This window comes from Schistocerca cancellata, chromosome 4 (genome assembly GCF_023864275.1).
Source record: "Schistocerca cancellata isolate TAMUIC-IGC-003103 chromosome 4, iqSchCanc2.1, whole genome shotgun sequence".
NCBI lineage: Eukaryota > Metazoa > Arthropoda > Insecta > Orthoptera > Acrididae > Schistocerca > Schistocerca cancellata.
Window position 1 is genome coordinate 126,860,815 of NC_064629.1, and position 144,179 is coordinate 127,004,993.

Sequence of the window (144,179 nt, forward strand, 5' to 3'; positions counted from 1 at the left end):
CAACAGCCACTAATGGATGGTGTAGGTGCAATCTCCATGGCGTTTATCAATCTGAAGGTGTCTCGTAATAAACAGTGAGTTACAGCAACTAAATACACATCCGCACTATCATCTATTCTTATAATCGACATCCAGTTACAGCATTTTCCAACCTTGTCATATTGTTCTTGCCACTTCCGCTGTGTTGTGAATGTGTTTCGCCATGGAAGAAGAAAATGTGCTAAATGCCGTGCTTCTGTGAAGATTAGACATAAAATTGCTCATGTTAAAGACGCAGAATATACTACAAATTCCAGGAAAACAATTCCACGAAAATCAGGAGTACCAAAAGTAGATATTGTTCTTTCGAGGCCAAAAATTTTTTACCTTGAAAACCATTAAACCATTTTGGATTGTCACTTTTTATTCAGTTTGATAGTTAGATTCGATCTGACATATCAAATGTATGCTGATCATGAAAACACATATTTTCGTGTTTGATAAAGTGGTTACAGTGATGGTTAAGGGTGATTACATTTCCTTTACTTTGCTGTTTTACAATGAACCTGTACATGCTGTTATAATGATTTCCTTGGGAGAACTTTCAAGATGTGATGTACTGGGGACAGGGCGTTCAGGGAGAAATGCAAGGGAGTGGAACCCTGCAACAAGGGACAAGATGTTCTGAGAACTGGCGAGAGGCTGCTCAGGTACAAGAAGAGGGCAGACATATACACTGTTCGCAGGAAAGCAGAGGGCTGGACATGGGGGCAGTGGCGTCCACAGGCCAATGTTTGTGACTGGATCAAAATGAGCCAAGGTGGAAAACCACAGTAAAATAGACAAATTCCAGCTAGGAAATGATGCTCTTTGTGGCTGATGTCCTGTTAGAGAAAGGTGTACAGCAAGGAATTTGACGAAACAGATGGTGGCAGTCGGGACTGTGTCAAAACAACAGTCTGTGGGATAAACACCTCTTGGCCTTCCTAAAATACATGAAAACAGGACTCTGGAGAAGTTTAGCTTGCATGCGGCTGGCAGGCAGTTGCAACAGGCTGACAAGCTGTTACCAGGAAATGAAGCTATTTTTTTCTTAATTCTTTTCCCACAAGGAGAGAAAACTGTGCGAATGGATAAGGAGACCATTCATTCATGGCTGTAGTGTGATGACAGTTTGAAATAACGTTTGAGTTGACTTTTTCGAGAATAGAGGATGGAAAACGAGTTAATTGGATCTGACGTTTTACCAGTGTTTGGGAGGAGATTTTTAACAACAAAACAATCATAACATTGTCAGAGAAAATTTCAACTTTTTAAGGAATGGGTGACCAAGCTCTCTTGGTGCAAATGCAGACAGGCTTCTCTATAACCTCTAAAAATGGACACTTAGCTTCTGGTTCTTGGAGACTTCACTCCTAGGTTTCAGTAACTTATCTTTAAGACTTCACTTCATGGATGCACAATGGCAGACGTTTAAGGCAGTCCTTCTCAGCAGTGGAGAGTGATGAAGTCCAATGTTTGAATTCACAGCAGTGCACTCCTAGAGGCACATTTCATGGCAGCTGGCCACGCCATCAGTATTCTCCTCGCATTACATCGATAAGTATGGTGAGAGTAACTTACACTTGGATAAACAGATCTTAGGGATCCAGTGTCATTTACGGTTCAGCTTTCCCATGTTTGAGAGCCCAGTTACAATTGCAGGTGCAGCTTTAGCTTCTCTTTCTAGCCACACAATCGTTATTGATGCATAAACAGGTTCCGATAACTTCATTAGGGGAAACAGCATATCCCCATTCCTCACACATTAACTTTGTCAACTGTTTGTTATATTTTCTCTCTTTCTTTTTATGAAGGTTTAATTGTGCATCAAGTAATTTCATATCATATCCTTTTCATCTTTTGTGCATATAAACCTTTGGACCACATTAAGTCACACAAGTCATAATTTTGATTAAAGTAGTTAGCAAACTCCTTATCATGATCAATGTTTTTGAATAAAAGAATTTTAAACACCACATCTTAAGTTTCACCGCGTGGACTGAAAACTTCTAAAGCATTAATTCAGTCCATTCTGCACATTTAATCCACCACTGATTCTTAATGGTGCATTTGTCTCTTAGTTAATTCCAACATATATTGTTCCACACACGAAGTTTCACCTAAATTGACGTTTCTACTGCCAGACTCGAATTAAAATGGGAAATTCTACAATACTGTCAGGAAATTTAATTATTCAGTGATAAATTTTCTTTAAATTTCTGAATATGTAGAGCCATGGTATATTTTAAGAACAATTCCTGGCATGAATAATTGACATATGTCCCTAGTGGATTCTGTTCTACATCTTGTTGATTATCAGTGTCATTATTAGCAGTGATGCAACTTTGGGAAGAGTTTCATATATCTAAGAGAAGCAGGAATAATGTGTGGAGAGTGTGACGTACAATAGGTTTGAGTTAACTGTTGTGTCTAGGTTAAATAGTTGTATGTGCAGACAGTATTAGAAAGGGATGGATTAACTAAGAAACTTCAATCATGGAAGAGCACTGATGTCTTGGCAATTAGGGCTCAGCGATGAGTTGACAAATCAGAATTCAGGCGATGTGTATAAAGAATTTCGAGAGCCTTGCAAGAAGACGGACGCAATTTACATCCAGCTAGATTTATGCAGTGAAAAAAGATGGGGCATTCTGCTTCTTGAGATCAATTTTTATGGCTAGTTTGCTCTACCTGCCGGAGGTATGGACACCTGGCGGTGGACTGCAGAAACTGCATCTGGTTGGCCAGATGCTATCAAAAACAGATGTAACAAAGGGAACTTGTGATGCAGGAAATACGTAAGGTAGGTGCAGGCTCCTAATGAGCAGACCAGTGTCTATAGTACAATCCCTGTAGATGCAGTTGCTGCCTACTTTGAAACAACAGCAGCTCAGCATCAACCTTTTATGGTGCAAAAACCAAGAACACTGATAGGAGGATGTTGTTCAAAACTAAACAGAAGTGAACTATTGCCTACAGAAGAAACAAAGCGCTGAAAGAGTGTGAAAAGACGTGCAGACCATGAATGGGTATGCACCACAAACTAGCGGTGTAAAACCTGGTTTTAGTGGCGCAGGTTTTGACGTTGACGACATCAGTGAGCTGGAAACAGACAAAGATTGCACGACTGGTCGGATAAATATGTCGTGTTGGAAGGACAAAATGGACCACAAGTTTTACATATAAGTGTGTAGATTCCAAGACTTCAGAGGAAATAGCAAACTGCAGCACCTGAAGGTCTGGCTTCAAAAAATCAACAATTGATTTCCACCCACATGCTCGACATGATGTTGACTAGATTTTGTGTGCAGTCAGCATGACACTGATACATTAGAAAAACTCCATCCTATTATTCAGCAATGTTCGTCGGTTGTGGCATTTAGAGATAAGTTTCTACCGCTATTTTGGTCAATCATGGAGAAGAATAAGAATAAATAGGAAATGATTGACTTCTGAGTTGTAAAAGAGACGGATTTCTGTAGAAAGGTCAAATTGTTGAACAAGCCAGAGAATAAGAACCTGTCTTCATGAACCATTCCCTCCAACTAATATCATCTGAGTGTGCTATAACAAGTTTCCAGCGAAATTTAGATGGGACGAAAGATAACATGAGAGAATTCAAAGAGTGATTGGAGGAGATGTAGAGTCTACAGCGTAAAGAGAGGAAAGAAAGAAGGAGAGAGAAACACCGTGCCTATCGGTATGATCTGTGTAAATGGGAAAATAAGCAGTTTGTTCATGAAAACAATGAACAGAGGGAGATCCGTGGGGTTGGGTGGGGAGGGGGGAGTGCCATGAAGAAAAAAGTTGGAGAACCACAAGTAGTAGGAATGAAAGTGCTCAGTTTCGAACAGTAAGATTTGACTGGGACACATTGAATAGGCAGAGTTTTACTAGGCATCTGGAATAAAATCTACATTGCTAACATATAAAATGTTGGAGAACCATAAGTAGTAGGAATGAAAGTGCTCAGTTTCGAACAGTAAGATTTGACTGGGACACATTGAATAGGCAGAGTTTTACTAGGCATCTGGAATAAAACCTACATTGCTAACAGGACGCAGCATGTCATTCTCAATGGAGAGAAGTCTTCCGAAGTAAGAGTGATTTCAGGTGTGCCGCAGGGGAGTGTCATAGGACCGTTGCTATTCACAATATACATAAATGACCTGGTGGATGACATCGGAAGTTCACTGAGGCTTTTTGCAGATGATGCTGTGGTGTATTGAGAGGTTGTGACAATGTAAAATTGTACTGAAATGCAGGAGGATCTGCAGCGAATTGACGCATGGTGCAGGGAATGGCAATTGAATCTCAATGTAGACAAGTGTAATGTGCTGTGAATACACAGAAAGATAGATCCTTTATCATTTAGCTACAAAATAGCAGGTCAGCAACTGGATGCAGTTAATACCATAAATTATCTGGGAGTACACATTAGGAGTGATTTAAAATGGAATGATCATATAATGTTGATCGTCGGTAAAGCAGGTGCCAGACTGAGATTCATTGGAAGAATCCTAAGGAAATGCAATCCGAAAACAAAGGAAGTAGGTTACAGTACGCTTGTTCGCCCACTGCTTGAATACTGCTCACAAGTGTGGGATCCGTACCAGATAGGGTTGATAGAAAATATAGAGAAGATCCAATGGAGAGCAGCGCGCTTCGTTACAGGATCATTTAGTAATCGCGAAAGCGTTACGGAGATGGTAGATAAACTCCAGTGGAAGACTCTGCAGGAGAGATGCTCAGTAGCTCGGTACGGGCTTTTGTTAAAGTTTCGAGAACATACCTTCACCGAAAAGTCAAGCAGTATATTGCTCCCTCCTACGTATATCTCGCGAAGAGACCATGAGGATAAAATCAGAGAGATTAGAGCCCACACAGAGGCATACCGACAATCCTTCTTTCCACGAACAATACGAGACTGGAATAGAAGGGAGAACAGATAGAGGTACTCCATGTAACCTCTGCCACACACCGTCAGGTGGCTTGCGGAGTACGGATGTAGATGTAGATGTAGATGCTAACATATAAAGTGGACTCAAGTTCTTTGTACCCACAATTTAATAACCTACTGATACCTGTTAATAGGAAACATGGCCGAGTTTATGCTTACCTGAACTAAAATTGAATGGCTCTGCAGATAGTGGTAAACTTCAGTATAAAAGAGGGAACTTCCAACTGCAAAATAAAAACGTCAACTTTAAGACTATAGCTTAACTTGACTTTCCAATTAATGAGTGTAAAAATATTATTTGCTTCAAAATCATAAATCTTTCGCTACAAATTTCAAATTTATTTGCACTTGATCAGATTCAAAATAGTAGATTCCTGAATCTTCACGAAATAAGTGATTGATGTGGCTGCAGAGTGCACCACCTAGCTGTGAAATACAGCCCTACCCTCAAATTAATAGCAACCCAGAATTTGGACGTTTTACCCTATCATGAACCAAAGATTTATATATAATTAACCAAACAAATACTTTTCTTTGAAATTAGAGAAAAAGAATGCACCTATCCAGTATGTGATCCTTATTGGACAGAATTGATGGAGGACATTGAGAAAGTCAAGAGAAGGGTATTTCGTTTTGAATTATCACGATATAGGCGAGAGAGAGCGTCACAGATAACGATTTGGTGCCATAATGTGACAGCTAGTGTGAACTGACCTTTGGATTTGACTTTTTCACTGAACATGTTATTTAACGAAAATTGTTTCAGTGACTTATGTTCTTATCTATAAGCAGTATGGGTATCGGATGTGTGCTGTTATCCTTAAACCTAAAAAGTTGTTCGCTTTCAGGTATCTGACCTCCCTTGTGGAAGAACACTCAGTGGAAAAAATATCCAAGTCTTAGTGGAACATTTGTAATTTGTCCTCAAAATAAAGAGCAAAGTAGTAAAATAAAGTAAATTCATAGCTAAAATAAAACGCAGAATAATAAAATACATAATATGAAGCTACAAAATAACAAAATCCAGTACTAGAATGAACGAGCGTCGTGAAACTTCATTAACTTTCGAATGGGAGATGTATCGTTCTGTTCCGCCAAGTGTGAATCAGCCTTCATATAGGCTATTTGAAATTCAACAAATAAGAAAGTGATTTTTCTGAATTTATGAGAACAGTTATTGCAATTTCACAGAATAACCCGTTGATACAACCAAAAAATTAAGATCTGAAAATAATTTACATATTTAATTTTCGCTGCGCACGTATCGATGCTGTGTGTTGCACCAGTGTAAAATTACCGACTCCATATTGAAAGGAATAACTTTGGTTGTTCCGTATCTAAACAATCTTTGGCAATTGATTGTACTATTTTTGTGATTGTATTTTTTTGAAAGTGAGATGGAAAACAGTAGCGTACAACCCTCGCGTTGTAGGAAATTCTCAGCCGTATGAGAATGACTGTGACTGTGCAGCAGGGAAGGAGCTTGTTTCACGATGTGTTGTGCTGTGCTTTAATTTCGTGTGGTTAGTTTTAAGCTATGGCTTCAGATGAAGCAGACAGTTATCCGTTACATGAATGTGTGTTCCGCGGAGATGTTAGGAAATTGTCGGCGCTCTTACGGACCCATGATCTGGCAAAAAAGGATAAACATGGTATGGTTTCCTGATGATATGTTTCTTAGTTTTTATGACTTGTTTCACGCTGTCTCTTCTCCGCAAACTTTGTGTGTGTTGTGTACAAGTATTTCCCACAATTATACAACAGTTTTGTATGGATGATTAACTTTGAGGTAAGTGAGTAATAATTAAGTGCTAATCGTAATTGGTCTGAACATTATATAGTGATATTTGGAGGCCGAAAAACACTTGAAGTCACCCCCGATAAAAATTGGATTGTAAGTACTTTGCGAGCAAGTCGTTTATCGTTTGCAGAACTACACAGTACACTTATGTTAGTAGCAAGTGAGCAGTTTGCTATTTAATTTGTGCATAACATAAGCTTGCATATCTTGCTTCAGGGTAACAGGTACAGGAGATGATTAAAAAAATTGCCCGAACTGCACTATGGAACACACCAACAAATTCTCACAAAGGCTTGTTACTTCTTTATGGAAAAGAATCGCAGACACTTACGAAATATGCTTAGTAAATTAGGTTTATTTTGTAATTTGGTCTTTGGCCGTGCTGCCGTGGCACTGCTGCCGTCTACATCAGTATCGAGAGCTTGTGCATCGTACATTAAAGTATGTTTTCCTGTTACATTTTAAAATCTTGTTGACATTATCACTTCACGTGTGGATCTTACCTTTTAGGACTACAGCATTCATGTCTATCTTTACTCTAATTGAGGATGGTTGATGGAATGGTGATTAAAGATGCTGGACTCTTGTTTTGAGAACTGAGTTGAGATTTCCATCCAACCATTCCAAATTAGATTTCCCAAGGCGCTCCCAAATCACTGCAGGTTAATGCCAGCGTTAAAAAACTTGTCGCCCAGTGCTTGGTCATGTGGAACTTGTGACCCCAACCCCTAATTATGTCGTTTTGGACAGGGTGTTAAACCACAATCTTAATCGCTTTTGATGTAGTTTGTAATAATTTGATCATTGTTTATGTTCTCTGAAAATATAACTCGCATAGAAACACGTAGGCCTGTTTTTTATTGTAAAAACATCAATAAAAATAGTCCAAAACAAATGTCAGGGGAAATATTTTAATTTTTTACTATATTCTGAAACAGTCTTTACATTTTCTGTGTTAAAAAGTTTACAGCAATAAACTAGGATGTAAAGATGAGGCTATAGTCTGTGACCAATTTGTTAACTAATGGGCCTAACTCCATGATAAAATCCAGGAACTGTGCAGCGCTTTTATTCAACCGCTACTTAATAATTTGAGTGTGGGATCATAAGGCGCCATTATTGGGATGAGATGGTGTTTAGCACAATGGCCCCAGCCATGATCAGTGCTGTGAAAAGCAGAGGCATCCACTGAAATATTTAAACAGTACATTTAATTTATTTGCAATGAGTGGGTAATATTAGCAGTTTTCTACAGCTCAAATGAAAAATATAAAAGAAATAAGAAACTCACAGACTGTACCATTGTGAAGATTGTTTAATGGAAAATCTTTATTGGCAGTGTGTTATTGGGCTACACATTTTAAATTTATTGGGTATAACACCATCTATATTACTATCAAATATATAAAAGATAATGTGCCAATATTCTTTAGAATGTGCAGTGCAAAGTGTATGACAGAAATTCTTAAAACAGTTGTTATTGGGCCTCCTGTTTAACTTGATATTGAGTAAAGTAAATATCTGAATAAGGACCTATCACATCCCTACAAGCAGCGAAGAACTGATTTAGAATATAGTCTATAAGTTGGAAGATCTTCGGAACAGGTACCTCTGTATGTGAAATTCATGGGCACTAAGAACTTTCTTTGTGGGTATCCAGGGCCCCTTTACTGTTTTTCTGCCCTTCATGTTTAATCGGGTTTTTATTAATTGGGTCTTCATTTATCACTACTTTGTTAATCTGCAGTTACTTGCAAGGTGTTTCAAACCTATAGGATCAAACATTTATAGTTAGTAGAGGATTATAAAATGTGTACTTGGAGATGAAAAACCAGTGGTTGAAAATGAATATTTCAAGAGAGACAAAGCTTTGAATGAGTAATGCATGTAAATCACGCATTTGCAAACTGCTAATGTTTTTGCATCGGCATTGAGATGACAAGTGAAAAAACAAAGAGCATTGTTGGTAATGGATTTTTGGCAGATTGTTTTTAAATAGCAGCCTACAATAAGCCGTTTCCAGAAAAGGTGGTGCGTGAAACAACAAAACTGTATAGAAACTAGTTTGTAATGTTGTAGCTATTAGTTTTATTGTACAGCAGATATAAGGGATATTTGAATGTTTGGGTCTGTTTTTGTATGTGTTACTGATGTTTTTACGGAGTTTGACAGTTTTTACTTGGCATACTGTTATAAAAGTGTAAGTTGTCTATACCAATAAAATAACTACTTATTCGTTTCTGACTGTTAGTTGCATATCTCATAATACTTAGTTCAGCATCATCTGCTAGCTGTATAATTTTGATCCTTAAGGTTTGAGTCGACGTGTATATGGTAGTAAATATGGATGTGCAGTATATTGGTAAAAGTTACATAGTGGACCATCTTTGCATTTTTTATAGTTTATGTGCAATTCATGTTCACTGGCTTTGCCAGTGCAACCAAATCATCTTTCACCCTAACCTAATGGCTCTGGTAAGAGACTGGCCTGTATTGTAGCCCAATATTTACATTTGTGCCACATTTAACGCATTTTTCATCATAAATTCAGAGAACATATATCAGACAATGGACAAGTCTCCTATGCGTATTCCGATACACTTCATGCAAATGACAGCGATCCAGAGTTAGTTTTTCCATGATTTCCCTAAATCTCATATGGCAAATGCTGCTTCTTTGAACGAATATAGCCAGTATCTCTCCTCCCCTCCTACCCTCCAAGTGTGGCTCTTTCTCTAATGATCTCGTCAATGAAATGTAAACCCCTACTCTTCTTTCATCCCGTTATCATAATTCTGTGATCTTACATTGCTGAAGTGTGAACCAGTGGTATGACATGTAGGAAATAATTCCACATTCTTTAATATGAAGTAAGTAATTATGTTACTGCATTGAAAGTCTACAAGAATTTAGTTTTACTTCTATGTAGGTGAAAAGTGACAACCTAAGATTTTATTACCCATATAAATTATTTTTAGCCTTTGCATTTGTTCTTAAAAGATTCATCATCTTTGGTGATTGCCATTTTTAACTGCCTTGCTTATATTTATACTGATCCATATCATATGTTGTATTCCTATAAGTATTAGGAAATAAAAGAACTTTCTTTTTTTTTTCAGGAAATACTCCACTCCATTTGGCAGTGATGCTGGGCAGAAAAGGTATGTACATTTTCCAGTAGGCTGCTTTGAACTATGTGTAATTTTAGTCACTAAAGTAACAAGCAACTACACTTTGTGTATGTGCATAAGTATCAGGCTATTGTGGGTACAAGCAGCTTAATTTGAAGTCCTCTCTCACTTTTTACTGACATTTTAACAGTTTTATAATGAAATGTTCATGAGAAACTGTTTGGGCACTTGACTTCAAAGTACTTAACATTTTCCTAAAATGTTAAAAAGAAATGGAAATGGTGTAAATGAAAAAGAAAATCAAAAATGTAGAAGTTCTTTACCATTTATTTTATATTTATATTGTGTTGGCAATTTTATATTAGTTTCTAGTGTCAGATTTAGGTTGCAATTATCTTTCAGAGCATTCTGGAAAATAAAGGAGATTGATTTGTTTATCTAATGAGTGTGAGTTTTTTTCCTACGACTTTTGACTAATGGTAACAGTGTTACATGGTATCTGTGTATTCCATTGCAGTATCTTGCTAATGACTCTTAAGGTGCATTTTAGAGTGCTCATGATCACTAAGTGTTAAAGCATATTCTTATCACGTAGTCAGTAGTAGAAAATTATAGAAGTATGTGATAGCTGTGAGAATCATTTTTCAACTAATCACTGACCATTTATGTAGCAGTATAATATCTCTTGCATTTTCAGACATATGAGCAGTATTGAAATTTAAATGTCAGTGAGAATAGCTCTCGCAGATCTGTGGCCTGACATGTTGTCCTTCAAATGTATTAACTGCATGCTTCCACATAGTGAAGGATATTGTATTGCTGTATAAGACTGAGATGCAAGTCACACATATTTGTGGAATGTGCATTACAACTAAAGTCTGTTGCTAAACATTTTCAGTTCATATCTGTAATGTTATTGATACATAGTAATTGTGCTAGCCACTCTCCTGTTACTGGGTAAAATTCACCATGTACTGCTCCTTCTGTGACAAAGTAGGTGGAGGAGGAGATGAATCTAGTTTTAAAATTTCAGAAATTTAGTATATTGCAAAATATGAGATGTGATATTGGTATCATAAAGGCTACGGGAATAATTTTGAGGAAATTAATGATAATTATGAGGCAGTAAATATGTGAACAAGCAAAAATAGAAAGCTCATGCTTTCCCCACACTAATTTCTTTTTAGTGCAATGTCTTTTGATTAACTGGCCTATGTGGGACCGGATCTCAGGCCGGATAAAGAAATGGCTGGTTAATCAAAAAATTTTACCTAACTCATAAAATAATTTATTTATTTAGCTGAAAGTTGAAGTTTTTTGTTTAATACTGCATTATTATTATTATTATTATTATTATTATTATTATTCCTATTTTCATATCAAGAACATCAGATTAAAAGATTGCACATTCACGTAATGACAAACCACAAACTATCCAGACTAAAGAATCAAATTTTCAGTAGAGGTCTGATTTCTGCAGTCTGAGTCGCTTTTTCATTAGCTTTGAATAAATCATTCTTAGTACAGGATTTGTAGAGCTTCGTGCAGACATGAAGCTGGTGGTTGCTTGCTGTTCCTCAACATTCATAATATGGGTTCGTGGTGACTTATCCATAATGCTTCGTGTTCTGTTCATACTGAATAACGCCACTCCTGCATCTCATGTATGCTACAAATTTCACATTAATATTGTTGGTTTGTCCTACAAGCATTTTACTTCATCTGAGTTGTATGTGGCAAGATTTAGCTTTCCACCCATTGGAAAGTTTCAGTCTTCCAATGTGTTCATCCAACTAAGGGTTTCGACTGTCATTTTCCTCTTGTTTTTCTTCTCAAGCTCTGCCAGTGTCTGATTTCTGGCAGTGTTATGTCCATGATACGCTACATAATTTTGATGAGTTGGTCGTGGATATTATGTTCAGGTAAGCTTTCTCAATCAGAGCTGTTTCAATCTGTCTGGCATGAGCTAATCCTTAAAGAATGGTGCTGCATTTGCTGGTGTGGAGAAACACAGAGCAAGGACTGGCGTGTAACTAACATGTGGGTGCACATTAGATAATAAATGTGAGGCATGAATTGGTTTGGTATTTGGTTTGACAGGAACTGAGAGAGTTGACGTAGTAGAAAATGCAGGAATTAATAACCAGGAGGAGCCCGGTTAAAATATTGGATTACCCCTCTTTATTGAAGGTTTCTATAGTTTGCCAAAATCACTTTGGAAGGATGTGTTCATTTACAGCATTGGTGGTAAATGTCTGGAATGTGTTGCATTGTTTAAATGTTTGTGTGGTAACCCTATGAAGCAAGTAGTATGATTTTGCTAGAACATGTGAGACCAGTATTAGGAAAAGCTAAAAGAATACTAAGAATTTTTGAGAGAACTGCAGAAAAGTGGAATACTTCTATTAGAGAAACTACTTGTAACACTAAATCAACCTGTTCTTGAGTATTGTTCCAATCTCTGGGGGGTCATTATGATATTAAATAAAGCCTTAGAAGCACAGTTAGGATCAGATGGTCTAAACTACAGATCCATAGGTAATCAGTTCAATCTCTGGTCAGAACTAGGACATTTTATCTGTCATTTATCACTTGTTTCACTTCTGGCAATGTTTGTTAATGTGAAAATATCTTGTTGGACCATGGTTCAGAGTCTACATTAAAGTGTAGGTCCCAGTATAACTGGCTGGTTAAGTAAGCCTAAAGGCCAAAGGAAGGCAAGGTCATACCGGCTCCAACATACCAATCTTTTTTGTAGCTCATATTTAAAGGTAAATGTTAGACAGATGCTATAGAAGTCTGTAAATGGGACTTGATGGAAGAAAGATTATATTGTTTTCTATCACATTTGATAAGAGAGGGAATATGAGGTGAAGATGACTAGTGTAAGAAAAAGCAGATTAGAAATACATATGGAGACATACACGTGGCAGGCAAATTTTAAAAATCATGCCAGTTCTGTTGTACATGTTTTTTTTTTTTGTTTTTTGTTTTTTTTTTTTTTTTGTTTTTTTTTTTTAAATCAGTGTTGGGAACACTAATTGTGAGGTGTGAAAGAAATGCAAAATGATATATCAACAGCTGGTTTTAACTAGCCAATAAAAGCACAGCAGGCATATGACATGTTTTGTTGAAATAAATATAATTTTACCTTTCATGTTCTTACCTGACTGCAACATGAGATGCTATTGCCTAATTTCTAGTAAACCAGGAGAATGTGAAGAGAGACTTCGATGGTCCAGAGCCCTGGAATACTGAGAAATAGAAACATGTAACTTGGTCTGACGAGTCTACTTTTACACAGTTTCCTTCTACAGGACTTGTTCCCAAAAGTAGAACATCAGGAAAAGTATATAACGCAGTCTATGTTCTTCCAACTGTGAAGCACTGTGGATATTTTGTAACAGTTTAGGTAAGTAATTCAGTAGTTTCCAGTGGATTTTATGGTCAGGATGAAAGAAAGTGTAACCTGATAGTCAATGAAACCGTTTTAGTTCATCATATTCATTTAGTTGTGCAGATATTCTTTACAGCAGAGGATTTGCATATCCATACTCACAGCCATTGATGATGTACATGCATCAATACACAAGATTATTTAGGCTTCATTATATCAGGTGAATTTTCATCTTATTTTACCCAACCCCAGTGGAAAGTCAGCTCATGAATGGAGACAGTGTATTAAAAATGCAATAATAATTGAATTCATGGTAATCATATGGACAATTTATTGTTAATACTTAAAATAATGGAACTATTAATTGGAAAGAAGTTTACCAGCTCATGTAGTGTAACACACATTGAACTAATCTGTGAGACGTGGAGGTGAGCCAGACCTAAACTGAATTCACGTGTCAGATTAATGACCATGAGTTGGTATGCTGGCCAGTCTGGGTGTGGTTTGTAGGCAGTTTCCCATGCATGTTTAGATGAATGCTGGGCTGTTCCACCCAGTCTGCCTCAGCAAATATGATAAACAAACAGTTGAAATATGAAAATTCAGAGACAGGTGGCACACACAGTTTCCATCCCTTAGGTTACCTTGATAGCTGTGGTACCAGGAGGGGTATAAAATTTATCATATTCTGTGGACCCCTTAGTAGACGGGATGCACGCTAGGAGAAGGAAGATGAGGAAGAAGTTAATAAATAAAGAAGTTTAGACACTGTAGTGGTGGTGAGGAGAAGAGGGACCTGGCATTAGTAGCATCACCCACTTTAATTAGCACAAATATAGCTGAGTATCATGGGACATGGTGGAGAGATCTGTGTGTGCACCATAGACTCCCAAGCTACAAAAATTGTGTAGAACATTAGAGTAAGCATATACAAAAGCAGGTGATGAAGCAATGTACAGTAGCAGGCAGAAGTGTACCACATGATGTGACAGTTAAGTGTCCTCCTACCAGTTCTGTTTGTTGTATGTATTTCTTAAAATTTAACAAAGTTTTCACATTAATGTATATTTGGTGTTGGCTATTGTGTTATCATAGTATTCATTGTGTATGATGGAAAATATACCTAGTGTTGTACATAAATCAATATTTTTGTTGCTCATTTCTGTATTAATATTTCAAGAGAACACAGAAACAGAGTCTCCATGTGGAGCATGAGCCAGCATTACCATTTTGCTAAGAGTGGAAAACCATCCCAGCATTTGGCTTCAGCGATTTAGGAAAACAACTGAAACCTTAAATCTGGTTGGCTGAATGGAGATTTGAGTATTTGAACAGCTTTCCTGTCCTCCCATGTACAAGTCCAGTGTCTTATTGTCTTGCTTACTATGTGTGCTGTGCTGCACAATGAAAGCAGCCTATGACACACTTTTGTGTTGTTACTAGATTCATATGTCTCTGTAGTTCATTAACACTGCTTTATGGAGGTCACTGGTAAACCTATTACTGCATGATATAATGTTGCATGTTCTTAATAGAGGGTATGCCAGAGCAGTAGGTTTTTGAATTCCAATCAATATTTGAAAGTTATTTCCTTGCTGTAATGAGGAGGAGGAACTGTATGATATTTTCCCTCAGTGACACTGTGTTTGTACGCATCAGTTACAAATATCAGCTTTTTATAAAAACCAAGAATAAAGTGATCTGCCATTAGTTTGGTTTATGTTCCAAAATGTATGCAAAATTTTTTCGTGTCTGAGCATTATCATAATCAAAACAGAAAATCAAACTTCCCACAGTGAAACTTGTCACCAGTCCACATATAATTTGCTGTATTTGTGCACCCATTGCAACTTTAAACATTAGCAGTTGAAAACTGTGTTCCCTCCAACATTTTTTGAGTCATAATATGTAGCTCCAGGTGTGGTATTAAGCACCACAGGTAATCGTTAACAGTCATTAATATTAAGAAATGAACAGTCACAACCTTGGAGCAGTTGTAGATGAGACAGTCATATTCCTTGTCCCAGCATGTGACTTTTATAGTTATTAGATACAAAACTGAAAAGGATGATTCCAGATATTTTTGTAGTGAAAAAATAGCCAGCATTTAGGCATTGCTTAGAGAAACTACCCTTGCCCTGATCTAAACTGGATCACTTGGAAAGCTGTAACTCATCTGTTCGGCATAATAGCCAGGAATAAATTTCATACATGCAAGTGAGATTTTTCCAAGGAGGGAGAAAGATCATGCCTATGTTATGAAGAGTAGATTGTACAGTATCCCACAAACTGCTTTGGATGTCCTAATGCACATATGGTGGTTGATCTCATGAGTGCAAGGACATGTGGCCAAATTTTGGTCTAATGTTTTATAACTCTACTTCTTATTTTTAGTGTATTGTTTCTCATTTTGTATGTATGTAAAATTGTTTCGAAATGTTCTGTACTTATTTTGTATGTAATTGCATGACATCATCTGTATGAATGAATACTGTTGCTAAATTCAGGCAAGGTACCTCGTCACATAGTGCCCAGGGTATTCTCATTATGCTCATACCAGAATAGGAAACATTTCTTTTTGACTTACTCACTTGTCAGCCAAGTAGCCAACAAGAAACTCATGCTCTCTCATCTCTAATCAGCGTTTCTATTTCACCGTGCTTTTAAAAAAAAAAAATTAGGGATATTGTTCAGTGCCTATGGCAAATGCTCTCTGATGTCATAAACGGTGTCAAAACAGTATCCTTGCAGCACAGATATTAATTTTGTAATAAGAAAGTCATATGGAGTGAGGTTTGGAGAGTTGTGTGGCTGAGGAGGACAGTTGTCTACATTTTAGCAGGCATCGTCATGATGAAATAATCACAAATAATCTTGCTACAAGTGTGTTCTCTATTTTTGAATTTTCTCTTGAAACCTGTTCAACAATTTGCATAGTAATAATGCTTGAGTGTTTAATGTTTGACGTGAACAATTCCATTGACGAGCATCACTTTGACATTGGTTTGATACACTCATTCATGGTTTGAACATGAAGATATTTACCACTCGACTCTGATTACTGGACTTTTATCTCAGAGTCATAACTGTATTCTCATTCAAAGTGTTCCTTCTGCTCTGTAGTCAACAAATGAGGAATGAAGGCTGTCGAAAATCTATACCTTTCTGAGCAAGGTTGGCTGTTGTAAAGACACTGCACTGGTGGTTTGGATCTCGGTCTTACCATCCCAATTTTTTTCTTAATTCTCACCACATGACACAGTTGGGGTCCATTGTCTTCTGGAAGTTTTCTGTCAGTTATTGGTGATTTGTGTACCAGATCTGTGATTTAATTAATGTGAGAGCTGATTGCTGTGGTCTGAACCGTACCCAATTGAAAATCGTTTTCAAAGGATTGATGACCACATTTTAATTGGGAGAACATTTTGGTCCTTGCACACCACCTTCATATTATTGCTTCTAAAGCTCAAATTTGTCCATAAACATTTTCCTTGCTTTCAGCCGAAAAAAAAAAAAATTGCGTTTGTAGAAATTTCTTTCCTTAGGGCAACTATTTCATGTTATCTTTTATTAGAGCATGGGCAGCTGAATTTGTAGAAATTTCCTTCTTTATGACAACTACTTTATTTACTTCATTCTTAGAGGATGGCTGGTTTCAAAATATATATAATGGCTTAGTTTCTTATTGCTGCTTGAATAATGCAGGCTCATTGTAGAATATGTGGAAATGCATTGCAACGATTACATTGGCAGCATTTATTTACCGTCTAGATATTATTATGAACGTAAATCTGAATTGCATCCTGATGTATGCAACGGGTGTAGGTGATTTGTACTCTTTCGGTGCAGTAAGCATAAAGTGATGTGCAGGTGAAATTAAGTTGTGTGTTTCAAAATCAGTCATGCTCTAAGAAACAAGTAAACAAAATATCTGTTGTAAACAAGATGATGTCAATATGAAACAATGTGGTTACTAGAGGAGCTGTGGTAGATACAGTGCTTTAAATGGCAGTTTTTGATAGATGTCATTTGTGGCATCAGTTGCATTTTCTGCTATAAACTGCTTCTTTTTCTGCCCAGCTATATACAGGGTGTATAAAAAAGGATGGCGTAAACGTACACGGCTGAAAGTACACAATAATAGAAGCACAAATGTCAAGTAAACGTGGGCTCTAAAACGCATACTTTAAGAGCTATGAGATATTGTGATTCTCAGTATTGTGAAACAAATCTCTTCTACTGAAAGCTCTTTGCTTTCCATATTTTGAGAAGTGGTAGTATGGCCCAAAACAAGAAAAAATGTCCAGTAAACATGTGCTCTACAATGCATACCTTGAAAGTTATGAGCACTTGTCCATTAGAAGAGTTGTGTTCCAAAGTACCCAAGATGAACTGGTGTCGTAGCTGTTAAGATATGCATTTTAGAGCACATGTCAATATTAAACAATGTGGTTACTTGAAGAGCTGTGGTAAATACAATACATTGCTTTCAATGGTATGTTAGTGCTTCACTACTATAAAAGAAAAAGAAGAAGAAGAGCAGTTTGTGATAGACTTCATTTGTGGTATCAGTTGCATTTTCTGTCATAAACTTCTTTTTTTCCTTCCCACCTATATACAGGGTGTATCAAAAAGGATGGAGTAAACTTTCATGGCTGAAAGTACACGATAATAGAAGCACAAATGTCAATTAAACATGGGCTCTAAAATGCATACCTGAAGAGCTATGAGATGTTCTTCTCTTCTTGTTTTGGTCCATACTACCAGTTCCCAAAATATGGAAAGCAAAGAGCTTGCAGTAGAAGAAATTTGTTTCACAATATTGAAAATCAAGAATATCTTGTAGCTCTTAAGGTACGTGTTTTAGAGCCCATGTTTGCTTGACATTTGTGCTTCTATTATCATGTACTTTCAGCCATTTAAGTTTGTGCCATCCCTTTTGATACACTCTTTGTATTAAGTGTTACAGACAGGATTTGCTCAAGCGGCATATGTTTAAATCAGTGTTTCCCAAAATGTTCTGTGGAACTCTGGTGTGCGACAAGTTCTGAGAAAAACTGTTAATAATGTGGTGGTCTTTTTTTCTAACATTTTGATGATACTATTTTTTGTTTTATTATAGTTGTGATTTAAAATTGAAATGAGCACTGAATAAAATAAGTTTCCCTCATTTTTAAGTATTAATAAAAATGAACAAGGTGTTCCATCAAAGTGCCTGAATTCTCAAAGTGTTCCACCAGAAGAAAAGTTGTCAAACCTGTGGTCTAAATGTCCATGTATGGGCTGTGGACAGCATGGCATCTGTGAAGAAAATGGAAGATCCGTGTTTAACTGCCCATTGACACCAAGGTCAATAGAGATGGAGTACCAGGTGTACCAGTATGAAATGAGCGTTAAGATACAAATGTGTCGATAGGGAACATTTGTTGTGAACGAACCTTAATTTTTTTTTTCGTTGGTATGATATCTGTCAAAGATATTTAGTATACATCAAGTCATGGAACAAACATCATCATATGTTTTCATCATGTTAACAATGTCGAATTTTGTACCATAAAGTGATGATTTGCGGAAAGCATTAATTTTTTGGTTTCGTTTGAAAAAAAGTGGTGCAGAGTCGCATCAAATGCTTGTCGATGCATATGGTGATCATGCTCTATCAGAAGAAACATGCAAAAGATGGTTTCAACGGTTCAGAAATAATGATTTTGATGTAAGAAATGAAGAATGTGGAAAACCACCAAAAAAGTTCGAAGACGCCGAATTGCAAGCAATATTGGATGAAGATGATACTTTGAGACAGAAGCAAATGGCAGCAATGCTAAATGTTGCACAACAAACAATTTCTGATCGTTTGAAAGCTATGGGAAAGATCCAAAAGTGTGGAAAATGGGTGCCACGTGAATTGAATGAAAGACAGATGAAATACTGGAAAACCATTTGTCAAATTTCTTTCAAAGACATGAAAGAAAATCAATTTTGCATCGAATTGTTACTGGCAATGAAAAATGGATTTATTTTAAGAATCCTAAATGGGAAAAATCATGGGTTAATCCGGGACAACCATCAACATCGACTGCAAAACTAGATCGATACGGCAAGAAGACAATGCTCTGTGTTTGGTGGGATCAGAAAGGTGTGGTGTAGCATGAGCTTCTAAAACCCAGTGAAACTGTGAATACTAATCGCTACAGACAACAAATTATCAATTTGAACCATGCATTGATTGAAAAAAGACCAGAATGGGCCAGAAGACATGGCAAAGTAATTTTTTTACACGACAATGCACCTGCACACAAAGCAAAATTGGTTCAGGATACAATCAAAACACTTGGCTGGGAGCTGCTACCCCATCCGTCGTATTCACCAGATTTGACCCCTTCCGACTACCATTTGTTTTCATCAATGGGACATGCATTGGCTGAGGAACACTTCGATTCCTACGAAGAAGTCGAAAATTGGGTGTCCGATTGGTTTGCGTCAGAGGCGAACATTTCTATTGGCGTGGTGTCCACAAAATTCCAGAAAGGTGGTCAAAATGTATAGAAAGCAATGGTCAGTACTTTGAATAAAATGTTTTTACTTTTCAATTCAAAATTAGTGTTTCATTTTCACAAAAAATGCTCATTTCATACCGGTACACCTGGTACATACTTGGATTTGGAGAAGGAATTCTGCCATTCCGTTTTCAAAGGAACCATCCTGGCATTTGTTTAAGTAATTTAGAGATACCAGGGAAAACGTAAATCTGAACTACCAAATGGGCATATGAACTGCCGTCAACCTAGAAAGAATCCACTGTCTTATCACTGCACCACACCCTGCTTGTTCCTGCCTGCTGCAAGCTCGCCCTGTAGCTGCTCAATAATTTCGACTGTAATGTCTAACTGAATCTTTAGTTTGTTGCTTTCTGTGACCTCAGCCCAATAGAACAACTGTTTCCAGTAATGGGAAAGAGGAAATTGATAAATGAGCAATGTGATGTTCATTGTGCACGATTCTCGATGATGAATCCTAAGCTGGATTATCCATAACTTTGAAAACAAGAGACTTGTTCATGACATGGCACAAATACCTGTCACAGAAAGATGGTACATTTTGGAATTTTAGTTGTACCGATGTGTGTGATAACTGGAAGTACAGCATCTTCTGTTTAGTGTTCTCTCATTTCTTAGGTGGTTGGTGATTTTTGTGTGGGAAGAAATTGAGGCAACACTTGAGAGGCCTTCATAAACTTAATACAATTTGGTTATAAAAGAAAAGAAAAAAACCTCAGAATTGTTGAAATGATTATCAGAAGAACTGGGAAAATTCTCAACACAATTCTAAACAGAATCAAATTGAATCTGTTTCAGTGTTTGATTCAGATGTAATGACTAAAATGGTGTTTCATATTTTATATTTAAATAAATACACCATAAACTGATAAGAAGGTGATCTTTGAAGATATGATCAAATAAATCCACAAGTATGTCCAGGAATAAAAATTTAGTTTTCTTTGAAACAAAGCGCTATCAATTGCAAGAACTTGGTTTCTTCTTGTTGTCTGTGTTTTGTTATCTCTTTCTGTTTGATTTATTTGTAAATGAGATGCTGGGAAGTGATTCTGGTTGGGTATCAACTTATTGTCTGTTGTGTAAAATGAAGGTAGTTTGAATATGCTTTGAGGTATGTGTGTCTTCCTCCTTCTCCCTTTTTTTCCCCCCATTTCCCCTCTCTTTACCATCCATACGCACATTTGCAGCTGTAAACACTGATATTTGTATTTGACAAACCATTTAATATACTGTATACCACACTTCATGTTACCCCATCGAAGATATGTGCAAATGGATGAGTGAAAGTGCCTATCAAGACAAAATCTTAGTGTTCAATTACCCATCTCTTACACAAGAGGACACACAAATTCAGTTTTCTTAATCAGTCAAACATGTAAATAGCTGGACAGTATTTTCCTACATGTTCATCTCAAACGGTGCGTGGGAAAAATGAGCACTTAAATTTTTCTGTGCAAGCCTTGATTTCTCCTATTTTATAGTGATGATCGTTTCTCCTTATGTAGTTGGGTGCCAACAGAATGTTTTTGCAATAGGAGGAGGAAACTGGTGATTGAAATTTCATGAAAAGATCCTGTCGCAATGAAAAACGCCTTTGTTTTAATGATTGCCACTCCAATTCACTGTCTCCCCCATTTCACAATAGTACAAAACAAACCACCTTCCTTTGAACTTTTTCAATGTCATCTGTCAGTCCCACCTGATGTGAATCCTACACCACGTAGCAATACTCTAGAATAGGGTGGACAAGCGTCGTGTAAGCAGTATCTTTAGTAGAGCTGTTGCACCTTCTAAGTGTTCTGCCAAAGAATCACAGTCTTTGGTTTGGTCTACCCAAAACATTATCTATGTGATCGTTCCAGTTTATTTTATTTGTAATTGTAATCCGTAAGTATTTAGTTGGATTTACGGCCTTAAGATTTGCATGACTTATTGCGTAATCGAAATATAGCGAATTGCTTTTAGTACTCATGTGAATAACTTCACACTTTTTATTATTCAGGGTCAATTGCCACTTTTCACACCATACAGATATCTTATCTAAATCATTTTCCAATTTGTTTTGGTCATCTGATGACTTTAAAAGACGGTAAATGACAGCTCACCTGCAAACAATCTAATAGGACTACTCAGATTGTCTCCTTTGTCGTTAATGTAGATCAAGAAAAATAGAGGGCCTATAACACTTCCTTGGGGATTACCAGATACTACTTCTATTTTACTCGATGACTTTCTGTCTATCACTATGAACTGTGCCCCCCTGCGGATCTGGGGTTAGAATAGGCCTGCGGAATTCCTGCCTGTCATAAGAGGCAACTAAAAGGAGTCTCTCACGTTTCAGCCTTTATGTGATAGTCCCCTGTAGGGTTTGACCTCCATTTTTCAAAATTTTTCCGAAGAGTGAGCCAATTGGAGAAGGGCGCCTTACATGGTGCATCATGTCCATCGTGCATTGACATCTTTAGCCTGTTTTCTCATTGTTGCATTGCAATCCTGCTCACTCTCCGTCTCTTGGGCGAGGATACATTCCTGGGTGCAGTTTTCACAATCCACTATGCTGTGTCGTTTTCTTCACCGACAACGACCATGGACTTCTTTGCACCTGATATCCAGCACGGTAGCCAGTCCATTGTGGTGGGGTCGCCATGTACCCTATTGGTTGTAGCCCCCGAAACAACACGGGAATCGTTCTGCTGATGCCTGCACTGTTAACTTCCCGCGTATGCCAAGGAGTAGATGCCTATCTCCCTGGGGCGTTGCTACTCCCGGCAATGGCCATCCTGCCAGGTGGCCGTGCTGTGGCTGGGTGGCACCCGTGGGGAGGGTCCTTGGTCGCAGTGGGTGGCATCAGGGCGAATGACATGCAGCTAAGCGTGGCACATCCTCTCTTGCTGGTGGCCAGCCGCCAGCAGTCTCTAAGTGTTCCAGGGCTCAATTTAATGCAAAGACGTATGACCCCAAATCGTTTCCCTCTCTAGCCACACCATGGCAGGAACGAAAGGCTAAGAATTTCAGTGAAGTTTATTTGCACCGCTACGTAGTATGTGCAAGAGCTGATGGGGAATCCTTTGTGTCCATGAAGCCTCAGTTCTTTGTACAGCATTTAGAGGACAAGTTTGGGGAGGTGGAGGACTTGTCCAAAATGCACTCTGGGTCACTTTTGATAAAAACAGCATCCTCTGCCCTGTTATGGGCATTACTCGCTTGTAACAAGTTGGAGGATGTTTCTGTCAGCGTAACACCCCATGAAAGCTTAAATATGGTCTAGGGTATTATATTCTACAGGGACCTTCTTTAGCAGTCTGATGACGAGCAGCATGCCAATTTAGAGCAGTGAGGTGTTCATTTCATCTGGCACATTCATTGGGGTCCGAGGGATAATCAGGTTGCCTTCATCGTGGCCTTCGAGGGTGATACATTGCCTGAGGAGGTCAAGGTGATGGTCTGCTGCTGTGATGTCAAGCCCTGTGTCCCTCCCCTGATGCGGTGCTTTAAGTGCTGGAAGTTCGGCCATATGTCTTCCTGCTGTACTTCCTGTCTCACATGTTGAGATTGTTTATGCCCATCACATCCCAATACTCCATGTGCCCCACCTCCCATCTTTGTCAACTGTGGAGAGCATCATTCATCTTGCTCGCCAGACTGCAGGATTTTAGAGAAACAGCGGAAAATCATGGAATGTAAGACCCTGGACCGACTGACCTACACTGAGGCTAAGACTCCATCCTATGCGAATGACTTCCTCTTATGCCACTAGAACAACAGTGATAGCGCCATAATTTCAGCGAATTCGAGTCTGTTCCCCAAGCCATAAGACTACACATGCCCCCTTGACCGTGGGTGGCACTACCATCCCTGTTGCTCCTGCACCGCCTACTTCGGGAGAAACACCCCCTGACCCATCGGGGATGTCCGTCCCCACTTCTAAGTCAGAGAAGCGTCCAACTTCTTCGGCTCCTCTTGCTCGGAAGGGGTCCCTTGGGTCCTTCCCCCCTCCCTTCCCAGGTTTCCACCAGTGAGAAAGATGACGCCAGCCAGTGGCGTAAGTGCCCACAAGCAGCTGGTCATAGGGCTCCATGATCCTCCTCAGTCCCGGAGACTGAATCAGTGAAGCCCTCCCAGCCAGTGAAACCCAAGGAGCAGCGAGAAAAGTCCAAGACGAAGACCTCAAAGACCAAGGAACTTGCGGTGCGCCCACCCCACCTCAACCTACAAGCTCTCTGTCTGAGGATGGGGTGATATTCTGGTGTCCACTGAGGACCTAGATCTCGCCGGACCCTCAGACACCATGGAAGTCGATAGCACAGGTACTCAGTTGGTGGCAGCAGCTGATCCAGTGGGGTAATCTGCCTCTTCAGTTCATGGCTTTTTCTGCCCCGAACAATGTCATCCTCCAGTGGAATTGCAGTGGTTTTCTCCACCACCTTGCTGAGCTCTGACAACTTCTCAGCCTTCACCCTTTCTTCTGCATTGCTCTCCAGGAAACTTGGTTTCCGGCAATGCGAACCCCTGCCCTCTGTGGCTATTTGGGTTAATATAAGAATTGGGCAGCTTATGAGAGGGTATGTGGTGGAGTCTGTGTCTTCGTCCTTAACTCTCTTTACAGTGAGTGTGTCCCTCTTCCAACACCTTTAGAGGCTGTCTCTGTTCGGCTCTGGACGCCACTGGCTGTTACTGTCTGCAGTATGTATCTTCCACCGGGTGGTGATGTCCTGCAGCATGTATTGGCTGTGCTGAGTGCCCAATTGCTGCTACCTTTTCTGTTATTGGGTGACTTTAATGCTCATAACCCTTTGTGGGGTGGATTGGTGGCAACAGGCCGAGGCACTGTCATTGAGCAAGTGTTGACACAGCTCGACCTTCCTCTTTTAAATAATGGTGCCTCCACACATATCAGTGTGGTGCATGGCACATACTCAGCCACCGACCTTAGGGTCTGCAGCCCTTGCCTTCTACCATTTGTCCAATGGAGTGTGCATGATTACTTGTGCGGTAGTGACCACTTTCCAATCTTTCTGTCACTGCCACTTGTCACTCACATGGGCACCTCCCAAGATGGGCTTTGAATAAGGCTGACTGGGACTCGTTCGCCTCTATTGCCACTCTTGAGTCTCTTTCTCATGGCGCCATTGATGTGGTGGTTCACACGATCACCACTGACATCATTTCTGCCATGGAATCTGCAATTCCCTGTTCTTCCGTGACCCCTTGGTGGAGGACTGTGCCTTGGTAGCCACTAGAGCTCGCTGAGGATCATTGGAGCACCTCATTACCTTTCAACTGCTCCGTGCCCGAGCCCAACGCCTTATTCGCCTATGGAAGCAGGAGTGCTGGGAATAGTATGTCTCCACCATTGACACCCGTACCTCTCCATCTCAGGTTTGGTGCAAGATTAGGCGACACTCTGGGTATCAGACATAGGTCAGTGTACCTGGACTTTCACTGACTGGAGCAGTCTGTACTTAATCAGAAACAATTGCAGAACTCTTAGCAGATCATTATGCTCAGAGCTCTACTTCTACGAATTACCCACTGGCTTTCTGCTCCCTGAAGAGCAGTTGGAAAGTCAAAGCCTTTCAGTCCATACCAGCAACATCTCCTCGACCCTTTCAACTGTATCTGGGTTGAGGGTGAGTTCCCCTCTCAATGACAGGAAAGCATTATCGTCCCAATGTTGAAGCCTGCAAGAACCCCCCAGAGGTGGACAGCTACCACCTCATTAGCCTCACCAACGTTATGTGCAAGTTTCTCGAACACATGGTGAGCTGGAGGTTGAATTGGCTACTTGAGTTTCGGGGCCTTCTGGCGGCTTGGTCCCAGGGTGTGTTCCGTAAGGGCTGTTCTGTCACCAGTAATCTGGTCTGCCTGGAGTCTGTCATCTGCACAGAATTTGCGTGCTCTCAGCCATCTGGTCGCCGTCTTTTTTGACATGCGGAAGGTGTATGATACGATGTGGCGTCATCACATCCTCACCACGTTTCATGGGTGGAGTCTTAGGGGCCCGCTCCTGCTTTTTATTCAAATTTTCTTTCACTTCATTCCTTCCACGTGTAAGTTGGTTCCTCCCATAGTTCCTCCGAAGTCCAGGAGAATGAGGTCCCGCAAGGCTCTGTCTTGAGTGTCTGCCTCTTTTTAGTTGCTATCAATGAGCTAGCTGCAGCTGTGGGAACGTCGGTATCGGCTTCTTTGTATGCTAATGACTTTTGCCTGTAGTATAGCTCCACTGGCATTGCAGTTGCTGAATGGCAACAACAGGGCGCTATACGCAGGACACAGTCTTGGGCCACCACGCACGGCTTCCAGGTCTCGGCTGCTATGGTCTGCGTCATGCATTTCTGCCAGCGTCGCACTGTTCACCCTGAGCCATGGCTTTATCTTGATGGCGAACCTCTTGCCATGGTGAAGACACATCGGTTTTTGGGATTGCTTTTTGATGCCCGGTTGACTTGGCTCCCTCATATACGGCAGCTTAAAGAAACATTGTGGCACCATCTTAACACTTTTCATTGCTTGAGTCACACCAGCTGGGGTGCCAATCTGTCTACCTTTCTACGACTGTATCAGGCATTGATTCAGTCCCGTCTCGATTATGGGAGCCTGGCTTTCCGTTCGGCATCGCCTTCCGCATTGCGATTGCTTGACCCCATACTTTACTGCAGGATCTGACTCGCAACTGAAGCATTCCGCACAAGCCCTGTAAACAGCCTACTTATGGAGTCTGGTGTCCCTCTATTGCGGATGTGGCACCAACAACTACTGTCCGCTTATACTGCACATGTATTTAGCTTTCCCGGGCATCCAAATTACCGTCTCCTTTTCACCAACTTGGTCGTCCATCTTCCAGAACGGCAGCCCCGGTCAGGGTGTACGATCGTGGTTCGCATCTGGGCTCCTCTCTGAGCTCAAGTTGTGCCCTCTCCCACCTCTTTTCCAGGCCCATATACATACAACCCCATGGTGTGCGCCCCGTCCATGCATTCGGCTGGATTTGGCACAGGGTCCAAAGGACTCAGTCCCTCCTGAGGCCCTCTGCCGCCGCTTTCTTTCCATACTTGCTGTGTTTCATGGCTCTGACGTAGTCTATACCGACAGTTTGATGGTTACTGGTCGAGTTGGTTATGGTCTTACTCTTGGGGATCATTCTAAGCAACGCTCATTGCCTGCTGGCTGCAGTGTTTTCACTACCGAGCTGGTCGCCATTTCTCACGCCCTAGAGTATACCCACTCCTGCTCAGGTGAGGCCTTAGTTATCTGTAGTGGCTCCCTGAGTGGTTTATGAGCTATCAATCAGTGTTTCCCTCGCTCTCGTGTGGTGATGGTTATCCAGGAGTCCATCCATACTCTTGCCAGTTGCGGCCACTCTGTGGTATTTATGTGGACCCCCGGGTCATGTCGGCATCCCGGGTAATGAACGTGTTGACACGCTGGCCAAACAGGCTGTCGGTGCACCAGCTTTGGAGATTGGTCTTTCGAAGTGTGATCTCCGTTCAGTTTTGCAGCAGAAGGCCCTTGGTACCTGGAGTTTTGAATGGCGCACCCTGCCTTCACCCAACAAACTTCGGATAGTCAAGGAGACTACTGCTGTGTTTCGCTTCTCCTTGCGGGCCTCTCGCAAGGACTCTGTTGTACTCTGCCAGATGCACATTGGCCACACCTGGATGACACATGGTTATTTACTGCACCGGAAGACCCACCTCTCTGTCACTGTGCTTCAGCATTGACAGTGATCCACATTTTGTTGGACCGTCCACTTTTAACTGCACTCAGGCAGACGTTTGCACTGCCTGATACGCTCCCTGCACTTTTAATGGATGATGCTGCCATGGCAGGCTTAGTTTTGAGGTTTATTCATGCAGGGGGCTTTTATCACTCAATCTGAGGGTTTGTCTCTTTCTTTTGTGTGGAGTCTGGCCTTTGTCCTATGGTTTTAGATTGGGTTTTTAGTGTGTCTCTTGGTGGTTGGCTTTTCCTTTTTTTGTTTCCATGGTTGACCATTCATTGTAACACTCTGTGTGTTTTTAATTCCTTTTTTCCGGTCTTTGTCTATGTCTTTCTTGTTCTGTGTCATCCCTTGACATCTCCGTTGCTTGTTTTTGTTCCTTGTGGATGTTTCATGATAGTGGAAAAAGGGACCGATGGCCTTTGTAGTCTGGTCCCTTCAACCCCCACAAACCAACCATCCAACCAATATGAACTGTGATCTTTATGACAGGAAAGCACGAATCCAATCGCACAACTGAGGCAATATTCCACAGGCACGCAGTTTGGTTAGAAGACACGTTTGAGGAACGGTGTCAAAATCCTTCTGGAAATCTAAAAATGTGGAATCATTTTTATATCCCCTGTCAATAGCTCTCATTACTTCATGAGTATAAGGAGCTAGTTGTGTTTTACGAGAACGATGTTTTCTGAATCCATGCTGACTATGTGTCAATAAATCATTTTCTTTGAGGTAATTCATAATGTTCAAACGCAGTATATGTTCCAAAACTCTATTGCAAATCAACATTAGTGATATGGGCCTATAATTCAGAGGATTACTCATATTTCCCTTTTTGGGTACTGGTGTGATTTGTGCAATTTTCCAGTCTTTAGGTACAGAACTTTCTGTGAGCGAGCGGTTCTATATAATTGCGATATTGTTGTGATATTGGTGTCACAATTACTGAGTTTGGTTGAATTATATCTGAAACTTGTTGAACAGTAATGTTGCAGTTAAAATAAGTATTCTGAATATTTTAGCTGAGAATATTCATACTCTTTCAAAACTAAAAGGAAAACTGTGTGACACATTAATGCCAGATCTGTGGGATAAATTACTGATAAAAACACAAACCATCTTGCAAGAACACATTTGCTTGTGATACTCTTGAGTTTCAGATGTAAAACGGTGGTGGTAGTGATGTGCACAAGTCTGTTGTGCTCTGACAGATAGCTGGAAACAAGATGTGTGTGTACATTTTTCATAGTAGAATCTGCAAGCAGCTACCGACCTAAGTAAGATGAAACTGAATTGACTGACACTACCAACCAGTATATGGCTGTTGTAAAGAAGGTGGTTTATACCTGTCTATTATGTATTAACAAGGGTCGGTGCAACATGAAACTGTCACCATGAAGGTAAAAAAAAGAAAACAGCCAAACATAATGCCATCCCTGTTTTGGGTTCACAGGTGGGAATTGCACCAAGGGAGACATAAGAAAAGGATGACAGTAATACGAAGTTTGAAATAGTAATCATCTGGAATGTGGTAATGAACAGCACATATGGGAAATGTGTAATATCAGTACAAAATGAATCAACAGGAGTGTGTTTGTTAGTCAGGTGAGAAACTGATGAGATACTTGCCCAGACTGCAAATAGTGCATTAGTTATCATATTAAAGTAAGAACAAGACAAAATGGATTTGTCTACTAGAGTGATTGAACATGTGAGGCAAAATTTTAATGGTGTGCTGAGACCAAATGTTGATGTTGCCCATCAGGAGAACAGTCATTTTTAAGTTAAATTGTCTAAATTTTGTTGTAATGGCCCAGTTTTAAATGTATCAGGATTTTATAACAACATAACAATAGCTCATATAACTTAGGATTAAAGGAAATCACCGATCAAAAAGCAGTAGCATTGAGTTGTCAATAGGCATACATAAAAGAAAGAAAACTTGCTATCTTTCAGAGTTGTCCTGTGACAAGCTAGAGTGAAATGCACACGACCCCCCACCCCTCCCGACACACACACACACACACACACACACACACACACACACACACACACACACACACCTCTATGTGGCGCCAGCTAGACAAACAGTGACAATGCTATTTTGCAGCAGGTGGACTGGTTGTGGTTGGGGTACTGTTGGTTGAGGTGGGTGGAGAGGGAGGCAGGAGGCAGCAAGAGGGACTGGAGGTGGGTGGCTAGTGGTTCAGAGGGAGGCGGCTGGTTTGCCAGCTAGAAATGTGCGAAGGAGGGCTAGCAGGTATATGGGCTTGCATGATTTTAGCAGATGGCGGGAGTGGTGTTTGCTGATGGCGACCTGGGTGGTGGGTACAGGGACAGTGAGTTACGAGAGATTAAGGCCAGGGTGATTGTGGGATTGGAGGATGTATTGTAAGGATAACTCCCATCTGTGTAGTTCAGAGAAGCTGGTGGTGCAGGGAAGGATCTAGATGGCTTGGATTGTGAAGCAGCTGTTGAAATTGACCATGTTGTGATCAGCTGCAACTTTGTTCTTGACAACGGCTTGGTGTTGGCCATTCATCCTGGTGGACAGCTGATTATCAAGAACAGAGTTGACTACCCAGTGGCATAACATGCAGTGGAACACAACATGCTCAATTTATATGGCTGCTTAACAACCCAAGTCATCTCTATCTTCCCCACCACCAACAGCTTCTCTTAACTACGCAGATAGACGTTATCCTTACAACACATCCTCTGGTCATGTAATCGTCTTGCCCTCAATCTCAAGTAACACTCTGTCCCTGCATTCTACACCCAACAATTTCCCCTTCATCTTCTACACCCAACAATTTCCCCTTCATCTGAACTGTCATCCCCTCCTAATTGACATCCCCCACATGCCAGCCAATATACCTCCAACCCCTTCTTCCTGCGTTCCTAGCTGGCAAATCGACCGCCTCCCTCTGAGCCACTAGCCACCCACTCCCAGTCCCTCTTCCTGCCTCCTGCCTCTCCTCTATCCCTCTACCCACCCCACTTGACGCTACCCCCACCACAACCAGTCCGCTTGCTACAAAATAGCATTGTCACTATTAGTCTAGCTGGCACCATATTGGTGCATAGGGGTGTGTGTGTGTGTGTGTGTGTGTGTGTGTGTGTGTGTGTGTGTGTGTGTGTGTGTGTCCCTCTAGCTTGTCAAAGCATAACTCCAAAAGCTAATAACTTTTCTTCCTTTTGTGTGCACCTGTTGAAATTCAGCACTTGTGCTTTTTGGTAAGTGGACTCCTTTCATCCTAAAGCATTTACATTCTGCAAGAACTTTCCTACAACTTTTATAACCTTAGCTCAGCTATTTGATATTATTTTGCTTATACTTTTTATGTGCAGAAAAATAAGGAACAGGACTTAAAAAAAACTATAGGAGCCCTGAGAAGTCCTTCATAAACTGATTCAGCTTATATTTTCATTTTTCTCTTGTCTCATTAACCAGAATTCACTAACAAGCATGAACAAGTACATTGCAAATGGCAGAGGGCTTTACCTTACAGTGTCTGTGCCAGCCCAGTGACACACCAAATCACCTGCATTGGTGTTGTCTAAAAGGATTGTGCTAAATGACAGTGTGACACCTCACTGTCCTCAGTCCATTAAACCATAATGGAATTAAAACAAAGAAAGAAATTGTACGGACGGGCTTTGTAATGTGTCAGAATGCAATCATGAGAGGATGCAACGGGTATCCCACTTATCATCTTTTGTAGTTTTTTTTATTCTCCTTAGTTTTGTTTTTGTTTCTGTTCTTCAGTTAATCTCTAACTTATGGTTTTCTCATTTTTCATTGCCCTCTGGGACTGTCGTGTTCCAATAATTTTCGTTGTTTGTGTTTGTATTCCACCTGTTGCCCATTTGTTTGTCATTTTTTTGCACTAAATCCATTCTCTCTGATGAATTTTGCCACTTGCAATGTAATATATGTGTGATTTGCCTATTTTGTCATTTTTCATAGGCATTTACTAATTGCTTAAACTTTTTTCTAACTTCCAGGTGAGGTATGTTTATTTTTGATTTTGATTTGTTTATTTGTGAATATAACCCATCTGGCAATTAAAGACAGTAACAACTCCTTAAATAAATGTTTTAATGCTGATTTCTTGTATTGCATTTCATTGAAAATAGTGTTGCACTACTGGCACTTGTTAAATTATTTGTTTTTCTTTTCTCTTGTTACTTTTTGCTCTTGTAGTAGTGTCTTCATCAGTGAATAATTTTACTATGTTAACAAACCCTTCACATGGTCATTTGTTATATTGGATGAATTTGACAGTTGCATTTTTGATCATTTTGTTCTATTATCCAGCAAATAACCAAAACCATATTTACAGGGTTATTACAAATGATTGAAGCGATTTCACTGCTCTACAATAACTTTATTATTTGAGATATTTTCACAATGCTTTGCACACACATACAAAAACTCAAAAAGTTCTTTTAGGCATTCACAAATGTTCGATATGTGCCCCTTTAGTGATTCAGCAGACATCAAGCCGATAATAAAGTTCCTCCCACACTCGGCGCAGCATGTCCCCATCAATGAGTTCGAAAGCATTGTTGATGCGAGCTCGCAGTTCTGGCACGTTTCTTGGTAGAGGAGGTTTAAACACTGAATCTTTCACATAACCCCACAAAAAGAAAGCGCATGGGGTTAAGTCGGGAGAGCGTGGAGGCCATGACATGAATTGCTGATCATGATCTCCACCATGACCGATCCATCGGTTTTCCAATCTCCTGTTTAAGAAATGTCAAACATTATGATGGAAGTGTGGTGGAGCACCATCCTGTTGAAAGATTAAGTCGGCGCTGTCGGTCTCCAGTTGTGGCATGAGCTAATTTTCCAGCATGTCCAGAGACACGTGTCCTGTAACGTTTTTTTCGCAGAAGAAAAAGGGGCCGTAAACTTTAAACCATGAAATTGCACAAAACACGTTAACTTTTGGTGAATTGCGAATTTGCTGCACGAATGCATGAGGATTCTCTACCACCCAGATTTGCACATTGTGTCTGTTCACTTCACCATTAAGAAAAAATGTTGCTTCATCACTGCAAACAAGTTTTGCACTGAACGCATCCTCTTCCATGAGCTGTTGCAACCGCGCCGAAAATTCAAAGCGTTTGACTTTGTCATCGGGGGTCAGGGCTTGTAGCAATTGTAAACGGTAAGGCTTCTGCTTTAGCCTTTTCCGTAAGATTTTCCAAACCGTCGGCTGTGGTACATTTAGCTCCCTGCTTGCTTTATTCGTCGACTTCCGCGGGCTTCACGTGAAACTTGCCCGCACGCATTCAACTGTTTCTTCGCTCACTGCAGGCCGACCCGTTGATTTCCCCTTACAGAGGCATCCAGAAGCTTTAAACTGCGCATACCATCGCCGAATGGAGTTAGCAGTTGGTGGATCTTTGTTGAACTTCGTCCTGAAGTGTCGTTGCACTGTTATGACTGACTGATGTGAGTGCATTTCAAGCACGACATACGCTTTCTCGGCTCCTGTCGCCATTTTGTCTCACTGCGCTCTTGAGCGCTCTGGCGGCAGAAACCTGAAGTGCGGCTTCAGCCGAATAAAACTTTATGAGTTTTTCTACGTATCTGTAGTGTGTCGTGACCATATGTCAATGAATGGAGCTACAGTGAATTTATGAAATCGCTTCAATCATTTGTAATAGCCCTGTATTATGAGTCACATTTTTACTGATAATTAATGAATCATTTAATTTTGTATTGTTTTTTTTTCCTTCCAGAATGTGTTCATTTGCTTCTTGCACATGGGGCGCCAGTTAAGGTGAAAAATATTGCAGGATGGAGCCCTTTGGCTGAAGCAATTAGCTATGGTGATAGACAGACAAGTACGTACAAGACTATAATGATAGAATTTTAAAATGCAGTAGAGTTTCATAATGATGATATAGTCTTTTTTCAGTCATAAGTAAAATTATTTTGTTTGTTTGTAAAGCTGTAAAGTTTCTAAGGTTCTATCAAAATTTTAAACTGGCTCGTAGTTTTCTTTTTGATGTCAGACTACATGTCCTATGCTGTAAAAGTTAAGGTATAACACACAGGACTCTTAGACATGGGTAATAATAATAATAATAATAATAATAATAATAATAGTCTTTCAGGTGTCATAGAGGGAATTTAGTAGATAAAACTGTGATAAGGCACCCATGCCCAGAAATGTACCATTTGGATGTAAAATAAGTTTGAAAATCAGATTACTTTCAAATCTCGTATTTAACAGTATGCACAATGAACTCTGGCGTGTGTGTTCTACAGGAGCCCATGGGAGGGCAATATTTTGAATACTCGTTGTTGGATTCTCTTCTCTATGACAAAGGAAGTCATGTTCAAAGTTTAGAGTGTAGCATGGCCAGTGAACCACAGTCAGCCCTCTTAGTTGCAAACTTACCAGTTTCTCTGTCATTCTAGTTGGATGGAAATGGTTGTTGTTGTTGTTGTTGTTGTTGTTGTGGTCTTCAGTCCTGAGACTGGTTTGATGCAGCTCTCCATGCTACTCTATCCTGTGCAAACTCCTTCATCTCCCAGTACCTACTGCAACCTACATCCTTCTGAATCTACTTAGTGTATTCATCTCTTGGTCTCCCTCTACGATTTTTACCCTCCACACTGCCCTCCAATACTAAATTGGTCATCCTTTGATGCCTCAGAACATTTCCTACCAACCGATCCGTTCTTCTAGTTGCGTTGTGCCACAAATTTCTCTTCTCCACAATTCTATTCAGTACCTCCTCATTAGTTACGTGATCTACCCATATAATCTTCAGCATTCTTCTGTAGTAACACATTTCGGAAGCTTCTGTCCTCTCCTTATCTAAACTATTTATAGTCCATGTTTCACTTCCATACATGGCTACACTCCAAACAAATACTTTCAGAAACAACTTTCTGACACTTAAATCTATACTCGATGTTAACAAATTTCTTTTCTTCAGAAATGCTTTCCTTGCCATTGGCAGTCTACATTTTATATCTCCTCTGCTTCGACCATCATCAATTATTTTGCTCCCCAAATAACAAAACTCCTTTACTACTTTAAGTGACTTATTTCGTAATCTAATTCCCTCAGCATCACCCGACTTAATTCGACCACATTGCATTATCCTCATTTTGCTTTTGTTGATGTTCATCTTATATCCTCCTTTCAAGACACTGTCAATTCTGTTCAGCTGCTCTTGCAGGTCCTTTGCTGTCTCTGACAGAATTACAATGTCATCGGCGAACCTCAGAGTTTTTATTTCTTCTCCGTGGATTTTAATTCCTACTCCGATTGTTTCTTTTGTTTCCTTTACTGCTTGCTCAATATACAGATTGAATAACATCGGGGATAGGCTACAACCCTGTCTCGCTCCGTTCCCAAACACTGCTCACCTTTGATGCCCCTCAACTCTTATAATTGCTATCTGGTTTCTGTACAAATTGTAAATAGCCTTTCGCTCCCTGTATTTTACCCCTGGCACCTTCAGAATTTGAAAGAGAGTATTCCAGTCAACATTGTCAAAAGCTTTCTCTAAGTTTACAAATGCTAGAAACGTAGGTTTGCCTTTCCTTAATCTTTCTTCTAAGATAAGTTGTAGGGTCAGTATTGCCTCACGTGTTTTAATATTTCTGCGGAAACCAAAATGATCTTTCCTGAGGTCGGCTTCTACCAGTTTTTCCATTCGTCTGTAAAGAATTCGCGTTAGTATTTTGCAGCTGTGACTTATTAAACTGATAGTTCGGTAATTTTCACATCTGTCAACACCTGCTTTCTTTGGGATTGGAATTATTATATTCTTCTTGAAGTCTGAGGGTATTTCGCCTGTCTCATACATCTTGCTCACCAGTTTGTAGAGTCTTGTCAGGACTGGCTCTCCCAAGGCTGTCAGTAGTTCTAATGGAATGTTGTCTACTCCCGGGCCCTTGTTTCGACTCAGGTATTTTGGTGCTCTGTCAAACTCTTCGCACAGTATCATATCACCCATCTCACCTTCATCTACATCCTCTGGTATGTGATGTCATAAGTACAACAGGGATTGTCGAGGGTACCATCTTCTCAGTTTATAGGCTTACCATAAACTGATAGATTTGAATGTGGTTCGATCTTCAATCTTATTTCACATCCAAACATTACATTTCTGGACATGGATTCGTTATCAAGACTCTATCTACTAACATCTACTAACAACGGAACCACACAGTTATCAGATTTTTTCTTTTTTTCTTTTTAGTTGTGGTACATGAAATTCAGAATTCAAATATCAGTCACCCAAAACACTTTAATGTGACTCTAAAAAATTCTTGAGAAAATCAGATTTGAAGTTTTATGAGTGACTTTAGTGAACTAAGGGAAGAACAATTTTCGACAGGCCACATGGCTCTATCAGTAATGCCTGGGACATAATTCATGATTCAAGTCTTGTTTTGCTCACTATTTGTTTTTTAATTTTTTCCATTCAGTTTGAATACCTATGTCATTTAAATCAAAGTGCATCATACATATGATAATTTACACATATTTAGTTATAATTTTGCATGGAAATTGCGTGTGAGTCGAAGGGTATGTGAGACTAGAGTGTGTCTTTATTTAGAGAGAGTTAACAGTTCTTGTTATCTGTGTGTGTTTACAAACTGTGTGGAACATGCATTACTATTAGTTGATGATGCTGTCAATGCTTGTCAGTACCAAGATCACTTGCCATTGGCCCAATGCTTGCCCTAGTGGTATTACCTGCAGTGTGGACCATAGCTTGAACCAAAGATTTCAGTGAATTCCGTAGTAATTGGTAGCGATACAACATATCTTGCAAGGGGCAACTGTAACTGTAGTAGCATTTCAGCATTTATTCTAGTAGTGGTAGATACTACTTTGTGATGATATGCGTGAAAATCTTCTAATAAGAGAAGAAAAAGAAAGTAATGTTGAATGTGGACAATTCAGTATAAGACAATGTTGTGCAGTGAAGTTTCAAGAGTAAGCATGAGAAAGCCATTTTATGTTACAAGCAAAGCCTCACAGAAAATAGTCTCATTGAACCAACACCATTGGGGGTAATTCCTAAAGGAGCAATGCTACTAGCAGAAGACTTGTTCATTTGTAGATTACAAACTTTTCACCAAAAAAGTTTGTAAAAAATAGAGTTGATTATGTTCCGTGAAGAGGACAAAGAAAATGTTTCTGGTGAACCTGTGTCTGATCTTGAAGATTCTGTGAAACATTATGAGCCAGAGGACAAAAGGGCAAAATCATACAAAGACAACATTACATAGGATTATGAAAGGAAAGTTTTCAATAGCGTTCGAACTCATCTGGAATGGCACCGAAAAGCTTGGGGGGTGGGGGGTCAAGGATTGTGCAGTTGCTTGACATGTTTTTTGGAGTAACTACCAAAATGGGAAAAACCTGTTAAGAGTGATAGAACCATTGTTGATAAATGCACAATTATCGATTCATGCACTTACGATCACTTTGAAGGAGGGCTACAGAATTACCAACAAGATATAACCCGTCAACTTGATCTGCTGTAAGCCAATTTGAAAATTTTGATTTCAAAATTTCCGATAGGTGGGTGCAGAAATTGAAACACAGCTATCATATTCACCAAAGGAAAATCATGTAGGTTTTAATCGATAGAGAAACAGCAACAGTGAATGAAATCCTGGCAGCTACAGAACATATTCGAATCCAACTGAACTTTGATCCTTACCTTATAATTAATACAGACAAAACAGTTACTGAAAACACTTTTTTAAAGGTCTTCATATGTAGTGTTTCTTAAGCTGTGTCAGTAATTGAGGTGGCCAGTAAAGGCAGTCAGACATCAACATAAAAGTAACACATTAATAAGTTTAGTTAAAATATGTAAACATAATATATCTAAAAACAAAGATGATGTGACTTACCAAATGAAAGTGCTGGCAGGTCGACAGACACACAAACGGTCGACCTGCCAGCACTTTCATTTGGTAAGTCACATCATCTTTGTTTTTAGATATATTTTTCCTTCGTGGAATGTTCCCTTCTATTATAACCATATGTAAACATAATAATAGAGATATACATAACTTTGAAGTGCTGTAGGTCCTGTGTGGTATTGAGTCATATATAGTGAGAGTAATGTTTCTGATAGAAACAAATAGTATTGAATTCTGATAGAAGCTGACAAGACAGGACACTGATAGTAATGCTTAGTAGTGTCATGCTACATTGTAATTTCCTCACTGCAGTCTTCCGTACTAAGACTGATAAATTTGGAGATTCACTGTGCCTTGGGGTGAAGCTCTGAGTGCAGCTGCTTCAACAGATGTGCCAGCCAATAAGTCACAGGCAGTGAGGTCATATGAATTTAGCATACCATGGTTGCTTGTATGCGTGGTGCCCCCATCGGAGACAGTGAGTGATGGAAAGCAAGCTCATTGACCGTGCAGTGCCATCTCCCACACAGCTGTGAGCAGCATTCTGGGAAAGGTCGACTAAGATGCTGTTGATACTGCATTTTGTTTGTTTATCTATCTTTCATTTGTTTTTCAGGGTGTCAGTACCAATCAACTTTTGTCAAGACTTTGATGACAAAATGATCAAAGGTGGTGCTTATGATGAGGCTGAATATGAATAAAGTTATATGCACTAAAAACTGCACGGTACTGTCAAGTCAGGAACATTGCTTCTCATGATCTTTGCATATCTGCCAGAAACAAGAAGTTCATTTGGACCTAGGGATCAAAAACTGATCGATGAGTATCTCAAAAAGTACTGAAAAATCACAGCCACGTCATCAAAATTGGGCATGTTGACACAAATCTGTATAAAGATGTTTTTTAATCAGTTTTTTAAACCAATACAGAAAAAATTAAAGTATCGCGCTAATTGATTCTTGGGGTGGACAAAACAATCCAGTGTTGTATATTGAAGGAAGCATCTCCCTACTTGCACAATGTAAGTAGTTCCAGCAAAATGCACACAATTAGTGCAGCCTTGTGACATGAAGTTTTACCGTCAAGTAAAAAAACTTCATTAAGCATCTGAAAAATTATGAATACCTGGTTGAACAAAGATGCTAAATTAGTTACAGATAAGAATGCATAAAAATTCATTCAGTTGTTAATCACCAGTTGTCCTCTTGAATCTTTGGTGAACTCATGAGGTGTGTGTTGTTCGCTTTGAAAATTTGTAATAAAAGAGAAATCTTTATGAATGTAAAGGAAGATTTCTTCCCAATCGATGTATTGAAAAGATAGTGAGTGTAAAAAATGTAGCATTTGTACATTATGCTTGATGCCATGTGTTTTTACAATGCTTATCACTCTGGCTTGTGTTAGACCACGTGTGTGGTATAAAGCAGTTCACACAGACCGTTTAAAGGGATTTAATTTCCAATCCAACATTTTTTTCATTTTTATTCTGAAAATTTAATTTGTATTTTTTTAAATTAAACAATCTTTATTAACAATCATTTCTAAAAGATCATTAATAAGAATGTATGTTTCCAATGAAACCTAGAACATTTGTAGGATATGTAATTAGAAATAAAGAAACATGCTGTATGAAATGCATACTATTGTAATAATAGTAATAATGCACCAGCTTGAAGATAAGCCATCACTCAAAACCGGCAATTAAAATATAAAAAAATGTAGCTGCTCTGCTGGATTATTACTACAATAGTATGCATTTCATACAGCATGTCTTCTTATTTCTAATTATAAGAGGAAGGCAAATGAAAATGAGACAGTTGGGGAAAGGATAAGTAAACTGTTTATTATTTGAAAAGTAATGTAGAAAAGTAATCACCATAACTGTTAATACATGTATCCCACTGTGAGACAAGATGGTAAGTGCCTTCATTGGAAAATGTATGCAATTGCCTACAGAAATGTGATTGTACCCAGGCATGTACCTCTTCATCCAAAGCAAATCGGCAGCTGTGAATATCTTTCTTCAGAGCTCCAAAAATATGGAAACTGCATGGGGTGAGAGTGGGACTACATGGAGGTTTTGTAAGGGCTTCCCAGTGAAACTTTTTCAGCATTGTCGAAACAACCTGCCCACAGATGTAGGGATATAGAAGCATATATAACTGGGGGAAAGATAGATACTGCTTATAGGAAAATTAAAGAGATGTTTGGAGAAAGACGGCCGGAGTGCCCGAGCGGTTGTAGGTGCTACAGTCTGGAACTGCGCAACCGCTACGGTCACAGGTCCGAATCCTGCCTCGGGCATGGATGTGTGTGATGTCCTTAGGTTAGTTAGTTTTAAGTAGTTCTAAGTTCTGTGGGACTAATGACCTCAGAAGTTAAGTCCCATAGTGCTCAGAGCCATTTGAACCATTTGTTTGGAGAAAAGAAAAATAGCTGTATGAATATCAAGAGCTCAGATGCAAAACTAGTACTGAGCAAAGAATGGAAATCTGAAACCTGGAATTAGCATATAGAAGGGTCTGCCCACATGCTGCCAAGATTGTTTCGGCTATGCTGCAGAAGCTTCGCTGGGAACCGCTAATGCATCCTCCATGCAGTTCCATCTTGTCTCACAGTGGGATGAATCTATTAACAGTTATCTAGATTACTTTGGAAATAATAAATGATTTATTTACATTCTTCAATCTTCTTGTTTCCATTTGACTGCACCTTACACATATCACACACAAAATTCCAGTTTACATTGCATGTTTTTAAAGTATGAGACCTTGAATGTTATATTTCAATCGTGATCTACTTTTGTTTTGTCATATTTGTAGATGACTGTTAAAATATTGATTTGTGTTTCGGAGGTATGGTGTATGAATTGCATCGAAGTTTTCAGTCTGTTATTTGGATCCTTTTCCAAATGCATGTAGATTTCCATTTCCTCTTAACTGTCATGAGGCTTCCTTTTCCAACTCTGTGAAGACTGGAAAGATAAATATTTTAGGGAGCACATTGTGCTCATGTGGGAGCGATCTTGTTTTACAAGGAAAGATAAATGTTTGTCTACTGTAGAGTATTGATTTTCATGAAGCTGCCTACTAAATGTAGAGAGGTTGTTTATGCTTTATTATTATCATTCTTTATTGTTTTCTATTTTTCTAGTACTTCTTCATCTTTTCCCCATATTGTATTTTCCTTTCTTCTGTCCATGTTGTTCCTAATTTCTTATTTCTTCTGCATTGAAAGCCCTCTAAATTTAATATTTTATTGTTGAAAATATTTATGTCTGTTATTTCCAATAATTTGATGTTGTTTCTTTCTAGATCTTTCCTTATTTCTGTAATCCATGCTACTGTTTACTGTTGATATCTTCTTCCAAAAATACAGAAATATTTGTTTTGTGAGCCTGTTATCCTTCATTTGGTAGAGGTGTCCAAAAAAGATTAATCTTCTTTCAGCCATTACATCTGATATGGTCGCTATATTTTTGTAGATCTCCTTGTTAATTCTTGGTTTCTAGCCATCTGTAGTTTGTATTGTACTTATTATTTTTCTAACTAGCCATCTTTCAGGTACCTGTACTCCGTCCAGCGTGCAGTTCATTGTTAGGTATTCACATGCATATAAACATTCTGGTTGTACTGCTGTGGTATAGTGTTTGAGTTTTATTTTTTTCTAGAGATGCATTTCTTGTTGTAAATATTCTTTGTCAAACCATATGCTCTTTCCACTGTTTTTTTAAACTCTTACATCTGCTGCAGATTTTTCTAGTTCATTCTGTTGTATAGTTTTTCCAAGATATTTGAATTTACTTACGTGCTCTATTTTATATATTTGTGTTTGTATGAATTTTTGGTGCATTTTTTTATATTTGTTATGTATTTGGTTTTGTTTAGTTGAAGTTTTGAGGCCAGTTCCATTTGCTATTTCTTACAGAAGATTTATTTGAATAACTGTGTCTGTCAGATTTTCTGAAAGTATTGCAATATTGCCACATCGTCTGCAAAAGCCAGGTAGTTTACCTTAATTCCATTTGTTTTCCTTCCTAGAACGTTTGGTTTAATTTTGTGATACCATAGCTCCAAATTTCAGATCCTTACAGTTTTTTTCTAGAATACAGTTAAACAATAAAGGTGATAAACCATCCCCTTGTCTAACACCAGTTTTTATCTCAAATGGCTGAGATAATTCTCCCATAAATTTAACTTTGGATACCGTCTTTGTTAGAGTTTCATGAATTGTGTTTGATAATTGTACTTTAACACCAAATTTTCTGATTTTTTTTATCTATTGTCTCTCTGTCTACTGAATGAAATGTTTTTTAAGTCAGTAAGTGGTACTATTTTAGGTTTGCTGGCTAATATTCTGTGGTGATTTAGTGATTTTAGGTTAAAAATCTATTCTGTGCAGGCTCTTCCCTTCCAAAATTCTCTCTGAAATGCTTGTCTAAACATTCTGTCACTCTGTCCAGGAGAATTTTTGATATTATTGTGTATTCACTGGGAGAAATGACACTACTCTGTAATTGTAAACATTTTGTTTGTCTTCCATTTTGTGTAGCAGGTAGATTAATGCGATTTTCCACTCCTCTGGAATCTCTTTAGTTTTCCAAATGTCTTAAAAAGCGGTTGTATATCATTTATAAACTTTGGTTCTGATAATTTCAATAATTCCACTGCATTAGAGGCTTCACCACTTGCTTTGCTGTTCTTAGGTGATTTGATGGCTTCCTGGATTTCTTGCTTTGTTGGTGGGAGATCTTCCTTCGGAGTTTGTGATATTGCTGGAAATTCCAATTTAACTGTTGAAATTGGACTATTTAAAAGCCTGCTAAAATTTTTTGCTAGTATTTAACAATTTTTTGGTTATTTGATCCTATTTTTCCATTTTCATCGTCGAAACAAATACTTGCTGCTTGATACTCTCAAAGTACGTGTTGAAAGGTGTGGTAAAAATGTCTAGTATAATTTTTGGTAAAATGATCTTGTATTTCCTTAAGCTGAGTTTTTTTTCAACTTCTTCACACTATACATTCCACCATGTCCTCTTTTTATTCTTGGCCACTCCTAAAGCTTTCTCTTCTGCTTTCCTAATTTATACCTGGGGTTCATAAGAAACATCTTGTTTTGTTGTCTCAGTTGCTTCTCTAAATTTTTCTATGTTTTCTGTTGTAATATCAGCTGTAGTGGAGTTGCATCTGATAACTTTCGTGGTTGTATTTTTTGTTTTAGATGGGAGAAATCATATTGTAACTCTAGGGAGATGATGATGTGAATCAAATTCCCCATTTCTGATTATTTTAACATTCTTAATTTCCGCTATATGCCTTTTAGATATCGCTTTGTTATCCAGCTGAAATTCTCCTAGGTTTAGGTTGGGAGATATCCAAGTTTTGGCTTTTCTCATAAGTTCTAAAAAATGTGTTGACATCAGTTTTAAATGGAACATTTTACATGTATTGATCAGTCTTTCACAATTTTTCTTTGTTCTTAAGTGTGCTAGATATTCACCTACAATTTTCCTGAATTTCTTTTTCTTCCCAACTCATGCAAGAAGTGTTTTAACATTGTTTTTGGGTCTGTACTTAAAATTGGGAGGCTTTTAGTTTAGTTTATCTTTTCATCACTGCAAATGTTGGGACTACCCAGAACTGTTGGTCCCAATGCAGTACAACATGTAATAGTGGATTCCTCTTCAGAGTTACCACCTGGGGTGATGCATCCATTGTGTGAACTTTTTATTTCGCCATTTGTAGTTGCAAATTGTAGAGAGTAGGAAAGCTAGGATCATCCTTGAATTCCCAAAATAAGACAAGCTTGTTAGCCTGGAATATTACTGATTCAGCCACCACTAAATACGGAACAGACACTGTCAGGGTACCACCGCTAACATGTGGAGTCAATGTGCCCTCTGTCCACTTTACCCTTGGACAGCAGGCTGCCTCTTTTACCAGCTGCACTGTATTGAAGTCCATCTTAAATCTGCATCTACATCTACATCCATACTCCGCAAGCCACCTGACGGTGTGTGGCAGAGGGTACATAGAGTACCTCTATCGGTTCTCCCTTCTATTCCAGTCTCGTATTGTTCGTGGAAAGAAAGATTGTCGTTGTGCCTCTGTGTGGGCTCTTATCTTTCCGATTTTATCCTCATGGTCTCTTCGTGAGATATACGTAGGAGGGAGCAAGATACTGCTTGACTCCTCGGTGAAGGTATGTTCTCAAAACTTCAACAAAAGCCTGTACCGAGCTACTGAGTGTATCTCTTGCAGAGTCTTCCACAGGAGTTTATCTATCATCTCTGTAACGCTTTCGCAATTACTAAATGATCCTGTAATGAAGCACACTGCTCTCTGTTGGATCTTCTCTATCTCTTCTATCAACTCTATCTGGGACGGATCCCACACCGGTGAGCAGTATTCAAGCAGTAGGCAAACAAGTGTACTGTAACCTACTTCCTTTGTTTTCGGACTGCATTTCCTTAGGATTCTTCCAATGAATCTCAGCCTGGCATCTGCTTTACTGATGATTAATTTTATATGGTCATTCCATTTTAAATCACTCCTAATGCCGACTCCCAGATAATTTGTGGAATTAATTGCTTTCCGTTGCTGACCTGCTATATTGTAGCTAAATGATAAAGGATCTTCCTTTCTATGTATTTGCAGCACATTACACTTGTCTACATTGAGATTCAATTGCCATTCCCTGTACTATGCATCAATTCGTTGCAGATCCTCTTGCATTTCAGTACAATTGTCCATTGTTACAACCTCTCGATATACTACAGCATCATCCGCAAAAAGCCTCAGTGAACTTCCGATGTTATCCACAAGGTCATTTTTATATATTGTGAATAGCAAGGGTCCTACGACACTCCCCTGCGGCACACCTAATCACTCTTACTTCGGAAGACTTCTCTCCATTGAGAATGACATGCTGCATTCTGTTATCTAGGAACTCTTCAATCCAATCACACGATTGGTCTGATAGTCCACATGCTCTTACTTTGTTCATTAAACGACTGTGGGGAACTGTATCAAACGCCTTGCAGAAGTCAAGAAACACGGCACCTACCTGGGAACCCATGTCTGACGAATAGTGCGAGCTGGGTTTCACACGATCGTCTCTTTTGAAACCCATGCTGATTCCTACCTAGTGGATTTCTAGTCTCCAGAAAAGTTATTATACTTGAACATAGAACATGTTCCAAAATTCTACAGCTGATCGACATTAGAAATATAGGTCTATAGTTCTGCACATCTGTTCGATGTCCTTTCTTGAAAACGGGGATGACCTGTGCCCTTTTCCAATCTTTTTGGAACGCTACGCTCTTCTAGATACCTAAGGTACACCACTACAAGAAGGGGGGCCAAGTTCCTTCACGTACTCTGTGTATAATCGAACTGGTATCCCATCAGGTCCAGCGGCCTTTCCTCTTTTGAGCGATTTTAATTGGTTTTCTATCCCTCTGTCATCTATTTCGATATCTACCATTTTGTCATGTGTGCGACAATCTAGGGAAGGAACTACTTCAATGCTGTTGAGCTCTTTGCCGTAACCCTGGCGAGGCCCCTTTCTTGGTACTATCGGCTGGGCCACCTGAACTGAGGCTTTTTAAAGAGGTGTTACTCCTCTATCACTCCTTTATTTTGGATTTTGACAGGCAACTTTATAACCTTTAGGACCCAAGTTGGCAGAGTTTGTTTGAGCTTTTGTTTGTATGTTCTTTGTATCCTGTTGTAAATTTCCATCGTGTTTGCTGATTTAGAACATGTTACGGTCACTATATCTAATTTTATATATTCCTGATTGATCATATTTTGAGCTTTGTCTGTTCTGTCTATTGTATTCATTCCTTGTTTACTCTCTGTGAAGAATCTGATTTTAACATTAGTATTACAAAATGTGTTACTTACTTTTGAGAAATACTTTCTATACATGGTAGTACCTCCTTACAGACCACTGTACAAGCTCCTGGACAGAACAGCATACTGTTAATAGTATTGGGTGTTGTTTCTTAGTAATTATTCTTATGGCACCCACTACAGATCCACCACTCAGCATGTGAATATGGATGCTTTCTCGCAGTTACCAGTGGATCCCACTGGACCAGAACCTTCTGAATACCCTAAGTGAATTTCTATCAACAGCACAAGAAGTCACGACAGCTGCAATTTGAGGATGTGCTTAGTGCAGAGTCATTACAGTGGTCCATCAGAGATGGTTGACGCATTTTCACGTGAAGTCAGCCCAACGCTCCGGTCATACTTCGAACCTTGTCATTGGCTAAACATTGTCAAGGATGTCCTACTGCCAGCTGCAGTAATTCAGAATTGCCGAATTATTATTCCATGACCATTGCAACAATGCATTTTGCAAATATTGCGTATCTCATTAGGGGATGTCTCAAATGAAAGCACTGACCTGGCATCACATCTGCTGACCGGCAGTTAATTGTGCCATTGAGCACATGGAGTAAGCCTTTTCAGCATGTACTTACAACCAGGTAGCCCGCCACAAAAATTTTTTATGTTGCCTATGCCAGTGCACCCATGGGACTGGGTGTATTGCGGATTTTATGTGACTAAAACGAGTCTCTCTTGTTTCGGCCTTTAGGTGTTGGTCCCCTGTAGGGTTTGACCCCCATTCTTAAAATTTTTTTCCAAAGAGCGAGCCAATTGCAGAAAGGTGCCATACATTGTGCATCGTATCCATAGTGCGTTGAGATCTGTAGCCCCCTTTCTCATCGTCGCATTGCAGTCCCGCTCATTCTCCATCTCTTGAGCAAAGATACATTTCTGGGTGCAGTTTCCATCATGCAGTATGCAGGTCGCTTTCTACACCGATGACAACCATGGACTACTTTGCACCTGATATCCAGCACGTAGCCAGTCCATTGTGGTGGGGCCACCATGTACCCTGTTGGTTGTAGCCCCCTGAAACGCAGCGATCGCTGTGCTGATGCCTGTGCCATTAACTCCTCACTTATGTCAAGGAGTACAAGCCTGTCACCCTGGGGCATTGGGATCCATGGCAATGGCCATCCTGCCAGGTGGCTCTTGCTGCGGCTGGGTGGCGACCGTGGGGAGGGCTCTTGGTTGGAGTGGGTGGCATCAGCACGGATGACACTCAATGAAGTGCGGCACATCTTCTCTTGCTGGTGGCCAACCAACAGCAGTCTCTAAGCATTCAACGGCTCAATTCAGTGCACAGAAGTATGACCCTAAATCGTTCTCCTCCCTGGCCACACCATGGGAGGAATGAAAGTCTAAGGGTGGCAGCCAAGCTCATTCAACCCGGTACCTAGTATGTACAAGAGCTGATTGGGAGTCTTTCATGACGATGGAGACTCAGTTCTTTGTAGGTCATTTAGAGGACAAGTTTGGGGAGGTGGAGGGCTTGTCCAAAATGCGCTCTGGGTCAGTTTTGATAAAAACAGCATCCTCTGCCCAGTCATGGGCATTACTCGCTTGTGACAAGTTGGGGGATGTTACTGTTACCGCCACACCCCATAAAAGCTTAAATATGGTTCAGGGTATTATATTCCACAGGGAGCTTCTTTTGCAGTCTGACGATGAGCTATGCGCCAATTTAGAGCAACAAGGTGTTTATTTCATCCAGCGCATTCATTGGGGTCCGAGGGATAATCAGGTTGCCACCAATGCCTTCTTCGTGGCCTTCGAGGGTGATACATTGCCCGAGAAGGTCAAGGTGATGGTCTACTGCTGTGATGTCAAGCCCTATGTCCCTCCCCCGACGCGGTGCTTTAAGTGCTGGAAGTTCGGCCATATGTCTTCCTGCTGTACTTCCAGCCTCACATGTTGAGATTGTTTATGCCCATCACATCCCAATACTCCATGTGCCCCACCTACCATCTGCGTCAACTGCGGAGAGCATCATTCACCTTGCTCGCCAGACTGCAGGATTTTCTAGAAAGAGACGAAAATCATGGAATGTAAGACCCTGGACCTACTGACCTACACTGAGGCTAAGCGGAAGTTTGAACGCCTCCATCCTGTTCATATTCCCTCCTCTTACACTGCCCCTACAACTGTTTCGGTCCCATCACCTCCACCTGCCCCAGTCACCTCTCAGAACTGAAAGACTACAACTGCCCCTTGATGGTGGGGGGCAATTCCCTCCCTGTTGCTCCTGCACCACCTACTTCGGAAGCAACACCCCCCCTCTCAACCATCAGGGACGTCTGTCCCCACTTGTAAGCCAGAGAAGCGTCCTACTTTCCGACTTCTTCAGCACTCTCACTCGGAAGGGGTCCCTTGGGTCCCACCCTTCCTGGGTCTCCACCAGTGGCAAAGATGACGTTGTCAGTGTTTGATGTGACAAAATGCAGCTGGTCACAGGGCTTCAAGATCCTCATCTGTCCCAGAGACTTAATCAGTGAAGCCTTCCCAGCCAGGGAAACCCAAGGAGCAGCGAGAGAAGTCCAAGGAGAAGACGACTAAGACCAAGAAACTTGCGGTGACACCCACCCCACCGCTACCTTCAAGCTCTGTGTCTGAGAATGGGGTGGAGATTCTGGCATCCACTGAGGACCTGGATCTCGCCGAACCCTCAGGCTCGATGGATATCGACTTCTCAGGAAATCAGTCGGTGCCAGCAGGTGACCCTGAGGCGTAACCCACCTCATTGAATGTTCAGTGCCTTCCCAGCCTCACGACTACATTATCCACTAGTGGAATTGTGGAGGTCTTTTCCACCACCTTGCTGAGCTCCAACAACTTCTCAGCTTTCACCCTTTCTTTTGCATTGCTCTCCAGGAAACTTGGTTTCCGGCGATGCGAATCCCGCCCTTTGTGGCTATTGGTGTTGTTATAAGAATCGGGCAGCTTATGTGAAGATATTTGGTTGAGTCTGTGTCTATGTCCTTAACTCTCTTTACAGCGAGTTTGGCCCTCTTCAAACACCTTTAGAGGCTGTTGCTGTTAGGAAGTAGACGTCTCAGGCTGTTACTGTCTGCAGTATCTATCTTACCCTGGGTGGTGATGTCCCACAGCATCTATTGGCTGTGCTGATAGCCCAACTGTCGCACATTTTCTGTTACTGGGCAACTTTAATACCCATAACCCTTTGTGGGGTGGATTGGTGGCAACAGGCCAAGGCACTGTCATTGAGAAAGTGTTGAGACAGCTCGACCTTTCTCTCTTCAATAATGGTGCCTCCACACATTTCGGTGTGGCGCATGGCACGTACTCAGCCATCGACCTTTCGGTCTGCAGCCCTGGCCTTCTACCATCTGTCCAATGGAGTGTGCATGACGACTTGTGTGGTAGTGACCACTTTCCGATCTTTCTGTCACTGCCCCAGTGTCACTCACCTGGGCGCCTCCCCAGATGGGCTTTCAATAAGGCTGAAGGGGGCTCGTTAGCCTCCATTGCCATTCTTGAGCCTCTTTCTCATAACGCCTTTGATGTGGTGGTTCACACGATAACCACCGGCATTGTTTCTGCCGTGGAATCTGCAATTCCCTCTTCTTCCGGGTCTCCTCGGCAGAGGACTATGCCTTGGTGGTCAACAGAGACCACTGAGGCGATTAGAGATCACAGGCGGGCCCTCCAGCTTCATAAGCGGCACCTATCATTCGAACACCTCATTACCTTTAAACGACTCTGTGCCTGAGCCCGACGCCTTAGTTGCCGACAAAAGCAAGAGTGCTGGGAACGAAATGTCTCCACCATTGGCACCCATACCTCTCCTTCGCAGGTTTGGTGCAAGATCAGGCAGCTCAATGGATATCAGACACCTGCCAGCTTACCTGGGCTTTCCCTGAATGGAGCAGTCTGTACTGAATCAGACACGATTTCAGAACTCTTAGCATAGCATTATGCTCCGAGCTCTGCTTCTACAAATTACCCGCTGGCCTTCTGCTCCCTGGAAAAGCAGTTGGAACGTTGGAGCCTTTCATTCCAGACGAACCACCCCAAATTGTGTAAATGTTCCATTCAGTGAGTGGGAATCCCAAATTGCCCTAGCTGCTTGCCCTGATACGGCTACCGGGCAGATCGCATCCACTATCAGACGCTCAAACATCTCGGTGGACTGCCAGTGGCACCTCCTAGACCTTTTTAACCATATCTGGATTGAGGGTGAGTTCCCATCACAATGGTGGGAAAGCATCGTCATACAGTGTTGAAACCTGGCAAGAACCCACTGGAGGTGGACAGCTACCACCTGATTAGCCTCATCTATGGTCTGTGCAAGTTTCTCTAATGAATGGTGAGCCGGAGGTTGAGTTGGCTACTTGAGTCCCAGGGCCTTCTGGCTCTGTCTCAGGGTGAGTTCTGTAAGGGCCGCTCTGCCACCAATAATCTGGTGTGCCTGGAGCCTGCAATCTGTATGGCGTTGACCCACTACCAGTATCTAGTGGCAGTCTTTTTTGACATGCAGAAGGCATACGATACACATGGCGACATCACATCCTCACCACGCTTCATGGATGGGGTCTTAGGGGCCCACTCCCAATAATTTTCTGTCTCTTCATTCCTTCCGCAAGCAAGTTGGTTCCTCCCATAGTTCCTCCCGAGTCCAGGAGAATCGGGTCCCACAAGGCTCTGTCTTGAGTGTCTGCCTCTTTTTAGTTGCTATCAATGGGCTAGCTTGAGCTGTGAGAACGTCCATATCAGCCCCCTGCGGGTTCGGGGGTTATAATAGGCCTGCGGTATTCCTGCCTGTCGTAAGAGGTGACTAACAGGAGTCTCAAACGTTTCGGCCTTTATGTGACCCCTCTCGGGTTTGACATCTGTAGTTCCAAATTCTTCCGAAGAGCGAGCCAATTGGGAAAGGGCGCCTTACATGGTGCATTTTGTCCATCATGCATTGAGACATCTAGCCAGATTTACCATCGTCGCATTGCCGTCCCGCTCGTTTTTCATCTCTTGGGCGAGGATACGTTCCTGGGTACGATTACCACTATGCATTGTGCAGTGTTGCTTTTTGCTGAGATGATGACCTTGGACATTTTTGCACCTAAGATCCAGCACGGTAGCCAGTCCTTTGTGGTGGGGCCACCATGTACCCTGTTGGTTGTAGCCCCCTGACAACACAGGGATCGCTCTGCTGATGCCTGCGTCGTTAACTCCCCATGTATTCCAAGGAGTAGATGCCTATCCTCCTGGGGCATCAGGACTCCCAGCAATGGCCACCTGCCAGGTGGCCCTTGCTGAGGCTAGGTGGCGCCCGTGGGGTGGGCCCTTGGTCGGAGTAGGTGGCATCAGGGTGGATGACATGCAATGAAGCGTGGCACATTATCTCTTGCTGGTGGCCAGCCACCAGCAGTCTCTAAGCTTTCGAGTGCTCATTTTAAAGCTAACGTGTATGACCCCAAATCGTTCCCCTCCCTGGCCACCCCTTGGGAAGAACAAAAAGCTATGAATGACAGTGAAACGTATTTGCCCAGGTATCTCATCTGTACCAGAGCTGATGGGGAATCCTTTGTATCCGTGGAGCCTCAGTTCTTTGTAGAGCATTTAGAGGACAAGTTCGGGGAGGTGGAGGGCTTGTCCAAATTGCGGTCCAGTTTAGTCGTGATAAAAACAACATCCTCTGCCCAGTCATGGGCCTTACTTGCTTGTAAGAAGCTGGGGGATGTTTCAGTTACTATCACACCTCATAAAAGCTTAAATATGGTCCAGGGCATTATTTTCCACAGGGATCTCCTTTTACAGTCCGATGACGAGCTGCGCGCCAACTTAGAGCGACGAGGTGTCCATTTCGTCTGGCGTGTTCACCGGGGTCCGAGGGATCATGTTGGCCTTCGAGGGTGACACATTACCTGAGAAGGTCAAGGTGATGGTTTACCGCTGTGATGTAAAGCCATTTATCTCCCCCCCCCCACCTCCCCCCCCCCCCCCCCTCCAATGTGGTGCTTCAAGTGTTGGAAGTTCGGCCATATGTCTTCCTGCTGTGCTTCCAGCCTCATGTGTCGCGATTGTGGTCATCCATCCCATCCTGATACTCCACGTGCCCGCCTCCAATCTGTGTCAACTGCGGAGGGCACCATCCCCCTTGGTCGCCGGACTGTCCGATTCTGCAGAAGAGAAGGTTAATAATGGAATACAAGACCCTAGACCGACTGACCTACACTGAGGCTAAGCGGAAATTTGAACGGCTTCATCCTGTGCGCATGACGTCTTCTTATGCCGCCACTGTCACTCCTGCTCCCATTCCATCAGCTTCAACACTTCCAGTCAGCTCTCGGAGTCAAAGGACCACACATGCCCCCTTGATGGTGGGGGGCACTTCACTCCCTGTTGCTCCTGCTCCATCTACTTCAGGAGCAATGCCCCCCCCCCCCCCCCCTCACCCAACCATCAGGGACATCAGTTCCCACTTCCCAGCCGGAGAAGCGTAAGACTTCTTTGGCGTCTCTTGCCAGGAAGGGCTCCCTTTGGGACCTCCCTTCGCAAGTTCCAACCAGTGGAAAAGCGGACACCCGCAAGTGGCTGAAACAACCACCGGTCGCTGGTCGTAGGGCCTCACGATCGTCGTCCGTCCCTGAGACTGACCCAGTGAAGCCCTCCCAGCCTGAATCACTGAAGGCACAGTGCGAGAAGCAGAAAAAGAAAAAGGTTCCGAAGACTCCTGACATTGTGGTGGCACCTGTCCCACCGCTTCCTACAAGCTCAGCATCTGAGGATGAGGTCGAGATTCTGGCGTCTGCTGAAGACCTGGATCTTGCCGGACCCTCGGATGCAATGGATGTCACTCGTGCGGCTACTGACTCGGTGGCAGCAAGTGACCCAGTGGCGTAATCTGCCTCACCAGTCCCTTCACGCCCTTCTCAGCCATGGACAATGTCATCCTGCAGTGGAACTGCAGCCGTTTCTTCCACCATCTTGCTGAGCTGCGACAACTTCTCAGCCTTCCCCCTTTCTTCTGCATTGCTCTACAAGAAGCTTGGTTTCCAGCAGTGCGAACCCCCACCCTCCGTGGCTATCGAGGTTATTATCGGAACCGGGCAGCTTATGAAAGGGTATCTGGTGGCGTGTGCCTCTATGTCCTTCACTCCCTTCACAGCGAGTCTGTCCCTCTACAAACACCTTTAGAGGCTGTCGCTGTTCGGGTGTGGACGCCACAGGCTGTTACTGTTTGCAGTCTTTATCTTCCACTGGATGGTGATGTCCCGCAGCATGTCCTGGCTGCGCTGATAGCCCACTTGCCGCCACCTTTCCTGTTACTGGGTGACTGCAATGCCCATAACCCTCTGTGGGGTGGGTCAGTGGCAACAGGTTGAGGCGCCACCATAGAGAATGTATTGACACAGCTCGCCCTTTCCATTTTAAATTATGGTGCCTTCACACATTTCAGTGTGGCGCATGGCACATACTCCGCCATCGACCTTTCGATATGCAGACCTAGCCTCTTACCATCTGTCCAATGGAGTGTGCATGACAACCTGTGTGGTAGTTACCACTTTCTGATCTTTCTGTCACTGCCACAACGCCACTCTTCTGGGCGCCCTTGCAGATGGGCTATGAATAAGGCTGACTGGGAATTGTTCTCCTCCACTGCCGCCATTGAGCCTCTTTCTAATGAAGCCATTGATGCGGTGGTTCACTCGGTCACCGCTGGCATCATTATTGCTGCAAAATCTCCCATTCCCCGTTCTTCTGGGTCCCCTCGGCGGAGGTCTGTACCTTGGTGGTCGCCTGCGATCGCCGAGGCGATTAAAGATCGCTGGCGGGCGCTCCAGCGTCACAAGCGGCATCCCTCATTAGAAAACCTCATCGCCTTCAAACGGCTCCGTGCGCGGGCCCGCTGCATCATTCGCCAACACAAGCAGGAGTGCTGGGAATGGTATTTCTCCACCATTGGCCTCCATCGCAGGTTTGGGCCAAGATTAGGCACATCTATGGCTATCAGACCCCTGTCAGCGTCCCTGCCCTCTCACTGAATGGAGCAATTTGTACTGACTCTGACATAATTGCAGACCGCTTAGCAGACTATTTTGCTCTCAGTTCCGCTTCTGTGCGTTACCCACTGGCCTTTCGCTCCATTAAAGAGCGGTTGGAACATCGGAGCCTTTCATTTCACACCTGCCGTCCTGAATCCTGCAATGTTCCATTCAGTGAGTGGGAATTCCACAGTGCCCTAGCCACTTGCCCTGATACAGCTCCCAGGCCAGATCGCATCCACTGTCAGATGCTGAAACACCTCTCAGTGGACTGCCAGCGACGCCTTCTCGACCTTTCCAACCGTATCTGGGTCAAGGGTGAGTTTCCGTTGCAGTGGCGGGAAAGCATTGTTATCCCCGTTTTGAAACCTGGCAAGTACCCATTGGTGGTGAACAGCTACCGCCGCATTAGCCTCACCAATGTTCTTTGCAAGTTGCCCGAACGCATGGTGAGCCAGCGGCTGAGTTGGGTACTAGTTGGGTACTAGTGTCTCGGGGCCTTCTAGCTCTGTCTCAGGGTGGGTTCCGTAAAGGCCGCTCTGCCGCTGACAATCTGGTGAGCCTGGAGTCAGCCATCCGCACGGCCTTTGCCCGCCGTCAGCACCTCGCCGCTGTTTTTTTTTTTTACATGCGGAAGGCGTATGATACGACATGGCGCCATCACATCCTCTCTACGCTTCATGGTTAGGGTCTTCGGGGTCCGCTGCCGATTTTCATAAGAAATTTTCTGTTTCATTGTACCTTCCGCATGCAATTCGCGGCATCCCATAGTTCCCACCGAGTTCAGGAGAACGGGGTACCACAGGGGTCTGTCTTAAGTGTCTGCCAGTTTTTAATTGCAATTGACAGACACGCTGCGGCGGTGGGAACGTCTGTCTCAGCTTCTGCCTCTACCATAGCTCCATTGGCATTGCAGCTGCTGAATGTCAGCTGCAGGGCACTATCCGCAAGGCACAGTCTTGGGCTGTAGTGCATGGCTTCCAGTTTTCGGCTGCCAAGACCTGCGTTATGCATTTCTGCCGGTGACGCGCTGTTCACCCTGAGCCGCGGCTATATCTTGATGGCGAACCTCTTGCTGTGGTGGAGAGACATTGGTTTCTGGGTGTGGTTTTTGATGCCCGGTTGACTTGGCTTATGCATATTCGGCAGCTTAAACAGATGTGTTGGCAGCATCTTAATGCTCTGCGATGCTTGAGCCACACTAGCTGGGGCGCCGACTGATCTACCCTCTTACAGCTCTACCAGGCATTAATCCAGTCCCGTCTTGATTATGGGAGCCTGGCTAGTTCTGCATCCCCTTCTGCGTTGCGGGTGCTGGACCCAATACTTCACAGCGGAATCCGACTTGCCACTGGTGCTTTACGGACCAGCTCTGTGAACAGCATACTCGTGGAGGCAGGTGTCCCTCCACTGCGGTTACGGCACCAACGCTTACTGGCCACTTATGCTACACATGTTTATAGCATGCCCGGGCATCCAAAGTATCATCTCCTGTTCCCTCAGTCAGTCGTCCATCTCCCAGAACATTGGCCCCGGTCGGGTTGTACGATCGCGGTCCACATCAGAGAGCTTCTCTCTGGGCTTGGGGTTTTCCCTCTTCCACCTCCTTTCCGGGCCCCCCTGCGTACACCCCTGTGGTGTGTGCCCCGACCTTGCCTTCAGCTTGAATTGGCACAGGGCCCGAAGGACTCACTCCATCCGGAGTTCGTCTGCCGCCGCTTTCTTTCCATCCTTGCCATGTATCAGGGCTTTGGTGTTGTTTACACTGACGGTTAGATGGTTGCTGGTCGTGTCGGTTATGCTCTCACTCTAGGGGACCATTACGAACAACATTCATTGCCGGCTGGCTGCAGCGTTTTCACTGCTGAGCTGGTCGCGATCTTTTGTGTCCTAGAGTACATCCGCTCCTGCTCAGGTGAGTCCTTCGTTATCTGTAGCAACTCCCTGAGCAGTTTACGAGCTATCGACCAGTGCTTCCCTCACTCTCGTCTGGTGATGGCTGTCCAGGAGTCCCTCCATACTCTTGCCCTCTGTGGCTGCTCTGTGGTCTTTGGGTGGACCCCTGGTCATGTTGGCATCCCGGGCAATGAACATGTTGACCGCCTGGCCAAACAGGCCACCAGTGAACCAACTCTGGACATTGGCCTCCCGGACACTGATTTGCGAGCAGTCTTACGCCACAAAGTTTTTGCGCTATGGGACGCTGAATGGCGCGATCTGACCACATGCAATAAACTCCGTGCTGTCAAGGAGATGACGACTGTGTGGCAGTCATCCATGCGGGTCTCTCGCAAGGAGTCTGTTGTCCTCTGCCGGCTGTGCATTGGGCACACACGGATGACGCACAGGCACTTATTGCACCATGAGGACCCACCTCTATGTCGCTGCGGATCCGATTTGACGGTAGTCCACATTTTGTTGCGCTGCCTGACACGCTCCCTGCCCTTTTAACAAATGACACTGCCATGGCAGGCTTAGTTTTGCGTTTTATTCGGGCAGGGGGTTTTTATCACTTAATCTGAGTGGTTTTATTATTATTATTATTATATAGAGTCTGGCCTTTGGCCTACGATTTTAGAGTGAGTTTTAGTGTGTTTCTCGGTGGTTGGCTTTTCCTTTTTTTTCTCTATGGTTGGCCAACCACTGTCACACTGTGTGTGATTTTAATTCGTTTTGTCTGATCTTTGTCTGCGTCTTTCTTGTCCTGTGTCATCTGTTGTCGTTTCCATTCTTCGTTTTTATTCGGTGTGGGTGTTTGCAGTTCTGGAACAAGGGACCGATGACTATCGCAATCTGGTCCCTTATCTCACAAACCGACCAACCAACCGTCCATATCAGTTTCTTTGTATGCTGATGACTTTTGCCTGTACTATAGCTCCACTGGAATTGCAGTTGCTAATTGGCAGCTGCAGGACACTATCCGCAAGGCGCAGTCTTGGGCCGTAACTCGTGGCTTCCAGTTTTCAGCTGCCAAGACTTGGGTCATGCATTTCCGCCGGCATCGCACTGTTCACCCTGAGCCACGGCTTTATATTGATGGCGAACCTCTTACTGTGGTGGAGATGCATCGGTTTTTGGGATTGCTATTTGATACCCATTTGACTTGGCTCCCTCATATTCGGCAGCTTAAACAAACATACTGGCGGCATATTAATGCTCTTCGTTGCTTGAGTCACACGAGCTGGGGCGCCGATCGGTCTACCCTTCTATGACTGTATCAGGCATTGATTCAGCTCCATCTCTATTATGGGAACCTGGCTTACGGTTTGGCATCACCTTCCGCGTTGCGGTTGCTTGACCTCATACTTCACTGCGGGATCCAACACCCAACTGGAGCTTTCTGCACAAGCCCTGTAAACAGCCTACTTGTGGAGGCTTGTGTCCCTCCATTGTGGATCCGGGGCCAACGACTACTGGCTGCTTATGCTGCACATGTCTTTAGCTTGCCCGGGCATCCAAATTATCGCCTCCTGTTCACCAACTCAGTCGTCCATCTTCCAGAACGGCAGCGCCGGTCAGGGTGTACGATTGCGGTTCGTGTTGGGTCTCTTCTCTCTGGGCTTGAGTATTTCCCTTACCCACCTCTTTTCCTGGCCCATTTACGTATACCCCTGTGGTGTGTGCCCTGCCCATGCCTTCAGCTGGATTTGGCACGAGGCTCGAATGACTCAGTACCTCCTGAGGCCCTCCACCAATGCTTTCTTTCCATCCTTGCCACATTTCATGGCTCTGACGTAGTCTATACCGATGGTTCCATGGTTGCTGGTCAAGTTGGTTATGGTTTTACTCTTGGGGATCGATCTGAACAACACTCCTTGCTGGATGGCTGCGGTGTTTTCACTGCAGAGCTGGTAGCCATCTCTCGCGGCCTCGAGTATATCCGCTCCTGCTCAGGTGAGTCCTTCGTTATCTGTAGTAACTCCCTGAGCGCTTTACAAGCTGTCGACCAGTGTTTTCCTAGTTCTCGTCTCGTGATGGCTGTCCAGGAGTCCATCCATACTCTTGCCCATTGCAGCTGCTCCGAGGTTTTTGTGTGGAGCCCGGGTTATGTCGGCATCCCAGGTAATGAACGTGTTGGCAGGCTGGGCAAACAGGCTATCAGTGAACCGACCCTGGAGATTGGCCTTTCGGAATGTGATCTCCAGTCCGTATTGCGGCAGATAGTCCATGGTACCTGGGGTGACGAATGGCGCACCCTGCCTTTACCCAACAAACTTAAGGTCATCACGGAGACTACAGGTTTGTGGCGCTCCTCCATGCGAGCCTCTTGCAAGGACTCCGTTGTTCTTGCCGGCTATGCATTGGCCACACCTGGCTGACGCATGGTCATTTATTGCGCCGTGGGAACCCACCGCTATGTTGCTGCGGGTCAGTGTTGACTGTGGCCCACATCTTGTTGGACTGTCCGTTTTTAACTGGCGCTCAGACAGATGTTTGCGCTGCCTGATACACTCCCTGCTCTTTTAATGGATGAAGCTGCAATGGCTGGCTTAAGTATGAGTTTTATTCGAGCAGGCGGCTTTTATCGCTCAATCTGAGGGTTTGTCTCTTTTGTGTGTTAAGTCTGGCCTTTGGCCTATCGTTTTAGATTTGGGTTTTTTGTGTGTCTCTTGGTGGTTTGCTTTTCCTTTTTTGTTTCCCTGGTCAGCCAACCACTGTACAACTCTGCGTGCTTTTAATTCCCTTTTTTCTGGTCTTTGTCTGTGTCTTTCTTGTTCTTTGTCGTCCCTTGTTACCTCCGTTGCTTGTTTTTATTCCTTGCGGGTTTACACGGTCGTGGATGCAGGGACTGATGACCTTTGCAGTCTGGTCCCTTCAACCCCACAAACCAACCAACTGTATGCAGATTTTGCTGATCCCTTCTTATGAGCAATGTGTCTCTAATGGTAGACATCTTGTTTAATTTCCCCTATGTGGCTAGGTTGTTCTCCATGATATTGCACACTACTGTTAGTGTTTTTTTCTGTTGCTTTCACTATTGAGGGTGGACCGTGTACTCCATTCGCAGACGATGGTCGCCATTTTGTGCTGGAGAAAAGTGAAGTGTTCTGCCACTGAAATGGTATTCAGCACTTGGCCATTATGCCATTGTGTTCAGCATCTAATGCAGAGGTTGACCAGTTGGTCAGGACATTAAAATCGAAGAAAACAATCTCGGAGGTCACTAGAATGGATGCCGTATCCAGGTAACTCCAACCAATGGGCACAGTCTGGCATGGCCATCAGTGTTGTGGTCTCTCTGATCTATTGTGACCAGTGCTGCGTGTCCCTGTCCCAAGGATCATGTCAAATGTCATCAAGATTTCACTGTCGGGGTACACACATTTGGGATGCAAGACATCATGGTGAGAAATAAGGGTGACAATTTATTGCAGTGGGTCAGCAGCACCTGAAACTTGATGCTAATCAGCTATGCCTGCATCACAATGAACAATGGCTGCCACAGCTCAGTAATACAGGCAACATTCTCACAGGCAGGAGGGACCAACTACCCTTTGCTTCAAGCACCAAGCAGTACCTGACAACATTCTCAATACCTGTGTGTTGCTTGCCAAATAATTTGCACTCTTGCTCTGTAAAATCGTTCACCCAGGAGAACTGCTTGCCGCACATGGATCTGCTGGAGGTGGAGTACCTCCCTCTGTCAGTGCAGCAGCCACCATAGGCTCCAGTCCTCATCGATCTTCGGGCAGAGTATCAGTCTGTCAACACCCTCAGAGTTGTACTCGATATCCCAGCAGTAGGTGCCCTGGCAGAACCCCTGACCGAGATACCTGCTGCCCGAGGTCCTGTAACTCAGCAACACTAGCACATGCCTGGGCATTTTTGGCCCTATGTGCTTCTTGAAGGGTGGTGGGATTTGGTATCCCCACTAGACATGGAGTTGTTCATGGTTGAGAGTAGGAGTGATCCATAGAGCAAGGTGTTCAATTCCCCATTTGGCCATCCAGCTATAGGTATTCCATAATTTCCCTCAGTCACTCCAAACAAATCCCATGATGGTTCCTATGAAAAGGGAATTACCAATTTCCTATCCCATCCTTTCGTAATCCTGGCTTGTGCTCTGTCTCTGATGACCACATTGTCGACCGGACATTAAACTCTAATCTTCCTTCCATTTCTTCGGAGTGACCCACGACTCCACTGTCAGCAGTGAGTGTGTCACACACATTGGGAAGTGTCTGTGCAGTCGTAATTCTCCTGGTTCCACCGTACAGAGTCCGGAATCAGTCACATACTATTGCTAGCCTGATCCTTCTTTACCGACTCTATGCTCATGTGCTTTTTCATGTTGTTCCGTTAGGTTGACTTGGTGGTGGTTCGCAAGTGCCACATTTCGTGCTACTCCAATCTCATTCCGAGTGTTAACAAAATGCTGCTGTCTTGCTCTGCGAGACATAACAAGAAAAAAGAAAAGAAAAAAAATAGGGCCTAATTTGCAAACTGAAATGATGAATTAACATTAGCAAAAATAGAAAGAAATAAAGAAGGAAAAATTCATTAGGTTACCATATGTGGTAAATATTTTTCACAAAATTAGTAACACATTTCATAATACTAATGTTAAAATTAAGAGTTTTCACAGAGAATAAACAAGTAAACAAAGGAAAATGCTCAAAAATATGACAAATCAGGAGTATATAAAATTAAATGTAGTGATTGTAACACAATCTACATCAAACAGGACGAAAATTCACTAGAAGATACAAAGAATATACAAACAATTGGGAAATCGTTCTCTTGATATCAAGTATGTGTTTTCGAGAAAATCGAGAACTTTGAAAATTCTTGTAGGTGATAAAATTCAGAACAAATTTTACATATGATATAATGTCAGTTTTCATAATTGATATAAATTTAATAACAAACTATATCTCTGACATGTAAACTGATATTGTAACAATGAAATTTATTCCTGAAATTCAACTTAACTGTAATACCCATACTACCTTAGGTGACATGCGAAAATTTGTGATGGATTGAGACTCGAACCTTGGTTTCCTGCTTATCACAAGTGGTCGCCTTACCACTTAAGCTGTACGACCACACTCGTCGGATGATCTCTGTGTATTTCTTTTCATAGAATGTTAATTCATTTACCCATAGTTGCATGCCTCATTATTCCTGTGCAGGTTTAGAAGTCATAGATTATCATTGTCATTTTTGTCACGGGCATGTCTTTGTCTTATACAGGGTGTTCTGAAAACATTCATTCAAATTAATACAGGAGGTAACAAACATGAAAACATATATATTTAGCTAATATGCATAAGGGCCTTGACTTATGATGCTAGGGACAATTTACACAGAAGGTAGTTAAGCATGGCAGTTACAGCAGTGGTATTCACAGGAACTGCTTAAATGCATGACCACTGGCCTGTATGCATGCAGTACAGCATCAGACCATTGTTTGGTGTGTCCATTTCAAGATTTCTGGCACCTCGGCAATGGTACAAGCAATGATGGCAGTTCTAGCGTTCAGGTCATCTTCTGTTTCCACAATGATTTCATACACGAGCTGCTTCATATGCTCCCCGAAGAAGAAATCCACACTTGAGGCTAGGTGACCTGGATGACCAGACTGCAGAGCCACCTCGGGTGTAACATCAATTCCCAAAGGTGGCTCTCAGATGATTCCTCACATCAGTGCCGAAATGCATTGATGCCACATCGTGCTGGAAGTACATCCTTTGTCTAACATTCAGAGGTACATCCAACCAGTACTGTCAACCATCCATAGACAGAGAAGTCATAGACTATCATTGTCATTTTCATCACCTAAACCTAAAACCTGAACAGGAATCACGAGATATGCGAATCAGTTAACAACCTATGAGAAGAAATAGATGGGTGTGTGATATGTGGAAGTTTGTGTCAGTCTGTAGAGCATGCTCAGATGGCCTAAGTGGTAGGGTAACCTTGGACCACTCACCAAAACCAGGAAATCTGGTGTCGAATCCCGTTCCAGCACAAATTTTCATATGTCATCTTAAGTAGTATATATACACCTGTTACAGTTGAGCTGAATTTGTAGTTCATCATCAGATATAAATAGATATTGTAACAGCTGTGCACAAATATGACAGAATAAAAGTAGGTCATGACTGAAAAAAGTCATACATACAACCAACATTTGTACGTGTGTATGTGTCTGTGTGGGTGGGAGATCTCATTACACATATATTCACCTTTTGTTTATGGACACGTGTATGTAAAAGTCATTTCATAATTGTATAAGGCGAAAGATACAGGGTGGCGCATGAAATGTGTTACCAATTGTTTCTTTCACAATTTACGACGCACGTTAGATATCCCGCTGGGATCTCTACAGCAGTACCAGCAGAGCTTGGAGAAACAAATGCGCTACGAAATGAAGTGCAATTCACGATACTGCCGCTAGGAGACTAGTAAGCAGCAATGACTGACAATGGAAGACTGATGACACAGCAACGATCAGCAATTGTGTTAGTTTTTCATAAACGAAAAGCCTTGTTGTGACTCAGAGGCATTTTCGACAACAGTTTAACACACGATGGGTCCTTTGCAAGAAGACCATCCACAGGTTGTACAATAAATGTACAATAAATTTGTACAGGAAGGAACAGTATTGGAAGCGAAGCGACCTTGGCCTGAGCCTGTTTGTTTGCCGGAGAATATTGAAGCAGTACGAGTTGCTGTACAGAGAAGTCCCGGGAAATCATGTAGAAAGGCAGCAGTGCAACTGGGAATATCCAGACGCTCTTTTCAACACATTCTTAAAAGTGACCTCCATATGTACCAATACAAGATGACCTGTGCACAGAAGCTCACTGAAGAACACAAGCAGCAGAGACTACTGTTTGGTCAGTGGGCGGAGGATAGGGAAGAAACTCTCAACAACATTTGGTTTTCAGACAAGGCGCATTTTCATTTAGACGGTGTGGTTAAACAAAATTTATGCTTTTGGGCCAATGAAAACCCACAAGTGCTTCATGAATGACAACATTATGCTCCGAGGATTACAGCGTGGGCAGCAATTTCCAGTCACGGATTTATTGGACCCTTTTTCTTTGAACAAACTGTGAACAGCGAGCGTTATTTGAGCATGCTTCGCAATAGCTTCATTCCACTGATTCTTGCTACTGCCTCACCCTTCAACACGCAGTGGTTCATGCAAGATGGAGCAAGGCCACATACTGCAAACACTGTGTTGGAGTTTTTACACGAGCATTTCAACATGCGGATCATTTCACTCAGGTTTCCAGGTTGCTGCAATGATGGACAAAATTGCCACCCCCCCACCTCCTCTCAATAGTCCAGACCTCAATCCATGTGACCTTTTTCTTTGGGGATACCTAAAGGAAAAAATATTCCCGAAATGCCCACGTGATTTAATGGAACCCATAAGACTTATTCTTCAAGCTTGCAGTGAAATTACGGAAGACATGTGCCGTAGGGTAATCACTAACTTCAGTGTTCGTTTGAAGGAAGTTAGGAAACGAAATGGTGGACATATTGAGCATGTGCTGAGTTAGAACAAATCTCCATGGATGGCTCTTCATTGTAGTATATGTTCCTTTCATATTGTATTGACAATAAAGTTTATATTCAAAAACAAAGTGGTAACACATTTCGTGCACCACCCTGTAAATTACAAATGAGGACTGATGGCATGGAATGGGACGAGAAATCAGGCTGGTGTGTTATATTTGTTTCATGATTTTAACTTCTTACTTTAGTTCTACATGAGACATGTTGAATGCTCTGTTCAATATGCTTCTGTATGCAGCCAGTGTACACGTGGCTGGAACGAGCTGTTTTGTCTGCAACTGTCTCCTTTCTATGTATGTGAAAGATGTATTTGTTGTTTCTGACACAGACAGAGAGGTAAAAAACTAAATTAATAGTCTGTTTATGCATGACTGTGAAGTAAATGTTTAGCTGTAAATTATTAAAACTGGTGCACAGATCTTCTGTTTCATTTCTGTTATCCAAGAAAACTATTGTATTATCCTTATATCTGTAAAAGGATAGTGTTTTAGTTATGAAGCTATTGTTAGGACAGTGAACTTGATTTTCATGGCAAGTAATGTGTTATCAGGTGTGAAAAAACACTGAGTCCTTGTAAATGTAGTTTAGCTCCTTAGTGTGTCTTACATTAACACAAGCAAAGAGAGGTGACTGGACACATTTTAATATTATTAAATACCCTAATTGAAGAGTCACAGTGACATTACACTCAAATGCAAAAATACCCGTTACAGATCATAGTCACAAGACATGTTCAGAAAGTAAGTGTAGTTGATTTTTATATTTTTTTAGAAAAAGGTTATTTGAAAAGAATTGCAGAATATTGTTGCTACATGGTCACCATCGCATAAAATGCATGTATGAGTGATGGCATAAGCTTCTTTATACCCTCCTTGAAGAACTCTCCTACAGCCTCTTTTCCTGACTTCAGAACCTCTTTCTGCAAAGTTGGGGCAGCAGCTCATGTCACTCACCCAGTGAAAGATCTGCTTAATGCAACCTGTCACAAACATGTCATCTCCAGAAGTTTTCCAGATGCAGGGCCTGCGAGATCACCTGATCTGAATCCATGTGACTTTTGGCTCTAGGGCTATCTAAAAGAACTTGTTTACCAGGGACACGTTCAGTCTCTACATGATCTGAAGGCCAGTATAAGGAGACATGTTGCTCAGATTCCATCAGAACTGCTATGAGCAACAGTTGATCACATTGTTCTAGGCTGCAGCATCTCATCGATGTCTCCTGTGCTCGTGTTGAACAAACTGCGTAAGCAGCGACTAATAATAAATCCAACATTATGCGCTTCTCTCTTGTTTGACCTTTCCTGTTCCTAATCCATTACATATGGAAACATTTCTCTGTATATATCTTCCTCGCATTCACAGCACCAGATTTGCACCTGGTGGCCAAAATTGGGACTAATTTTTTTTCCCAGTGTAAATCGATTCCAAATTAACACATTAGAGTATCTACAAAGTTTCTCTGTGATATGATAATTACAGCCCACACTGGATCTTTATGAGTAGGTGCACTTTTAATTGTAACCACCTTGTGGATATAACTGACGCAATGTCACCTTATTGTGATATGACTGTGTGTCATCCAGTAAAGATAATTGTGAACTATTGTCATCAGGTTAATGGTGAGCAAGCACAATGTGGGTTCTAATATGCCTGAAATTAACCATAACTTAACTGTTCTAATTAACTTTGGAGTATGGCGGAAGTGCTGTTAACTTCCAGTGGTGAACAGTTTTGCCCGTACGTATCAAACTGAATTTGTTAAGTGGTAGCACTCATGTCTCTGTGTCTTACAGGAATTGCAGATACAGACCTGCCAAAATAGTAAATACCATTCACCAGCAACTTCCAGGTCGTGGTTTCCGGGCAACAGCACATTAGCAAAAACAGAGTGCTATCAAATTTTGAGAAGTATTCGCTTCCAGCTAAATTCCTTATCAGTAAATCTGTGGTCTACTGGGTATTTATGGTGGCTTCGAAGCCCATGCAGATTCTTATTAATCCCTATGGCTTTTTATCTCGTGTCATAAGTATTAACTGCTGGCTAGTAGAAATGGGTATAAAATGGTGCACCCAAGAATAGCCTCAAAAAGCTGCCCGTAGGTTTCCCTCAACTTACCAAAATCAATAGATACTTTACTAATGAAGACCATGTTCACATAATCATTGAACTGAAAACCAAATAAATTAAAAGTGTGTATGCTGAATATGGTTGTTGCTACTGGTGAAGTTACCGCAGTTCCTACAAGGCACAGAAACATGAGTACATCTCCTTAACAAATGCAATTTGATATGTACAGGCAAAAGTCTTTGCCATTTGGAGTTACCAATATACTTCCATATTCCAAAGTTACATAGAACAGGTAATTCAGATGCCATCAACACTACTTCGTAAAATTGGTCAATTGTAACACTGTCATTAAGACTAGGGTTAGATGTGACTAATCTTAATGATCAGATTATAGTATAATCACCAAGTTATGGATTAAAAAGTCAGCATAAGTGTTCAGATTGTGAATAAAAATATCATATAATGATAAGCTACTTGGTTCTGGGAGGAGTGATGATAGTTTGGAAGTACTTTGTAGCACAGAAATCCGATTAATCAACATGACAGTGCCTCACCGGGAAATCCTGAAGAATTACTTTGTAGAAAGTCACCATTTGTCAAACAGGATCTTCAGTCTTCCTCTAAATCTCTCTTTAAACTCAACAAAACTTGCAAAAGGAGTTGGTGACATTGGTAATGCATTGTGCTGTCTCATGCTGCAGCAGCTCCTGTCACTTTTCCATGTGCTGTTGTTGCAACAGTAGATGTTGCCATAATTTTGTGAACACTGGTTCCATTTCATCATTTACAATTTTTCCGAATTGTACCATTTCAAAACTGCATGTACGTAACTTCAAGTGAGTAACCTCATTGCTACTTTTGTGTGGTACACAATGCCAATTTTGTTGAAAACACAAGTCATGTATTCTGTTGGCACATTATTGAGTTCATGATAAACGCATCATTTTGGAGCAGCTATGCTACATTCAGTACCAAATACAGTAAAACTTGAACGAAGCAGAATGTGTATAATTCGGGAATCTGCCCAAACCATACAGGTATTTCAGTCCCGACGCGTTCGGTATACTTTTACATGTTAATTTTTTTGTGTAAAGCGTAACGTGCTTAACGTGGAAACTGGTGGATGGTTCATCGAACCACCTTCACAATAATTTTCTGTTATTTCACTCTTGAACAGAGCTAGGGAACTCTGATTTTCCTCATTTTATTATGATAATCCTTTCTCCCTATGTAGGTTGAGGTCAACAAAATATTTTCACATTTGGAGCAGGAAGTTGATGATTGAAATTTCGTGAGAAGATTCCACCGTAATGAAAAACGCCTTTGTTCTAATGATTTCCACCTCAAATCCTGTGTCACGTCAGTAACACACTTATTTCTCGATTTAAAAAAAAAGGGGGGGGGAGGAGACAAGCATAGTGTAGGCAGTCTAGTTACTAAATCTGTTGCGTCTTAGGCATGGTCTTTGATTCGCCTTCCCCACATTTTGTGTGAGTTCTTTCCAACTAAGTTGTTTGTAATTTTAACCCTAGGTACCTATATTTAGTTGAATTTACTGCCTTCAGATTTGATTGAATTATTGCATAGCCAAAGTTTAACTGATTCCTTTTAGCACTCCTGTGGATGACCTCACACTTTTCATTATTTAGGGTCAGTTCCCAGTTTTCACACCAGATGGATATCTAAATCATTTTACAGTTGCTTTTGATCTTTTGATTGATGACTTTACTAGATGATAAACGACATCATCTGGAAACATCCTAAGACGGCTGCTCAGAGTGTCTTCTAAATCGTTTATGTACGGTATGTAAGGAACGACAGTGACTATCACTTGTTTTACTCGGTGACTTTCCATCAGTTACTACGAACTAACACCTCTCTAACAGGAAATCACGAATCTAGTCACACAACTGAAACATATTCCACTAGCATACAATTTGATTACAAGCCGTTTGTGAGATGCGGTGTCAAAAGCCTTCTGGAAACGTAGAAATACGGAATCAATTCGAAATCCTTTGTCGATAGCACTCAACACTTCATGTGAGTTAGAGCTAGTTTTGTTTCACAAATCAGATTTTCTCTAAATCCGTGTTGCCTGTGTATCAGTAGACCATTCTCTTCGAGGTAATTCATAATGTTCGAACACAATATATGTTCCAAAATCCTGCTGCATATCTACGCTAATGATATGGGCCTGTAATTTAGTGGATTATTCCTATTGCCTTTGTTGAGTATTGGTGTGATCTGTGCAGCTTTCCAGTCCTTGGGTACGGATCTTTCAACGAGTGAGCGGTTGTATATGATTGTCAAATATGGAGCCATTGCATCAGCATACTCTGAAAGGAATCTGTTGGTATGCATTGTGGACCAGAAGACTTGCTTTTATCAAATGATTTAAGTTGCTTCACTACTCTGAGGATATATTTCTAAGTTACTCATGTTGGCAGTTGTTCTGGATTCGAATTATGGAATATTTACTTCGTCTTCTTTGGTGGAGGAATTTTGGAAGGCTGTGTTTAGTAACTCTGCCTTAGCAGCACTGTCATCGATAGCATTTCCATTGCTATTATGCAGAGAAGGCATTGATCGTGTCTCGCCTATAGCATACTTTACACACGACCAGAATCTCTTTGGATTTTCTGCCAGGTTTTGAGACAAAGTTTCGTTGTGGGGACTATTATAAGCATCTCACATTGAAGTCCGCGCTAAAGTTCGAGCTTCTGTAAAAGATCACTAATCTCGGCGGTTTTGCGTTCATTTAAACTTGGCATCCTTTTTATTGTTGTTTTTGCAACTATTGTATTACAGTATACAATAGTTATTCATGTTTCTACAAGGACACTACTTTTAACATGAAGACTGTACATCCCTGATAGTGCTGCCAAGCGGCACAAAACCAAGAAAAAGAGTGGACACAGCATGTCGCTGCGTGTGTGGACATCAAACCGTGCCGCTCTGTGCAACAACGACCAAGTTACACGCAGTGTCGGTAGGTCAAAGGAAACGTCTAGTTCGTGAGCACTCTGTTTGTCGGCATTTCTCATTTTCCATTATTATTCACGTGCGTGGGCGCACACTGGAACATTGTTGCGCACTTCCGAACACATCGCTGCAGTCTACACAGTGAAAGAGGTGCATGTTGTACCGTTAAAGAATGGTTTTACCTGACATGGCCAAGAATTCCTAGAAATCCGCTACCTACAATATTTTCTAGCAGTTTCAGTTGAGTCGTAGCACTTCAAGTGATAATATGTCAAATAAAAAGTATATGTCGCTAACACTTAACAGAAAGATTAGGGTAATCAAGGCAAATATAAAGACAAACTCTTTGTGCTTGAAATAATATTGCGTTTGAAATGCAGTAAAACACAGATTTGTGATTTTTCAAGAGACAAGTGTAAGATATGGAATGAATTGATGAAAGGGAACAGGCAAATAAAAAGAAAGGCGAAGAAGACGGAAAATGAAAAAATTAGAGAGATAGGTCTGAACCCACATTGCAGAATGAGACTCTGAAAGTCTCTAAAGAGCTTGCAATGCGAAGTTTAAGGAGCCACAGGATGTCTGGACAGTTTCACAAAGTTAGGTACAGCATCTTGTGGAATGAAGTGCATGGTAAAGCTCAGGAAGTGCAGAAAAGAGTACCAATAGAATGGAAGACAATACTGTACAACGTAATTGCGAATTATGACCCCAAAGACGTGTTCATTGTTGTTGAAGTAGGACTCTTTTATTGAGTATTGCCTTCAGGATCTGTAGCAATTCGAGGTGAAAAGTGCACCAGAGGAAAAATGACCAGTGAAAGACTCCCTGTACTGCTGTGTGGAAACATGTTAGGTGAAATGGAGAAGCCACTGGTGATTGCAAAGGCGGTAAAAACATAGACATCAGTACGCTTCCAGTCACATGGTGAAGCAATAAATAGGCATGGATTGTGAGTGATCTTATGGAAGGTTGGCTGCACGTCTTTCAGTGATAAAATGAAAAAAAAAAAGGAAATTGCCAAGTTCTCCATTTCCTGGACAATGCAACCTGCCACCCGAAAGTCAAATATCAGATGTGAAATTGGCCAAGTTATCAACAAGGCACTGTGCAAGCTGGTGGTAGTTCCGTAATGGTGTGGGGTGTTTTTACATGGACGAACTGGGTCCTGGGGTAAAACTGGACTGATCATTGACTGGAAATGGTTATGCTTGGCTACTTGTTACCAAACAGCGATGGAATTTTTATGGATGACAATGCGCCATGTCACCTGGCCATAATTGTTTGCGATTGGTTTGAAGAACAATCTGGATAATTCGACCAAATGATTTGGCCATTCAGACCACCTCACATGAACCCCATAAAACATTTATGAGACATTATCAAGAGGTCAGTTTGTGCACAAAATCCTGCATCGACAACACTTTCGCAATAATGGAAAGTTATAGAGCCAGCATGGCTCAGTATTTCTGCAGGGGCTTCCAACAACTTGTTGAGTCCATGCACGTCGAGTTGTTGCACTATGCCAGGCTGAAGAAGACCCTACACAATATTAGGAGGTATCCCATGACTTTTGTCACCTCAGGGTACAATAAATGAACATCTACAGTGTAGGAGTGAAGGTATGCAAATACGTGCATAATTACAAATTTATGCCAGTAATTTTGTGCATGATACCTGACAAATTTTGTGTAGACTGGTGAGTTTTGTGTAATCCAGAAACTTGGCCAATATGGAAAATTATATTAGTCCCCATGTGATTCCATACCGAGCAAGTTTTAGTGTACCATTTGCCCAGGGCTATCCTGAGCAGTAAAGAAGTTTAGGGACAAATCACAGCTGAATTCCAAAAAATAACCATCTAAATAGAAACAATGGAAATATTGAAAACATGAGTTGGGTTGTTACAGTTAGACTGTTAATGCTGCGAGATGAAGGCTTCTTACAAACAGTGAGCTGCCTGCCATTCACGACATAACTAACTTCATGGATGTGGTTGAGTCACACAGCTTCACTAAGAATACCACTTGTAGTAGCCTCTTGGTGGGGGCACATGCAAGCTAACAGCATCTATGCTAGCCCTTCAATTATCACCTTTTGGCCAGGACATAAAAGGAGTAGCAAGTTGACTTTTTCTGCTTTGACTTTGCCGTTATGTTAATGACGAGAATGAGATTCAAAATGCAGTGATAGAAGACATGAGCGATGTGTGCTTTACATGAGAGGATAATTTTGGTTTTGTAGTTCACTTAAAAATTGCCCACAACGGAGCACATGTTTCAGTATCGAGCTTGCATGGAGACAAAAATTCCAAAATTTGTGTGACACGTTGTAATTTATACAGACTCAGTGATAACTCTTGGGTAGGAGTGAACAATAGGAGGGAGTAGGAGGCATTACTGAAAAAAACACTGAGTTATGATTTCTTGAAGAATACCAAGACAAATACACTGTACAAGATGATGATAATGCACTCGTTCGCTACTCTAAATCAGCGATGAACAGTTCTTGATAGTAGTAATCATTAATAGTGGGCAGTATGTGCTTTGTGTCCTTTTTCAGTACCTGCCTTTATTCAGTGTCTCTTGATGTGTTATATTACATTAGTGTTACTTATATTTGTTATAATAACTGTTGTCATCATCATTTTTATCAATTAGTTCTTAATTTTATTTTCAGTCTCCTCACTAGTGCGGAAGTTGAAGCAGCAGGCTCGAGAACAAATGGAAGAGCGAAGACCTTCTTTAGTAGCAGCGCTGAATCAGATGGGCGATTTTTATATGGAACTGAAATGGGATTTCCAGAGTTGGGGTATGTACCAAGTGCCTTTCTACTTGTTACCAAATTTTAAGCACTAACAATTCAAGAACAAAATGAGATATCTTACTGCTATTAGTTTCAAACAATATTTCAATATCTTATCTACATTTGATTCACTGCAGTGTATGAGCTAAAATAAACCATATGCAAAGTTTACATAATGGGTCTCTTCCTCTTCAAACCCCCCTCAAATTTCATGTAATGTTTTACTTAATTTGATGCAGTGCAGTAAAAATAATAGATAACAAAAAGAAATTCAGTTCTTTAAGTGGAGCTATCAGACCACAAGTTTTCATAAAATCAGATTATAAGTATTTCATATCAATTGGAATGCCACCTCTCAGGACAGGTACCAGCATTTGGCCAGCAGTGCATCCATAACAAAAGCTGCCCTGAGCACAGAATGCAGAGCAGAGAGCACGTCTGCAGCAGCGCAAGGGTTAATGGACCAAAGATGTAATAATCACATGGGGAGAGATCATGACTATAGGGTGGGTGCACGAGTGTCTCCCTCTTGAGTTGGCATAACTTCTGCATTACAACATTTGTGATGTAGGGATGTGCATTATCATGAAGCTGCAGCACCCCACACAGAACTTGGATCACCATTCAACAACGGTGGTTTTCAACAGACATGTTGCCACATACTCGTTCTTCAGTCTTCAGTGGATGTCTACTGGTGTTTGTCCTTCAGCAGCCAAGAAAAGAATACCAGCTCATTGGGTCTTGTTTTGGGCACATTTGGTAATAATGTTGCCTTACTTTAGGTTTTCACATTTACTGCTCACAGTTTGGAAGGACATGAATGCTACGCTAATCTCTTATATACCCTTATTGGAGTCACACAGTAGACCAGGGGTTTGGGGTGATGTGAGGCAAGGAATGTTTTCTCTAGATGGCCCATAAACAGGTTGGCATAGAAGGGTGCCATGCAGGTTCCCATGGGCATGCCACAGATTTGTTTGTATATCTTCGCTTCAAAGGAAACGTAGTTGTGCCTTAGGATAAAGTTAGTAATGTGTATGAGAAAAGGGGTAATGGGTCTGTAGTCTGAAGGATGTTGGGAAAGGTAATGTTCAGAATTGGCAAGACTATGAACATGAGGGATGTTTGTGTATAGGAAAGTGGCGTCAGTGGTGACGAGTAGGGATCTAGGAGCTGAAGAGGTGGTGGTGGTGGAAAGTCGATGAAGGAAGTGTTTGGTATCTTTGACTAGATTTCAGCAATTGGTCGGGAGTGTTTCTCAATGAGGTCCGAAATTCATTCAGTCTGGGCAGAATAACCTACTACCCCATCCCTTGTACACATTACTAACATTATCCTAACACACAACTACTTCTTCTTTGAAAGGAAACTATACAAACAAATTTGCAACATGGCCATGGACAAGCACATGACACACTCCTATGCAATGGGCCATCTAGAGGAAATCTTCCCAGCCCTCCCCCCACCCCCCCTCTTCCCCAATCTGGTTTAGGTTCATCAGTGATATCTTCATGGTATGTACTCAGGGCCAAGACATCCCATTCTCATTTCTTCACAAACTCAATGTCTTCTTTCCCATATGCTTCATTCAGTCCTCAACACCAGCATGCCACCTACCTGGATGTCGACCTCCTCCTCTCTGATCTGATGGCTCCATCCTCACCTCTGTCCACATTAAACCAATTAACCACCAACAGAACCTGCACTTGGACAGCTGCCATCCCTTCCGCAGCAAAAAATACCCTCCATACAGCCTGGCCACCCGGGAGCAGCATATCTGCATTGACAAGAACCCCTTGCCCAGTAATCTGGTCTCACCGAGGCCTTCACAGACACACACTACTCACAAGACCTACTCCACAAACAGATTTCCTGTGCCATATCCCCATACACCCCCTATCCTTCCACCAGCTACAAAGAAGTGCCCCCTTTGTCATCAAATACCTCATCTTTTGTCAGGGATCATTTCCTGTGGAAGACCCAGATGCAAGACCACATGCCCTACCCCCATCAGAGGCCGGGCCACCTGTGAAAACAGCCACATCATATACCATCTCTGTTACAATCATTGCCTAGCTTTTTATGTGGGTATGGCTACCAACCAGCTGTCGACCAGGATGAATGGCCACCATCAAACTGTGGCCAAGAGCATAGAGACTACCCTGTGGCACTAGTTGCAGCTGAGCATAACATGCTTGATTTCAGTGGCTACTTCACAGCCCAGGCCACCGGCTCCTCCCCTCCCCTCCACCAACAGCTTTTCTGAACTGTGCAGATAGGAGTTATTCTTATTACACATGTTATCTGCTCTCAAAATTATCTTGACCTCAGCCTACATTCCCCACACCCTACACCCAACAATTTCTGCCCTTCTGTCCTATCACCTTAACCCTATTTCACGTCCCCTCACCCTCATTATGCCACCCACTGCCAGTGCACTCACCTGTTGTTCCCCTTCCCACCTCCTCTCCTTTCCTGCTCTGTCCCCCACTCTCATACACCTCCCTCCATCCCTCCTTCCCTCCCACCTCCTTCCCTCCCACCTCCTTCCCTCCCACCTCCTTCCCTCCCACCTCCTTCCCTCCCACCTCCCACCTCCTTCCCTCCCACCTCCTTCCCTCCCACCTCCTTCCCTCCCACCTCCTTCCCTCCCACCTCCTTCCCTCCCACCTCCTTCCCTCCCACCTCCTTCCCTCCCACCTCCTTCCCTCCCACCTCCTTCCCTCCCACCTCCTTCCCTCCCACCTCCTTCCCTCCCACCTCCTTCCCTCCCACCTCCTTCCCTCCCACCTCCTTCCCTCCCACCTCCTTCCCTCCCACCTCCTTCCCTCCATCCATCCCTCCCTCCCTCCCTGCATGAAGGCAGGAATGTTACATAGTACTCTGAACAATACTAGTCCAAGCAAAGTCATCAATGAGTGCATTAATAAACTGCCTAAGAAAGTTTGAGAGGGTCCAGGTATAGCTCTGAGCTGCCAGAAGTCTTTAATATTCTGTCCAGAAATTAGCACAAACTTCCAGAGTTCCAGTGTGCTGAAGGTCTCATCAAGGCCTTCACAGACACACACTATCCGCCAGACCTACTTAGCAAACAGATTTCCCATGGCATATACCCACACACCCCGTTCTCCTGCCACTTTGAAGAACCAGCAACAAAGTAGTGCCCCCTTTGTCACCCAACACCACCCTAGACTGGAACAACTGAATCATATCCCTTGTCAGGACTTTATCTATCATCATGCCCTGAAATGAAGGACCTCCTACCCAAGATCCTTCCCATCCTTCCTAAACTGGTGTTCCATTGTTAAACCAACCTTAACAGCATCCTAGTCCATCGCTGTGGCACTTCCAGTCCCAGCTCCTTGTCACCGAGATCATATGCTTGTGGGAGATCCAGGTACAAGCTCTGCCCAGTCCACCAACCCAGCACTTCCTATTCCAGGACTGTCACAGGCTTATCCTACTCCATCAGAGGCCGGGCCACCTGTAAAAGAAACCATGTCATATACCACCTCTGCTGCAATCATTACAGAGCTTTCTATATTGGTATGACTACCAGCCAACTGTCTACCAGGATGAATGTCAATGCCTAACTGTGGCCAGAAGCAAAGTGGACCATTCTGTGGCATAACATGCAACTGAACATAACGTGGTTGATTTTCACGGCGGCTCCCCTCCACCAACAGCACCTTTTCTGAACTGCACAAATGGGAGTTGTAAATATAACACATTCTCCAATCCCAAAATTATCTCAGCCTCAACCTCTGGTAACCTACTGTCCCCACACCTTTCACACAAGAGTTTCTACCCCCTGTGTTCTACAACCTCCTCCCAGTTCACATCCCCTCACCCTCATAACACCCACTCTCTACCAGCGCATTCACTACTGCTTCCCCCTCTCTGCTCCTTTCCTTTACTGCTCACCACCCACCCGTGTGTCATAGCCTCCTGACACTGCCTATCGCAGCCTTGTCCTGCTGCTTTGTACTATAGTCCCTGCGTGTGTCTCCAGACAGCACTCTTCTCTCCCCCCCCCCCCCCCCCCTCCCGTCTGCTGTCTGTCCCCTGTCCCTGCCACACTCCCAATTGCTGCCTTCGTCCAATACAACAGTTGCAGTCCTTTTCTTTTCTTTTCTTTTCTTTTCTGAATTAGTCTTTGACTGAAAGCGTAGTGGTTATCAGTTTTTTCATGATGCTTGTATGCAGCTCAACTTGTCATCTTTATGGTTATGGTGAGTAGCAGTCTATCCTTTTTGTAATTGTTGATATTCCTATCTTGACTCTCAATTACTAGTTTTAATGGGGACTGATGACAGTTAAGCAACTGTAATAGAACATTCAGCATTAGAAACTTGATTATGCCCTAATTGACTTTATTATGTTACATGCATCAGTGATTGGAGTTCATACCCCTTCTAGCCATTCTTATGTGGGTTTCCCATGTTTAATGTTCAGGAGGACAGTGGTTCAAATCTCCACCCTGCCATCAAGATACAGGTTTTCTATGATTTCTCAGAATTACTTCAGGCAAATACAAGGATTGTTCCTTCCAAGGACATGACTTATTTCCTTCCCCATCTGATAAACACAATCTGAGCTCGTGCTGCATCTCTAATGATCTCATTGTCAAGTGTATGTTAAACACTAATCTTCCTTCCTTACTTCCCCAGTTTGTACAAATCATTTCAGCTAAATTCTGGAATGATGTATTCTACAAGGCTGCGGCTGATTTCTTTTTTAGGTACTTGTCCAAGTTAGTGCTCCATCTCAAATGACACTAGTATTGATGAGATATTCTGTTCTAAACTTTCCTCCTTCTGGCAAGCAGTATTTTAATCAGAATTATAATGTAAGCAGAGTAGTTAAAAGTTACATGGGTCATTTCATGCTAACAATGAGAAGTCCCCAGTGGTGCAACTGACTCTTTGCAACCATCTATGCGGTGGTGTAGGTTAAGAACCCATAACAGGATTCAAACCTGCCACCTTCAGTTTTTCAGGCTGTTACGCTACCCATTATGGTACAATGGTAGGCAATAACCTGGTGTTAATTTGATGCTCTAGCATAACAGGCAAAATTGTTTTTCATCTTTTATACATAAACAAGGGCCCACCAGGGTGAATGGCTTCAGGGTGGGATACCTGGGTTCATAACATACACAACCATATAGGTGGTTGCAAAAAGTTAATTGCCCCACTGGGGACCTCTCCTTGTAAGTGGTGTAGGGGTTCCCATATGACCATAATGGATTTTGATGAGATTTTGTATGAACAATTGCACATGTTCCCAATGAACATTGGTAAAGTTTCACGATCATTAATTCAATACTTCTGGAGATATAGTAATTTGTTTGATCCCATAGTGCAGCTATCAACAGTGCACCTGTGAGTTTTCAGTAACTTCGAGACATAATATCTCCAGTAATATTGTCTTGAAAGAAACAAAACTAGGTCATCTTGCACAAATTTTTGCGCTCTCTTAAGCAAAATAATAAAAAAATAATTCCTGAGCGATTTGCAGTCAGCCCAAAAAACATTAAAAAAAGTTAACTTTAGCTTTTTATATCTCCAAAAAATAATTACAGGATACACGTGAAACCTTACATGTAATAACTTACCAATACAAGGTCTCAGAATATTAAGTTTCATCCTCCTATTACTTTCCAGTAGAGTACAAATTGAGGACAAAGTTGATGACCTTTAAAAAAATACAAAAAATGATTATTTTTGACCCACTTTCACAAAAAGTCTTCTGCAAACTCTTTTAAACCACTTTCATTTGAAAGACCATGTTTTAAAGCACCTAGAAAACTATATTTGGTTTTGCAGTGTGAGTACATAAGGCCTAAAAAATGATGACAAGGTGGAGATGCATTGAAAATGGATCCATTTCCACTGGTATTCAAACTAAATCTGACATCTTTTACTATGTTCTACAGTTGTTTAGTACTCTCTAGAAAGTGAGATAAAGTGTGAATAAGTCGAAAAACTTCAAAAAAGGGATGTCTTTCATCACAACTCATCATGACACATTTCAGTCTGTTTTTCTGCTATAACTACACAATCAAACTGGTCGTAAACTTCACAGTCTAATAGTGCATTACCAAGACAGAGGAGCTCTTGGTAGTAAAACTGTTGCTTAATAGCTGCAGTAGATATCATATAAACAGCCTGCAGCTTTTACACCACTGTCGTATTGTGTAAGTTTTCGTGAAGTTCATAGTAGTCTTTCTGACATTTTTTGAATGGATTCATGTTATAGAGAATGATTACTGTGTCCTTTTATTGTGTGATGCTTTCAGTGTGCTAGTTTAATTCTGGCTGAAGGTCTGGCATACTCTGTGTTAGCATTGTTTGTGATTAAGTGGAACATTAGTGTACACATGATAAATTGTGTAAATGTGTTGGTATGGTCCATAGTTTAGACAAGAAGAGAACAGAAGCTTTCGAAATGTGGTGCTACAGAAGAATGCTGAAGATTAGACGGGTAGATCACATAACTAATGAGGAGGTATTGAATAGAACTGGGGAGAAGAGAAATTTGTGACACAACTTGACTAGAAGAAGGGATCGGTTAGTAGGGCATATTCGGAGGCATCAAGAGATCACCAATTTAGTATTGGAGGGTAGTGTGGAGGGTAAAAATCGTAGAGGGAGACCAATAGATGAATACACTAAACAGATTCAGAAGGATGTAGGTTGCAGTAGGTGCTGGGAGATGAAGGAGCTTGCACAGGATAGAGTAGCATGGAGAACTGCATCAAACCAGTCTCTACAGTCAAACTGAAGACCACAACAACAACAACAACAACAACAACAACAACAATGGTACATGGTGGCTTAACCACTGCTGGTTCCTTTTAAAGTGAGAAACCCATCATTCCCATCGCCATAAGGGCAGTACCTACTAGCTGTGCAACAACAGCGATGGGTAAGTTTCTTTACCACAGGTTCTGAAACCTGATAAGGGGTTCTTTACATAGGATCCTAAGCTGATGCTACATTTTTAGAATTGTCAAAGGCCAAAGATAGAAAAGGTTTCTTTTAGGATCCCAAGGTTATGTTTACTTCAAGCTTCTTGAATTTTTTACAGGTTTCATTACTTTGCTGTAAAAGGTCGTGAGGCAAACTATACTGCCAGCCAGACAATGTCACCAATGGGATTACTTGGGAAGGAAAAAAAAAGAATGATTGTGTGGCATTGTTGGCCAGGAGGTCCCTTTCGGAGAAGTTCAGCCACCAGGTTGCAAGTCTTATTTCTGGTGATGCCACATTGCACAACTTGTGTGTCGTAGATGATGAGGACAACACAACACCCAGTCCACAAGCAGAGAAAATCTCCAATCCGGCCGGAAATCAAACCCGTGCCCAGTGCATGATACGCAAACATGTTGCCACTCAGCTACACAGGCAGACACCTGGGAAGAAATTTTCATGAGACAGAACCCAAAAATACAATTTTCAAGTGTGATTACCTAAAATATATTAGAGCCACAAAAAAGAGAAAACTATTCTTTATATTGGATTCCTTACTTCGTTTCAGTTTTTATAAAAAGAATTTTGTATAACTGAATACTGTAGAGATGTCTAAAAGATTTAGAAAGACTACTTACTTGCAGTTTTTCTGACTCGAGCTCATTTCCTAGTCATCAGGACTTTTGATATTATCTTTCACAGAGAGAACTAAACAATTGTGAAACATCATAAAAGAGGTCAGATTTAATTTGTGTACCAGCGAGCAGAATATGGGCCCATCTTCAGTGCACCTCCACCTTCTTGTTCTTTTTTAGGGACTTATATCCTCACAGTGCAAAACCAAATAAAGTTTATGTGGTTTAGAACATGATCTTTCTAATGAAAATGATTTAAAAGAGTGTGCAGAAAACTCCAAAAATAGCTATTTTTGGCATTTTACAAAAATATGCCCTCAATTTGTAAACTATTGGACAGCAGTAAGAGAATGAAATTTTATATTCTAAGATCTTCTATTGGTAAGTTATTACAGGCAGAGGTTTAGGTGTATCCCGCGATTACTTCTGGAGATATAAAAAGCTACACTTCACTTTTTGTGAGCATCTATTTATTCTGCCAAGTTTGCTTCAAGTTATCCATATGGAAATCACTAAGGAAATCTTTTTGTATTATTTTGCTTAAGACAACGCGAAAACGTGTACATTATGGCCAAGTTTTGTTTCTTTCAAGAAATTGTTGCTGGAGATATTGTGTCTCAAAGTTGCCGAAAACTTACAGATACACTGTTGATAGCTGCAATATGGGGGTCAAACAAATGACTTTATCTCCAAAAGCCACATGAGCTTTCAGCAAAATCCGTAGTGGTCATGTGAACTTTTTCCGAAATTAGATCACTTGGTGTGGAGTGGCTCACATGCCAGTTTTGGTGTTTCCTCACATTTCAGTTCTACATAGACAAAATATAAAAACTTCTGGAAAATTGCATAATAGGTATAACATATAGCAAATGCCCTTGGTTAAAGACTGTGTCACGAAAGTGTGACACTTGTGTCATGGATATTTGGTAGATGATAATGAATTGTGGTCTCTTGTTCAAGAAAAATGTTTACTCTACCAGCGTGGAAATAAATTGGGACTTATCCATAGAGGTGATGGTCCTGTATTGTTCTGCGGCTCAGTGTAAATGTTGAGATGCTCACAGCAGCCACTCATTCCTGAGACAAATAGCTAATGTCTGACTTATGGCTGGTTACTTTGTGTAATTATAATCTTCAATAAGCTCCTCTGTACATGGTAATTAATACGAGTAACATAGATGTCCGTAAGGTCATAACAATGTCAAGGTTCTGTTCATTCATGTATGTAATTTCAAATATCAATAATTAGCATTTGTTGTAGCACTAGCCCTTCTTTCAATGAATCATCTGCATCAGAACTCATGGTTAAATGTTGTATCTGGTAAATTACACCTCAGCACCATTTCATTGTATTATCTATTGTTACTGTTTTATCTTAGTTACTCAGCAAGAACCATGGCCTTCCTTTCAAATGGAGTGAAATGCTCCTGCTTATGTGTAGCAGTTTTCTTAGCACTACTGCAGCAACAACATAACCAGTTTTTGTGTCAGTTGCTTTGGTTTTCCCAATTTTTTACAGTTTATGTGAATTTTTTCAAACTTAGGGAAATGTCTTTGGTGTGCCGTTACCAAGACAACACTAGTTGTATGGTACTCCATTAACTTCAGTTTTATTATTGTGTTGCATGTTTGAGTTAGAGGGCTTGGGGAAATTATAAAAAAGGCTTCATTCTTAATGAGTGCAGATCAAAAACAGGATGAGGGTATACCTGGGAACAATTGTTCTTATAGTTGTAAATTTTTGTAGCCATGAGGGAAAGAACCAGAGCTCAAAGTACTAATAGAAAGCACTAAAGCTCAAATCATAGCAGGTACTGAAAGCTGGCTAAAGCCAGAAATAAGTTCAGCTGAAATTTTTACAAAGGACCTAATGGTCTTCAGAAAATATAGATTATATATGGATGATGGTGGTATATTTGTTGCTACCAGAAGTAGTTAATCTTGTAGGAAAATTGAAGTAGATATTTCCTGTGAGTTAGTTTGGGTGGAGGCTATACTTAATAACTGGAATAAATCAATACCTGGTTCCTTTTACTGACCCTCCAACATATATGGTACAGTTGCTGAAAGGCTCAACAAAATCTTGAGTCTCACTTCAAATATGTACTCTGCTCACGCAATCATGGTGGTGACTTCAGTCTCCCCTCGACATATTGGCAAAAATACATGATTAAAGTTGGTGGTAGGCATAAAACATCATTCGAAATAGTGCTAAATGCTTTCTGTGAAATTTAGTTTGAGCAGTTATTTCAGGAGCCCACACAAAGTATAGATGTTTGACTTAATAGCAACAAATAATGCTGATCAAATAGGGAGCATCATGATGGATACAGGATTAAGTGACCACAAGGGTGTTGAAGTGAGACTGAATAGTGTAACATTCAACCACAGATAAACGCAAAATATATCTGTTTAAAAAGAAAATAACAATTGGTGTCTTCCTAAGAGACAGTCCCATCTCCTTCCCAACTATGAGAGCATAGACCAGATGTGCCTCAAATTCAAAGAAATAGTATTGATGGCTGTTGAGAGATTTGTACCGAATAAATCAATAAGAGACAGAACTTACCCCCATGGTACACAAAACAGATCAGAACACAGAACACTATTGCAGAAGGGGGGGGGGGGGGGGAGCCAGGTTTAAAATAATGCAAAATGTACAGGATTTGTGATGTTCTTCTAAAGGTCAGAACTTGTTGTGGACTTCAGTGTAAGATGCCTTTAATAGCTTCCACAACGTAACTCTGTCCCAAAATCTGGCAGAAAGTCCAAGGCGATTCTGGTCTTATGTAAAGCACACCAGTGGCGATACACAGTCACTACCTTCACTGTGCAACAGCAGTTGTAATGTTACCAATGGCAGCGCTACTAATGCAGAATTACTTAACGCAGTTGTCCAAAATTCCTTCCCCAAAGAAGATGAAGTAAATATTCCAGAATTCAAGTCAAGAACAGCGACAAACATGAGAAACTTAGAAGTCAATTTCCTCGATGTAGGAAAGCAGCTTAAATCCCTCCGTAAAGTGAAATCTAGTCCACACTGTGTACCTATTTGGCTCCTATCAGAGTATGCTGATGTAGTAGCTCCATGCTTAATGATTATATGCAACCACTCTTTTGATGAAAGTTTTTTACCTAAAGACTGGAAAGTTGCGCTGATCAAACCAGTACTCGAGAAAGGAAATAGGAATAATCCACTGATTTACAGACCCCTATCATTGATGTCAATGTGCAGTAGGATTTTGGAACATATACTGTGTTTGAACATTATGAATTACCACAAAGAAAATGATCTATTCATACACAGCACTGGTTGAGAAAACATCGTTGTAGTGAAATGGAATTAGCCCTTTATTCCCACCAATAAGTAATCAGTGTCATCAACAGGGGATCTCAAATTGATTTCCTATTTCTAGATGGCTTTTGACACCATTCCTCACAAACGACTTCTAATGAAACTGCATGTCTGTGGAGTATCATCATAGTTGCGGTACCGGATTCATAATTTCCTGTCTAAAAGATCACAGTGCATAGTAATTATCAGAAGATCATCGATTAAAACACAAGTGATATCTGATGTTCCCCCAAGGAAGTTGAAGCCCTCTTAATCATTATAAATGGTTTAGGAGACAGTGTGAGCAGCCCTCTTAGATTGTTTGCAGATGATGCTGTCATTTACCATCTAACAGAGTCACTGGAATATCCAAACCAATTGCAAAATGATTTAGACAAGATATCTGGCAGCTGACTCTAAATAATGAAAAGTATAGGTCTTCGACATGACTCCTAAAAGGTCTCCATTAAATTTAGGTTACACAATAAATCACACAAATCTAAAGGCTGTCAATTCAACTAAATATCTAGGGATTACAATTACAAATACATTAATTTGAGACAAACCAAAGACTGCATTTTATTGACACAATACTTAGAAGATGTAACAGATTTACTAAAGAAACTGCCTACACTACTTTTGTCCATCCTCAACTGCAGTATTGCCACATGGTGTGGGATCCTTATCAAGTAGCACTGATGATAGACATCAATGAAGTTCATAGAATTGCAACACATTTTGTATTATTGCAAAATAGAGGAGAGTGTGCCATAAATTGAAGTGACAGTCATTAAAACAAAGGCATTTTACATTGTAGAAAAATCTTTTTACAAAATTTCAGTTACCAACTTTCTCCTTTGAATACAAGAATACACTCCTGGAAATTGAAATAAGAACACCGTGAATTCATTGTCCCAGGAAGGGGAAACTTTATTGACACATTCCTGGGGTCAGATACATCACATGATCACACTGACAGAACCACAGGCACATAGACACAGGCAACAGAGCATGCACAATGTCGGCACTAGTACAGTGTATATCCACCTTTCGCAGCAATGCAGGCTGCTATTCTCCCATGGAGACGATCGTAGAGATGCTGGATGTAGTCCTGTGGAACGGCTTGCCATGCCATTTCCACCTGGCGCCTCAGTTGGACCAGCGTTCGTGCTGGACGTGCAGACCGCGTGAGACGACGCTTCATCCAGTCCCAAACATGCTCAATGGGGGACCGATCCGGAGATCTTGCTGGCCAGGGTAGTTGACTTACAGTTGACTTACACCTTCTAGAGCACGTTGGGTGGCACGGGATACATGCGGACGTGCATTGTCCTGTTGGAACAGGAAGTTCCCTTGCCGGTCTAGGAATGGTAGAACGATGGGTTCGATGACGGTTTGGATGTACCGTGCACTATTCAGTGTCCCCTCGACGATCACCAGTGGTGTACGGCCAGTGTAGGAGATCGCTCCCCACACCATGATGCCGGGTGTTGGCCCTGTGTGCCTCGGTCGTATGCAGTCCTGATTGTGGCGCTCACCTGCACGGCGCCAAACACGCATACGACCATCATTGGCACCAAGGCAGAAGCGACTCTCATCGCTGAAGACGACACGTCTCCATTCGTCCCTCCATTCACGCCTGTCGCGACACCACTGGAGGCGGGCTGCACGATGTTGGGGCGTGAGCGGAAGACGGCCTAACGGTGTGCGGGACCGTAGCCCAGCTTCATGGAGACGGTTGCGAATGGTCCTCGCCGATACCCCAGGAGCAACAGTGTCCCTAATTTGCTGGGAAGTGGCGGTGCGGTCCCCTACGGCACTGCGTAGGATCCTACGGTCTTGGCGTGCATCCGTGCGTCGCTGCGGTCCGGTCCCAGGTCGACGGGCACGTGCACCTTCCGCCGACCACTGGCGACAACATCGATGTACTGTGGAGACCTCACGCCCCACGTGTTGAGCAATTCGGCGGTACGTCCACCCGGCCTCTCGCATGCCCACTATACGCCCTCGCTCAAAGTCCGTCAACTGCACATACGGTTCACGTCCACGCTGTCGCGGCATGCTACCAGTGTTAAAGACTGCGATGGAGCTCCGTATGCCACGGCAAACTGGCTGACACTGACGGCGGCGGTGCACAAATGCTGCGCAGCTAGCGCCATTCGACGGCCAACACCGCGGTTCCTGGTGTGTCCTCTGTGCCGTGCGTGTGATCATTGCTTGTACAGCCCTCTCGCAGTGTCCGGAGCAAGTATGGTGGGTCTGACACACCGGTGTCAATGTGTTCTTTTTTCCATTTCCAGGAGTGTATATGGTTGATGCACTGGAAAATGACTGTCATAATAAAATAAGAGAAATCAGAGCTTGTCTAGAAAGATTTAAATGTTCATTTTTCCTGCACACTGTTCAGGAGTGTATAGTAGAGAAATAATCTGAATGTAATTTGATGAACTATCTTCCAGGCACTTAAGTGTGAATTCCAGAGTAGTGATGTAGAGGTACATGTAGCTTAATGAAAGTTTTTGGATTCATTATTGGAAGTTCATAGTTGACTGTGATTGTGCTATGTCATCTCTCAATCATTTAAGACTGTAAACTGGCAGTATTCATGCACAGGTATCAGGCAGAAAGAGCTATTGCAAGCACTAAACCTTTAGACAAGCGATCATGTTCAGTAAAGAAAATGATTACCGTAACATGTTTATTTTGAGCAGTAGAAAATACTGTCAGCTTGAGACAACGAATACAAAAGCTATTGCTACTCTCACACTGTGAGTCATATGGCCATTAGAGGAAAATATTACAGGTGGGTCACTTTTTTTTTCCTTACTATACTACGGGAAAAGGTAAATTATACATAGAGGCTGTAGCATGACAAGGTTTTGCCGGTCTTTTGTAGTAATGTTTACACATTACAGTTACACATTATCCCAATATTTCTTTTTTATAAGTTGTGAAATTGATTTGAGCACTTGCAGTGATATTCTTACTAACATGCATAATAAATTAATGACAAAAGCAATGAAAGGATTTGTAGTAGTAGCATCATCATTGGTAATGAAAAATCACACATAGATATATTTAGTGAAAACAAGGAAAAAGTTTCAGGAAGAATCATAACTAAAAATCATATCCCCCTCCCCTCCCATCCCTTCCCCTCTCCTCTCCCTCTGTGCCAGTAACCAATTTCTTTATTTGATGCACCTTTTCAAAAATTCAGTGTTTAGATTGTATTATGAATGGCACTTTTCGGTAAATGTAATCTACTCACTAATATGTTTCGTAGATTGAAACTTAGACATCTTTATAGTGAAGTAAATCTTTTCCTATAATAAGTGACTGTTTTATGATTTTACAGTGCCATTGGTGTCTAGAATTCTTCCATCTGATATATGCCGTATTCATAAACGTGGTTCCTCAATACGCTTGGATACAACTCTTGTGGATTTTAATGACATGCGGTGGGAGAGAGGTGACATTAGCTTTATCTTCAATGGAGACAGGAAACCTGGACAATCGCTGACAGTTTTAGATAACAAGCAATGCCTATATCAGCGAGTGAGGTATGAGGTATGGTAAAAGATGATATTAAAACTTCTCCTATCTAATTTTTTTAAAAATCTTTTTAAATAATTAATTATTTTGTATTCATTTTGTGCTATTGTCACCAGTTGCTGTCCCTCTGAATCAGTTTCATGAGTGTGAATATTGAATTTAACTATATTATAAGGGGGCAGTAAAATGAAAATGAGACAGATGGAAAAAAAAAAACAAGTAAACTTCATTATTTCAGAAATAATAACCATAACTGTTAATACATTTATCCCACTATGAGACAAGATGGTCAGTGCCTTCATGGAAGAAGTTTGCATTTGCCTTCAGAACAATGATTGTATCCAGTCATGCTCCTCTTCGTATGAAGCAAATCAGCAGCTACGGATGTCTTTCTTCAGGGCTCCAAAAACACAAATCACATGGGGAGGGATTGGTAATGTATGGAGGATGTGCAAGAGCTTTCCAGTGAAACTTCTGCAGCATTGTTGAAACAACCTTGGTAACATATGGTCCTGCCAACAAATGTAAGTATATAGAAGTATATATAACTGAGTGAAAGATATAGTCTGCTTATAGAAAAATTAAAGAGATGTTCGGAGAAAAGAAAAGTAGCTGTATGAATATGAAGAGCTCAGATGGAAAACCAGAACTAAGTAAAGAGGAGAAAGCTGCAACATTGAAGGAGTATATAGAAGGGCCCGCCCACATGTTGCCAAGATTTTTTCAACTATGCTGCAGAAGTTTTGCTGGGAAGCTCTAACACATCCTCCATAGAGTCTCGTTTTGTTTTGCAGTTGGATGAATTTATTAAAAGTTATGGAGATAAATTTGGAAGTAATAAACAGTTTACTTAAAGGCTGCGTTTTCACTGACTGAGGTACAGAAACATAAAAAGGAAGTAAACTACTTATTGTTTCAAAAGTAATCACCATAACTGTTAATTATCCCTCTGTCAGACAAAGTGGTTAGTGTCTTCAAGTAAAAATACTTGCAATTGCTTATGGAACCATGACTGTACCCAAGTGTGCACCTCTTTGTCCGAAGCAAGTCAATGATCACAAATGTCTTTCTTGAGGGCTCCAAAAATATGGAAATCACATGTGGAGAGATCAGGACTGTATACAGGATGGTATGGGCTTCTGAGCGAAACTTCTGCAGCATAGTTAAAATAATCTTGCCAACATGTGGGCTGGGAAGGCCATACAAATCCTCCATACAATCCCATTCTCTCCCCATGTGGTTTTCATGATTTTGGTGCCCTGAAAAGAAGACATTCATGAGCATCAGTTTGCTGTGGATGAAGAGGTGTACACCTGGGTGCAATCATGGTCCCATAGACAAGTGCAAGCTTTTTTACATGAAGACATTGACTGTCTTGCCTCACAGTGGGATAAATATATTAACATTTATAGTGATTACTTTTGAAATAATAAACATTTTTCTTACTCTTTTCCATTATCTCATTTTCATTTGTCTGTCCCTTACATTAGAGATTTTACATAAAATGCTATTGACTAATGGTAAGTGTTATAATTAAGGGAAAGAAGAAAACAACTTGGATGGTAGGAGAATTTACCACTGCCATCCAGGCAGCATCATTGGTGTTATTAGGAATAGTGTTATACTATTGGGATATTAAATAGTTAGCACTGAGACACCAAGTTGAAAATTAAAGCCAGTTATGTGATGTGTCGGCAGAAGTGCCAACACTGTTTTGTTAGAGGAGGCCGAAATGCACGCTAAGCTCACGCAGGCTGGCGTGAGGTCTGAAATAGGATACATAATGAATGCTATAATGAAAAGTATGTAGCTTCTGGAATACTTAACTTTAATCCACATTTGTAGAACATCACTCTTGATGATACAGTAATAGAATCTCAATATCTATACTGGTAATGGCGCCTTGCTAGGTCGTAGCAAATGTAGCTGAAGGCTATGTTAACTATCGTCTCGGCAATTGAGAGCGTAATTCTCAGTGAACCATGGCTAGCAACGTCGGCTGTACAACTGGGGCGAGTGCTAGTACGTCTCTCTAGACCTGCCATGTGGTGCGCTCGGTCTGCAATTACTGACAGTGGCGACACGCGGGTCCGTCATATACTAGCGGACCGCGGCTGATTTAAAAGCTACCACCTAGCAAGTGTGGTGTCTGGCGGTGACACCACATTATGTAGTTCAGTTGTATCTGATCTTGGCCAGTCATATAAAATGAAGTTGCCTTCAAGTAATACTGAACATGACTCTACAATGTGCAAGCCCATGTCATACTACTTTCACTAAATCATATTTGAAATGGATGGCATTTTCTTGTCATTTATCAAGAAGTGTTTCAATTACTTAGAATGTGTACCATTTTACACAACAGACAATGAGCTAAGCGTGTGGCAACATTTAAGTTTTTTTTCTTCTTTTTTTCCAGTGTAGGGACTTTTTCCACTGGCAATAATAATTCTGTTATTTGTTCTTAAGCTACATTATCATCATTGTCACCACCACCACCACCACCACCACCACCACCACCACCACCACCACCACCACCGCTGATTCAACATTAGCGCTGCAATTATGTTGCGCTAGATTTTCATTCATGTGTAGCTTCATATCTACTAAGTGATAGTAGGGGGGAGTGGTATAATCGTGTGTGTATAAATTCAGTACACTAATTAATGAATATGTGCCCAGCAGTGTGTAGTACTGTTCCACACCCTAATGATGGGTGCTGTGAGTCATTTTATGTAACTAATGAGGCACTGAGAGCTATAGGGGACCATTATTATCAGTGACTGCTCACCTGCTACCCACCACCCACAGAGATCAATTGGAGGTGGGTCCAAGGCAAATACATGTTTCTTTATAGTATCCCAGCTGTGCAAAATATGACTGAGGTCAGGTGGTGTGAGAGTCTACACAAAAACCCTCATATCTGTTGAGTGTTCCTCAAACCAATCTGGCACAGTTTAGGAACAGTGAGTTACATCATTATCTTGATAGAGTTAAAGGTTGCAAGTAGGGAGTTGCAGATGAGCAAATGCTTGCACATGATAGTGTTGTATGTTTCCATTTCTTTCACTGTTGAATGACTATGACAGATGCCTCAGGGTACACATTTCATCCTATGTAAGCAGCCCCCATGCAAGAATAAGTCCACCACCTGTCTTAATAGTGCAGTGTTGGCATGTATTGCCTCATGTGGTCTTTGTCAGACTGGTTTGCTGCCATTAGTGTGTACCAACATGCACCATGACTCATCAGTCCAGGTGCCTAATGGTGGTGGTGTTCATGCAACTGTGCTAATTTGTTTGTCCAGTGATGTACTGTGAGCAGAGGTACATGTGTGGGGCATGGTCTTTGGTATTCCTTAGCTGGAGATGGCTCTGGATAGAATGACTACTCACTGTTTATGTCCATCATTGACTTTGTGAATGTTTTGTTGTGCTGTTGCCTGTCAATCTATTGTCACAAACTTAATAGTTGATTATGACCCCAGCCATCAATACATTGTTGCCTGCAGGAGTTGACTGTGATGGCAGTGGTTTTTCGTGTCAATGTACTCGTGGTACACCCTTGACAGGATGGCATGTAAAAGCCCAGCCCTTGCCTGACCTTGGAGACAAAAGTGTCCAACGTGCCAGGGAGACAAATTGTCCTATGTGCCAGGCTGACTGTGGTCAAATGAACTGACATTGTGCATTTTGCCAACCTACACTTGCTGGTCATGCCTACAGCCAGTAAAAGGCTTGATGAAATCCCTGTCTTGCTTACGCCGAATAAGAGGTTTATCAGGATCTCAGTCATGTAATACACTGAATCATTTTATTTGTTTTGCTAGAATGAGCACACAGTTTTCAACACTGCAGTTATCGCTAATTCAACTGCTCATGAGTGTAGAATGGAATACAGAACAGTCATTAACAGAATTTACCAACTGAGATCATGTTTAATGTTTACCTCTGTTCTATAGTGTAGTAATGTACTAATCTTTTTCAGGAAACAGAAGTTGAAATAGAGGATGAAGTTGATATTTTGATGAGTAGTGACATTATGGCTGCTCAGATGTCAACAAAATCTATCACTTTTTCACGTGCACAAACGGGTTGGATATTTCGAGAAGACAGGAAGGTAATCTGTGTACTTAGTAGTTGTTGTTACTGACTGATGGTTTTACTTTTGTATCTTCATTCTTGCTGTTATTGTTCTTATTGTTGTATGTGGGCTGGTATTGTGTCTGTGTTTTAAAGTGAAAACTTCGCAGCTTTCCTCACCAGTTTGTTTCTGATGTCTCAGAAGATCTTATCACTTGTTACACCTTATTTATTGAGAAGTTCAGTCAACTTATAAAATATTCCTCATTTTAAATAGAATGGTAATAAGAAACTGTTATTGTTTTATGCTGAAAGTTATTTTAAATTTGTAAGAAATGTGCAGTTTTCTCCAATCACATTATCATCAAATGCTGGTTAAGGCTCTTAATTTAGATGATTATACTTAAATCCCAAACAGTGTGTGAAATGAGAATGAGGTCCAACAAATGGAAGAGAGAAGCAAATTTAATTGTTTATAACAATTTAGGTACTGGAATTCAAAGTAAGAGTACTTGGTATAAAAACATTCACAGAAACATACATTACAGTGCTATACCATCAATGACTGGAGTGGAAACAGGTGTCTGTCTATAAATATAGCGAAGGGCTTCTCAAGGCTGAAAGTGAGGCTGGCTGAAACAATAAGAGAAGGTTGTTACTATAATAGAAAGAAAATACCAATATGCTGCAATCAGTTGGTATTGCCATCCCATCTCTAATGATGTAATCATAGCCATTAATCTTCATTCCTTCAGATCAGACAGTTGACAAAAAAGAATGTAAACTAGAAAAATCCATCAAACAGAAGAAAAGGTTTAGTTGATGTCATTCACACCAGACAATGACTACATGAGTGGATAAGGACAAAACAGTGAACCAGGCGACACATTTGTGGATGCTGAAAGCAAACAACTGTTTTAGTCATATCAGTGTTACTAACAGGCTGTACCTTTTCCAGTTTGACTGTGTTTCAAGTACTCAGAATAGCTTCTGTGTTTAATTCTGACGTTTTACTTCTCCCTTTTTAACCAATTTATGCATTGCAAAGTTGATGGTATTCCTGTTGTATAGGCTATTACTTGCATATGTGGTTCAACACCTCTGTTTCTTATGCACCAAATTGCTTATGTAAAGATTCAAGGTTAGATCTCCCTTTGGACTTAAAATATTTCCTCAGTATTTTGACAACTGTTAATCTATAAAGTATGTGAAAAATACAAACCCAACTCTTGGGATCCCACACTAAAGTTGATGCCTGGTAACTCACTGGTGATTTGTACAGCATATTGTTACCATTTGTACAGTACCCAGTAAAGAGTTTTGGTAGTAAGACAACTTTAGAGTAGTGACTGCTTTACATGTGGATATTACTTGCAAGTAATTTTTTCTTTAAAGATGTACAGGCTGAGGATAAATTACAAGAAATGATCCCTTAGAGGATAAGGAACAAAAAAGGTCATATGGACAGATGGCCAGAAATACATTTAAAGAGAGAGACACCAACTTACAGGTGGAGATAAAAATCATTGACTGTATAGGCTTCAGTGATTGGAAGCACATATATGCACCTAGTAAGGGGGAATGTTTTCTCTCTACTAGTGTTTTAGATCCATCCTCGAGAGGGCAGTAATGCTGTTCAGACGGTGACGGGCACTCGTGTATCGGTGCCATGGGGCATCTGCTTCACTGCTGTTGCCTGGTGGATGTCTGTCATGTAGTGCAGTGCTTGGAGACGATGACCTGATACACCAACCAGAAACAGGCCACAATGGTCTGTACATATGGACAGGCAAATGCAATATGCTGACAGCAGCACGACTGTACCAGGAGATGTATCCTCACAATCAGCAACTGCACCATAAATGGTTTGGAACGGTGTTTCATCATTTGTGCTGGACACAGTTATTTATAGACATAAGTAATTACGAATGGCAGGTGCCCGGTACATATGAAAGGTAGGCTGAAAAATATGAACACATGCTTGTAGAACACAAGCAAGACAATTTAGGAAGATCAGGCAAAAAGTCCATTTAAGTACAATTCTTAAGCTTCAAAATCGTATTCATTTTTCAAAAAAGTTGCTGTTAAGAATAACACATTACTCGCAGTGTGTAACAAGTTTTTTCATTCTGTCACTGAAATATTCTTGTGACTTTTCTTGAATCCAGGACTTGACAGCTGTCTTCACCTCCTCATCTGAGGTGTAATGATTACCCTTGAGGTCTCTTTTGAGTAGAGGAAAAAAATAAAAATCACAAGGTGCAAGATGGTAGGAGAAATGAGGGTGTGGAATCTGTTCAAACATTAGGTTTCGCAGAGCCTCTTTAGCTGCACAAGGTGTGTAAATGAGCGTTGTCATGTTGCAAAAATGCAAAATTATTGGTGCCAGGCTGGCTCTAAGATGACAAACTCGAGATCGGAGATGTTACAGAGTCTCTCTGTACTGAGAAGAATTTACCGTTGTGCCTTGAACCATATAATCAGTCGCATCAACTAGGTGAGCATCCCAAAACAAAGTCAAAAGAATTTTTTTCATCAACCATTATGACTTTTTCACAAAATTTTATCACTCAAGGATTTGCGATAGACCTGTCAACAGCCTTGTCACCATAAACAGGCTTTAAACAATGATGAATCTCACTGGGAATCACTTCTTTAGCAGGTAAAAACTTGATAACAGCATGTTATTTAACTTTTATTGTCATAGCACTAAATACACTGGATGAATGCAATGCATTCACACTTTGGATGTGTATTGAGCAGGAAGATTCCTTCCACGTGCCACCTGGTGCATTTCTCAAGGTCATTTACATCACGTTTGACAAGTATGTGTACATTACTTTTCAGTGTACTCTGATACATAGGCCTTGGAGGAATAGTTGTTGAATACTGTAGAATATGACCCCAGTGTCAGCACCTGGCAGGTGGCCCACCAACATGGGGTGAGCCAGACGACTATGTGGAACATTCCCCACAACTGCTGCCACTATCCGTATCACTTACATTGCACTTATTACCATCAGACTTGCCTCCGAAGTGATGGTATTGTCACAGGGTCATCACACAGACCACCATGATGCTGGAATTTCTGTCATAATTCCTGCCCCGGGGAAGTATGATAGGACCAGTATTATTCTCTATATACATAAATGATCTGCCAGACAAGGGGAGCAGCAATCTGCAGCTGTCATTCTTGAGGGCCTCTAGGAAGATAAAAGATGCCTTAAACAGAATTTCTAGTAGGTGTTATGAATGGTAGCTAGATGTAGATGTAGAGAAATGTAGGTTAATGCAGATGAGTAGGAAAAACAATCCCATAATGTTTGAATACAGCATTAGTAGTGTGCTGCATGACAGTCACATTGCTTAAATATCTGGTCATAATGTTGTGAAGCAATATGAAATGAGATGAGCATGTATGTATTGTAAAAGGGAAGGTGAATGGCCGTATTTGGTTTATTTGGAGAATTTTAGAAAAGTGTGGTATATATGTAGAGGAGTCCACATATAGAACACTAGTGCAACCCATTCTTGCATTCTGCTAGAGTCTTTGGGATCCCCACAGGGTCAGATTAAAGGAAGACATCAAAGCAATTCAAGGTGCACTGCTAGATTTGTTACCAGTAGGTTCAATCAATGTACAAGTATTAAGAAAATGGTTTGTGAACTCGTACGGGAGTCCCTGGAGGGAAGGCGACATTCTTTTCGAGTAAAACTATTGAAAAAATTTAGTGAACTGTCACTCGAAGCTGACTGCAGAACACTTCTATTGCCACCAATGTACATTTTGCATAAGGACCGCGAAGACAAGATGAGAGAAATTGGGGTTTACACGGAGGCATAGAAAGTCATTCTTCCCCCCACACTATTTGTGAATTAAATAGGAAAGGAAATGACTAGTAGTGCTACTAGGTACCCTCTGCCACTCACCTTATGGTGGCATTCAGAATATGTATGTAGATGTAGGTTCACAGATGAGGCTACTTTTACAAGGGGTGGTATTGCCAATCTTCACACCACCAACCTGTGAACTTTAGAGAATCCTCATTGTATTTTGGCAGTGAACCATCAACACTGATTCTGCCTCATAATGTGGGCGGCGATTATTGACCATTGCCTCATGGGATCGTCCTCCTTCTACAGTGCCCCACAGGCAAGGCATATTTGCGCTTCGTGCTGGTGATCCTGCCTCACTTGCTGGAAGACATGCCTTTGGTGGTACTAAAGATAATGTGTCTACTACATAAGATGAACATCAACAAAAGCAAAATGAGGATAATGGAATATAGTCGAATTAAGTCAGGTGATGCTGAGGGAATTAGATTAGGAAATGATAAACTTAAAGTAGCGAAGGAGTTTTGCTATTTGGGGAGTAAAATAACTGATGATGGTTGAAGTAGAGAAGATATAAAATGTAGACTGGCAATGGCAAGGCAAGCATTTCTGAAGAAGAGAAATTTGTTAACATCGAGTATAGATTTAAGTGTCAGGAAGTCGTTTCTGAAAGTATTTGTATGGAGTGTAGCCATGTGTGGAAGTGAAACATGGATGATAAATAGTTTGGACAAGAAGAGAATAGAAGCTTTCGGAATGTGGTGCTACAGAAGAATGCTGAAGATTAGATGGGTAGATCACATAACTAATGAGGAGGTATTGAATAGAATTGGGGAGAAGAGGAGTTTGTGGCACAACTTGACAAGAAGAAGGGACTGGTTCGTAGGACATGTTCTGAGGCATCAAGGGATCACAAATTTGGCATTGGAGGGCAGAGTGGAGGGTAAAAATCTTAGAGGGAGACCAAGAGATGAATACACTAAGCAGATTCAGAAGGATGTAGGCTGCAGTAAGTACTGGGAGATGAAGAAGCTTGCACAGGCTAGAGTAGCATGGAGAGGTGCATCTAACCAGTCTCAGGACTGAAGACCACATCAACAACGTGATGGTGTCCCAGTTAACTTCCCAATTTCCATGTACATGTAAGTTGACAATATCTACACTGCCCAATGAATCAAACGAGGTGGTCCAGCTCTGTTGCCTGCCAAATCACCAGACTTCAAACCTGTAGATGGCCAGCTGAAAGAAGTTGTGTATGCAGAGCCCATCCCTGACATGCAGACACTTGAACAGCGCATTCATAATGCCTGTGATTCCAATTTGTTCCAGGATGGTACATTTGAATGTGTTCATTAGTCACAGCTGTATTGAGTTAGCACATGCTTAAAGACGCTGGGGGGGGGGGGGGGGGGGGGCACTTCAGACATCTTGTCTATGTCTACATCTAAATCTATGTACATATTCCACAAACTACTGTACGGTGTGTGGTGGTTATCCTGATTCACTTGCAAATAGAGCGAAGGAAAAACAATTGTGTGTAAGAGTCCGTACAAACCCTAATTCTCTCATTGTATCTTCACGGTCCTTTCGTGCAATGTATAGTGGCGGCAGTAGGATCATTCTACAGTTGACCTCAAATGCCAGTTCTCTAAATTTCCTCAGTAGTGCCTCGTGAAAAGAACATCATCTTCCCTCGAGAAATTCCCATTTGAATGCATGATGCATCTCCATAATACTTGCATGCTGATCGAATGAACTTGTAACAGATCTAGCAACACACCTCTGAATTGGTTTGAGGTCTTCCTTCAATCTGACCTGGTGGGCATCCCAAATGCTCAAGCAGTTCTAAAAATGGGTTGCGTCAGAATTCTATATGCCGTCGTCTTTCAAGATGAGCTACATTTTCCCAAAATTCTCCCGATAAAATAAAGTTGACCATTCACCTTACACTCTCATTCTATTTTATATCACTCTGCAGCGTTAAACCTAGATATTTTATGGATGTGACTGTGTCAAGTAGCACACTGCTAATTCTGTATTTGAATGTTACAGGATTGTTTTTCCTACTCATCTGCTTTACCTTACACTTTTCTACATTAAGAGCAAGCTGTCATTCCTCACACCAACTAAAAATTTCGTTCAGAGAATTAGTAGACGGTATACTGCTTGATATTTTATTTTTGTATATGAGCTTATTTTGGCTTTATTGCATTCATCAGTATATCTGCAAACAATCACATTTATTTATAATTTACATACTATATAATTTACGAAGGTTTTTTCTTTACGTTGGATGTTGTACTCACATCCTGACTTCGTTAACGGACATATGCCAACTGTGTGTGAGTAAACTATCACTGTTGTCAGAAGTTGTTGGATATAATATTTTTTCAGTAACGTTTTAAAGTTGTCCAATATTTACTGTTGCACATATATTAAAATACATTTTCTATTGTTTTGACACTTAGAAATTTGAGTTCGATAACTAGTTGTTTACTCGAAGATATGTTGTTGCGTGTCATGTATCTAGTGAACTGTATTGATGTGTTTAGGTTATCTGTGAACAGGAGTATATAAAATTTCAATAAATTTTTTCAAAAACTGTGTGTGCTTGAAATCGGTTGATGTATTTGTGTATTTCAAATGCCTCCAAATTATTCATGATTGGACATTGTGGGATTTTGTGCAGGATTTGTTGTGCATTTTCAGTGTTGTCAGCTTCATATTTTTTATTTTTGTGATGCGTAGAGAAGGTGCATTGGTTGTTGTTTGTTTATGTCGTGTGTTCTTTGAGTCTCCCCATTTGTCCTATCTGTAATTAACTGCAATAACTGCACAGAATTTTATATAGGATACATAGAAAGAAATTTCATAGTCAGATTCAGAGAATATGCAAGAGAAACAAATAATAACCAATCTGCCTTTTTACACACCACAAAAATCAAAAATACAAAGTTGACAACATTGAAAATGCATAACAAATCCTGCCCAAAATCCCAAAAGGTCCAATTATGGATATTTTGGAGAAATTTGAAATATACATACACATCTAAGATTATCCCTACAATATACTAAATGTAAAAACTGATTTCAGGCACACACAGTTTTTAAAAAATTCTATTGGTATTTTATGTAGGGAAAACAGATAACCAAATATCTGTTACCCCTACATAAAATATCAATAGAATTTTTTAAAAAAACACCAGAGACTACAAACACACAAATAACAGTTCCATTGATACACAACCCACAACAACATAAATACCTTTGAGGGAACAACTAGCTGTCAGACTTGAATTTCAATGACTCTCAGAATAATAAAAAATGTATGATAATTTGCTGTTTCATGCATATTATAAAACAACTTTAAAATGCTACTGAAAAAAATTCTACATCCAACTACTACAGACAGCAGTAGTAGTTTACTCAGAGTTGACATAGGCCCACCTTACAAAGTCAGGACGTGAGTATAACACCCAGTGTAAAAGAACCTTTATAAATAGTGTATTATATAAATTATAAATACATGTCATTGTCAGCAGATGTACTGGGGAAGGCAATAAAGCTGAAATAAGCTTAAATCAAGCTCTGTACTGGCAACCAAATCTCTGCATAATGTTCCATTGTTACGTAATATATGCTGCAGGTCCCACAATAAAGAAAAAATTGAAATTTTGTCTAAATCGTCTTGGATTCTCCTACAGTCATTCAATGATGACATCTTACCATACACCACAACATCATCAGCAAATAGCCGTAAATTACGGCTCACTCTTTCTGCCATATCACTGATGTATCTAGAGAATAGGAGCTGTCGTATCACACTTCCCTGGGGCACACATGGTGATAGTCTTCATCACAGAACGTCGTGCACTGCACTGCATTGCATTGTACAAGCATGAAATCTTAATAAATACCTTGTAGCATATAGCAATTTTTCTACATTTTTGCTTCCATGACTATTATGATTATGCTGCCCAGACATATTAATAAATGTAACAGTAAAAACAATGTAGAGAGGTTTTCTTGGGTAAGGTAATTTACACTGAAACTTATTTTCAGGAAATGGTCGGGCCTTTCCATGCAGATTTTTATGTAATCAATGGAATGTTACTTGAATCAAGGAAGAGGAGAGAACATCTGTCAGAAGAAGATCTGCAAAAAAATAAGGCAATCATGGAAAGCCTGACAAAAGGCAGCACGCAAGGGTTTGACAGTAATGGAGAGGTAACTAAAACATTATGACGTATGATGATGCAACTAAAAACTGATGCAAAAAAACAATAAATTATATAACAAACTTTAAAAATCAGCTTTATAAAAGTAATGACTTTGTAGACTTATTTTGGGCCAACTGTGTATAAAAAGAATGTCAAAGGGCAAGAATGAAAATGAAAATGTTTTGTTTAATGAACATAAAGCCTAACAGTAAAATGTTAATAATGATTGTTCACAGAAGTAAAAGCAAAACCCCTGTAGAAACACAATTTTCCTATTTAATATTTGTTTCTCTATACGGTGTCCTCAGGATATTTTTGCATCAGATCGTCCTCCAGTGACTGTAGGTATCTGTCTGAATAAATCATTACTTTTGAGAGTAAATATTTCAGCCAGCATTTACTAATCATTGATTTTGTGAAAATTCAACAGTTAACATAGCTGTTCAAATTACAGTATGCCAACTATGTAGTAAAGACTTTCTCTGGATTCCTCATTTGTTTATTCTGTATTAAAAGTTGGTGTGTAAGGACATAAAGTTCTCAGTGCTTCTGGTATCCTTACAGACACTTTTATCATTGTTTAATATCAACACATAAACATTTATCAGCATGTTGAGCACTCCACCTCTCTTTGTTGGTTTAACTTGGTGATGGTGTTAGTCCTCCTCTACATATTCACTGTTCTGTGTGACACATTTTTCCCAACAAAGGTTGATTTTATGGTGGCTGTTCATGAAATGTTCCATGTTGAAAATTATTTCATTGTCATTCTGGAAATGTCTGCCACTCAAATCATTACTTCAGCTGGGGAAAGAGGAAGAAGTGACTGGGTGCCACGTAACGAGAATATGGGGCATGAGGCAAAATTCTATTGCCCAGTGTAGTAACTGGTGCGACTGTCCTGCACAGTATGATCTGGGAGCCGTCAGGGGGGCAAAAACATGCTCTTGGACATCTTCCCGTAATGCTTTGTCTCAACAGCCTCCCTTAACCTTGTCAGGAAACTTTGGGAATATGCTCCTTGTGTGATATTTCCCTTACAAGCGTAATCTGTTGGCACCATACCATGGCAGTACCAATAAACACCCATCACAACTGTCACTGATGTCAGTTGGGTCCTTGTCTTTTTCGACAGTGGTGAATCAATGCATTTACAATGTGTGCTTGCTCCTTTGTCTCGGGTAATAGTGGTACACCCAGCACTCATCCATGGTGATTAGGCAGCAAAAGAAGTCATGTGGATTGGCCTGACATGTCTGTAACATTTCCGCTGCTGCCTTGATTCAGCAGGATTTTCTAATCATTGTGATCAGTCAGGGAACCCGATGGGCAGCAAATTTTGTTTACAAAATTATTGAGGTTGTCATGGCCACTTGTTGACATAATGCTTGTTCACTTTTGCCACAGGTTGTTTAGTTGAAGTTTTTTTTTAACGTGTTCTCTTGACTTTTACCAGCTGCTCGTGCTGGCAACAGACAGGAAAATCGTTAGACAATCATCGACTGAAGAACCCAAGGCAGTAGCCAGTGGGTTATACTTCAAACTTTTGCACATTCAGATATTGTGCAAGATGTTGAAAATCAGTCCGTTGAGTTACGTTATTTTCACTTTTTGCACTATCATCTTCATTTCAATAAGCCAATCATCGAGCATTTCTCCTGAGGCTCCCAGTGCTTCAGGCTCCCATTGCTTCACGACAGATAGTCTGTAAATTTGTTTTTCATCATTCAGACTTTTCGAGTACACTGGGTTCACTTGCACCTCTATTTTATATGTTGGTACATTGTTACCATGTGCTTCTGTTAGCTCAGCATAGATTTTTGCAGTGTTGTTTACCTTCAAATGCAGAAAACTATATTCCACATTATAATGGTCTTCATCATTTTGTGTTGACACTTCTAGTGGTACGCTCCATTACTTTATTGCAGAGATTTCAGTGAGTGGCGTGACTGCATACATGCACTTCCAAGCAAAACTTTATGATCGTCCCTCGTGTATTAATTTGTATCTAGTTCTGAACTGTTTCACATTGACAATTTTAATGTATGTATATACAGTAAGTTTTTATTTTTTAATGTATGCAACATTTTTAAATAATTATTCTGTAGTTAAATGTAGGTATATTTACATAGATTTTCGTGCATGCTCCCTCTAGAAACAACTAAGCAGTGTATAAAAGAATAAAGACATTTCAATTTCCAGCCAGTTAGAAGACCATCACTGTCACCTCCACCTGAGAGCAAAGTTACCTGGGAAGAATACGTTAACAGTGATGTTGGTGCTCATCCCACATTAGGAAGGGAAATGGTGTATAAAGAAACGAGCAAAGCATTCAAGGCCACAGTGGCAATGGTAAGAAGATGTTTTCATTGTTGTTGTACGGACTTTTGACACCTCTGACTTCATATTTTATGTTTGTTACAGTTTCTTTATAAGAGTTAGAGAATGATCTGTAACTCACAGAATGATAAACGGTTAAATGAACCTGCATTGGGCACAAAAAAACTTGTTCCAAATCTGAGAAACAGTTCTTCCAATGGAAAAGTTATCAATGTTTCAAAGTAAATTGGCATGCTAGAAACCATGGTCAGTGCTCCGACCAGATGACTTATGTGCCTCAACAATAGGTTAACATCATCAGAGGTATATTTGTAAAGAGGCCAGACTAGTACAAGGTTCCTGAAGGGGGACAGCAACCTTCCCAGTAGTTTCAGAAGCAGTCTGAATGATGGAATGATATTAATAGTAGCCAAGATGGCCTGTTGGTGTTCTGAATGGCTGAAAGCAGGGGAAATCACAGTCGTTATATTTCCCAAGGACATGCGACATTACTGTTTGGTAGAATGATGGTGGCATCCCCTTGGGTAAAATATTCTGGAGGTAATATAGTCTCACATTTGATCTCTGGGTGCATACTGTTCAGGAGTATGTTATTGTTGGGTGAAAAAATTAGTGTTCTGCATGTCGGTGTGTAGAATGTTAGATCCCTTAATTGTGTAGATAAGTAAGAAATTAAAAATAAAAACTGGACAAGTGCAAGTAGGACTTATGCTATGATGATTCCGTACAGGCTTAATTATGTATATTGATGATGATGATAATAAATTATTATTATTATTATTATTATTATTATTATTATTATTATTATTATTATTATTACTATTACTGCTATTACTATTATTATTTCGTGTGGCTCAGTAACTGGTACAAGGCTTTGTATTGGATGCCACGAGAGTTGCCTGTCCCTGACCTATCCCAGTTACCCAACTGAGGAAAGAGGACCTACAGTTTAGCTTGGAATCCAAACCATGTGTTTTTTCTGGAGACTCCTCACATGGTTGAGAGGTGGAGGCTAGGTTTAAAGGTAGACTGAAAAATCCGTAGTCCGACCGAGATTCGATCCCACTATCTCTCTGTTTCCAGGCATGCACTTTACCACTAGACCACGAGGCCCTACTTGTATATAGATAGTTCAGCTATTGGTTTTGATGAGTGAGTTCATGAATATCAGAATATGTGACATATATGGCCATGTCTTTTGATTGCATTGACTTAGAATCTTAAATTTTTTACATAAATTTCACATAAATTTCTGCTTGATACCTCTACGCATTCCAGAGAAATAGGGGTCTTAACAGTCAGTCAGACAGACAGACAGACGCATGGACAGACAACAAAGTGATTCTATAAGGCAGTGGTAGTCAACCTAATCCGTACCACCTACGAGTGGGCGTTTTAGCTTTCCTGGTGGACGGTAGGTGGTAGGTGTTTTAAGAAAATTTTCATTAGTTTTCGTAGAATTGTGACATGAATCATTTGGTGAGTGGTTAGAAAATTTTACTGTTAATGGAAATACAAAAGTGGGCAGTAGGTAAAAAAGGTTGACTACCTCTGCTAAAGGGTCCAGTTTTCTTCAAATGTGAACCACAGAACCCTAAAAATGAATAGACTGAAGTTAGATATAGTGGACATAAATGAAGTGTGGGGACAGGAAAAATGGGGCTTACGTTCAGCTGAAATAAAAAACTTATGAAACAAGAAAATATAAAAATACAGCAAACGAAGAAAGCAAAAGGGAATATAGATGTCTAAAAAGTGAGTGACAGAAAGTGCAAAAGGGTAAGCAAGAATTACTGGGCTGTACAAGTACAGGAAAATTAGGGAAACCTGTGAAGGAATGAGAAGCAGCTCTATGAATATAAAGAGTGCAGATGGCAAGTCAGTACTGAGCAAAGAAGGGACGACTGAAAGCTGGAAGGATTATATAGAAGGACTATGTAAAGGAACTGACAGCGATAGCAATATTATTGAAAGGATAGAGGAAGCGGATGAGGATAAGATGGGAAATAAGAGACTGCAAGAAGTTTTAACATAACACTGAAAGACCTAAATATAAACAAGGCACCTGAAGTTGATGACATTCACTCACAGTTATTGAGGTCCTTGTGTGAAAATACCATGAGAAAACTATTCCACCTGCTGTGAGACCGCCAAAAATATAATAAGACCTCAAGAAAAATTTGACAGTTCTGATTACAAATAAAGCAGTACTCTGAATACTGATATGAATGATTTACAGAAAAACTGAAAAACTGGATCAGTCTGGGTTCAGAAAAATGCAGGAACTTGCAGTATCATACTGACCCTCTGACTTAGAAAGTAGGCTGGAGAAAGCAAACCTGATTTTATAGTATTTGTAGATTTAGAGAAAACTTTTGACAATGTTTATTGAAATACACTCTTTAAAATTCTGAAGGTGGCAGAAATGAAATACAAGGAGTGACAGGCCTGCTAGTGCCATTGATGTTCTGCTAGGCATGACAAAGGGCTTAGGAAGATCAGTTGAATAGAATGGACAAGTCTGTTTAAAATGTGTTATAGAATTAACATCAGCAAAAGTAGAACAAGGGTAATGGAGTGTAATCAAATAGAATTGGGCAGTGCTCAAGGAATTACATTCTGGAATGAGACACTAACAGTAGTTGAATTCTGCTATTGGGGTAACAAAATAACTGTCAATGGCCGAAACAGAGATGAAATAAAATGCAGGGTCGTGGTAGCATGATAAGTGTTTGTGAAAAACAGAAATTTGGTAATGTCTCATATAGATCTAAGCGTTTGTATATGGAACGACGGCTGATGGTGTCAACCAACCCGCATCCTGACATTCATCTTGCTAACCTCCAGGAATGTCGACTGAGAAACCGAAAATAGGACGTCCATCTAGTGGCATAAGTGGGTGCAGCATTGTCACTGCTGAGGACACAGAAGGCTGTACAGCTCATGCAGGCTCAATGTCTGTGATTTCCGTTGCTGCAGATGGCAACAGGCATGTGAGGAGTGAGGAGAGAACACAGATGAATCATTAGAAATAAGTAGTTAGCATGCCAGCATTGTAAATGGTTTGGGATGGATAAATGAATTGAAGATATGACCACCCGTTGCTGCAGATGTGCGGATAACCAGGCGCTTCCACACCAAGAATTTTGCAGTTGGCCTCAACCTGACGGTAATTGGCAGTGTATCCATATTGATTTTGGTGGTCCTTTTTGCAACACACAATGGCTCATTATCTTCAGTGTGTCCAGCAAATAACTGTTTGTCGTTCCAGTACATTCAACTACTGGTGCTATTATTATCAGTGTCTCTTGCTTGGAAGGTTTACCACAGAGATTTGTTTTGGACAGTGGTCCAGAATTTTCTTCATTGGAATTTAAACAATTTCACCAACAAAATGGAATTCAACATATCCAAATGACACCGTTCTGTCCTCAGTAAAACAATGAAGCTGAATGCTTCATTCACACTTTCAAGGCTAAGCAAACTTCATGCTTCTTGAGGAAAAATGCTTTGATGTTATTCCAGAGCACCAATTGTACTATGCCTGCTCACAGTGCTTTACCTGCAGAAACGTTACATGGTCATCGTCACCGCCCAAACGATTCTGCAATACCCTCTCTGTTATAAACACATGTTGTAATGATGTGGTAATCAGTACTCGGGTTTGTTCATTAGGAAAATGCAATAGAATTACAGGATTCTGAAGAGAAAGGCTGTCGTGTTGCCCATGGTATTTGCGAACTACTGCATCTGAGATTGATTTTTTATTATGAGGCCTACCTGTTTGAATGTAGTTCTTGTGCAGTCATGGTGATTGATCGTGTTCAGTAGCTGGCGCAATCCACTGAGAATCAGTGTGAAAAGCTTGCAGCACTTGATAATAAAAATTATCAATTTGATAACAATAGACATCTGAAGCATCAAAATCTGGATCATTTCCCATAGATAACTGAGATAGTGTGTTTGTGTGCTGTGCCATAGGGTGATACTGGATTTCATATTGATAACTGTAAAGTAGTAGTGACCAGTGTAGCAACTTCTGTACTGTACAATGAGGTACACCTTTGGCCGGATGAAAGAGAGTTTATGATTGACCACAAGAAAAAATTTTCTACAACACACAGGTTGCTGAAATTTTGCAACACCATAAATTTCTGCTAAATCTTCCTTTTCCAACTGACTACTTGGCTTGGGCCTCATTCAACATCTGAGACGCGAACACTGTGGGGGTGTTCCGTGTTGCCAATCTTGTGAGATAAAACTGCCACTGTTCCTTGTGATGATGCATCAACTGGAAACTCTACTGGCTTTTGCGACTCAAAATCAGTAAAACAAGGGTGACTAAGCAATGTATGTTTCAGCTTCTGAAAAAATTGTTCACATTCTCCAGTGCATTTAAAAGGAAAGTTTTTATGCCAGGGCCAATGCAAAAGAACAGCTGTTAGCAATGCGTTCAAAATAAATTTGTTGGATTACATCATTTTCACATTTGTAGGAGAAGGTAATCTTCCTATGGCCCCTGAATGCTTAATCACAGAACGAATGTCATTTATTTATTTATTTATTTTTATTTAATCGTATGGCTAGGGCCCCCTGTCGGGCAGGACATTCGCTGGGTGTCGGTCTTTCAATTTGACGCCACTTCGGCGACCTGCAGTTGATGATGATGATAGGATGATGATGTGGACAGCACAGTCCCTGGGTGGAGAAAATTCCCCGACCCAGCTGGGAATCGAACCCGGACCAGAGGATTGACAATCTGTCACGCTGACCATTCAGCTACCAGCGGCGGACATGGTCATCAATGATATGTTCCAAATATTTAGTTTCAGTGTTGAAAATGAATATTTCTGTGAGTCCTTCGTCAGTTAAAACTTGAAAAGGAGACTCCATATGTTTGAGATGCTGTTCCCATGTTTGTCCAGATACAGTGATGTCATCTAAATAATTTGAATAGAACAGAACTTTTGACATCACTTGTTCAAGAAAGTGTTGAAATAACACAGGAACAGAGGAGCTTCCGAAGTGAATGCACTGGTATTGATACAAGCAGGTTTCCTCATCTAGGGGAAGTTGAAGATAAGCATTGGCTAAATCAGTTTTTGAAAAGAATTTTCCACCTGCTAGGTGATCCATAATCTCATCAGTTCATGGAATCAAGAAAGAATCAGTAAATGCTTGAGTGTTAACTGTAGCTTGATCATCCTGTTCACTTTTCTTGTGTTCACAGGGGGAGATAGATGGCCATAGATTTGCAGAAATCCATTTCAAAACACCAATATCTTCTAATCCGTTGAGTTCAGAAGCAACTTCATCACAAATGGTGTGTGTGATACCACACAACTGTGGTAAAACTTAGGTTTTACCTTGGTCTTGAGCATAATATGCATATTGAAATTCTTTGCGTATTCTGGTTTGCTGTCAAACAAATGTTCATATTTTTCAAACAAGTGATGAATACTGGCATGGGAAGTTTTTGTGTCAGTATCATGCACATAGCCCTGAATATCTAAACTAAGTAAATCACAAGAATCCATGCTAAAATCATTGGGACTAGAACGTGTCTGAATGCTGTGAAAGGCACTGATGATGTAGTCATATTTCTATATTTGGCTTGCAATGTGCACTCTCCGAGAACAGAGCTACATTCATTACCATGGGGTGTGAGATGCTGGTGTGATTTTTGTAGATGAGGATCTGAAGTGCTAATAAGTATTTTGATTAATTGGTGTGACTGAAGCACCAGTGTCTAACTGAAACGGTACAGATTAATTTCAAATCTGCAGAGAGATGAACAGTCTGTGTGTTTCATCTGAATGTTACCATTTGTTCTGACTTCTGAAATACTGTCTTTGTCTGAATTGTGATTGACGAAGCATTTACCTGCACTTTTATTAGCGAAATCATTAGAATGAGGCAAGTTTTGAACTTTGCATTTCACTGTGTGATTCCATTGCTTTCATCCATGGTTCGTGAGCACAGATTCAGAATGAGAGACCATATTTACTTCCATTTTGTCAAATTGAGATTTGTATGCAACAAAATTACTTTGTGTTTCCTTTGCAAGTACACTTGCTGTGTTTGTCTGCATCTGTGGCAGTGTTGGAATTCCACATGGTAGAGAAAGCAGTTTTTGTGGTCATAGATTACATAACATTTTACATTGCCGCCAGAAGGTTTGAACTAGTCAATGAAGCAGCTGAGAGTGTCAGACTGTATCTATACTGTTGCTTGAGAGAACCATTGTTGTTTGCCCTGTCAAACAGGGGTCACTTCAAGCTTGCAGCTTTGCAAGAATAGCCACATTAAAGTCATGTTCGGTGAAGTCTTGAACTTCCTGAGGTTTAAACACTTAAAGCATGTCATTGAGACCAGGGTTTCAGTGCTTTAGAACCTCAGTTAGTATTCTAAGTGTATCGCCTTGAAATGAGACTCCACAAGAGTAGTTGCATTTACAGTTCCTAGTCATGTCCTTGTGTTCAGCTATCCTTTCCATGTAAGACTGATTATTATGACAATGTGTATGAAAAAAATTTGAAACTAGCATCGACTAAATGAATCTGAGCTTCAGAGAAATCTTCTAATGCTCAGATAATGTTTTTGTGTGGTAAGGTTAGGGGTTCTAGCTGAGGTAACAACTTTTGATGCAATCTGGAAGTATGCACATCTGACCATGGGAAAATGGAGGAGGAGGAGGAGGAGAAGAAGAAGAAGACGATGTAAGTGTGTCACGTAGGCTTACAAATGCTGCTCGAGCTACTGGCGGTGCTCCATCCATTTCTCATGTTGTGTATTAAAATAGTGGAAAGGTGGAGGAGGAGGTGGCACCTGGCTGCTATCATTTTGTGCTTCAGTTGTTGTAGCTTGCTGGGTTTGTTGAGCTTCAATCAGTCAGCCAATAGCCATTAGTAATGAGGTAATATGTTGACTGAATAAGTGCAGTGAGTAATTGCTCTCCAAAAGTTGCCATTGCATACTGGGATTAAAAGCGCTTGAAATGGATATGAATAATTTTAATGAGGCCTGAGCACTGCCACTATAAAACCAGACTCATCACCACTTGCTGTCTGATTGGTTGGTATCATCGGTGGCTAATAGAGACAGTCAACATTTGCAAAAAGATAACACATTAATAAGTTTATTTACTCTATGTAAACTTAATAACTGAGATAAACATAACTTTGTATGGCTCTAGCTTCTTTTGTGGTGCTGAGTTATACACAGAGAGAGTAATGTTCTTGTTAGAAAGAAATAGTGTTGAATTCCAATACACTCTGATAGTCTCTGAATATTAGTAATGTTTAGTTGTGTCATACTCTGTTGATGTATTGCTCCTCATTGTAGTTGACCATGCAGCTGTTGGTAAGTCTGTAAATGCTCTGTATCTGGGGTGAAGCTCTGAATTGTGGCTGCTTAAAAAGATGCAGTGGCCAATCAGTCTTGAGTAGTGAGGTCATGTCAGTTCTGTGTCCTCTGGTGGCATATATGCATGGCACTCCCCATTGGAGACCACGAGTGATGGATGTGCAAGCTTGCCCAGCGGCACACTGGTGTAAGATTTAGCCGTGCCCTCTCTTGCATAGCCGTGAGTGAGGTGTCGGCTGCAGTTGACAAAGATGCCGTTGTTACTGGGGGGGGGGGGGGGGAGCAGTGGAACTGCTGTAGGGGGGAAAGAGAGGGGGAAGTGTAAAAATTGTAATGGGAGTCCAAGGGTTGATGTATGCAGATTCAAATTGACATAGATGCAGTAGCTACACAGAAATAAAGAGGAGTGTACAGTGTAAACTAGAATGGAAAGCTGAATCAAACCAGTCTTTGGATTGAAGACCACAACAACAATATTGTAATGAAAAATTGTGGATGATGATGCAAAATTAGGATGAGCATTGTTCAGTTCTCAATAATGAAGATCAAAAGCTTTCACATATTGTGTGTGCACATGTGCACTCATCCATGTGCCCACCCCCCCCCCCCCCCCCCACACACACACACACACACACACACACACACACACACTACTACTACTACTACTACTACTACTACAACATTGTCTCAACAATGCACTGTAACTGGGCCAGTATTTTGAATTACTTAGTTCTGAAGAAAGGCATATTCTGAAAGCTCAGTAACATTTCAGTTTTGACATGTTTCCCAGTGGTGCGCTCATCTAGGCAACTTTGGCTCACAGTCATTTAGCTGTTTTTCTGATGTATCACCAGTACGAATAGCCAGCATTGCCAAGGTTCACCTTCAGTCATTGGTGGGCAAACTGGAGGTGAGCCCATGGTCAGGGTTTCATGTACTTAGAGTGCCAACCTCGGACGATCTTTCGTTGGCCATTTTCACTATAGTTCTTCTCTTGGTACCGACAATGGTCATTTGCTGCAGGGGGTGAATCCAGGCTCCATTTATCTAGTGGCTTTCATTTTTCTAGCTAAGCTGTTGTCATGCCTGTGAGTTTTTATGGCTTCTCTGAGCAAATGGGCACAGTTGTTCTTCTGCACAGTGAGAATCTCCGATCTCCATGTCAACAAATTTTATTATATTATCTGTCTTATACAGTGCATGATCAGGCAAAACCAATTTCTGCACATGTCCTAACCTTTGATGCTGTTATTGTTCAGTGATCCTGGTACTGTTGGATCATACAGTACTGCTGGATCATACAATCATTTAGACAAAGACTTTTCCACTTGTACATGTCATGCAGTATATTTTGGACATTCCAAAAGCTCTAACAGTTTTCAGTCTTGTTTATGTGCCTATTGAGTATTCAATGCCTCACCTATACAGTGAGTGGTTATGTTGACTCCTTTCATTACTTGTTTTCCATGCATTACTTTAAATAATCATATCAGTAATGAAAATCATGGAAAAGGTTCATTTCCAAAGACCTGTAGCTCACTACCAGTATTGATATCTGATTAAAAAAACAAGGTCAAGTAGTATATACAGATGTTCTGTGGCCTCCAAATTTCAAGTTTTTTATGCATTTGAACATCTGTGAAAACAAATTGGTCACTGTATTCTCTCTGTGAAGCCTCCACACATGCTTCATCTGCTTGAGACAGATTGGCTGTTGATACCCGTGGAGACCTATTGACTCATTATTTGGATCACTACACTGCTGTATGTGTACTGATGGTAGTTGCTGGATATTAATCAGTGGTCATACTAATGTGTATTGGCAGCGTACTGTATGACATTCTCTACTCCCATTTTTCGTTGTGGTGTGTGACTGACTGCCATTGGAGTATCGGGGTTCAATTGCCGGTACTGCCATGGACTTTTCCTTAGTGAAAGGACTGGAATGGGATGCACTTAGCCTCATGATGCCACTTGAGGAGCTACTGGATGGAGTAATGGTGTACTCGGCTCACATAAACTGACAGTGAACAGGAGAGCAGTGTGCTGACCCCACTCCATACTGCATCCAATGACATCATTGGCAGAGGATAATATGGCCATCAGTTGGTACCCGTGGGCCCATCAGGGCCTGTGGGCAGAGTATGTTTCCTGTCTTTCTCATGCTTCTTATCACAGTATTGTTCAGAACTCATATTCTGTGTGGAAATGTTAATCAGAAAAGAGAGTTGCATCCTGGTTTCCATGTATTTTCAGTTTAGTGATGAGATTGATGAGTATCTGCTAAAGCTACAGGACATTTGTCACCTAAGATGAATTAAGCCTCTCATGTTTGCCACTGATGCAAATGCAAAATCAGTATTGTTGCGTAGCCACCTGTCTGATGACCGTGGAAGATAACTAGAAGAAACCGTTAAGGAACTCGGCCCATAGGTATTGAATACACCTCACAGTCCACCAACCTATGATGAAGGGAGGGTCAGGGCAACATCAAATATGGATGTCACTCTAGCAAATATGACAGTGGCGCACTGTGGAAAAGGGTTGAAGGTTTAAAACATTGAGTGATTGCAGCATCATACACTATACCCTCACTGGAAGGGAAATTGAGGATACCACAAAAAACATGTGCATAAGGCTCTAATACAACTTCCGAAAGGCTAACTGGGAAGAACTGAGGAGGATATTTCGGTATCCAGGATATCCACCATTGGGTGATGATGCAGATCTTAAATTGCAGTAACTGTTAGGGGCTATACATAGAGCAAAGAAAGGCATCATTATCTATCAGGAGAGGTCCTTACAGAGGAGTACCTTCCGTGTATCCTGAGGTGGTGCAGAAATTAAGATGTGAACCAAGTAGAGCCAAGAAGATATATCAGAACAGCATGACCCAAGAAGAAAGTATCCAATGGCTGCATAGATACAGGTATATTAAACAATATTTTTAGGGAAGAGAGATGGAGAACAAAAGTGCAACAATGGAAACAATTTGTGGGGAATAAATAAGAAACCGATCCCTGGTGAATACCATGTAAATTTGTCTATGAGAATATATGGTCACCAACAGTCATGTCCACACTCAAAAGAAATGGTGGGGGTAATAACAGAAAGTTTGGAACAGTCAGCTGCCCTGCAAATGGAAACAAAGCTTCCAGATGACAAAGTAGGAAATGAGACAGAAGATCAGCAAATTAGATATTTACTTGCAGGAACTGTACAATGAGTGTATCTTGGAAGGAAGGGTTCCTGCACCATAGAAGACTGCTGAGATGGTGGCAAGACAAGGATCTGGTGTTATCCATGTTCAGCCGACCGATTTGTCGTCTTAACATTCTTGGCAAGATATTTGAAAGACTATTACGCAAGAAATCACAAGGTCATAGACTGCTACATGGGATGAGCCCTCATCAGTTTGGGTTTAGAAGAGGCAAGTCATCTGAAGATGCAATAAATAAGTTGATCTTGCTAACAGCAGATATTCATTCTACATACCCTATAGCAATCATGATCGATATTATTGGCACTGTTAATAACCTATGGCAGCTGTCTTTCTTTGGTTGCTTTGTGGAGTTAGTGTCCAGAGATCCTGTACAACTGCCCAAGAGACCTTTGCTGTGGGAGACATGCACCTCTAAATAAGCCCAGGAAAGGAAATAATGAAGACAGTAATAATAGGCAGTCCACTGGGATCAGTGTGTGGTCCAGAGTTTTGGGATGTAATACAGGAGCCCATACTACAGAAGTTACATGACAATGCTAACACAAGTCGATAGATAGCTTTTGTAGGTGACATTTTATTCATTGTATCTGGTAACCACAGAAGAATCATAGGACAGAAATGTAATGCAGCACTCCATGAACTTGAAGGATGATGTCAAAATAACAGATTGTCACTAACACCTCACGAAACCATATACCTCCTGCTGAAAGGGAACCTAGCAAGAAAAATAAAATTAAACGACGTTACAATTAGGAGAAGCACAGTAATAAGATAGCTAGGAGTATTCCTGGTGAATGTCATAATTTTGCACGTTATGTGTGTTCCCACCTCTCATCGTATGAGGGTACATAATGCTAATCATTTCAGTGTCCAAGTGGTATGGTACAGAAAGGCATAATGACACTTGGGCTTACTAACCTCCATATCTTTGAACACGACACACTGGTCAGTGTTATTGTGACACTGTACTCCTTTCCCATGTGCATCTTTTCAGGGGTGCATTTGGTCCTGACTTAATTTTTATGCATGACAATGCATGACCACATCAAATAGTGCAGGTGGAGGAGCTCGTGGAATGAGAGGATATTTGGCAAATGGACTGGCCTGCCCATTCCCCCAACTTAAATCCCATCATGCACATGTGGGATGTGTGGGAGAGACATATTGCAGCATGTCTGCATGCACCTGTGATCATCCAGCAGTTGTCAACTGTGTTGGTGACAGAATGGAATGTCCTACCATAAGAACTCTTATCTTCCTAGTGGCCAGGTTGTGAATGTGCTGCAGAGCATGCATTGCCATCTGTGATTATGGCCCACACTATTAAGGACCATTCTCTGCCTTTTGCAGTGTCCTGGGGACCTTTAAATCATGGTGACTGCAGTGATTTCTCTCTGTTATCAAGTTTCACTGATTTATGTCACTTTTCAGTGACATGTCATACGAAAGCTGATTTCATCCACAAGTTTTACACACCAGTGTATAAGTGCCACAATTGATAACATGTTAAAAATATGATCAGGCAGATAACAAGAGTAAAAATTTATGGAATTATGGTTGTACTGGCACTACTTCATGAGAATCATTGCTGAATACATAAAAGAAAGAACTTCATGCAATATACAAAATGTGGAAATTAGATTTCTTAAAAGAATATTCTACTCAGGAGCTTGGGGGGTAAAAACAGAAGCAGAACCAACATAAAGTAGCATAATTAAATACCTCAATACTTGTCATGAACACACACACACACACACACACACACACACACACACACACACACACACACACAGGATGGGTAACACACAACTTGCCCAGTGAGCATTAGCATAAACTGATGGGTAGGGGAAATGTAGGAAGACCTAAGAAGAGATTGGCAGTTAGTTTGTGAAGACAGATCAAGCTTAAAAACTGCACCATGGAAACGACGAAAAAGAGTAAGAGGTGACTGGATTGTGACTTTCATGAAGCTGTTTGGATTAAGAAGATTTTAATGAGGAAAGTGATTACGAGAAAAGTATATTTGAAGCAAGTGCTGAAGAAGAGTCATGTTAACAAATTAACTTCTGCCAAATTACAAGAAGGCAACTGTATGTGGAAGGGATTCAGTACTCTTCACTGTTCAACCAAAAACTGGATTAAAATATTTCCAGCTTTTACCTGAGAAAATTTATTAGTAAAATACCAACTACTATGAATAAATATATACAATGGAGAAAATACATAAAATGATGCAACTTAAATGGAATACTCAGTGTGCTCCTTTAGAAGTATGTCTTTTAAGAATGGATGAAGACAGTTGTGAGCATAAAATTATGAACATGACTCAAGATTTGAAGACCTAAGTAGTGAGTTGACTGTTGTGCTGAAGTTCGTAGATCCAGAATACCATTCTTCATAGGTGTTTTGATCACTGTTTATTCTACATGTTTTGAATCCTGCATTTAAAAATATAAAATGATTAGTGTTTATCATCCTGCTAGTGTGGCCATTAAAGATTATTTTAGCACATACTCAAGGAAAGAATGTGAGTGATGCCAGTGTCTATACTGACGAGAAGTGAAAAAGGATCCAAGAAAAATTGAGGAAACTCATTAGATCAAGTGAAAGAAATTAACTAAAATAAGTCTGCAAAATGGGTCCTTAGAACCTCATAAAATTGCATGAATGCAGCTGTATCTAATAAGGAGACTCATTGGATATGTCTGTATTCCTCTAATTTTAAAGACAAGACAGTAAGTCATGAAAATATGAAGATTCACAGAGACTGAAAATATTTGTCTGATTCATAAAATGGTTACTAGCTCATATTCAGATGTGGAATAATTGTATCATCATCATGTGTTTTAAATTTAAATATTCCTACTGTTGTTGTTTTCTTATAATAAAGTATAATTTTGCTCCTGCTTTTTTGAAGAAATATTTAGAAACCATAGGGTTATTTTTGCATCTTTAAGATCATAAGCAAAAATTTTCTTCCACACTATCATTATGCCTTGTAATAAAAGTGACTATGCTGTAACCTACACATATTTTTATAATTTTCAGAGTCCAGATTTCCCATTATCAGTGGAAATGCTTTTAAATGTACTGGAAGTTATTGCACCTTTTAAACATTTTAGTAAACTTCGTGAATTTGTTTTAATGAAACTTCCACCCGGATTTCCTGTTAAAATAGGTAAGATACCTTTCAGCTCTCTTTTGTTTCTAAAATTGTTTCAGTGTATTAGATATCTTTATTGCAGAACTGTAAATTTATGTAGAATTGCACTGCTTAAAGTAGATGTTATTTCTTAGCTGGAAATAGATGAGAATTTCGTTTATAATATTAACATGGACATCCTGAGAAAATATCCTTTGTTACACAGTAATTTTCATTGCAAAATACTCTGGTCACCTTGGAATGGGATGACCGCTCCTCAGTGTTACGACTGAGTGCTTAGGTTTAATGGAAGTCGTGGAGTGCAGAGCACAAGATATGTAACAGACAATAGAGCAATAGAGAAACCAATTGGTCATCTCCATTTTCAGAAAATGTGAAATAATGCTATGAGCAGATTACGATTATCCAGCAACTGCCAGTGAGTATTACAGAAATGCTGTGATCATAGGATGGTAATGTTTTGCTGTTGATATTGTGTGTGGCAAACCATTATTAGGTAAAAGGTCATTCAATGTCCATGTCACATTCAAACATCAGACACATCCCCACTCTTCTAAACAAAAAACGTCACAATATGTGCCATGGCATAACTGTCGAGAGTGCCTTTCAGTGGTGCCACACATACTATTAGAGCGCTGTGTACATCACACATTATTAAAAATCAAGTTCAACCGGAGCCTGTATTTGTCCATTGATGTAGCGCAGTTGCACCACAGAAGAGTGAAAACAAAAACAGCTTTATTAATCCAGTGAATTATGCTTCTTGTTACATTACATCAATGAGCATAGCATGTTCAACATTATCCACAAAAAACCTGGTGAAAAAATACTGTGAAATGTGTACAGGTCATTGGTGGCAGAGTATGCTACAGGAAAATATTCATCTGAGTTTTCTTGGGACATGGGGTTAAGCTTTCATGTGCCACCTCCAGATTCTGTGGCTATTTACCAACTGAGGTCATGCAGTGGTTAAGACAATGGACACTTTGTGGAAAAACGAGTTTCAGATCCCCATCTGACCATCCATATTTAGATTTACAATAGTTTTTCTTGAACTGGTTAAAGTGAGTATGAGGATGGCTCCTTTGAAAAGAATACAACTGATTTCCTTTCTCATCTTCATGCTTTGTGTTCAGTGATCTCACTATTGCTGCGATGGAGTGCCAGCTCAGGTCTCAGTTACCACTTCATGACAATCTACAGGAATAGTGCACATCTTTCCCTGTCAGCCTCCATCCACCATACTAAGGACTTTTTACAATTATGCATTGTCACATGAGGTGATACATTAGTTAAAACACTGGCTCAAAGTGGTTAATTTTCTAGCAAATATTTAGTATGATTTGGATTTAAATTCCCACCTCTCCAACTGGATTTAACTTCCTGCAATTTTCATCAAAACACTTTAAACAAAAACTGTGATGGTTTCTTAAGGGAAGGCTGCATCCAGTTTCCTGTCTCATCCTAATTTACTATGCTTTGGAACAAAACTTTACCATCTGGTGAGCACGATGTATGAGACAGGCGAAATACCCTCAGACTTCAAGAAGAATATAATAATTCCAATCCCAAAGAAAGCAGGTGTTGACAGATGTGAAAATTACCGAACTATCAGTTTAATAAGTCACAGCTGCAAAATACTAACGCGAATTCTTTACAGACGAATGGAAAAACTGGTAGAAGCCGACCTCGGGGAAGATCAGTTTGGATTCCGTAGAAATGTTGGAACACGTGAGGCAATACTGACCTTACGACTTATCTTAGAAGAAAGATTAAGAAAAGGCAAACCTACGTTTCTAGCATTTGTAGACTTAGAGAAAGCTTTTGACAATGTTAACTGGAATACTCTCTTTCAAATTCTGAAGGTGGCAGGGGTAAAATACAGGGAGCGAAAGGCTATTTACAGTTTGTACAGAAACCAGATGGCAGTTATAAGAGTCGAGGGGCATGAAAGGGAAGCAGTGGTTGGGAAAGGAGTAAGACAGGGTTGTAGCCTCTCCCCAATGTTATTCAATCTGTATATTGAGCAAGCAGTAAAGGAAACAAAAGAAAAATTCGGAGTAGGTATTAAAATTCATGGAGAAGAAGTAAAAACTTTGAGGTTCGCCGATGACATTGTAATTCTGTCAGAGACAGCAAAGGACTTGGAACAGCAGTTGAACGGAATGGACAGTGTCTTGAAAGGAGGATATAAGATGAACATCAACAAAAGCAAAACGAGGATAATGGAATGTAGTCAAATTAAGTCGGGTGATGCTGAGGGAATTAGATTAGGAAATGAGACACTTAAAGTAGTAAAGGAGTTTTGCTATTTAGGGAGTAAAATAACCGATGATGGTCGAAGTAGAGAGGATATAAAATGTAGACTGGCAATGGCAAGGAAAGCGTTTCTCAAGAAGAGGAATTTGTTAACATCGAGTATAGATTTAAGTGTCAGGAAGTCGTTTCTGAAAGTATTTGTATGGAGTGTAGCCATGTATGGAAGTGAAACATGGACGATAACTAGTTTGGACAAGAAGAGAATAGAAGCTTTCGAAATGTGGTGCTACAGAAGAATGCTGAAGGTAAGGTGGGTAGATCACGTAACTAATGAGGAGGTATTGAATAGGATTGGGGAGAAGAGAAGTTTGTGGCACAACTTGACTAGAAGAAGGGATCGGTTGGTAGGACATGTTTTGAGGCATCAAGGGATCACAAATTTAGCATTGGAGGGCAGTGTGGAGGGTAAAAATCGTAGAGGGAGACCAAGAGATGAATACACTAAGCAGATTCAGAAGGATGTAGGTTGCAGTAGATACTGGGAGATGAAGAAGCTAGCACAGGATAGAGTAGCATGGAGAGCTGCATCAAACCAGTCTCAGGACTGAAGACCACAACAACAAACAACATTGGAACAAATACATTTGCAAGTCCATGTCCTTTCAGAATTTTTTTCAGTTGTCATTTCTCTTAAAGGATGATTAGTGACCCATTTTCAGCATTATGCTATTTTTGTGCAAAGTATTAAACAGTTGTGATCTTCTTCTTCTTCTTCTTCTTCTTCTTCTTCTTCTTCTATGCTGCTGCTGCTGCTTTTCCCATTTTTCTCCAAGGTCAGCATTTTTATATGGGTTCAGACAATGGTAGTGGTAGTGATGGCCGTATGCCCTTCCTGATGCTATATTAAGCAGTTGTTATTGATCAGATTACTTTTAATGCTTGCATGATGTACATATTTATATGCAGTTATTTATTAGTTATTTATTTTTGGCCATGATTGAAATTACTGAAATATTAATGTAAAAATGTGTTTGTAACTACTGAATCAATCTTGCAGAACACAATATCAAGTATAACTTTTTAAGATAGGTCATCTATTGATTGAGGCCTAGGACTGGCCCATTAAGTAAATACATTCCATGCTGTAGTCAAAAGAAACTAATGCTTTTTCACACCAAAGTGACACACCAACTTTTGATATTAAAAGCAATTTTTCAGAAATAATGAAGAAATAATGATGTTGCCTAAGGAAGATAAGGAACAGTAAATAGGTCTGCTTGGTATGACAATTAAGGGTTACATATAAAGTTTTCTAAAAAGGGAAGAAATTGTTGGGCATAGTGAATGAATGACTACATTAACTGACTTATACACATTGAAAAGTGAGAATTTGTTGATGGTTGATCAGTATTAAAAATAGTGACATGCATCTTTCTTTTTAGATATTCCAATTCTTCCAACAGTTACAGCCAAGATAACATTCCAGGAATTTGCATTTAGGAATGACATCAAAGCAGAACTTTTCGAAATACCTTCTCACTATGTAGAAGATCCTACAAGGTAAGGAATATGTGTGGATAGTAGTAGTTTTCTTTGTAACTTTCCTCTTGCATAACATTTACTTGTTCCATTTACGATAAGTGTGGTAGAGGTACAAGATAAATGTGTTGTTTCCCAAAATTTAGTATCTGGGATTCTTAAGTAAAGGAAAATTATGTTACAGATAGAAATCTCAAGTTCTGAAACACATCCTTTCCCCTAGATTTGTAAAAGTGTTAAAAAATCAGTAACACAATCTTTGGTTCATTTCATGTAGTGTTTGCCAAGGAAATTATATGTACAAATGTGTTTCTCATGCATTATTTACAATTTTAGAACTAGAAGAGACGTAAATTAAAAAAAAGATCAATTAGAATGGATTTTATTTCATGCCACTCAGCTTTGATTTTTGAGGCTGGATTTTTTAACTGTTGATGATGCTCTGGGTTCCCTAAATTGCTTAATGCAGTTGCTTCAATGGTTCCTTTGAAAAATAAACTGTCCGTTTTCTTTCCCATGCTATATTCAAGTTTGAGTGGCTCCACCAGTCTCCTGTAATTAACAGCCATGTAATACATTCAGTTATCATGATAGATAAGTATGTTGCAGTACAAAAAAGCATTGTAAGGTACTTTAAGACGTATATACTAAAACTATCAGAGTGTAAAACGTCTTAATCACTACGTTGCTTCCACTTGATCAATTCAGCCACAGAAGTGTAGGTCATGTCAGAGATTTTCAAAGTTTTGGTTGTTTACTGAGAACATCTTAACAATGATAGCATCTTACAAGAGTTTCTAATTTAGTGATGTTCATGAAGATTTATTAGAGTAATATTTTATTTGAAGCAAAAACGTTTTTTACTATGAATCTTGTCTCTTAGTCAGAATTTTAGTGAAATTCAACAGTTACCAATTTGTAATAGTATTAACTTGTGTGCTAATAATATTGAAGTGCAGCAAGTAAGATCCTGGACTTAGAAAGAGAAGATCTGAATTCGTGTCTAACTGTACTAAATTGTGCTTTTTATTTGATAGTGTTCCAGAAATTGTTTCAAATGAATAATGGCTGGGACAGTTCATTATTTAAGACAATTTCCTGTTCCCTGCCTTGTGAACTGTGAATCAGATTTATGATTATTTAAATAATAAAACATTTTGTTTCCATTCTTAGAAAATGTGTTTTACATAATGGTTTCTATTTTCCAGATTTCCAGAATTATGACACCTCGACCAAATAATGTTAATTGAAATAAATTACCGAAATCCTTTGGTTAACAACAACACCAACAAACCTAATCATCATAACAGTGCTATGCCCACTGCAGAAATCCTAATAAAGGCACATCCATCAGCTTCTGTGTTCAAATCATCTTCAAAGACTTTATTTAAAAAGAAAGACTTTGAGTTCATTTTTTATGAAAGTATAACATCTAGATTAACTGATATTGGAAATCAGTTCCGCAGAACTAGTGAACCAAGTAAAAGTTCAACAGAAGAGGAAGAACATCATGATAAAGATATTGTTGTGCTTGTCAGTGAAAGGAGTAATGAAAATAAAATTTTTAATGAAGTACAAAATGCTGTTGCTGTACCCAATAATAAAAACCGGTTACCAACTCTTAGAACTCTGTGTCCATCCACAACAGTCAACAGCATACTGAACCCCAATGTGACAGATTCACAATCAATTGCTCTTGAGTTTCCATTACCATTTAACTTAGGCAGTAGTTACTCCAGTCACTGTACATTTTATTTGGAAAAGTGTGTATCACAAAGGTAGGGGGAAATTTCAAGTTTCTTCTCCAGCGTAGAGCTCACTGCAAGTGATTTTAGTTTTGTATTGTCTCCAAGTGATTATGTGTTTCTCACATAATCTTTAGAAACAAGTACTCACAAGGAACCGATATTCACCAAAGGAAGCCTACAACACTCCCAGAGTCCTTGATGGTATGGTGTTAAATTGGATTATTTACATGGCTGTGTTACTCATGAAAGTTAGGCAATAAATTTCTTAATCAAAGATGTGAAAATGAGAAATGGATGCATGTGTGTGCGTCTTGTGTATTTATTGGGAATTTATTTTTTGAATGGTTTTGTGACAGATTTGTACAGTTATCATTTTATAATAAATTTAGGCTGTTAATTAAAATTGAAGTCTGCACTGAAAATGATAAATATTGTTTAGTGTGTTTTGTATTATCAGTAAGTTTATTAAACTAAACAAACATTTTATATGACAAATTTTGTTAACTTCATATTTTGGTTTGGACTCTTGTATAATTGTATAAATACAAAAAATTATTAGGTGTATTAAAATATTTGTTATTTTGAATAAAGTGATTGCAGTGTGTTGTTTCTATGCCTTAATCACATACAGGGATACATAAATTATTTTTACCTGTTCACATTTACATTTGTAAATTAAAACAATAGATGACTTTAAGACAGTGAAAAAATTCTGCAGTGGAAACTATACAGTGGTAATGAGACAGAAGTGAAATGAAGGAAAGAATGGGTGGTTCACAAGGATGAAGTGAAGGTGAGAAAACAACAAATCAAAATTGTTCCCAAGGAGGATACCTGTGATGATTTTTTAAGAACTATAGTAATGGAAAGCCCTTGGTGGAATATCAGGGTGTCCACCACCGTGGAAAATGGAATTTTTCTGTCCTGGAAAATTTGGGGGAAGCTCAGGTAATTTTTGTATTTTGTTTAAAAACCCTGGAGAAGGCGTGGTCTCTCTCTTGATTTTTGGCAGAGGCATTTGCTTGCCTTGTTGTTGTTGTTGATGATGATGATGATGATGTCGCAGCGTGATTTTGTGTTTTGTGACACAATGTGACCAGCAACAATCTGTGATGTATTTGATGTGGTTTACATTTACATCCGTTCAAATTTGCTGCTTTATTTCCTAATACAATGTTATCACAAAGACGTGTGCTTTCAGAGGAGTTTGTGACATGGGGACTGAGGTGACTCTTTGTGTCATTCCCATCCTCAATGGCCAACATTTCTGATGCTGCTGTGGGTCTTAGTCAACATAAACTACTTTAAATTCCGCACATACAAGGAAGGTTTGATTGCCTTACACTGGACCTACTCTGGGAGAGATGTAGGCAAGAGGGTGGGGCAGAAGTTGCTTATAACAAGGAAAAAAGTGCTGATTGCAAAATTTTCTAGTGGCTTCCCTTCTTTGTGAACTCTTTTCCACATATCACTATATTGTGTAGATGTGATTCTGTGTAATGCATGTGTTACGTCAAGGCTTACTCAATGATCTGGAAATATGCTTTCAACTCACACTGGACTGAGAATCCAGAATTTTGGTGGATCGCAGACCACACATCTGAAAAATTCCATGTTTGGTTCATGCTCTCTAAAAGCAACTTGTCACTCAGCAATATAGGCAAGTAGGCCTTTGCCAGTCATTCAAGGGAAAGAACCATACTGGACTTGAGGCTATTAGGAAGGTTACATTGTCTCTATCCATGTTAATCACCACAAATAGCCATGGATCCAATGCTGCCGTAGGTCCAATGCTGCCTGCCACCTCGGGCTGTCATCAGCTGATTGTCAACTCCGACAAAGGAAAGGACAGATCTGATGGTGCCATGATTTGGCAGGTGCACTGGAAAATAAAATTACCAATTTCAGTGAAGAAAAGTAGTATTTGTAATTATTCTTTGAGTATTTTTAATCTGCCACAGCATGTGCAGGGAGTGCATTGTGCAGTTGTGGTGTGTAAGCATGTTACCCAAGGCAGTCACATCAAGAACCTACTGCAGGAGCTCCTGGATGACGGATGACAATGCTAGATTAAGGGCAGAGGGGTGCCATGATGAAGCCAGAGGTCCTTCTGTATCAGTTGGCTGCTGTGAAAGACAACCTTCTTGGGACAATGGCAGGATGCCAGATGTGTTTCCAGATAGTAACATTGCTTCAGAAATGCATCTCAAATAGTCAAAAGTAAATTATGGCATTGTGTTCAGACTGGAGATGATGTTCATTAAATAACTACAGGAGTTGTTGCTGCCTGTGATTTGGTAATGATTAAGTTTGATCTGTTACGCTTTTAGAACAGCATGTTGGACCAGGTTTCGAGCAAGTACCTCACTTCAGTGTTTTTGAGAAAAAGTGCTGCTAAAGATTTAGTTGAAGAACTTGAAGCAGGTGCAGCCAGTCTGAGGTAAATCTGAAAAGGCAAGTTGTTCATGTAATCATGAATGGTCCTAATGTGAATAAGGCATTCCAGAGTTGAAAAGCCAGCTCAAAGTGTAGGCTAATACAGAGGGTTCCATGCTTCTGGACTTTGGGACATGTAGCTTACACACTACGTGTGGTGGCTTAAGACAGTTTGGACTAGTGTTGGTTGAAATCTTGTTCAGTTTATGATAGCTTTATGTAATCTATTTAAAAACATTCCCTCCCGCCAAGCTGATTTCAACAATATTACAAGCACCACTGTTTTCCCACAGAATTTGTACTCTGTTTGGTGGGTGGAAAATAAAATGGTGTCAGTCTGGACTCTGTAAATATTTACAACTGTTTAAAAAATATGTAAATGAGGTAGAAAGAGTAAAAAGAAAACAGAAGTAGGTAAAACCAAAACCTAAAGTCACTACTGGAATCCATAAAATTCATAGCTGCCAGATAGTGTGAAAGTCTTTGAGGGGCAAGGTGCTGATAGTTCATCTCGCCTTTTTTGAGACTGTGGTTGCTCAGGTTGAGTTGGTTCTGGCTAAATTTCAGTCAGATGCTCCTTTAACGCCCTCTGTAATTCCCCCCAGTCTATAGTCAGAGAATTAATGAGAAAATTTGTCCTACAAGAAGTTTGTAGAAACAGACTGCAAAAGACATCTGAATGACAGTAATATCAGTTGCAACCTCAGAAAGTGAAAATCAGGTAAGAACCAAAAAAGCTCTGGATCAATGTGACATCGGAGAAAGAGATCTTGGCGTTCCAGAATGAGTGCCTTACTTACATTTGTAAAACGTATGATATCCGAAATTCTGCATAAATAACACCTGGCTTATTTCTTTAGGATGGGTATTCTGTCTTCAATCCCGGAAGTGGCAATTAATGCCGATTGTGAGAAAAGACAGTTAGGCAGAGCATTGACACATCTCATCTGCACGATTAAAGGCACCATTTCACGGTTTGCGCGGCACCTCCTGCTGGAGGCCCGAGTCCTCCCTTGGGCATGGGTGTGTGTTTTGTTCTCAGCATAAGTTTGTGAAAGTTAGTTTCAGTAGTATGTAAGTCTAGGGACCGATGACCCCAGCAGTTTTGTCCCTTAGGAATTTGCACATCTCACTACCTTAAATTGCTTTGGTGATCAGGAGGCCAACGCCATTGCCCATGAGTTCCAAAGTCTAGTAGAGGTCATGTCAGTAAAGAAAATCCTCAAAGAACTTGATAGCAACTGTGTTCATAAGAATCAGTTCTGGATGATGGTCATTGGGATCAAGAGCAGATATTAAAAGTGTGAAGAGATTTATCATGGTTGCTTTCAGACTCTTCCCTGGCAATGCCTGCCTTGAAATAAATTTATCTCCATTCTGGTCAAAAATTTGACTGAAGCCTTTCTCACAGTCGTTCATGCTGTTAGCAATGTGGTTGAGGTCACTGTGTGTGTTGATCCGTAACTATCACAAAGCAGTTAATAGACAGCGTTCAAAATGCACAAGGTACACTATGTGATTAAAAGTATCCGGACACCCCCAAAAACACATTTTTCATATTACGTGCATTGTGCTGCCACCTACTGCCAGGTACTCCATATCAGCAACCTCAGATGTCCCCTTTTTGTTTTGCGTGGCACTATCACAGCGTAGGCATACATTGATGTTTTAAGCACCTTCTTACTTACCACTGTTGAAGAGCAATTTGGGGATGGTGATTGCGTCTTTCAACATGATCGAGCACCTGTTCATAATGCACAGCCTGTGGCGGAGTGGGTACACGACAATAACATCCCTGTAATGGACTGGCCTGCACAGAGTCCTGACCTGAATCCTGTAGAACACCTTTGGGATGTTTTGGAATGCCGATTTCGTGCGAGGCCTCACTGACCGACATTGATACCTCTCCTCAGTGCAGCACTCTGTGAAGAATGGGCTGCCATTTTTCAAGAAACCTTCCAGCACCTGACTAAACATATGCCTGCAAGAGTGGAAGCTGTCATCAAGGCTAAGGGTGGGCCAATACCATATTGAATTCCAGCATTACCGATGGAGGGCGCCACAAACTTGTAAGTCATTTTCAGCCAGATGTATGGATACTTTTGATCCCATAGTCTAGGTACAGTGAACCAGTAATAGAGAAAAGTACAGCTGAAAAGTCCTCAATAGAAAATGAGAAAAAGAAGAAAGAAAGTAGAGAAAAGCTAAGATCAATAAAAACTGTTAACACAGTATTCGTGGAAAGTGCTGAGCTTTAGAGGTTTTTCAGATTGAAGTAGTACTATTACTAAAAACTACCTGCTACACTTAATGTCCATTATTGTTTCTTCCATACTATGACTGTTTCTTCCATACTATGATTGTTTCTTCCATAATCGTTTTGTACAAATGGTGTTTGAATTTTGTTCTTAAAAATCTACGTAAAAAGCATAATTTTTTACCGAAATAGATAATGCTTTCAGTTTTTATGTCTGTGTGCTCTAAACAGCTAATTGTTCCTAATTTAAATGTTTATTAATAATATTTCACTTCCTTTGCGACCTAGTCTCATTCTACACTGTCCAGTCACGTTAGTGGACCACCTGTCAAAAGCCTGAACATAGTTCCCAATAATAGATGCATACTTGTGTTGATCCATTGTGCCTTCCAGAATGATGAGATCACCCAGGGAAGGACATGAAAACATTCCCCCAGACCATAACACTCACTCCTTCAGCCTGGACTCTTGCTTTCAGACATTTCACGCCATACATGCCACCAACTATCTAACCAATGTTGCATAAAACTAGGTTTATCTGAAAAGGCCACATGTTGCCACTCAGTGGATGTTGAGTTGCTGTATTGATATGCAAATTCCAGCCTTCACCACCAGTGAAAAGCAGTCAGCATAAGTGCATAAACAAGGCGCCCATTGCTGAGGCCCCTATGCAGTAACGTTCACTGAACGATCATTGGGGAGATATTGTTGGTAGCCCCTTGGTTCTTCTGGGCAGTCAGCTGCACGTCTGTTGACCCATACACATTCCCGCTGTCATTCAGCCTCATCATCTATGGCCCATGGTGCACCACTGTTGCCTCAGCATCAGATTGAATAGTGCCATTTTGCCATGACCGCTATATTTTAACCACAGGTGGCAAGTGAACAGTTTACAAACTTAGCCGTATCGGAAATGCTTCCACCCTTGGTCTGAAAGCTAGTGATAATGGCTTTTGGTTGTCAGATAAATTGTTCTGTATTCACATTACAACAATGACTGCAGTGGTTTCAGTTTCCTCCAACGTGCTTTATATACCCTCCACTACTAGTGCCGCCACCTACCATGTGTGAGTGGTTTTAGCATGCTGATGTTGAACATAGACAGTGGTCACATTACTGTGACCAAACTGTAATTTTTATGTTTTCATTTTTTTTTCTTTTTTTTCCCCCCCTAAGTTACATTTTACACTTCTGTTGTCAGATCGTAGTACATTTATTTCGTGGTTAAAATAAACCATGTTCATTTTAAGGTTTTTTATTTAACCCTGAGTGTAGCCTCCATTATGTTCCTATATGTTGACAAAATTTGTAGATTTTGTCATTCAATCAGTCAAAATTGGTTAGGATCCAAGCACAGCGAGACCCTGGAATATGTGTATATATATATATATATGAACCAGAATTTTTTAGAATCTCTGGACACCCTGAGGATTAAAGGTTATGACTCACCAGATATTTGAGGTGCTGAGTCGTAAACAGGCCAATCAGTGAGACAGGGAACTTTGATATCTTCCAGTTGAAACAACAGTGCAGTTTAGTCAGCCAGATTAACATAGCTGTGTGCATGTGTGTGTGGGCATGCATGCCCAGTGACTGAACACCTCAACTGCTCGATAATTTTTAAGAAACATATTTTAGATTCTAATGTTGCATTCCATCAGCTGATGTTAAGTGTGGAGAAGTATTAGTAAGAAATGAATTATTAGGGACATGTGATTAATCAAGATGGATCCCAGATTAATACATGTGGTGGACGATTTTGTAGCTTCTCAGAGAAGCAAGGAGTTGCAATGATTCTTGAAACTAGCAAATAACTACACAAAATTCGTGAATGGTTTTGTAGATATTGCAAGGCTGCTTACACAATTTTTGAAGAAGACTGCAAAATTCCAATGGGCAGTTGTGTGTCATTGCACATTTGGGAGGCTGAAAGAGGATTTGACAACATATCCAGTGTTGATCTATCAGGATTATGAGATGAAGTTTGTACCATCATATGACACTTCCAACCAGACATAGGGGGGATGTGTTTTGAGTCAAATAATACTTGGTAAGGAACATTCTGGGCTTTACACCTCAAGGCAGTTAAGCAAAGCCAAGAAGAATTACTTCACAATGAGAAAGGAAAAACAGCTTGATATACAGAGCTATACACAGAGAATGTTATCAGTGTGTTATGCCCTTAAAATCCTATCATCAGTGTTCTAGTTACATACTGTTCATATATACATTCATTTCTCAGCTGTGGCATTCTTTTTTCGGGAACAAATGCACAAAATATGAACACAATTTTCAAACTCCAGAAAAGAGCCATAAGAATAATAACCAGAAATAGTAGTCGAGCTCTTTGTAAAGATCTGTTCAAGACACTGGGGATTATAACTGCTCTGTGTGAATACATTTACCACTCAGTTGTACATATCAAAAATAACATTGGTAATTACTGCACAAACAGCTCTGTCAATGACCATGTACCAAGAGCTAGACTCACATTTACCAAGAAAAAATAAACATAAAACTCAAAATAACATTTTATACCAACAAATAAAATTATACAATGAATTACCAAAAGAGATTAAAGAAATTGCAAAAATACACTTATTTAAAAAGGCAGTTAAAAAGTACCTGTTATACACTCCTGGAAATTGAAATAAGAAACCGTGAATTCATTGTCCCAGGAAGGGGAAACTTTATTGACACATTCCTGGGGTCAGATACATCACATGATCACACTGACAGAACCACAGGCACATAGACACAGGCAACAGAGCATGCACAATGTCGGCACTAGTACAGTGTATATCCACCTTTCGCAGCAATGCAAGCTGCTATTCTCCCATGGAGACGATTGTAGAGATGCTGGATGTAGTCCTGTGGAATGGCTTGCCATGCCATTTCCACCTGGCGCCTCAGTTGGACCAGCGTTCGTGCTGGACGTGCAGACCGCGTGAGACGACGCTTCATCCAGTCCCAAACATGCTCAATGGGGGACAGATCCGGAGATCTTGCTGGCCAGGGTAGTTGACTTACACCTTCTAGAGCACGTTGGGTGGCACGGGATACATGCGGACGTGCATTGTCCTGTTGGAACAGCAAGTTCCCTTGCCGGTCTAGGAATGGTAGAACGATGGGTTCGATGACGGTTTGGATGTACCGTGCACTATTCAGTGTCCCCTCGACCATCACCAGTGGTGTACGGCCAGTGTAGGAGATCGCTCCCCACACCATGATGCCGAGTGTTGGCCCTGTGTGCCTCGGTCGTATGCAGTCCTGATTGTGGCGCTCACCTGCACGGCGCCAAACACGCATACGACCATCATTGGCACCAAGGCAGAAGCGACTCTCATCGCTGAAGACGACACGTCTCCATTCGTCCCTCCATTCACGCCTGTCGCGACACCACTGGAGGCGGGCTGCACGATGTTGGGGCGTGAGCGGAAGACGGCCTAACGGTGTGCGGGACCGTAGCCCAGCTTCATGGAGACGGTTGCGAATGGTCCTCGCCGATACCCCAGGAGCAACAGTGTCCCTAATTTGCTGGGAAGTGGCGGTGCGGTCCCCTACGGCACTGCGTAGGATCCTACGGTCTTGGCGTGCATCCGTGCGTCGCTGCGGTCCGGTCCCAGGTCGACGGGCACGTGCACCTTCCGCCGATCACTGGCGACAACATCGATGTACTGTGGAGACCTCACGCCCCACGTGTTGAGCAATTCGGCGGTACGTCCACCCGGCCTCCCGCATGCCCACTATACGCCCTCGCTCAAAGTCCGTCAACTGCACATACGGTTCACGTCCACGCTGTCGTGGCATGCTACCAGTGTTAAAGACTGCGATGGAGCTCCGTATGCCATGGCAAACTGGCTGACACTGACGGCGGCAGTGCACAAATGCTGCGCAGCTAGCGCCATTCGACGGCCAACACCGCGGTTCCTGGTGTGTCCGCTGTGCCGTGCGTGTGATCATTGCTTGTACAGCCCCCTCGCAGTGTCCGGAGCAAGTATGGTGGGTCTGACACACCGGTGTCAATGTGTTCTTTTTTCCATTTCCAGGAGTGTATAATACATTTTTGACACTGAAGGATTACTTAGATAAAACAGAGTAGGGGTTTGGTGAAAAAAAGTTATACAAATAAATAATAATAATTATTATTATAAAAATCAAACATTCCACATAACACTTTCACACTATGCATTTTTCCTTTTCTAGAAATACTTATCCCCAAGCTATGCATAGCACAATATTAACACCTTTTCCTCTTTCTGAGCTCAACATCTCACTCATTATAGTGGGATGCTGACTCAATTTTTGGAGATAGCAAATGGGAAGTTGCAGTACAGAAAATGGCCCAGATATCGCCAGTGTGTGTGTGTGTGTGTGTGTGTGTGTGTGTGTGTGTGTGTGTTTGGTGAATGAAGTGTTATGAAACAATGTGTGTGTACAGTGACTGATAGTGAGATATGAGTGAACAGTGTGGCATTACATTATCTAATAAGTTATTTGTAAAAAAGTTTTGTATACCAGGAGTAAATCTAATGATTGTCTCTAACTAGAAGTCTGTAAATGTATGTGTATATGAATTACCTTATTTTAAATTGGTTTAAACTTGTAAATACTTTGATGTTTCCTATATCCTTGCCTGCACAAATGACTATGGTTCATGCTACTGCTACTACTATTTGGATGCTATCTATATGCTAAAAATTTTGAGGTAATAACTGATCACACAGCATTTAAGGGGTTGTCACGGTTGAAGGATCCCTCAAGTAGACTCATGAGGTGGGAATTGACATTAAATGAGTTTGACTTTGAAGTGATTCATAAACCACACAAGAAGCACGGGAATGCAGAGTATCTGAGAAGAAAGGTTACAGTAGTATGTGCACTAAGTCACAGCCTTGTAGAGTGGCAGACAGTGCTAACAGCTGATATGAACTGCCGGCTGTTTACTACACAGCCAGGGTTCGTTGTATACAAAGGGTTGTTATGTAGGTCAACTAAACAGGGACTGTACATAGCAGTGCCTGCTGAGTTGAAAGAAGAAGTGTTGAAGGAAGCAGTGAGGTTGTAGGGTGAAGGGTGGCAGAGCATTACAACTAGAGGTCAAGGGAAAAGGATGTATAGTAGTACGCAAGTCACTGTGTCCTGTGTGCACAGCAACTGGGCCTGAGCCATCAACAGGTACAGGTTATAACAGGCAACCAAGTCTTTTGAGATGATAGGGATGAATAATTTAGGGCCTTTTAAACAGATACCAGTGGGGAAACCATTGGATGATGACTATTTTTGTTCATTTCTCAAGATACATAACAACTGTCACCATTCCAAATCAACAGAAAACATCAGCAGCATAGGTCATGGTGAATAACTGGTTGCTGAAGTGTGGTGTCAGTGAGATGGTAATCGTGGACCAAGGTATTAACTTCCTGTCAGATTTAATGAAGCAGTTATGTCACTAATTAGACTTTTGGAAATTAAGAATGGGCCTACTGCCCCCACAAGAAAATAATAGAACAGAAACCATACATCTTTGGTATTACGCTACTATGCTAATGGCCCTAATAATGATTGGGATGTTTACTATTGGTATGATGTTGAGTTGCTACATCAGCAGCCACCATAATGATTTGGGTTTTTACTCACCATGTGTAGCGGCAGCCTATAGTTCCAAAGTACACATCAGCACATGGCTTTCTCTGTGTGATGTAGTGTATGGGAGCAAGATGCCTTCACTGTTTGATGTAGTCAAACCAACAGTTGGGAGGAACTGAGAGCTGAAATGGAATTTAGCAAGGACATTGAAGGAAGTATGGAACTGAGTACAGAAGGCAAAGCTCTGGTGCATCAGGTTGAAGTAGGGAAACATACAGGGAAGTTGCCACAATATAGAGGACAGTGGGTGATGCTATCAAGCCCATACCCTCCAAAGGATGCAATAAAGAAGTTTATTACATGGTGTCAGGGACTTTTAACAGGTGATTGAAATGATGTCAACAGTAAATGTCAAGGTACAATTGCCTGCACAAATGACTATGGTTTATTCCATATGCCTGGGATGGTTATAAAGTGTTTGGATTCATTGCCACAAGTATCACTACAGACAGCTAAGAAAAATAGGAAGAGTGGAGAACACAAGTCTCTTGCACATCTACATGTGAGACACTGCGTGGGTGAAGATCACAAAAGTAACAAAGGACCTGTCGAGTATCATTCTCTGTGTTTTAATGTTGCAGGTATGGAGGACAGCTAGTAATTGCATTGCAGTATGATTTCATTGCTTTAATAGTATGGGAAATAAACTTTGTTGCTGCAATTGTTGTTTTTTTTATGTCAAGGGTGTAGAGACACACACAGGGTTTTTTATCCATTCATTTGAGGAAGGACACAGTCTTTTCGGAGGGGGGATGGAGATTATGTACAACATTCTTTTCTCAGAATTCTGCACACCAAAGACAGGGTTCAGGGGGCATCCTAGTCCTCACAGTGCTACACGTCTTCACTCAGGTTGGAGTAGGCACTATTGACACAGAAATTTGACAGTGAAGTGCTATTCACCAGGCATGGGCAATGAGGAATTGTGTGCAGACAACAGTATCCAAAAGATGATTGGTATCATGGGAAGAATGGGGGAAGTTGCAAATAATAAAGTGGTGGCAGAATGACACACTACATTGTTGTCAAACTTGGAGCAGGGTGTGCTGAGCAACACGTTTAGGTTGCAGAAGATGACAGCAAAAATGTGGTTGTATTCATTGGACATGGAATGGCTTTTACAGTCATTAGGCGACAGCATATCGGATGCTCAGGTGGAAGTGATAGAGTCACAGGTAACCATACACCACACAGTGCACAGTGAGCTGAGCTCAGCCCTATGTCACTAGAGCAATACCTGATTGATGTACAAAAGGTTTAGAAGGAGTTACCTCCACACAAACAAAATCTACCAATGTACTACCATATAGTGACAGTGGCAGTCAGGACAGACAAACTATGACTCTATGTTCTCTTTACCCTAACCTATTAAGGTATGGAGCCATAGGGAAGTATGTGCAGGTAAGGAGAAGAGAGGTAACTTTAATTTCTGAGGATGGAGGAAGGCATGCTTTACTGTCAATGAAAGAACTCCGTCACTGTCAAAGTGAACAGGTTGCGATATGTCCAATGCAGCTGATCCAGACTGGTAAGGACGCATGTGAGATTCAATTATTTTTAGGTGATACGGATGGCTAGGGATGCCCATTGGGTATCCTGGAGCCACAGCCCTATTTTCAATTAATGGGGCTACACCCCTCCGTATAAAGCCATAGTAGTGATAGCGAATTGTTTTGAGTAGGAGAGACTTAGAGGGGCAATGTGACAGGAACTGCACAGCAGTATATTCTAGAACTTGACCTCATCCTGTCCCTGAATGAACTCAAAGCAACCCAGGAGGGATGTATTTATGCAGAACAGATGCTTCAGCATGTGCAGCAATATCGAGGTATCGTTTGGTTAAGACTATGAGCATCATGATACCTGTCACTATAGTAGATAACTTTGACCCTACCACCTACAGTCTTCATCTACCTTATGCAGAGAGCCAGCCACCTGTGTTACCCTACAGTACACCAACTACCAGGAGAATGGAGTACCTTTCGAGTAAAGATACAACTAACTGAATAACAATGTGTCAGAAAAAAAAACTGTAGAGAGAGAGAGAGAGAGAGAGAGAGAGAGAGAGAGAGAGAGAAAGAAAGAACATTTTCCAGTATTATGTTTAGCTTGTCATGTGAAGAGTCAATGAAGAGAATTAGGTTAATATGCCATTCTAACAGGCATAAGAGCTGGCCCAATCAATTTATTGTTAAGTATCTGTTAAGGGATGATCAAGAAGAGTGAAATATTTGGTACCATCACTCGGCTAGTTTGTCAGTCGACATTTAAAGAAGTTATTGGTTGTGGGAAAACATACAAAGCCAGTGGGCTAATACCATACATTAAGTATGCAGTCAATGAACCTTGTGGTTTAAACTGACTAGTCTCGAGGAAAGTGTACTGTACGCAATTAAAAGTTTTTTTGAATGATTTCTTGAAGCTTTCAGCTGCCATTTTCTTATTTCCTGTACGATTGTACAATTTCAGCCTTAGGCCATTTTCAAGTATTTTATGGATGCTTTTTGGTAACAGATTATGTTATATACGTTGTTGCTCTTATGACATCATGTTATGCTCATAAATTAGTTCAAGGTGTTCACGCTATTTTAGGAGCATGTACAATTGTACAGGATTTAAATAAAATGGCAGCTGAAAGCTTCAAGACATCATCCGAAAAATTCATCACAGCTGCAGACCCTACCACATTGAAAATTAAAAGTTTGAGAATATATGTTGAGTCTCTGCAATATTTCTCTGCAGTAAGATTCAGAGACTGGATCTACCAGGGAGGGGAGGTTCACAGTGCCGCCATTATTTTTCAGTGCAACTGAGTAAAATGGTGATGCTGTCACTGCTGTTTCAGAAGACTAGAACAGTCAAGTGCAGAGGCCATGAAAACACCATTACATCAGATGCAGAGCATTGTCGGGGGATTTCTACATTGCAGGCTGAGTCACCTTCAGCACCACAATAACGATAACACAGCACAAAGGCAGAGTGACTCTTATTATGGTACACATCCAAGTTAGGAACTTATTTTGGTGTTCATGGTTGGAAGCGGTACTTTGGCAAAACAAGTAGGCGCCGAACCAGTATAAATATGCATCACTTTTAGCCAAAAGGATTGGAGTCTGGCATCTACAAAGGGAAGTCCACTCCATTTGACAGGGTGACAGGCAACCAGTCTTCATGGAACTCAGCCCATGCCAAGTGCAGGCCTACTGTTGGTCCTAAGTGGGCTATCTCCGAGCTCACTTCAGCTGCAGCTAGTGTTCTGCTGTGGAGGCAGGGCCAGCTCTAGAGACTTTGCTGCCCCATATGATTATTTCAAGTGCCCCCTTCCCTCCCTGCATTTTCAGACACAGTCAACCTTCTCCACACTGTCATTTGTTCAACGACATCTTATTTTCACATATCTCACATAGTCATATGTCATTCTGACATGAATACATCTTTATGAACAGAGCCAGGTATGGGGTACCAGTTGATGAAACAGCAGTGAGACATTTACAGTGTAATACAATTTGAGCTATAACTCCAGTTTTAAGTTACGTTACTCGCAGAGTATATAACTAAAAGCTGTTCAGTTTTTTTCGTTCGCTGTGCAGAGAGGAGCATGCGGTGTAATGGAAGAAGCACCATGACTACCCACAGGGAGAATAAAAGTGTGAAGTAGAGGTAAGTAGAGTTTTCACACTACTTCAGATGGTTACGGTTTGCGCTTAGTACTGAATGCTTGATCTGGTGTAAATGTCAAGCAGAGAGATAGGTTTCGTGAAAGCATTTATTTACATAGATGATAATCTTCACATGTGGTACATATTCCTAGCACATCACAGAGACAAAGAAATAAAAGCACAGCTTTCACTGTGCATTGAACGGCTGTTCACTGCAGCACTGAATAATGGCAGGTTGCATACGTTGCCTGAAGTTGAACAAGGCACAAAAGCATTCTGAATGAAGTCAACAAATTCCAAGCAGATCTATGGGTCTCCAAGAACAAGAAAAAACAAACAGCCTCTAGTATGTGAAATAGGACCTACAACAATAGATTTCCACAATGTGGTGACATTTAGCAATATATTGGCTGTTAGACAGAATGAATGTAGGCCTGCCTTCAACAAATTTTTGTTAACTAAATGAATGAGAAAGTATGTAATACAGAAATAAATCAGTTATAAAATTAATGACAAACATACATTCACACTTACCTTATACAGGGTGGAGCAAATGAAAGTGGCCTGGCTGAGATGATATGACTGGATCTGAATTAATGCATGTAACCACATGCTGTGATGCACCCTCCAAGCGATCTGCACCAATTCCTTGGAGTACATTTACATGAACTTTATACCTGACAAAATTGTTAGCAGAGGTCAGCCTAGTCATGAGCGTAGCTGGCCACCCAGGCCACCTGATCTGTCAGTGTGATTACTTTGCGTGGGGAGCCCTCGAGTCTAAAGTGCATCACATCAACAATAATAGTCTTCAAGAACTGCAGCAGAACATTTTGGATGAGACTGAAGGAATTCCAGCAGTCCAGCTTCGATCTGCTTTCAGCAACAGTAGAGATAAAGTGGGGTGTCAGCACACTAAATGTGTGCAGGCCATACTGCATCATTATTCAGTCCATTTTATTCAATTAAATTATTTTAAATAAAATGGTGCAAATATTAATCTACTTTATTCTTTTAATTTAACTGAATTAATAGAGGTTGAAAATACCGCTTTAGTTGTAAATTTCTTTTATTATCATGACCAGTTTCGGGCTCCAATGAGCAATCATAGGTAGCAAAATGCACCTAGTACATGTCCAACGTGGAGCTTGGTGACCATAGCACAGTTGTGACACCTGAGCATGGCCTTATGAGAGCCCGAAACTGGTCGTGATAATAAAAGAAATTTACAACTGAAGTGGTATTTTGAACCTCTAGTATTATGCTCAATTGTGGATGTTTGTCCAACAGGATTGTTTATAGTTAGCTGAATTACTTCAGTAAATATATCACTTAAGATTACTGATTTTAACTGAATATAAAACCATTAAAAGCCACACATCACAAAAATTAATTTTCTTGAGAATAAATACATAACCACAGTTATTAATGTTTTAATTATTTTATTTTTAATTTTTGAAATTTAATTTTCTTTCCTTTTTTTAAAATCTACAAAAAATTTTATCCTTATAAATTATAACAAAAAATCTTATTAATTAGCTCTTACAAATCTTTTTCCATTTTGTGAAATCTGATTATATTATAACAAACAAAACTATGACTAATGTATGGGATGAATTTAAATCTGACAAACAAGTTTTGGTTGAGAGAAATAATAAAACGAGAAAAAAAGTTATATGTTATATTTACAAATATTTGGATTATCAGTAATTAAGTCGCTATAAATTCGTTTGTTAATATTTTTGTTATTCCATTTTTTCATTATAATAGTTTTTATTTCCAGCTAATTCTTCTAATTCTTCTAATTTATTGATTAAAGCTCTAACATCAGTCATCATAATATATACAGTTGGTTTATCTATATATTTTTTAGTTAAACCTTCACCAGTTTTTCAGATTCCGGTGAATATAAACTTACTGGTAATTCTTTTTTTTACAAAACCAACAATGACTTTTACCAAATAATTATATTTATTGCTTTTGCTTGATAACATTTTATTTGGATTATTTCCACTATATAAAGTATGTCAATTATCTATCTGCATAATTTGATAAATCAACAGCATCAATTTTTTTTATTCATATTATCCGTAGTTATATGTTTTATAGTTAAAAGATTCATTAAATTCCTCCAAATACTGTCGTCATTGACAACAGTAAGGAACAATTTGTTTTCCAACTTCATTACTTTCTTCAATTGCTTATATAACTTTATCTCCTATATATTTGATTGTATCAATAACAGGCTGATATTAGTTTTCATATTTTTCATATTCGGTTCTAGGCTGTTTTTTTCCATTATTATAAATTCTTCTTTTAATTTTTACTTTACTTTTTTTCGCTTTTCTTAACAAGTTATGCATCAAATTTTACAAACATTGATTAAGGATAAAAACATTAATAATTTATGTTTAACATTATATGCATATATTTGACTTTTATTTCTATGTTTATATTTTTAAAAAAAATTTCTTGACGTTTTAAGTTTTTTATTTGTAACACGTTTAAACTTTGCTTTTATGTTTCCAAATATGTTTCATTTTATTTCTGTATATTCCATTATTAATTTTTCTTAAATCCAAATTTAAGATCATCCCAACATTTACTACACATTTCTTTAAAATCATCAAATTTTAAATCACCACCAACAAATTCATGATACATATGATTTAACTTTGTATCATCTCGCCTAATAATATTTTTAAAAAAACTTAAATTATCTCTCAGTAATTGTATTGGTATTTTTGAATATGTTTGAGCTAAATAAAAACAATCTTTTCCTTTATGTCTTCTTCTAGTAAAACATTCTGTAACTATACCTTGATTTATGAGAGTAAAATCATCAAAGAACACAACCAAATAACACTATCACCAGTCCTCTCTGACACTGGAATAGCACCCCGGCATTGGATGTAATGGGGAAATCCTGTATTATGTGTAATCATACACATCTTGTAAATTAAGAAATTATGTAGTCTTAAAGATAAAGTATGTGACAAACACTTAACTGACTTTACATTAATGACTGCAAATGAACAAAAAAGTCATAAATCTTATGAGTGTAATTGATTCTTAAAAACCTTATTGTTGTTAGTAAAAGTGTTAATGACAATCTCTCTTTCCATGAATTAATTATAAAACATTTTGAAATTTCCTTAAGTGTTTTTGATAATCTTTACAAAGTAACTACTGCTAACCAATCAATAAAGATTGTACATAAATCATGTTTTTTGCCTATAAGTTAAAACTGTTCCAGTAGATGTTAATACAATTTTATTTGGCAAAGTGTTATTAGATTCAAATGTAGATGGTGGATTAGAACAATATTATTTATTTTTTCGATATAAACAGATTCATTTCTTAAGAAAGTCATCAATGCTAACAACTTCAACTTGTTTAACTAATTAGCAAGCTAGAATTAATTTTTTGCTATAATAACCTGGTTACAAATGTTTAAATACAAGTTCACTGAAAAAATTTGTTTGGAACTCAATAATGAAGTTAAAATTACTTTTGCCAAACAAAAATACAAGTGAAGTAATGGATTTCATTTTTAATTTTTTGAAGAGAGAAAAATATTAAACTAAAATATGAAGCAATGAAAAATGTAGAAATAATGAGTTGCATTATCTGGAAGTCACAAACTAAAAAAACTCAGTTTTAAAAATCTAATAAATCTTCATTTTCATGTTTTTTCCTTATAAACAAGAATGCAAAATAAAAACTGCAATTCGAATTTCTTTAAAAATATTTGTGAGTTAGAATTAATTGTTTTGTATACTATTAGTAATAGTGAATATATACGTACTGCTATGGTAAAATAATTTGTTTAGAACTCGATAATGAATTTAAAATTGTCAAGCCAAAAGGATATAATAAACTAATTTAAGATTGTGTTTTCAGGGGATGTTAAACTAGAATAAAATGGAATAAAAAATAATAACCTTTATAAACTAGAAATCACCTAATATGGCCAACGCAGTTAAAGCACATAACTTTCTTACAAGTAATTTCACTTTAAATGAACTTTATGATTATTGTAAATTAGAAAATGTATAAAGGTATTATAAATTAAATAAACAAAATTTAATTATATTTATAAATAATTATATAGTTAGAAGCAAAAACCAAGAGGTAAAGTTGGACATGATTACCACATTAAAAAAATTGAAAATGTTGATGAAGTTTTTAAAATAATGAGTATAAACCATTACCAGAAATATTTCCTTTTTATAAAAATTTATTTATGTGGAAACAAAATATAGGAAAAACAGTTACACATTGTTTACCAATTAAAAAAGATTACAAGAGATAAATATCGAAAATAATATAAACACAGATTATCCACACCATTTCTTGAAGGACACAAAACGAAAATTTAAGAAAATAGTGAATGCAAAATTAAAAAATTTAATGGTTTGAAAATAATTTTTTTATATATTGCGAATATAAAATACTGACAACTGATGAAGATAAGAAATTTGGTCATCAACCCCAAAAATATATAATTCTTACAGAAAAGGGTATATTTAAAAGATTTAATAATGGAGAAAAAATATTTTATCAAAAAATTCTAATTTTCAAACTTGGGAGTCAGGATGATTGGAAAGTAATTATCAATTAGTCATTATGCCACTTTAAGAGGTTCAGCTTACATTGAGTTACCTGAAAAAATAAAACAAAACAGGGTCATGTATTAATGTCAAAAATAATGATCAAAATGTGTTGCAAGGTGTACAAAACCATCATTTTTTCATTTTGCAAAAGAATTTAAAATTACTTCAAGACTTATTAAATATAAAAATTTTAGACTCAATATTGATGATAAATTTAAGAATTTTGAATTCCAAATTTAGACTGGTAATATTACAAAAATTGTGGGTAAAATTAATGAATCAATTAGCACTTTTTCTTTTGGTGGAAATTATCATGTATATCCATTGGAAATGGCATATTCTATGAAAGAAAAACATATTGATTTATTATGCTTTAAAAAGGGAAATAATTTGCACTACTATTTCATAAAAGAATTTAATCAACTTGTTGCAAAGCAAATCTCAGAACATAAAGAATCTAAATTTATTTGTTGTATGTGTTTATTACATTTCAATAATAAAGAAAAATTTTATGATAATTCAAAAAATTGTTTAATTAAGAATCTAATAAAAATAGAACTACCACAAAAGGCGAAAATATAGAATTTAAAAATTATTAGTTTGCCCAAAGAGTTCCATTAGTTATTTTTGTCAATTTTGAATGTTTATTATTAAAAATGGATAACTGTAAACCAAAACCAAAAGATTATATACTGCGAAGTATAAAAACATGAACCAAGTGGTTTTTGTTATCATATTAAAAAAATAAATGGACACTATAAAGATCCAGTTGTTTATAGATGGCCTAAACGTAATAAAAATTAAAGATTGTATGAAAAAAGAAGTCAGAAAACTTGGTCAAATTTATTCTGAAATTTCAGATATGAAGCCACTAAGAAATGAAGATCAATCTAGACATAATAAATCTAAATAAACGTTCCTAATGTAAAAATCATTACATAGAAAAAATAAAAAAGTTCGTCATCAGATCATCTAACAGGAAAATATATAAAGTCATTAAGTGATAAATGTAATTTACAAGTAACACCTCAGAATAAAGTGCCTGGCAGATGGTTCAGAGAACCACCTTCAAGCAGTCTCTCTACCATTCCACTCTCGAATGGTGCACGCGCAAAACGAACACTTAAATTTTTCAGTGTGAGCCCTGATTTGTCTTATATTATCATGATGATCATTTCTTCTTATGTAGGCGAGTGCCAATGAAATGTTTCCGCAGTCTGAGGAGAAAAATGGTGACTGAGATTTCATGAGAAGATCCCATCGCAAGAAAAAACGCCCTTGTTTTAATAACTGCCACTTTCATTCATGTATCTTGTCTGTGGCACTATCTCCCCTATTTCATGATAATACAAAAATGGGCTGCCCATCTTTGAACTTTTTTCAATGTCAACCTTCAGCCCCACCTGATGCAGATCCCACAGTGCACTGCAACACTCCAGAATAGGGTAGACAAGCATGGTGTAAGCAGTCTATTTAGTAGACCTGTTGCACCTTCTATGTGTTGTGGCAATGAATTGCAGTCTCTGGTTTTCTCTACCCACAACATTATCTGTGTGATCATTCCAGTGTAGGTTATTTGTAATTATAATCCGTAAGTATTTAGCTGAATTTACAGCCGTGAATAACTTCAAACTTTTCTTTATTCAGGGTCAATTGCCACTTTTTGCACCATACAGGTATCTTATCTAAATCGTTTTGCAATTCGTTTTGGTCACCTGGTGACTTTAGAAGAAGGCAAACGACAGCATCATCTGCAAATAATCTAAGACGACTACTCAGATTCTCCTATATCGCTATTCCCAACAAAAAACGAAACACACAAGAAACTGAAAGTCTCAGAAATAATGATGAAGATTATAATCATACTAAATTAATTTGGGAAAAATTTAATATTTATTTTTTATATTTGAAAACTGACGTTTTTGGAAACTTTAGAAAAATATACAGGGTGACAGTTACTGAACTACATAAAATAAAATCGTTATAACTTCTGAACGGTTTGCGTTGTGATGTTCAAACTGCACTTTTGGTCATGGGGCATGTTGGGAATTACTGTCATTTGGTTCAGCGACGAAGTTGACTGGCATATTGATGGGTTCATCAATAAGCAAAACTGGTGCATTTGGGGAACTGAGACTCTTCGTATTTCGATCGAAAAGTATCCTCATGCTTAACAGTTGTCTATGTGGTGTGTAATGTCCAGTCACAGAGTAATCGATGTGACATTCCTTAATGGCATGGTGACCACTGAATGGTATGTGAAGGTTTTGAATGACGATTTCATCCCCATTTCGCAAAGTGATCCTGATTTCGTCAAAACGTGTTTAATGCAAGATGGAACTCGACCCTATCGAAGTGGGAGAGCGTTTGATGTCCTGGGAGAGCGCTTTGGGGATGACAATCTGGTTATGGGTTGCCCAGAGGCCTCTGGTGTAGGCTTCAGTTGGCAGCCATATTCTTCAGATCTGAACACATAAAACTTTTTTTTGTGTGGCTGTATTAAATACATGTACATTAATGATCCCAAAACCATTGCTGAGCAGCAAACAGCCACTCAAGGGTCATCGACAGCATCAATGTCCCGACACTTCTGTAGGTCATGCAGAATTTCAGTATTGGCAATTTTACTTTTGGCAATGATGGAAGGCATATGGAACATGCTATAACTTAAATCTGAATATCTGTAGTGACATTTACACAATGGATAAAGTGTGCACACTGTAGTTTGTACCTAATGTACGTTTTTTCATATAGTTCAATAAATGTCACACTGCATATAAAGATATATAATTAAGATCCTCTTGATATTATATGGTACCTGTTTTATCTTGGGATGCTATGTTAAAATGACAGAAGTTAAAGTATAATTATTAGATGATATTGATATGATTTTAGTGGTTGAAAAAGGAATAAAAGGTGGAATATCTCAATGTTGTAAATGATATGTTAAAGCTAATAATAAATATACGATAAAAATTTGATAAAATTAAACAATCAAATTATTTATTTTATTTAGATCTAAATAATTGTTATTGGATATACTCATGAGTCAGTATTTACCACACAGAAAATTTTAACATGATGAACCAAACATATTTGATTCTTAAAAATATGTAAGAATTGCGGACATTTCTAAAATTAGTTATATTTTTTCAAATAGATTTAGAATACCCACAAAATTTACATGATTTACATAAAGATTTACCTCTAGCACCCAAAAATGAATTAATGCAAAGAACCAATGAAAAAATTATTAACTACTTTAGTTAACAAATATAATTATGTTGTTCGTTATAGAAATCTTAAACAGTATCTGTCATTAGAAATGAAGATGGCAAAAACACGTAAAGTTTTAAATTGTGATTGATCTGATTGGTTAAAAATATATATATAGATTTAAATACAGTAATCAGAATGATTGCAAAAAAATGATTTTAAGAAAGGTTTTTGTTCACTGATGATTAACTAAGTATCTGAAAAAGCGATGGAAAATATAAGGAACAGAGTAGGTGTAAAATTAATCTCGGATGGTAAGAAGTATTATAAATTAGTAGCTTAATCAAATTTTAGAAATCGAACTATATTTCATGAGAATTTAGTTGCCATTCTCATGAATAAAACAAAAACATTGTTTAATAAACCTATTTATATTGGAATGGCCACACATGATTTATCGGAAGATATTATATATGATTTTAATCATAATGTGATGAAACCAAAATATTGAGAATATATTGAGTTTTGTTATTAAGATACTGATAGTTACATCTACGATAAAAAATAGAATATATGAAGAAAATAATAGATAAAGTTGTTAAAGTGATTACCAGAAAATAATATTCTTAATATTCCTGAAGTTAAAAAAAAAGTATTAGGAAAAATGATAGATAAATATAAGGGAGAAATAATGGAAGAATTTTGGAGTTTATGAGCGAAAATGTATGCCTATAAAGTTGTTGATAAACAAGAGAGAAAGTCAGAAACAATAATGAAGAGTGTGGTTAAAATAATATATGTTTAGAAGATTATAAAAATTATTTAGTTAACAATAAACAGCAATGTAGAACTAAAATGAAGTAAGAAACATGAAGTTCATTCAGTTGAAACCAATAAAAAATCTTTAAATCTTTAAGACAATGAAAGATGTATTTTAGAAAATAAAACAGACACATTACTTCATGCTCATTATTTAATTAAAACTATAATTAATTTTTCTGCATACAAACGAATAATATTATTCATCTTTCAGAAATCATATTTGGTGCCTAAAATGTAAAAAGGAATTACTGATACACATCTTCCAAATAGAATAATAACAAAAAATGGAATACAAGAAACCGAAGGAATTAGTTCAGTTTGTAAAACTAAAAAAAGTAAATTTGTTAAAAAAATTTGCAGGTGCTGGAACATGCCCTGATAACAATATTTCAGAAAAATAATTAATGAATTACTGAATGCAGTAAGAAAAATTCTTCCAAGAAGACATTTTACCATATTTCTTTTGGTGTAGATGATTATGGCAAGCAGATCTAGTAGAAATAAGTTGAGATATTTGAAAAGGATTTCCAAAGTAAATAAAGAATATAAATATTCAGTAGCTATAATTGCTGTTTTCTCAAAATATATCTACGTCTACATAGATACTCTGCAAAACACTGTAAGGTACGTGGCAGTGGGTACCCTGTAACACTACTTGTCATTTCCCCTTATGTTCCACTCACAAATATAGTGAGGAAAAAACGACTGTCTGTACATCTCCGTATGAGCCCTAATTTCTTGTCTCTTAAGTTCATGGAACTTATGTGTGATGTATCTTGGCCAGAACAGAATCGTTTTGCAGTCAACTTCAAATGCCACTTCTCTAAATTGTCTCAGTAGTGTTTCCGAGAAAGAACACTGCCTTCGCTCCATGGATTCCCATTTAGGTTCCTGAAGCATCTCCATAACATATCAGTTTTGTTCAAACCTACCTGTAACAAGTCTAGCAGCCCTTCTTTGAATTGCTTTGATGTCTTCTTTCAATAACACCTGGTACAGATCCCAAACATCTGAGCAGTACTCAAGAATAGGTCGCACCAGCGTCCTATATGTGGTCTTCTTTACAGTTGAACCACTCTTTCCTAAAAGATCTCCCAACAAACCGAAGTCGACCATTTTCCTTCTCTACCACACTTTTCAGATGCTCGCTCCACCTCATATCACTTTGCAACATTACATCCAGATATTTAAACGACTTGACTGTGCTAAGTTGCACACTAGTAATACTTTATCCCAGTATTACAGTTTTGTTCTTCCTATTCACCCACATTTTTCCACATTTAGGGCTAACTGTCATTCATCACATGAACTAGAAATTTTGTCTAAGTCATCTTGTATCCTCCCACAGCTATTCAACTCCGATGCCTTATTGTAAACCGCAGTATCATCAGTAAACAACTACAGATTGCTGCCCACCCTGTCTGTCAAATCACTTATATATGGGGCACTCCTAAAGATACCCTTGTCTCTGATGAACACTCAGTGTCGTGGACAACATACTGGATTATATTTTTTAAGAAATCTTTGAGCCACTCATATATCTGTTAACATATTCCATTTGCTCGTACCTACAGTAACAGCCTGCAATGGGGCACCGTATCAAACGCATTCTGGAAATCTAGAAATTTGGAGCCTGCCTGTTGCCCTTCATCCATAGTTCTCAGTATATGTTGTGTGACAAAAGAGCAAGTGAGATTTGCACAAATGATGCTTTGTAAAACTAAGCTGATTCGTAGACATAAGCTGCCTAGCCTCAAGAAAGTTTATTATATTCAAACTGAGAATGTGCTCAAGGATTCTGCAGCATACAGAAGTTGAGGATATTGGTCTGTAACTTTATGGGTCCACTCTTTTACCTTTCTTATATAATGGAGTCAACTGCGCTTTTTTCCAGTCGCTTGGGGCTTTGTGCTAATCAAGAGATTCCCTGGGGCACTCCTGACGATATCCTTGTCTCTGATAAATACTTGCTGTCAAGGACAACATATTGGGTTCTATATTTTTAAGAAGTCTTCAAGTCATTCAAATGGCTATTCCAGTTAAGGGTAAAACAGATAAAAATTTAGCTGATTCTTAAAAAAATTTAAGCAAATATGTCCAAGAAATTTACCAACAGCTAATGGAAAAGAATTTTATAACAAAGATTTTCAAGAACTTACAAAAAATGTAAAATTAATCATCATTCACGTTTTATAGTATTAATAGCGCCTGTTGTCGAAATATTTAATAGCACATTAAAGAAAAAATGTGGAAAAAATTTGACTTACAGGGAAAATATAAATGACAAGATTTAGTTTCTAAATTAATTGGTGAATATAATAATATAGAACATTTAACAACGAAAAGGAAACCAAAAGATGTAATGAAGAAACTGTAATAGGTTTATTGCAAATTGTTTATTTCAGAAATTTTGAAGATAGTAAACCTAAAAATAAAATAGATGATAAAAAAGAATA

At 40.0% G+C, this 144,179-nt stretch overlaps 1 protein-coding gene across 2 annotated transcripts; it reads left to right on the forward strand.

Moving 5' to 3' along the window:
• Positions 1-6,325: 6,325 nt before the first annotated feature.
• Positions 6,326-118,667, forward strand: LOC126184582 (ankyrin repeat domain-containing protein 13C). 2 transcript variants are annotated; one of them, XM_049927014.1, is made up of 11 exons: positions 6,326-6,633; positions 9,902-9,943; positions 33,342-33,446; positions 70,675-70,806; positions 85,099-85,310; positions 89,283-89,414; positions 97,274-97,438; positions 99,634-99,783; positions 113,408-113,537; positions 117,224-117,341; positions 118,529-118,667. In XM_049927014.1, exons 1-11 carry the CDS (start codon positions 6,519-6,521, stop codon positions 118,542-118,544), a joined length of 1,317 nt encoding a protein of 438 aa, XP_049782971.1. In that variant the 5' UTR covers positions 6,326-6,518; the 3' UTR covers positions 118,545-118,667. The 2 variants fall into 2 exon arrangements, with proteins under 2 accessions (XP_049782971.1, XP_049782972.1); XM_049927015.1 differs by lacking the exon at positions 6,326-6,633 and adding an exon at positions 6,700-6,770.
• The last annotated feature ends 25,512 nt before the right edge of the window (positions 118,668-144,179 follow it).

Coding starts and splice junctions, on each gene's coding strand:
- LOC126184582 (XM_049927014.1), top strand. CDS start 6,519: ATGGCTTCAGATGAAGCAGACAGTTATCCGTTACATGAATGTGTGTTC. Junction 9,944..33,341: donor AGTGATGCTGGGCAGAAAAG/GTATGTACATTT, acceptor TTTTCCTTCCAG/AATGTGTTCATTTGCTTCTT. Junction 85,311..89,282: donor ATCAGCGAGTGAGGTATGAG/GTATGGTAAAAG, acceptor AATCTTTTTCAG/GAAACAGAAGTTGAAATAGA.